The 115,627-nt window shown below is 40.4% G+C and overlaps 1 protein-coding gene across 1 annotated transcript; it reads left to right on the forward strand.

Moving 5' to 3' along the window:
* The first annotated feature begins 4,761 nt into the window (after positions 1-4,761).
* lrrc4ba (leucine rich repeat containing 4Ba) lies at positions 4,762-69,340 on the forward strand. The gene is made up of 3 exons (XM_041777936.1): positions 4,762-4,894; positions 51,770-52,309; positions 65,240-69,340. The coding sequence occupies exons 2-3, from the start codon at positions 52,064-52,066 to the stop codon at positions 67,187-67,189; spliced, it is 2,196 nt and encodes a 731-aa protein (XP_041633870.1). The 5' UTR covers positions 4,762-4,894; positions 51,770-52,063; the 3' UTR covers positions 67,190-69,340.
* Positions 69,341-115,627: the final 46,287 nt, after the last annotated feature.

Raw genomic sequence — 115,627 nt, forward strand, 5'->3', positions numbered from 1 at the left:
TACTATAAAGCAGGTCTATGCATAATCTAATCCCCAATTAGACCTTTGACCTTATCTTTGTTTTGTTTATGAAAAGTTTTTTAGTCTGTCATGATTGCACTGTCCTTATTTTATGAATGAAACCCCCTGATTTTATTTATGAATAAAGTTACTAAATAATAAATTAGTTGATTCTCAAGTTTTAAAACATCATTAATATGCTGGCGAATGTGTGAAAACGTCTATCTACAGGCAAGTCCACTGTGTTTACAGAGAGGTTGCTAGCTAAAAAGTCATTAGAAACACAGTAATTGTCTGACATTTGACCACTATAATCCTCTCTAGTTTTGGCCCAAAAACACAGAGTTCTCTTTTTATTCTCCTTCCTCATCAAGGATAAAAATCATGTGGTATATTGTGGCTTTTTAAGTATTTGATGCTCAAAATGCAGAGCAATAGGGTTTAAATTCTTTGCTACTGATGTTTCTGGTCTACTGCCATTCAAACACAGAGCTTGTTTTCACTCAAGTGGGAGCATGGTCACTCTGGAGAGCAGGAAGTTACATTGCACTGGTTCTGTCAATATAGTGTATGGCAATACTCACTAAGAACTTTTCTTGGAGCTCATGGAGCTCTATCTCTGTCTTTTATTAAATTTCTGTTTATAATGGGTGTCAAAGGTGGGCCCAGAGCGCAAATCTTTGCATTCTAGCTGGAAAAGTGTTTCCGATTGAACTTTAAAGCCATAAAATGGTTTGAATTCACATTTTTATAGCAAAATACACATTTAGGACCTGTGCCCACAGCTGCTAATTTTTGCACTGGGAGCGTTCTATTTCAGAATAAAGCCAGTAGCCCAGCTTTTTGAGTGCTAAGCATCCAAAACACAAAACACCCTCTGTGTCAGCTGTTTTTTATTCATGACACTCATAGCATTCTCAGTTACAGCTTAATCACACATCGCATTCATCAATGTCAGTTCTCCAATCAGAATCAAGAAGAGGCAGGACTTAGGTTAATGGTGGAAGAAAAATACTGATCCAACTGGGCTTTGACTCAGCTACTTAGAACATTCACTCTGTTGTCTTTAAACCATTTCTATGTAGCTTTGGCTGTATGTTTCAAGTTATTGTCTTGCTGGAAAATAAATCTTCTTCTGAGCCATAGTTCATTTGTAAAGGAAATACTATTTTCCTTCAAGATTTTCTTAGATTTTGCTGTATTCATTTTACAAGCCTTCCAGGGCCAGCTGTTGAGAAGCATCCCCACAGCATGATGCTGCCCTCACCAGACTTTACAGTGGGGATTGTGTGTTTGTGGTGATGTTCAGTGTTTGGTGTTTGCCACACATAGCATCTTGTCTAATGGCAGAAAACTATTTTGGTCTCATCACACCAAAGAACTTTCCCTCTTGACCATGGAGTCTCTCACATGCCTTTTGGTGAACTCTAGTTGAGATTTAACAAGTTTTCTGCAGCAGTGGCTTTCTCTTTGCCACTCTCCCATAAAGCTTTGACTGTTGAAGAACTCGGCCAACAGTTGTTGTATACAGAGTCTCTCCCATCTCTGCTGCTGAAGCTTCTAAGTCCTCCAGAATAGTCATAGGTGTCTTAGTGGCCTCTGTCACTAGTCTGCTTCTTCCAGGCTCTCCCAGTTTATTAGGACAGCCTGATCGAGGCAGATTAATAGAGTTTGAAGTTTTATTTTATCACTGTGTCATACATGCAATCATATGTGCAGTCCATATGGGCTTAAATGACACCAAGAATTCAAACAAAACCAGGATCAGGGTGCATAGTTCTCTCATCATTATAGAACCTAAAAGGAAGATGGTGACAAACTAAAGATTGACTAACTAGTTAAATAAACTATCTTGTCTTCTTTTCCAAGATATATGTGGCATATTCCTTCCATTTCTTGATGATGGATTTAATTGATCTCTGGGAGATCAGTGCCTTTGAAATGTTTTTGTATCCACCCACTGACTCATACTTTTCAAAAACCTTTTCTCGGAGTTGCTTGGAGTGTTCTTTTGTCCTCATTGTGTAATGGTAGCCAAGAATACTGATTAAGCAGGAACTGGACGTTCCAGACACAGCTGTCTTTATACAACAATCACTTAAGACACAGTCACTGTACTAAGGCGATCCCCATTTCATTGTTTGTGATACAAGCACCAGTTGGCTGGACCTCTGTTGAATTAGGTCAGTCACTTTGAATGGGGTGAGTATTTATGCAGTAACTTATTTTACATTACGTGTTTTTATTCAGTTTACATTACTTTAGCTGAAATCTGTTTTCACTTTGACATTAGAGGGTTTTTTTGCTCAAAAAAGCCAAATCATAGCTAGAGCCAAGCTAACTTGTTTAGCCATTCAAATGCTTGTTTGTCTGTTTTTATCTAAAAATCCCTTCCTGACTTTTCACTTAAATGTTTATACATCTAATAGTACCAAACCAATCTTGCAGCCCTTCATTTCGACTGATCCTGATAAATTTCATATTAAAGGGGTTAATATGACTGCACATTAAGCCTATAATCATGCTGATAAATATGACTTTTGTAGCTTTTTAGCTAGCTGGCAGCTTGGTCAGCTAGCACACTTTTATATGGTCTTGCTGAAATCTACAGTTCAATTTTTTTACATTCTTGCGACACATTCTGGATGAAAATATAAGGAAGGGGAGGAGTTTCAATGTGGACATGAGATTCTCATATAATGAATGGACTTCCTGTTGTCCTACCTCAGTAAAATGAGGCGTTAGGGTGTGAAGTTTGTCACTGTTGTAGTGTGGTAGTTGCAGTGGTTTACAGAATGTATTTACTTGACTTTAGACTATCCACCTTATTCCTGGGGCCACTACTGTAAATGTAAATATGGGCAAAACTTCCAGTGCTAAGGCAGGAGTACATAGTATTTTAATACAGCAGCTAACGATAGATGCTAACTACAAACGAAAGTTGTTTGAGAGGAATTCATCTCAAATTGTAAATATTGATATATTTTTGTAATCACGTTCACATTGTTTGTATTGTAAGCTGTAAGTAAATAAGGTGGACACCACATTATTCCTTGGGGGTCTACTGTAGCTATGAATGTGGGTGGAAATTCCTGTACAGTAACAATAATAGCAAAATTGGATTCTTCCAAGGGCTTACTAAAGTGATTTAGCATCAACAGTGCTTGTTCTGAAATAAATTAATATTTGCTGCAATAAATACAGCTTCACTTTTGTTAACTCAACAAAGTTAAATAAGCTGAATGTTTAAATGATATTTTCTGTCATGCTCAGTCTCTGTTGCCTCGTTCATGGTACTAATTACGTGACAAAGTTATGTCTTTAACAGCAGTGTTTTAAACATGCTGTTCACTGTTTAAATGCATTAAGGATGTAATTCTTTTAATATTAATTCATTATTGATTCAAAACTTGACATTTACCGAACTGAAGAGTTGACCACTTGAGTCATGGATAGTTTTATCAACATAATTCCTACATTTTAAGAGGGATTAGTTGGTGGAATAGGGATTTCACAAACTAGAAATGTTATCTGAAGGTGGTGTCCAAACTCATTTAACAAAACTGATACGAAGCTAATAAAGTTAGCTAAATATGCTTGTCTAGGTTATCTGAGGTAATGTTGTAGAAATAATAATAATATTGTCCTGTTTGAGGTGAAACTACAGAGGCCGGGAAGTGACATGAATGTGTTTTTTTTTTTTAATACGCACATGTGATTTAGTATCTTGCAAGTGGGATTTATGTTTTTATGTTGATTTTCCGTTTCATTCATACTTCGTACGTGCGATTTCTCAGTATCTAACGCGAATAAAATGCACGCGAGAGATACTGAGAAATCGCATGTACGAGATAATAAAATGCACATGCGTATCAAAAAAACAAAGTTCATGTCACCTCCCAGGCACGTGCGTTTTATTATCTCGTACGTGCAATTTCTCAGTATCTCTCAAGCGTGTTCTATTCACGTTCGAGATACTGAGAAATCGCACGTATGAGATATGAATAAAATACACGCGAGAGATAATAAAATGCATGCGAGACACTAAATCGCACTTGCGAGACACTAAATCGTATGTGCGTTATAAAAAAACAAAAAAAAACACGTTCATGTCACCTCCCGGGCTCCGTATGAAACAGTCGAGAGTTACATATTTTAATATCCAAATTGCTCTAATAATCACGTGTTAGAGGGGACCGGAATTTGCGCCCATATTTCACGCAAAGAATCATGGGGACTAGGAATAAGGTGGATATTTAGCTAAATATTTGCGTTTAATCGGATGGGAATTATTTGCCTAGGAACATCCCTAGAGTGCATTATTACTGTGAGTAGCTGATTAAGCAGTTTTAAAAACTCTAGTAGTCTGTACATCCGGGAACTTTAACATACAAAAAAGCATCGGTATTCTATGAATTCTGAACGTACTTAATATTGACGTCATACTCGTATGAAAGTAGGCTATGCGGTTTTGTACACAGTCCAGGAGATTAATTCATGAGCTTTTAAATAAAGTTGTTTTTTAAATGTTCCGGCGGCAGCAGTGACACATCTCGACGCCATCGTCCTCTGTCTCCATCCACCTGAAGATTCCTGAGACAATTGTTAATACCAGCGGTGGCAGCGCAGCACTTGAAAAGGGTGAATCAATCCGAGAGAGCGAGGGAGAGAGAGAGAGGGGGGGGAGAGAAACAGTGAGGGAGACAGAGGAGGGAGAGAGAGAGAGAGGGAGAGGAGGAGAGGAGGAAGACAGCGTCGGCGGCGGCTCTGCAGTGGAATACGCTCCTTATTTGAGAGGAAGGTGAGAGCACTCGGAGTAACCGACCAGCGCGTGCGGAGCTGGACAGGACTTGACAGGATAGGACTTAAACGCGGCATCACGAGAGGAAAAAAGGTGAGTTCATCGATGATATTCACTCCAGTCATGATGTTGTTTGTGTGCGCGTGCGTGTCTGGACAGTTTGTGCATTCCACGCGCAACAAAACTACTAATGCGTTAGGGCAGAAATCCGCATTCATGACCTGATGTCATGTATGAACAGTCCACGCGTCTGTAAACTGCCTCCCTCCTTCACTGACTGCATGACTTTGAAATCCAGTAATAACATGTATGTATGAGGAGTATGCGTGTGAGTGCGTGTCTGCGCGTGCGTTGTGATGGTGGGGGATTTGAAATTTGCATGATTTGATTCGATGCAGATGCAGAATTCAAAGTTTTACCCCAGTCTTGCTGTCCTCTCTGTACATAACTTGTTTGTTTGTCAATAAGAAATGACCATAACCTTGGTGATAAGAGAAGCAGCTACTGAGGCACAAGCTGTTGACAGGGCTTATTGCTTGATCCAGATTTCATTCAAATACACCCAATTAAACCCCTTTAATCTGGTCAGTTTACAGAGTTAATGTGGATGTGTGCTGGGGTTCACTTCCCCTCTCATTTGGCCCCCCAGTTGATGACCCCAGATTTGGGAGGAAAAAAAAATACGCAGCCACCTTGCGGCTTATGCGCGGTGGGTTAAGCTCTGAGTCAGAGCCCGGGGGCCCCTCCGGCTGAGAACAAGGAGCAGATAGATTAGGACTGATGAATGAAGATCTACTGCCGCTATCTGCAACACAATGATACGGTTATGAGAGGATTTAAATGCTAATGTGCAGTGTTTCAGAGAAATCCGAATGACTGGCGAGAGGAGATTGCTGGCAAGTGTATGTGTGACTGTGAGCTTTTGGACCAGCTGGATGATCTCCGGAGTTTTTATGATAGAATAAGTTATTAATGGGGTGTTGGAAGGTGAAGTGGGGCACTGGGGCAGGATTAGACAAGAGAGGGGTGGAGGGGAGGGACTGTTGAGCTGTGTGTAGCCGATGGGCTCAAACAAGGGGAGGGGGGGTGCAACCTCCAACACAGCAAGTTTTTACAGATTTGCATGTGAGGAAGGAAGACGCTGCAAGAGAGTTTAAAGCACCATGTAGGGTGTTTTAAGATGGTGATGGTGCTCACACATGAACAAGACCTTCAGCACAAGCTTTTACAATTTCCTTTGTATTGTGAATAATCACTGCTTTTTAGGGGAGAGAAAGAAAGTCTGTGAAAGACGTTCAAACGTCAAACCACTGTGTGGCCCCAGTGCACCACTGACTTGCATTGCAGGAGCTGGTTCAGCAGTAATAGCATGCTTCAGTCTATTTGTTTAGCTGAGTAATAAGAAGAATCCAAATCCAGCTCACACACATTGAGATGTATCACGAACATCCTGAGCAACAGCAGACCACCTCCTGTACTTTACGGAGATAATCAAATTATGACCCATTGCGCCCATTCAGAGCATTTCATGAGGTCAGGCACTGATGTTGGATGAGAAGGCCTGGGTTGCAATCTCTGTTCCAGTTCATCCCAAAGGTGCTTGATGGGCTTGAGGTCAGGGCCAGTCCAGTTTTTCCACACTGGACCCATCAAATTATAGTTCTTGCTTTGTGCACTGGGGCACAGTCATGTTGGAAGAGAAAAGGGCCTTCCTCAAACTGTTGCCACAGAGTTGGAAGCGTGTCCAAAATGTCTTTGTATGCTGAAACACTAAGATCGTACCATTATCCCTTATAATGTTTTCCCACGACTTTCAAGTCCAGACTTACCCATTTGTCTTCCAAATAGAGAAGTGTGATTCATCACTTCACAGCTCCACAGTCCAGTGCTGGTGTGCTTTACACCACTCCATCCAACGCTTTGAGGCTTGGTGTTGTGAGGCTTGCATGCAGCTGCTCTTCCATGGAAACCCCTTCCATGGAGATCCTGCCTCACAGTTTTTGTGCTTAAATTAATGCCAGTGGAAGTTCAGAGCTCCTCAGCTGCAGGATCAGCAGAGTGTTGGTGACTTTTACGAACTGTGCGCCTTTTATGGCTTTTGCGATTTTATGGGGTCTTACACTTTGTCGCCGAGTTGCTGTTGTTCCTAAACACTTCCACTTTCTAATATCACTTTACAGTTGATAGTGGAAAATCAAGCAGGTATTAAATTTCACAAACCATCCTCCTGCAAAGGTGGCATCCATCACAGGTCCACGATACTGCACAGCTAAGTGCTTGATGCTATACAAAACTGTGAAAACATGTGAATTTGATAATTAACAGTTGTGACCAGATACTTTTGTCCACACTTAAACACAGTTTCTTTATTCTTACTGTTAATATCTGATAGCACATCACTGTTTCAGTTCAAATCAGGTTTTTTGAATATGGGGAATTCTTTAGCCTCTTAGTTCAGTTCAAGACTCCTTAAGGCCCCAGTCTCCCTTCATCTAGATGCTAGGAGGTCTGCTAGGAGGTCTGCAGGACAGAGTAAATTGTGATATTGAACACCTCCACATCAAGTAAATCATTTAAAATGTGGTAAAAATCACTGTTTGCAGAAATTTTCTGATTCTAATTGCAGTGTAGAGGTCCATTTAGAGCTGTTAAGTACAAACTTTCCTCCATTCCTATTCATTTCATCCTTGAGTGGGTCGGGGGCTGTTCTCTTTCCCCACGTGATGGCAAAATTGCTTAGGATTCATGCGGGGGAAAAAAAACATCAATGACACATTTGTCAGCATTTAAGTGAAACACCAACAAGCTGAAGGAAGGATGCTGTTTGGCTCTGTTGGTAGAGCAGGCGTCCATATGCAGAGGCTGCAGTCCTCGGCTCTCTGATCGCAGGATTTGGTCCTGATCCTGGTGCATGTTTGTCTTTCCCTAATCTCTGTATTTCCTGTCTCTCTATCCTGATGAATTAATCTATTTGCAATCCCAATAGTGATGTCAGACTGTGCAATTACATACATAATTGCATGAAGGGTTGGTTTTAAGTCATATTTGAAAGGTTTGTAAAAATGCCTGCAGAAAGGTCTTTATGTTTACTGTAGTGTGACAATTTGTGGAATTGTGACAATTCCACTTTTGCAGATGCAGGAAAACTTCTTTTTTTTGGAAAATGTTGTATTTTTAAAAAACAGTTCTGTAAAAACTTAAGCTTTTGTGCTCTTAATAGTTGTATGTTTTGAGTTGAGAAATACACTCTTCAAAATTACCATTTTTTTCCTGCATTTTCCTAGACCACCAAGCAAGTGTACTCATAATGCCATTTATGTATTATATCCTAATTGCTATTTGCAGCACTGTCCAGTATAATCATGATTACACATTATTGTCAAATTATACAGCATTGCTATCAAGTAAAGGCAAAAAGCCAAAAAGTAAATCTGAAAAAAAGGGTAAAATAAATTCTGTGTGAACACAGAGCTTAGAGAGCAACAAATCTGTAGTCTGAGTTTGACTTCAGTTATTGTAGAAAGTCATTACTAAATGCTATTTTTAGTTAGGATATTTTCAATATCTGCTGTGTTCATTTTTTAAAATGTGTCATAATAAACCTTAAAGACAGCTGGTGTATTGATTACCTGTTGCTTTATGGGCCTGTTTTCATTTAAATGGTGTGATTTTTATTCGCTTTCTTGTATTTGATTTAATAGCACCTGTACATTTTTACACTGTAGCTCAGAAATGACCATGACACATACCATAATATGATTAGCAATGATAATCACATATGTCTTTAAACCTCTTCTTCCTGTTAGATCCCTAGGAGTGATGAAGAAAGGAGAAGGTGAACCATGGATGGCCAGTGTCATTTAGTTTTTGTTACCCCAGGCTGATTAAACACTTCTGTTTTGCTGCCTGAATTTTACACCCTGGTCTTTTTTTTATTCTTGCACCTGTATCCTATTTAGTGCTTGTTACAGCACCTGTAAACTTCTGGGCTATCAACAGCCAAGCACTGACCATGACACACACCCTTTATGAGCCGCCTTTCATAGCATTTTCTTTCCATTACATCCAAAATAGGCCTGCAGGCGTTAAACTTTAAGAGCATTGTAAGGTTTTATGCTGCCTGTAAAAGAATGTGTTTTATCCAATCATATTGTGAGTGTTGTGTTCAAAAATGCAGGAGGTGAGGCTTCTCCACCAGCTGATCATGACAGCACCACCAGTCACTGCAAGGCCGGCTATATGAGAGGCTTGTCACTTGATATCATAGTTGAAGGCAGTGTCCTCAGCTCAGGGCAGAGCTTTAAAATATCAAGATGTCTCACTGCTGGGAAAGCGAGACCAAAATGTTAGTGGAACCTGTTCATGTTGAACTTTGCTGCTGCCCTCGTCTCTTCCTCCAAACCAAAGTGTTACCTGAACAGGTTCAAAGTAGTCCAGGTTGCTTAGAAGGCAGCCATTTTTTCAGAAAGTGGCCTCTCAAGAAAGTGCTTGGGTTTTATGGCTTGTGAGATGTGGAGTCTTGGGTAGAAGAAAAGAAATGGACTAGATGAGTAAGTAAAGTGAGACAGAATGGCATGCACCACACAACTTAGGTCAAATCTGCTTATAGCTTAAACAAGACTAGGTAATAACCCAGTATATGGCTGACTGCAACTATCTAGGATGCCTGTTGAAATGCCTGATGGAGATGTGTGTTCTGGTAGAGTGAATTTGTCGTGATTGTTAGTAGTTACTAAACTGGTAAAATGGTAAGTGGTTACTGAAATGTAAAAAGCTCCATGTTGCCCTCTCTCTTTGTCTGTATGTTATTCCTCCAATGTGGATGGGCACACTGAACTAAATGATTGGAAAGTAATGTCAGACTTCAGAGCTTAGCCGTGATGTGCACACACTTCGGGATACCAGAAAATAAAGTGGAAGAAACTGAGACAACTACAGTTGAAGATATTTCAATAATTGTTAAAAGTGGCAAAAAGTAGCACAAATGGGCATTAAAATGTCAAAAATGGGTTTAAAGTGGCAAAATGGATTAGAAGTAACAAAAAGCTTGACACGGGAGTGCTTATGTGAATGTGTTTGTGGGGATGCCACCTGGTTGGGGTGGGGGGTAGGTGTCGGGTTCAAAACTTTTATAAGGAATGCTTAACTAATGATGTCAGTGTTTTTGAAAATGATAAAGAACGAGAAAAAAAAGAAGTAACAAAAAGCAGCAGTAATAGTTTGAACTGGCAATAAAGTGGCAAAAATGGACAAAAAGGCACCAAATAAGTATAAAGTGGAGAAAAAAGCAGAATAAAGAAGTTGCAAAAATTGCAAAAAGCTGCAATAGATAAATAAATAAATGAAAGTGGTTATAAAAGGGTTAAAAGTGGCACAAATGGGATAAAAATGGTAATAGGCGGCAAAAAAGGGCTTTAAGTGGCAAAGTGGCAAAAATGAGAAATGAAGGGGCATATGTGTTAGAAGGGGCAATAAGTTACTAACCATGGGCAAATAAGTGGCAGAAATGGATTTACAGTCGCAAAAAGCAGCACAATTAGGTTAGAAGTGGCAAAAGCAGCATAATTGGGTTAAAAGGGGCAAAAATATGGCAAAGTGGGTGGGAAGTGGCAAAAATGGCCACCAAATTAGTCAGAAAGTGGAAAAAGTAAAAAAAGAAGTAGCAAAAATAGGCAAAAAGCTGCAAAAATTGGTTGAAGGTAGAAAACTGAAGTCGCAAAAAAGGGTTGAAAGAAGCAACAAGAAGAGGTAACACTGGGTAGAAAGTTGTGAAATTGGTTAAACAGTTGTGCAAATACACAATTTTATCCGAACCAAATAAAAGTTTGACACCCTGTAAGCTCCAAAATGAAGTAACTGTTAGCCAGGGTGCTAGCACCAATGCTACTGATCCAACACACATGCACTGATATCATCAATAACTCATAATTCGGTAAAGGCCCATCCTCGGGGTTTGTCTGGGTCAGACCATTCTGTGGGCCGGTCTGGACATCAGTATTAACTAATCCCATTAATATGCACCCAAGCACATGTATATGGCACTGATGCATCAGTGGGAGAAATTTGTCTTTCCTTAAGACACATTAAAATGTTACTACAGGAGCTGCGGATCAAACCCCTGACCTTCTGGACATATGACTCACTCTACTAACTGAGCCACAGTCATCCTAAAAATGCAGTGAGTTTCTATAGACTTGAACGTAGGTATGATTGAGATAAGGGATAAACATGAACATGGGTAAGACCAAAGTTTAGACCATTGCTGAATATTTCACTACTTTTGGGACTCAAAAGTAGCTTAAGAATGGAGAAGGTTTTTATTTTCGAAATTTGAGCTATTGACATAGTTGTAAACAGCTCAAACACATGGCCTTTTTGGTACTTTGGTCTATGCAGAAATCACTTCTTGCCCTCCAAAGGATATTCTCCACTTCTGTGCTACATCATCTGCATAGATCCTATAGTGAGTTGAGTGTATCGGTACATCCCTACTTAATATGCTGCTGAAAAATCTCAGGATTCCCCTGAAGAGCTTTACACATAACAGGATGCAGCTGGGATGTTTTATTCAGTTGATTCCACCTGTAACCGGCTCCACATCCAGACTGTTCCACTGGTGGTCTCGCTCTCTACCTCACTGGGTGACCGTAGGGGAATATTCCTCAAAAGGAAGCTGAAATCATCTAGCATCCTTTTCATAATTTATAGAGCTGATCTGATTTCATCTCCCAGCAGAAGCTCCACTATAAGTAATAAAGAAAGTTTTATTCCAGCAGTCTTAGCTTGTGGTCATCTTACTGATCTTAATTGTCAACCGTTTACTTGAACAGGCTGGCACATGTCCCACAAAACGGAGCGCATCCTCCTTCCTGTGTCGCAAATTAAGCACCGGCTGAGCAATTTCAGTCATTTGAGGAATCAGGCCAGGCTGCTCTTTAATTTCTGAGGCATACCACTTATGCATGGCTGATGAGCTTGATGAAAACAAGCAAGCAGGTTAACAGGGACATGGTAAATTACACCTGCACACCTGGCTTAGAGGGAAGGTGTGACTTTGAGACGATGCTTGGCCCCTCCCCCACGTTGAGCTATTGCAGATTATTTCCCATGTGAAGTCATGCCAAATCCCCCCAAAACAAAAACAAGAAATAAATAGCCTCCCCTAAACCTGCTGACCAACCCTGATCACTTAAATGTTGCCCAGTGTCAGTGATTGGGGCATCTTGATGCTTTCTCTCTGGTTTGTCTTCAGTACTGTACCTAAAAGGACAGAGGACTGCATTCATTTGGAGGGATGGCTCTGCTGCTAAATTAGAATGCATAGAGAGTAACTGTTGCCCTAAATTTGGTGTCACTCTGTGTGTGTGTATGCATGCATATGTGTTGATGCACTCATTTCTGTGCATGGCAGAGAGAGGGAGGGAGAGGGAGAGAGAGAGGGAGCAGGAGAGGGATGGAAATTATAGATGACAGTAAAGCGGCTCTAATCAGGGCAAGCTGGTCGCTGATCTCTTCATAGGGCAAGGCTGTCATTGATTGATTGCTGCACAAGTTGCTGATGTGCACAGGTTGAAGGGTGAAGGGAGAGTCGCTGATCAGTTGTGAGAGGCCGAGGATTGTGGGAACAACCTCTGGCTGCCTCCATACAGCAAGAGGAGCCCCCCCCCCCCCCACCTGAGATGCTGGAATTGAGTGTTACTTGCAGTGTTCCATAACTAGTCTCTACAAGATGGCTTGATATTTTCGTTATTGTTAACTGCAGTTTTAAAAAGTGCTGCAAGAGTTGCAGCTTTGCAGTTTTTTGCAGCGAAATTGCAAAGGAAAAAATTGCAACTACTTGTAGTGTTTTAAGTAACTTTAAAAAACAGTTACAGTTATACAAGTCTGCCCATAGTGGGGATTAAGGGGAGAGCTTTCTGGGGCTCAGCCAAATAGGGGCCCATGGAGGTCAGGAACATCATGGTCCATTGTAAAGTTATGTGTGATAACCGTATTTTTTATTTAACCTGAATTATAACTACTCTTGTCAAAGCAACAAACAATGAATATTATTTATTTATGCTGTAGTACAAAATAGTCTTTATCAAAATGTAAACCTATTTTCTTAAAACAATTACCTTTTTATTGTTAGTATGAACAATGTGAATGGGCACACTGAACTACACTATTTGAAAAGTAATGTCAGACTTAAAAGCTAGGCCATGATGTGCATAAATGTCAGGATACCAGAGAATGAAGTATAAGGAATTGAAAAAACTTTAAGGGAACGATAATTTAATAATTGCTAAATAAAGGTGAAAATTGGCAGAAATGAGTTAAAAATAGAAAAAATAGGCTTCGGTGGTAAAAAGTAGCGAAAGAGTGGCAAAAATGGGTTAAAAAGTGGCAAAATTTGGCCTAGAGTTGCAAAAAATGACAAAACAAGCACTGAAAATGGTGAAATCAGTTAAGAAGTAGGAAAAATAAGTTCTAAGTGGCAAAAATGGGCAAGAAGTAAGTGCTGAGTAGTGGTTAAAGAGTGTCAAAATTTGTTAAAAGTGTCAAAATTCTGTTAAGGAGGAAAAATGACAAAGCAGCAAATATTGGTTAAGAAAGGAAAAAGTGACAACGATTGGCAGTAAAATGGTGAAAAGCAGTTAAAAAGTGGCAAAAAGTCTCTAATAATGGCAAATGTGAAGTACCTGGTACAAAATGATACAATTTGAAATGGAATCAGTTTTTAATACATCTTCTGAAATATTCCTTAAAAAAGAAAAAGCAAATACATTTATAATATGGCTTCACAGAAATTTTGTTCGCTGTACAAGCCAAGTATTACAAATCTTCTTTTATTGTTATAGTCTTACTCCTTATCATATGAAATGTGAATCAAAATCTTTTTCTCACAGATGTGAGATGTGCACATAAATGTTCGTACACAGCGCTGAGGGAGCTCACCCTCAAATTCCACATACTCCGTCTGCAGAAAGATCCACATATGAAGCAAATCAGTCCTTTTCTAGTTAATCTTTTGCACCTCCACAGTGCTCGCTCTGGGCCATCTCCAGTGCATGCCAGAAGCACCTCTCTGCTCCACTCAAGAAATGCCAAAAGTTTATTTTCAGCCAAAATGGGCCAGTCCACGTAGAGCAGATAGACTCAAAAAGGGGAGAATGCACAAAGCATAAGGTCAAGTCACATAAACCTTTTAATTCCCCATATCCTCACTCATGAATCAAGCAAACAAATCATGGAGTAATGTCAAAACAGCTAATCAACCTCAGAATGGAAAAGTAATCTGTTTTTTACATGTAACTCTCACATTGGACTCATCTTTATCATGTGGTCTTGCAGTTCCTCGTAGTTTTCATGTGATCTTGTGATCTCTCTTATCCAGCTGCTCAGGACTGTGGTATGCTTTAGAAACAGATCTAGTTGGCCAGGGTGCATGTCATCAGTTGCAGCAAACTTGCTGTGTACTCTGACCACTGCAGACACAGTTTACCAATGCCGGATAGACTACACACATATCCATGGGATGTACAGTCATGTGCATATGTTTTAGGCATGTTTGGCGCTAAGAATTCATCAAGGGCCTGATGTGCCACAACCAGGGGCTGGAGAGAGGGTGTCCAGAGTCAAGCTTGACACAAAGGACACGTGTGCTGCTTAGCAGACAAAGCCAAGCTCAACAGCATGTATTATTTGTCCTGGCCTTTTCACTCCTGGTTATACACCCAGTGACCAGTAGGGGTTTTCGGACCCTTGAGACATCCATAGCACAGCCAGAGGCTCATGGCAACCCTACTACCCGCCTGGATGGTTCCTTAGGCCGTGCTTACTTGCTACATCCATCCCTTTACCGCCCAAAGGTGTGGACTAGGGGTGGGCGATATGGAAAAAAAATCATATCATGATTTTTTTAATGGCCAGAATGATCTCGATTTTATCATGATTTTTTTTCATTAAATTTGTAAGACAAATTTGCAAGTTAGTGACCAGAAAAAACAACATTTTCTCTGATTTTTCTGTATTTCTTCTGCACCATCCTGTTGGCCAATGCATTATATGTATGTGTGTGTGTGTGTGTGTGTGTGTGTGTAGATGTATATTTATATATATATGTGTGTGTTTGTAGAGATCTTATCCCACAATATATTAAAGGTCCAAACATTTATTTTCCTGCATTCTGATCTATTCTGTCTTCTGGAACCAATTTCTAAATTTTTCTGCACCACTTTAGAATTATTATGTGTGTCTTCATCTGTGTTTTAAAATCTACTTTACTCTTTATTAAGCACCCCTAGTGTGGACTTTATCTTTTAACTAGATTATTTCCCCATGCCCCTGGTAATATGCAAGGACATCCAGAGCACAACCCGTGTTGTGTGAATCCTCCATTCTGCCCAGTTGATAATAAAGAAATGTTGTCCAGTTCTGATTAAACTGATGCTATAGCTGCATCTAAGATTATGTCTTCAGTGGCTGCCATTGTTTACAGGCTTGCAGTCACTTCAACAAAACCACACTTGTAGCTACTGTCTTTTTCTTCTCAAATTCAAAGCGTCATCTTGAAACTTTGCAGAATGGGTCTGCTGGCTGGAAGACACCAATATCTGGCCAATTAATCTGCTTTGCAAAGTTAGACTGGAGCTGGGTTCTGCATAAAGCCCTCTGCCACGCCCCTAACCACTTATATCCATTATAAAATCAGAACAGATAAGTTAAACTAGAATTACCTCTCTGTAAAATGTGCAGTGATAAACATGAGCTCTTGCAACCACATTTGTATGTGGAACAATGTTGTAAATATGTTTATTTTTCCTGTAAAAACTGCCTTTTTTCAGTAAGTGTGTATTTGACTTCCAGAGTTTTGCTGCCAGCCTCAAGTGGACTCCAGAGGAACTGCAGGTTTTTACGATTCTGCATTCTGGCTCTGCTTGTTAGTAACCAGAGAGGGTATGAGCATGAGCACTGACCCATCCACAGCAGAAATGCTAAGCCGCCTGTGATGGCAAAGTGGATATAATTAGCCCTGATTGGTTTGATTGAGTCTCCCATCCAGGCCTGGGTGTTGGCCCTTTGGGGATCATGACGACTGTCTGGGGCATTAATTATTGAATAATAATCGGAGGAATGGCAATGGTTAATGATTCAAAATGAATGCCATAATTCACTGATTTGACATAATTAGATATTAGGAGATTCCCCCCTGTGGAATACATTCTCATCGTGACCTGAAGTGGCGAAGGAATGCCTGAAAAATGGACCGAGGCGATTCCTTTCCCTCCTTGTGGCTCTTTGAATGCGCCATAGGAGAGCTGCCTGGCGAGGCTTGTCCAAAAATCCGATCAAGTGTTAGTAAAGACAGCGGGTCAATGCTGTAAGTCAGGCCATGGCTCAGTTTGTGCTGTTTGAAATGAGCTGGCCGGAGAGAGCGGTCAGCCCTGCGTGTCTCATATTGAGTTTGGCAAAGAGGGGCGATATTATCTTCTCCTGGTTAGATTAAGTATTAGTAAATGTGATCGGGTAATGAAGGCGGTCAGGCCCCAGTGACCACAGCGCTTTGCAGCGACTGCTGGCTTGGCTGCATCCAGGCACTGAGTCTTGGGGGAGTTTGTTTCGGGTCAGTGACGGCATAAGAGCTCAATACAGCATTGCAGAGTCAGGCTGGGGCCTTTCCTCTGTCTGCCTGGCTGACTGGCTGCCGAGCTGGAGGCACAACTGTAGTGGCATACTGATGCTGCTGCCGAGGATAACAGTGTAAATATTGATGGTGCAGATGCAAAGAAACAGAAGCAGTAAACATATTATAACCCTGACAACCAGGGTGTGATGCTTGTTTTTCACTCCTCATGATTCAGGCCTGACACAGACATGTTTGTCTTCAGAGGTGTGGGCGCGCTGTCGCAATAACACGTAATCCAGCGTCTTTTTTTGGATCTGGTTGTGGAGGTTGTTGGATTTTTTTAAAGGGAGGGGGTCGATGTCACGGTGGCTCCAGAAGAGGGCGATGAGACTTGGTAGCATTATTCCCCGGAGGCCGCTGCAGCCACAGAGGAGGTAGTTAGTGAAGCTATGCGCCACGGCTATGATGAATCACTTATTGTGGTTTTTATGGTAAGGACGATTACTCTAGGTGACATCACGTGAACCTGTGCACACCTTCACTGTTTGCTTTTCACTCCCCAGACTCGTTGCGATATCTATAGACTGTTGACTCAGTTGTACTCATTTATTTATACATTCTGCCCCTCATGCACTTTTATCCTGTGGTATCTTTAGATCAGATTGTGCGGCAGTGAAGTTCAGGCTCAGGTTTCCTCGCATGGGCACAGTGGTGGACTCAGGATGTTTGAGGGCAGGGGCGGAAATAAGAAAAGGGCACCTACTGTATGCTGTGATGCACTAACACACAAAACGTTGTCATCGATTTATTGTGAAACAGTAAACATTTTTATCATGATTACAACTATTTCACCTCTCTAATACAGCAAACTGAATTATTAAAATGTATTTTAAAAAGATACACAATCAGGAATGTCAGTGAAAATGAACTTCATGGCACTTAATTGCATTATCTCACCTACTAAACTTGAGCCCTTTGGAGGGCACTTTATCAGATTTTGTCCACTTAGAGGGCACCAAAGAGTAAACTTTGCCAAACATTTTAAATAATTTGCCCTCTTAGAGGGCATTTTTTCATTTTATTTCACTTGGGAGAAACCCTTACAGGATCCTTAGAGGACATTTTGTCAGACTGCACACTTAAGGGGCACCGTGCAGTTACTTGGTCAATTTTGCTGACTAAGAGGGCTTTTTTTTTGTTGTTGTTGTTGCCTATTTGGAAGGCACTCTAGGAGGCACCTTTTCAAATTTGTCCACTTGGACAGCAGCCTTAAAGGGCTGATTTTCTAATCTTGCCCTTTAGATGACACCAGAGAAGCAGCTTTTCACCTTTCACTCACTCACAGGGCACCTTAGAGGGCACCTTCACAGATCTTTCCTATAGAGAGGGCACTTTTGAAACAATTAGCCCTCTTGGAGGACAGTTTTTAAATTTTGTCCACTTAAAGGTGAACCTAGCTGGCACTTGGTCAAGTTAAGTCTACTTCAGGGGGGGCTTTGAGGGCATTTTGTCAGATTTTACACACTATAAATCCACCATTGAGGCACTTGGTCAATTTTACCTACTAAGAGGGCACTTTTAAAAAACTCTTTTTGCCTTCTAAGATGGCACCAGAGAGGCAGTTTCAAATTGTGTTGGCCTACAGAGCACCTTAGAGGGCACCTTCTCAGATTTTGTCCATTGAGAGAGCACCTAAGAACACACTTTGTCAAAATTTTCCCACTTTCAGGGCACTTTTTAAACAATTTTCCCTCTTGGAGGACACTCCAGAAGGCACTGAGCCATTTTCTTTCACTAAGAGGACAAGTTAGAGGGCATTTTGTCAGATTTTGCACACTTACAGGGTTTATTTTCCCTACTAAGAAGGAAGGTTTTCAATGCACCTTTTCAAATTTGTCCAGTTGGAAGGCCTGCCTAGAAGGCTCAGTGACAAATTTTGCCCACTAAGATAGCACCTTAAAGGGCACCTTCTCAAACTTTGTCTCCTCAGGGGCATCCCAAAGGGCAAAATGTAAAATTTTACCAATAAGATGGTAGCCAAGAGGGCACTTTGTCAAATTCCGTCCACCTAAAGGGGACCATAGATAGCACTTGGTCAAATCTTGCCCACAAACTTTTTTAAAAATGTGCCCACTTGAAAGGCCTTCCACTTAATCATGTTGATCTTCCATAGGGGCGTCCAACAGCACACTTTTGTAGTGTTTTTTCAAAACAGTTGGGAACTAGGAGGGTTAATCGCCCCCCTGCCTTCCATCTGAGTCCACCAGTGCATAAGCAGTTGAAAAGGGATAGAGTAAAACAAACACCACAGCAAAGTGAGCCCTAATTTTGTTAGAAGAGAAAGTTTTGAAGCCTATTTGGAGCATTCAGCCTCACTTGTGCACCTGTGGTGACCTGAGTCTAATAATAAATCAATCCGACCTGCTGTTATCAACTGTTTTGTCAGCTATCAATCACTGCCGTCGTCAGAAACGTCCTCATTTGGGAGTTTTTTTTTTTTAAAGATTAAATTCAGGTACTTCTCCATCACGCTGCAGGGTTTACTGATCTGACACCTAGACTTCCAGAGCAGGGCCTCGGACACCCCGAGCCCCCTGCCGCCGTGACGGAGACGCGCAGGATGGTGAGTGGTTACTATGGCAGGTTACTATGGCAACCTCAGGTCTCTGTGAGAGCTTCCATTTCGCACAGCGTGGGAGAAAGAGAGGGAGAGAGAGGGAGATGGGTGGAGAGAAGAACCCGCAGAGAGGAGGAGCAAGTGGGGAAATTGGCAGAGGAGGTGAGACGTGGAAGCGGGGGCGCTGTAGGTGTAGTGGAGGAGAAAAAGGAGGGTAAGGAGAGGGAGGGGGGCCGGTTAGAGGATAGGGGTGTTAAGGAGACAAAGTGATGGAGAGGTGTGAGTGATGAGGTGAGACGGAGGTGTGAGAGGGGTAGATCTGAGGGCAGGGGAGGGGATCACGTGGCCCGTTAGACCAGATCTGCGCTTCACTGGAACATCTTAGCGCTGCTTTGTGTTGTTGCACAGTGTTATCTCTCCTTCTCTATTCTTTCCCTCTCTCTCCCTCACTTCTCTGGGTTTAGTTGGCACGGCGCTCGGCTGTGAGAGACACTGTGTCAGTCTTGGTGACTGGTCTCCATGGAGACGTCCATCAGTCAGTCCGTGTCAGTTGTTTCTTGGGTAAAGCCTTATCGTGTTTGTCAGTGTGAGTGTTTATCTGTCTGTGTATTAGTCAGCGTGTCACTCATAGAGGAGGCAGGGCCAGGACCTGAATGGATGGAGGCCAAGTGAGCGTTGCTTATCAGACATACATCCACATGCTGCGCGTTTGAGTCTTTTCATTTGTGTGGAAAAGAAGCATTTAGCTCGCATAACTGTAAGGTTTCGTGTTCATACATTCATAAAAATGAAGATGCATGGACAGATTCACCTTTGCTTCCTGTTTCACCTGTTGCATCACTTTATTTCACTGTTTATTCATCTTTTTCTCCTTGAAAATCCTCATTAAACAGAGAAATCTTAGACTGTAAATCGGTGATTTGCTGCTGATGTTGCACTACTCCACTTTGCTCTGTACACCTTAATGTTATCTTCTGCAATAGTGCATTTTACTCAGACTGTAGTGTAACACTTCTGATCGTTGTAAAAAGACTTAGTGGTGTTTGTGCACAGAGGATAGGCTTGTTGGGAGCCTGAGGTGTAAACACCACAAACAAGTCAATACAGATAAGAAATTTCAGCAAAACAACAGGAAAAACACATTTAACCCACATTAGATGCTTTTCTTTGAGAGGGATAAAATGTTTACTTCACTGTGGAATCTGGTATTTAGAATTCATGGTAACTTAAACTTAGCAAGCATTCATTCCTGAGGTTTTTGGTCAGTTTAAACAAACTCTTGTGTGTGTTGTTGGGTAGTTTATTTGGTTTAGGGGGGGTCTGAATGCTCCAAGGAACTCTGGTGTGAACCAAAGAACTGAACTCTGCTCTGCTTGAAAACAGGTGTCTTGGTTTGCTTCCAAGTGCACCAGAGTTCGATTTGCTGTAGGTGAGAATGCAACCCGAACCAAACAAGGGAAATGAACCAAAAAGCAGTGCATTGGGGGTTGATTTTGGCTGGATATCTCAGAACAGCACATCTAAACGCTGGATCATAGCATCTGTAAACGGTGTCAGATTGATTTGCAGAGGGTGGCTAAAGTTAGCATTGCTAGCACCAGCAGCCACCAGCAGGGACTGGTACAATATACATTATCTAGACAAAAGTATTTGGCCACACCTGTTACTTATTTAATTCAGGTGTTTCAATCAGAAGTGCTTACACAGTTGTATAAACTCAAGCACCTAGCCATGCAGTCTCCATTTGCAAACATTTGTGATAGGAAATGTGTTGTTCTGAAGAGCTCAGTGATTTGTGAAATTTCTCGGTTTGGTGTATGCAGGCATTACCTGCCTGACTGTATTGCTTTTCACCATAAATCCCAGACATCCCCCATTGCAGACCACAATGGTGAGACACCGTCTGAACGGAAATACACGCTAAAACGTTCAAAATAAAGAAGGATTAAACTTCCGGTTGGGGTTAGGGTAGGGGCTGAAGTACCGGTTAGGCTGCCAAAAGTTAAAAGTCAAAAACCTGTCCTGCAAAACCTGATAACAAAACATAAACACAGGAATTTAAGTTTGTTCTCCATGAAAATATATAAAACACTAATGTAGCTAGAGCTAAAGAAGCTATGTTGGCTGCATCGGTAACATAGCTAACAGAGCTAGATCTAAACCTAATGAAGTTGTGTTGGCTACATGGGTAACAAAGCTAACATAGCTAGATCTAAAGCTGAAGAAGCTATGTCGGCTACATAGGTAAAATAGCTAATGTAGCTAGATCTAAAGCTAATGGAGCTATGTTGGCTACCTTAGCTACATCAGTGATGTAGCTATGAAGCTAAATCTTCAGTGAATAAAACAACATTAGCTATGGTACCACTGAGGTACTTTAGCTACACAACTAACATAGGTAAAGCTAAAGCAAACTAAGATTCATTAGCTATGCTAGATTATGCTATGTTTGAGACAGCTAGACCTGTTTTAGAAGTAGTTATGCAAACGGTGGCTCACTTTAGCTTTGTTAGTTTTAGCTAAAGCAGCCTTTGCTACATTGGCTTACATCTTAAGTTTCCCTAGTAGTACCTTCAAATACTTAGCTAGCGAATCTATGTTAGCTTTAGCCAAATTTAACAAAGCTGAAGCAAGCCACCATTCACATTACTACATCTAAAAAGAGTCTTCTTGTGGGCTCTTCTCTCCACCCCTTTTTTCTGTTTTACCTTTGTAATGTTGCTTAGTCCGGGATGTTTGCAATGTGCTTGTTTCAAGGATGTAACTAATAGACTTTGTTGGTGAATAAAGTTTAATTTATTGTTTTTTTTGAAGAACAGTTGCAGTTTTTCTTTTTTATTTACTATAAATTTTCAGATTAAACCCATATTTTCACTCAGGCAACTCATGCAATTCACCAGATGAAGACAGCAAATCAAGCCCAAAGTTTCCAAAGAGCACCTGTAAATGAAACCACAGAGACCAGCAGCGCTTCTTCTCTTTGTCTTCAAGTATGCCATATCTTCTTATTTCCGTGCAAAATAGCCTCTTTAATTCTTGGTGTAGTATCTTCAGTCCCATTCTTAGTAATGATGCACTGTACAAACTCCCAAGGCACACCTAGACTTGCCTCAAGGCCACTGGTGTTCATAGACAAGCTGGGAATAGTGATCCGATGTGAGTATCACAGCGGATGTTACTTTTTAACACCTGCCCCTAGAAAGGCTTTTATGAGAATGAAAACCAGGAGTAGAAAAGGGAAAATAGTGAACTGGATACAACATGAAACAGTCAATACACATCTAGCAGCGACACTGTGCGGGTCTGTTTTCTACTAGCCTGATCAGAGACGACTGACAGGAGGCTACCCAACAGAATCCAGATGTTATTAATTTTTACATGTCTTGTCTGGTCTATGGTGTGTAACATGCAGAGGTGAAGGTCGTAGCAGAGGTGTAAAAGGGGTGAGGTGGTGGCGGTGTATAAGGTTTGAGTCATCAGGTGGTACAGTACTGCTTGTGTGTCTGTGTCTGTGTGTGCTGTTTGTTCACACTGTGTCTCTTGTGCTCTTGTAACAAAAGTAAAATCACACAACTGGACAGTAATATTACATAATGTAATGTATGAGTACAAAGGAATAATGACAGCTGGGCTTGGTTATGGAGTTACTGCATAATTGCAATGTGTGCAGCACTTTAGTGCATCCTCTTGTTCTTTTACTGAGGCCATATAGTTCTGTAGTGTACGTTAGGGCTGAACTATACTGGGAAGAAACTTACATTGCACTACATTTGAATAACAAATGAAATAAGACCTGATGAATGTAGTGCCTTTTTATGTATCTTAATTACATTTTAAATCAAACAACTTTACTTTTTCTTATTTGGGTCTAAAAAGTCGTTTTTGGATTTTAAATATCACACAATGGATGAGCCGTGTGACAGCAGCTTTAACATACAGAGCAAAAGGAAAAGAGGAGCAGCATCCCTGGTGTATAGCACTCTCTAAGTTGACAACTGCACGTCAGGATTATGACTATTTAAGACAATGCACAACACAAGTCATTCTCATACATGCTTCTGTAATCATCCTGATTTGGATGGTCACACAAACTGCACAGTGGGAGTCTCCTCTCCTCCACAACCTTGAAATTGCATTGTTCTTTTTGGAGCGTGTCTTGCCTTCAGTATGGAAGCCCATAACTGCCACTTTCAAAAGAAAAATGTGAAAGTTAGGCAATTCTCCAAAAAAAAAAAAAAAAAAAAAGTAGGATCCCAAGTCATAATTATGATATGAAAAGTTATAATTATGAGATTTAAAGTCAAAATTATGAGATCAAAAGTCAAAATTAAAAGATGAAAAGTCATAATTATGAGATAGAAGTCCAAATTACGAGTTAGAAAGTCATCTAATAATTTTGACTTTAAATCTCATAATTATGACTTTTTATCTCAAAATAGTGACTTTTCATCTCAAAATTATTGTTTCATCTCATAATTTTGACTTTTTCCATCCATCCATTTCTATACTGCTTATCCCATTTGGGGTCCCGGAGGGGCTGGAGCCTATCCCAGCTGTCATTGAGGTGAAAGGCAGGGTACACCCTAGACTGGTTATCTCGTAATTTTGACTTTTTTTATGTTGAAGTAATAACTTTATTTCATGATTATGACTTTTTATCTCATAATTTTGACTTTTTATCTCATAATTTCAACTTTTTATCTTGAAAAAATGACTTTATCTCATGATTATGACTTTTTATCTCATAATTTTGACTTTTTATGTCATAATTTCAACTTTTTATCTTGAAATAATGACTTTATCTCATGATTATGACTTTTTATCTCATAATTATGACTTAGGATTCTTTTTTTCCTGAATTGCCTAACTTTTACATCTTTCTTTTAAAAGTGGCGGAAAATCCACTTCCATAGTGCAGGCAAGACACAGCTTAAAAAGAACAATGCAGAAGTGGCGTACAAAGCAACATACTGCACAGTATGGCTTTATAATTACAGTATTTGTCCTTGAATGAGTGCTGTATTTGGTTTGACTTAATCATTTTATCCACAAAGAGTGGAAAACTATACACTATTGGACAGAAAACAAGGCAGCATTTTAATTTATGGAGTTTTGTGCAAGTGTGAAAGATGCTTTAGTGTTTTACTGTACTTATTAGATGACTTTTACCATCATTTTATTTTTTTTGCCAATTTGGAATACTTTATTTTTCACTTGCAGTCCTCAAAATTTCTTGTCAAATAAAGTTCACAACTTTGACTTTAACTTAACTTTGACCTTGAGCTATGATGTCACATATTTAATGACATCACTTGTGATAACTAGTGGAAATAGAGTTACCATTAACTTTGCTGGTGCATGGTAGTGATACTACGGTGTCTGATTCCATGAGCCGTAGACAGTCATGTGAATCTGCAGCACACTAGCCTCTTTGATTCTGTTGTGTCGATATTTACTTATAAAGGTGCGCGATCTTGGCAGTGCGAAAACTGCTCTACACTTCGCTGTAAATCAACATGAAACCAGAGAAGAGGTAAAAGTAAAAAGAAGGCTCTGTGGATTCTCCTTTAGAGTCTCACGTGTCGCTGCAGTCCAAAATGAACTGAATATTAAATCCAGGCCAGAACAAACAATGTGTTTTAATTCAATATTTGTATTTTTCAATGTCTGCGTAGGAGGATGTGTAATTGCTGCAATTGCTCTGTATTCTTCGCTCTGTAGTCATTCCTCATGCATTTCATCAGACTGAAATCAGCCACATTCATTTCAGGATGCTGTGAAACTCATCCTGTTCATTATTCTCCAAAGGTATGCATTACCCTTGGTATTTATAGCTTTTCGTTTTTTCACTTATTAATATGTTTGTCAATTCAGTTCAAGCAGAACCTGAGGATGCCTTCAGATGCTGCAGATGAGACATTCAGACACTGAGATCTTTTAATTAGCTGCCAAACAGTTCTGCAGTCAAAAGGATGATTTTCCCAAAGAAGCTCCAATCAAACAGAAGAAAATATACTGTATGTTTTGTTTTTATCTGGTTATGAAACAGACTGAAACTTACACTGATGTCTCTTTAAGAGCCTCAGAAGCAAGTGGGACTATTAAGACGAGGATGGATTATTTTGATTAGGTTATTTTAATGTCTTCAAAGCTGCGGTGGGGTAGGTGTCATACCTGGAGATTAACGGCACACTGATGTAACACATGTTACAGTCAGGTTTAAAGTGAGTGGGGTTTTGACTGTTAAAATAAAGCCAAATGAGACTTTTTTGAGAGAAAACTTTAACATGTGCAGGGAAAGTACGGCAACGTGACTTTGCCCACAGGGGGCGCCAGATTTGACCAAACAATAAATCCTTACAGGAGCTTTAAGTTTGAAGTGATTGAACAACATTTTTGGATACACCTATACTCAGTGAATCCAAAGCCACTCATCTTTAATTTTATCCAAACAGAAAACATTTTTCTTAAATCCATTTTGTTATTTCACCTAAAGAGCAATTTAACTTACCCTAACAAAAATGTCTATTGATGCCTTTTTTTCCTGGGTAAAATGATATCAAAGTTTGAGAAATAAATCAGTAAATATATTTAGTTTTCATTAATGAGATAAGACAAGACTTAAATATCTGTGATGGTGTTGAAGATCTGTAACACTTCCACCAGGCAGAGCTGGAGCTGACAACAAACATTAAGGAGCTAACATTCATCTGGCAGAGCAGTATGGGAGTGACAGTTTGTCTTATGGTCATCATATTTGACTAACAATTTTAAAATACATCAGCTATGCCCTGCAGTGGTTTTGATCTGACTGAAGGCGAGGGATCTACAGCAGCACGGCCCTGAGCAGTGTGAGACGAGAGGGCACAAGATCAGAGAACTGTGAGCTCACATGGGACTAATGAAGCTTAGTGTAGTTCATGCAGGACGTGGAATTCATATGCCCAGCCGTGATCAGCTGATGGCCAGCTGATCCCAATTATCGCCTCCCTACTCCCACAGCCAATCACAGCTTTTTCTTTCAACACAGCTGTGCATCTAAGTATGTCACCCTTCTCACTAATCCTTTTTTGCATCAATGCTTATGTACCACACTGCTGCTGCTGGCAAAGCTGAACCTCCTCCACCCCAGCCTCCTCCTTCAGAGCATAAATCTTGTTGTACCCTCATTCGTGCTACTATGGTTTAATGGCTTTTGAACTAATTTTATTTTATTCAATATGCATTATCATAAATGATTCCATCCATATGGGGTTTCTAGCTATGTGCTCCCTGGAAAGTCAAAGCATGCTGCTTGACTAACACAGGGAGCATCTTTCAAGCAGAGCCTTCTCTGCCAAGTACAACTGTGTACCCATTTTGCAGTGAAATGGTTAAATGCATGACGAGAGTGTTCCTGACTGAAGTATGTCAACAGCAGAATATTTTGGCCTTTTGGGGTTGATTTGTCATTCTTTTAAACATGAGTCTATGATTTTTTCTATCTCAAAAGTTAACTTTTCTTTATTAGCGGTGCCATAGTAGCTCTGTGACCCACTGACCTCCCGATGACCTTTTGCTTGTGTCACAGGATGAGTGATATAGTGATGATATACTGTCAGACTGGGTTGGATTGAGCTGCTCTGTGTGGACTGACTTGGTTTGGTAACCAACACTGAAAATAGACCTGGTGTGTTCTTCCAATGGAGTGGAATGCTGCTTGAAGGTACAAGCCAGGTGCTCCCTTGGACATATTCAGTGGGACTGTCAGGGACATGCCGAAAAAGGACTAGAGCATGGGCAAGTGAACTGCTCTGACTGGCTAGAGAGGGAGGGATTTGCTCCACAGTGCACTTTGCGCTTAGCCGGCGGATCATGGTGCAGCGCATAAAAGTGTATAAAAAGTGTTTAAAATATTAAATCTGTGACTTTTAAACTGAAGAAATGTGAACAGAACATATTTTAGATGACAGTTTAAAGTACTGAGAAGGATTTACTAATTGTGTTTGGCTGACCGCTGAGGTCAGCCCTACACATGGCAATGTTTGTGTCTGAGTAAGTAAGTAAGTAAGTTACTGACTGAGTGATGCTAATTTATAAGCCTTACAATACAGAGTTGCATTTGCTAGTACTCAATGCTGGCAGTAATGGCTGCTGCCACTGTGTTAACTAGAGCCATACATACAGAGTTGCGCTATAGGCGGGGTTTACTTGTGCTGAAAGCCCTCTAATGGCTGCCTCAACTGCTGTAAATACTCAGATATAGCTTTAGCATGGCCTCTGTTTAACCAGGACTAGGCCACATTTCTGTATGACAAAGAATAAAAACAGCCCTATAAGAATTTCATGTTGGGAGACATGTTTTCACTCCTCTGCTGACCTGCTTTGGCATGACTGTGATAGTTGAGGGGGAAAGGGTAACTTGTGCTTGTATACATCCGCTGCTAGCCGAATGTTAGCTCGGCCTTAGCCAGACCAACACATTTCTTCATTCACAGTTAGTGCTGAGAGCAACAGGGAAAGCTTTCTGCGTCAGAAAATGATGTTGTCGCTCTTCTGCCAACCCGCTTTGGCATGATTATGTGATAGTTAAGGGGAAAGGGTTAGTTGTTGTAGACAGCTAATGAGTTGTTGTGTCCCAGCTAATGACTCTAGCAGGCCTGTCATTAGCTGGGATGTCATTAGCTGCAGTGGAGCTTTTGTCTGAACCAGACAACGTGTCCCATCCTAACAAGTGCAGAGAGCAACACTGAAAGCTTTCTGCATGTCTTCCACTTTTAAGCTAACCTTGCAAAGCAGATGGATATGCTCATTTCCTTGTTTTTCACTGGTGAATCCATCTTGTTAAGCTCCCATCTGAACCGTTTGGGCCCGGTTAGAAAGTGACAGGACCAATCAGCGACGAGGGGCAGTACTTCCAGGCACGGCAGAGTCATGACATAAACAAGCAGCAGCAAGAGGCCGGTGCAATTATGCTTGTTTTTGCCTCCTCTAAACCAATTCTTGTCACTTTATTATCTCTGTTGACCTATATTTGCCACTTTTAACCCCTTTTCACCACTTCTTATGCCCATTTTGCCCATTTTAAACAAATTTCACCACATATTTGCCAATATAACCCATTTTTTCTTTAAGACAACTATATACTACAGCACAAATTAATAAAATAGACAGCTGTGGCTTTGAAAAGAGTAGTTACTATTCAGGTGAAAAATTAAATGTGGTTATCTTTAAAGTTGACATGGTATTGCTGACATCCATAGGCCCAGAAAGCTCTCCCCTTTATCCCCCCTTGTGCCGTGTTCAGTCACCTTCAGGTTCAGTGGGGTCCCCAGTCTTTGGCACTTTTATTTTGTTAAGTTTGAGACCCCCCGCAACAGAGAATTTGTTGTTGGACTTGAAAAGGGCTGTTCTTGCCTGATCCCAGTACAATCTGACAGAGCTTGAGCAGTTTTTCAAAGAAGAATGGAGTAAAACTGCGGACTCCAGATGTGCAGGACTTATCCATACAGAATCAGTGCTATGATTGTAGCCAAAGGTGCATCTACTAAAAACTGACTTGATCGGGTAAATATTTATGCAGTCACTTATTTTGTATAGGATATTTTGAATATATTGATATATACTTTTTACCTGAATCTTTGAGCCTGAATGTGGAGCTAAAGTGGCGAAACTCAGTCCTTTGAACAAACACGTGACACTTAAACACAAAGTCCTGCAGCGTGCGCTCTCATGTTACAGTAACTTTTTTATCATAAGCGACACACAGTGAACGCAGCACGGACTGACCCCATCAGGGAAATGTCAGTGAACACACACAAACAATCTCATGGAGTCAGAGTTGGCACGCCACAGCTTGACCTCCCAAATGAAATCACACACACATACGCTTACATTTTTTTTGCTTCTGAGCAAATAAATAAATAAAAATCAAGGCGAGGGCAGCGTTAGGAACACAGAAACGCTGAACCAAGTCGTCCTCTCCTCCATAACAGCTGGGAGCAAGAAACGCTCGGCCGAGAAACACTGAGGAAAAGGTTCCAGAGCAACCCAGGAAAATTGTGCAGCTCTGTAAATGGCTGAGAGACATTTTGATCAGCCGCTGGCTTTGCCCCCCCCCATCCCCCCCTCCCTCCCTGACAGTGTGCAGGAATTGAGAGTATCAGCCCTCTTAACAACCTTAAATACGGATTAATTGTTCGCCAAATCAGGGTCTGACCGCAGAAGGGACAGTAATAACAGGATTTTATTTGAAGTGGAGCTCTGGTTGTGAATGTGACAATGTTAAAAAACCTTTTCATCCCGGCATGTAGCGACGAGTCTGTGAAGCCCCCACTGTGTGGTTTGAACATGTGAGGTAGGTAATGTAATGTGTGTTAATAGCAGGGTGATGAACACAGTGACTTTTAATCTGCAGCCTGGAGAGAAGACAGGGGAGGGGGGGGCTGGGGTCCTGTTGGAGACACTGTGAATAGATCAGGCCCTCTTCTCTGCATCCTGCATCCTAATGAGCAGCAGCAACGCCGCATCTTTGGACATTTAGAGTGGGAGGACGAGGTGGGAGACGGATGCAGAGCAGAGGGGGGGTGCAGAATATCCTATTTGTTGAGGATGAGTGGTGATAAAATGTGGAACGCCGAATGCTCCGCTTTTAAGAAACCTCATCAGGCTGTTTGCTAAAAATAAGCTCTTATTGTGATATTGCTCCAATAACCAAACTGAACAGTTTGGTGTGGCAGAAATAGACACGGCTGCGTTAAAAGGCTTCACGTCCTGTCATTGTATCACATTAAGAAGCTTAATAAGTAAACAGGGAGGAAACGAGGAGGAGTTTCTCTGTAATTAATACTTTATCACACAATCATAAGCTCAATTGACCTTCTGTACATTGAGGAGTACAAAATGACAGATTAGCTGGAGTGCTAACAAGTCATTAAAGGACATCAAACGTGCATTTACTAAATTATGGATATGTTGTTTTTATAGCATTTAAATATAATGAAAGCAGGGAGCTTTAGCCCTTTGAAGTCCATGACGATGTGATGATAAGGAAATATTGATGAGCGTGTAATCCTCTTCTAATCCATTATAATGCAGGTAAATTGAGTAATAACAACGCAAAGAAGACAACAGTTAAATGATGATGCAATTTGGCACATTTTTCATCAAAAACAAAGTAAATGAGGGATTTAGAGCAGGATCAGATGGTAAAGATAAGCTAGAAATCCCTAAATACAAACACTGATATGCAATCAGTTTACAAAAACGATCTGTCCACTCACTTGTATTCAGTTTTTGTGGACTTGTTCCAAATTCAAACAGCGATAAGCAGCTTTGCAGCATGTGCAGTACTTGCGTGTATTATTTCTGTCCAGTCATGAGGAACCAACTGAACTGTCAAAAATGGAAAAAAAAAAAAACATTCTGAATTTGCATTAAGATCTGGTTACTCCTTCCTTTGCCATTTGTGCTTTCTACCAAATCTAATTTCAGAAGTTTCAAACTTATCCCTCTAAAAACACACACTGATGAACAGGGCGAACAGATGCAGAGCTGCTATTTAGGTTCTGGATGTAGAATAAAACCATCTCTAAACCCTTTAGGAATCACCATCTGTCACCAGGGATGCTGATTTCTGATAAGCCAATACTCCTTCTGATACATTCATAGTAAAGAGCAGCAGCCTCTAGACCCCTCGCTTTTAGCACCTGGCTCTACCACTGTGTTTTGTGTATTCATGTCTAGTGACGGGGCGCCCCGATTATTGTTGGAATACAGAGGTTGTAATATGTGACAAGGAGTGACACAGTTTAAACCATAGATAGTTGCCTCGAAGCTAGCCATATTTGGTTTCAATTACACTATCCATGCCTTTAAAACCCTCACAAAAGCTTTTCTAAGTCCAGAACTTGTGTGACTTTTCAGGGACTTTAATCCTGTTTCTATCATTCTTGTTGCTGCTATGCTGTCCTCTGTGTCACTACAGACAGGAACTAGGGCTGGGTGATATGGTTTAGAAATTTAATCTCCATTTTTTTCACACCAAACTTGATTTACGATTTTAACCGTCTGAGGACAGCATTGTCGTTTTCAACAAGAAGAGGCCCATGTTCTTCAAAGATACATAACTTGTAAACTTTACATCTTAACCACTTACTTGATTTTTCCTCTAAAAGCCCATTGTTGTGCCATTCTAATGACGCTATCCATGCCTTCGCAGCTCTTACAAAACATTTTCTGGCGAACCTGGAATTTGGATGACTTTCAGGGGTCTTTAAAGATTAAATCCACACCAGTAACTCTGATATTGAACGTCTTTTTATCCATTTATAATCAGTTTTTTGATTGTTCCTGCAGCTAAGCCTGCCTCCATATTGTCTGTTTGTATCCCAGAATGCATTGTGACTTTGCTGTGGCAACCAATGGCAGCTGTTCTGTCGTCACGTCATGAATTGCCACACAGGGCATGTGCACAGACTAGAGAAGAGAGCCTGAATGATTCATAATAGAGAGACAGAGACACAAAAAACGCTTCTTCATTATTGATCACCATGTGTTTAATACATACAAATCTTTGTATTTTCATTTCATTTCATTTTTTTTTTCTTTATAGTCCTGTTACTCTTTTTTTTTTTTTTAATCCCAGTGACATTTCTGTAGCACAAATGTTCTTATAGCTGAGGCTGTCCCTAAAAAAAAACAACAAAAAGAAAAATGTAAAGCTTGACTGTGACCACTGGGTTAATGTTTTATAAGCTTTTCAAGACAATAAGTGCAGGCCAGACCAAAAAGTTTAAAAAGTAGCTTAGGGCTTGAAAGGTTAAGCTTTTTACTTGAATTAGGCGCTGTTTAAGAGCTATCTTTAGGTAGCTTATTTTCAACAAGAAAATATTTCCTTATAGTATTCTATTAGTATTTTTTAATCGTTAGTATTGTTTTATGAACTTGACTAAATCATGTAAAGGGTTATGTGATACAATATTTAGGACCTTTGAGGAAATGTGGGGAACCAGACCTCGGAGAATTTTAATTGATGAGCCCTGTCCTGGAAAATGGAGGATAGATTAATAGCCAGGACAGCCATAAACACACCTTATTTATTGTTTCTCTGCTAATTTTCTTGCTTTCTGCACCTTCCTCTTCACAGCAAAAAACTGGAGTGTTGCATTTCAGAGTTGATTTTAAGTCTCATGGTGTAATTGTAACTCCATTCAGAGTCCAATGAGTCCTTCAGTGTTGGAGGTATTTGATAGTGTCGATCTATTCAGGATTAATCTAGTTGTAAAGACTCAGTTGATTTAAGCTCAGCCCACTGTCAGTTTAAATCTGGTGGGTGTAAATTTTCCATCAAGTGTTTGTATATGTTTTTAGATGTTTTTAGAGTCATTTTTTGTGTTTAGATGTGTTAAGATGTTGCATATTGTGCAGTGATAGCTGGCTGGATTCCTTTGCTCATGTTTATGGTGGATTATTGTTGTTTTTGATGTTAAACACTTCTAACCTGACACGCCAGATGATTTGTTCAACACATCCATTTGGAAAAGCTTCAACAGGAAACGTCTGAGAAGAGGCAGAGGCTTTGAAAAAAAACTCGGATTGTGATTGGATGAACGTTCTGTCTGTCACATCTCTACGGGCCAATAAGAGCAACAAAACATGTGACGTAGCCGCTATTGAGCTGAGCGTGCGCAGCAACTGAGGAATAATGCGAAACAGCACTCAACTTTTGTCGTTTTTGAAAAGAAAACAACTCACTGCTGTTCTTTGTTCTTCTTTTAATGAAGAAATGTGGTCAAGTTCTGATAAAACTGGTGCTTTAGCAGCATCCACTCTAATCCCTCACGACACGTCCCGACTCTGCTGCGCCTGAAAGTACTGCCCCTCGTTGCTGATTGGTCCTGTCACTTTCTAACCGGGCCCAAATGGTTCAGATGGGAGCTTTGCAAGATGGACTCGCCAGTGAAAAACAAGGAAATGGGCGTATCTATCTGCTTTGCAAGGTTAAAACACTTCTGCACCATGTGTGAAGTTATCCACTAAGTCGGTCACTTCCTGCCTGTGGCAGTGGATGGTCATTCACTGCATCTGTACAAGTGCTAGACAGATGCTTTTATGGGCTTTCAAATTAACTAAAATGAAAACAGTTTGATCTAATTAACATTTTATTGAGTTTGAACTTTTACTTTCAAACGTTAAGTAATTTTTACACATTAATAGTGAAATTGCCCTTTACTTCAATACAGCTGCCACCTACAAGTGGGCGATTACAATATTTTAGCCACATATTTCTCAGGTTTCCATGTTGAACATCACTGAGTGTGAAGCTCATATGATGAATCCTTATTGGTGAAAAACACAGGCAGGAAACAGGTTTTTGGTTTTGATTTCAGGCAGGAAAATTGTACTCTTAAAGATCCTGAATTGGAACATTTAATTAGGACTGGACTGACAACTATGCATATTTACTTATAATGGCTGACAGATGAATTAACGTAAAAAAAACAGATCAAATGTTCAGTCATTCCTGATAAAAATGTTGCATTCTTGATCGTTCTGTGGTTGATTTGATAGCTGTGGGGATTTAAAGACAAAAGACATCCTCAATCCCACAACATCTATTTTTCCTCCACACAATCATTTTTTGAAGGCCGGATGGGGAGTTTTGTGGGGCCTGATATGGCCCATGGACTGCCAGCCCACTGCAAAATGAATAAATGAATCGGCTCTATAAGATTAATTGATTGACTGGCAAGATGGTATTCAGGATTTTTGTGTAGTGTAGCTTTATTTCATCAACAAATTAACCTGCAGCCGTCCCTGTGTGTTCTTTGTGCTTCACAAGGATTCCTCAGATTAGATTTCTCTGTACAGACCTGTTTGTGTAAAGTAAAACAAATCTCAAGGTAGAGATAAACACAGCTCCATGTTTTCTGTGTAACATCACATCCCTGCAGACGTATATCTCTCCTTCTGGTCTCGTACCGTCGGCTTGTTTCATCTGTAATAACTGGAAAACCACATCCAACACCTCCTCTCATTCCCCAGCTGGTACCCACCACTTAATGATATCAGGTATAAAACACAGATTGAGTCAATAGGGGGGGGGGAGACTCTGAATGTGTTTCTACTTAACAGTAAAATGTGGGGAAATCACTGTGTGTGGCAGGGGGAAGGAAAGGTCGATATTAAGTAACAATAATGGTGTTTTTACCTGAATCTAGAGCCTGTCCTGAAATCTCTGTCGCGGTTTGGGTGGTGCGTGGGCTTATCGACGGGGATCATTGATTCACCTGCGCCAACATCTAACGTCGCTGAATATTTCAATATCCTGGGGGGCTTCGTTCCTCCCTTGGAGCCAGACATGAATCAGGTTTTACCGAGGCAACACAAAGGACGTTAGTACGCTATTAGTCACACTGCTTACAGTGCTTAAGTGTTGTGTACGAGTGTGTATTTAGATGTGTGTGGGCAGGTGACGTCAGGGCTCCATTCACCAGCAAGGCCAGCGCTTGTCCGGCTTTTTTCTTTCACTCCCAAGGGGGGCGGAGGAGGCAGAGAGGAGGAAGTGGGTGAATACGGGGCTTCCTCTCTCTCTGAAAAAAACGACACACTGGCATCCCTCTCCCCCAAATTGTCGTTTCATTTAACAAGCACCTTCTGTCACAGCCCGGCGTTCCCACCCCCCTCCTGTTGGAGCGTTAAAAAAAAAAAAAAACCCTTCTGCGTGACTCTGCAGAAAAGAAAAACTTGCCTTTTTTCTGTTGTTTTCCATTAAATCAGAGCGTCTGCATCCTGCTGCAAAACGGCCCTCTTTTTTTTTCATTTTTTTAAAAGCCGCCTTCGGTCTTCCATCCTAAAGTCAATTTCCCTCGCCGGTTAGTCCCATGCTTTAAATGTTTATAAGTGCCTGTGAAGAGGGGGAAGCCTAAGTGTGATGGACTACCCTGGGACTGAGACAGAGGCTGAGTGTGAAGGGGAAAAAAAACAGCAGAATAGGAAAACGAAGGCAGCCTGGATGGGATTATAATAGGCTGAATATGTAGAAACTGTCTCTATGGCAGGATTACGACACTATCTGACATGACTACAGAAGGAACAAATGAAATGTTTTCCATTATTTAAAAGTGAGAACGCACTGCTTTGAGCTTAGGTGGCACAGATTATATTCAGTCTGGCCTCTGCACGCTGTACGTTATTCTGCATGAGTGGTTTTTTTCCCCTGGTCCGGACAAAAAAACAAGAGATCGCACGCTGAGTGAGGAGGGCCTGCCAAGTGCAAATTTAGAGGATGTTTTATGTTAACTAGCAGACAGTGAGGGTATCATATTACTGTTGATTTAGTGTTCTTAGGAGCTGTGTGTCAGGGCGAGATCCTAGAGAAACTTGGAGGCCTCTTTCTTGATTGTACTGTGGTCCATCATATTCCCTCCTAATAATAAGAAGCAGTGACATGTGACTGATGTGGTTTGGCGCTCTGTGTTTAAATGCAGCTCACTGGAGAAGGGCCAGCCCTCTTTGGAAATCTGATTCACTTTAAGAAATAATGATCAGGCCGCTCCAGTATTTAGAGGACATTTGTCTGCTGGACTTTTAAATGAAAACATCCTCGTCTGACTGCTAGGACTACTGAATTTTGCATGCTAACATTTAGCATTCTCTCGTGTGAGAGGGTTGAGCTCTGAGTACTTACACTGGTTATTCATAAGCCTTAAAACTGAAAGGGAGTTTATATTTTATTTGTACAGAGTTCCATTTAAATGTGTAGTGGAAGGGGTTGCTATATACTGAGTTACAGATAGCCTATTTAAAGCAAAACAGCTAGCTAGCTAGCTGTAAGTCCTCCAGTGAGAACGAGGTGCGTCTTCTCTTGACATTTCCATTAGAATTAATTTTTTCATAAACCAAGCAAAGCAAAAATATGCTGCATAACTAGGGCCCTAGAAGACCTGCTCAACAAGTCCCACTTAAACGTACAACTCTTACTGAAATCATTGGAGGCTAATGCCACCACTATTGTCAAGTACTTGATACAACCAAACTTTAAAATGCTGAAAATATCTCTTTAAAATTAATCATTTCCAGGATGCAGGGAAAGAAACTGCAGGTACTTGTATATTTGTTCCCTTGTGGCTTTCGCTAATGTAAACACGCTAATGATAACCTGTTTCCCATTAAAACAGGGCTGCTTTCAGTGCATCAGAGCTGTAGTCTGTTTTAAATGGTACAACTTTTCTTGTCTTTACAGTAGCACTAGTCACACATAACGCTACTCAACTGTTTTATCTCTATTGAGACTAGGCTGGCGCGTGAATATGGAAATGCTCAGGAGTCGATAGAGTACAGTCTGCTAATAGGAACACAGAGAAACGAAGCGACTTGGGGAGAATTAGAAAAAAAGACTGGAAAGACATTTTGACCTAGGATAGACAGACTTTTACAGACTATATCGACAGAAGTATTTGGCCACCTGACCATTACCGCCAACAGGGACTGTGATGATATGGTATTGAATACATTATAAGATTCTTTAATTAGGAATTGGCCTCCATTTTTCACTTAAAACAGGCTCCACTCTTCCTGGAAAGCTTTTCACAAAATTTTGGAGAGTTTCTGTTGGAATTTGTGCCCATTTGTTCTGTGGATTATTTATGATGTTTGACAGGAAGGCCTGGCTTGTTAGCTCTGTTCCAGTTCATCCCAAAGGTGCTCGATGGGGTTGAGGTCAGATCTCTGTGTGGGCCAGTCAAGTTCTTCAAATAATATCACTTACAGTTGACCGTGGAATAACCAGGATGCCATTTCTTCAGAACAACCTATTTTGTATCACAAATGTTTGCACTGATAATTGATATTGGGTTTATATTTGTCTAACAGCTTGAGGTGGTCTCAAGCTTTTAGCCTTGACAGTCTTTATTGATAAAGTGCCAAAATATAATTTAACACCACACAATAAATAGCAGATTATTATCTTGATTATTATTGTTTGTTAATATTATAAACCCAGCATTTATTCACTATGTGAGCAGTAGCACACATAGAAGATAAATGCAAAAATGTCCTTTTAACAGACAGCAGACTTGAGCAGAAACAGACCAATGGATGATCAGCAGTCTGCAGCCAGATGGGCTGTTTAACAATGTTTGAAGACTGGGCCACCAGTATTTCAGTGCAAATTCATTCCAAATGATCTGATATAACTGATATAACCTCTGAGTTCTGCTACTGCCATCAGTTTTAAACTGAGAAAATAGATCCTGATTAGGAAAACAGATTTGATTGATGGCCAATTGCATGCAAAATGTGCTTCTCTTTACAGAAACTCAGTATCTGGATTGGCTAAAGACACAGTGAGTGACTCAATAAGCTAATTGTTGAGTAAGTCTGAAAGAATGTCTTGTTAAAGTGGATGGCCTTCAAGTGGATACATTGAAGTCACTTTTCCACAAGACTTTGCCCCCTAGCGATGCCTTAAGGTGCCAAGACTTCAGACTGTAACACGGTCACAGACATCCTCTCATCTCTGTTATGTTCATACTGAAGTGGGAAACATAAGGGTTGGAGCGACCAGAATGGGAGATGTATATTGTCACCTTCTTTGCCCTGTTTTACCTATTATTAGAGAGTGGAAGCATTTAGGAACAACAGCAACTCAGGCACGAAGCAGATGGCCATGTAAAATTTCAGAGTGGGGTCAGCGACTGCTAAAGCAAACAGTGTGTAGAAATCCCCATAAACTCTGCTGATTCCGTAGCTAAAGAGTTCTGAACTTCCACTGGCATTAATGTAAGCACAAAGACTTCTCTGTGGGAGCTTCATAGAATGAGTTTCCATGGCAATGCAGCCGCATGCAAGCTTCACATCACCACATCCAATGCCAAGCGTCATATGGAGTGGTGTAAATCAGTGGTTCACAAACTTTTCATTGGCCCCATATCTAAGGAAAGTTTAAGCCACCCCATGACCCACTTGGAAAAATTAAACATCAATTGTAATTGTTTTCATTGAAAAAAATACCAACTTAATACTTTTCTTCTAGAAAAAAGAATACTATCCATTATAACGACGATCAAAGTTCACAAAAAGGATCCGTTGATTTTCATGAATAAACTCAAAAGCTTCAAGTTTAAAGTCTTTAATTAGGGGAAAAAAGTTTACTTTAAAATTGTAAATGTACTCGAACCAAAACGTTGAATTTTTGGGGTATAAAGACGGAAATCCAACCACTGTTCTCAGTTTGGTTTCTTGTGAATTTTTTACTTTTCACTGTTGTAAATTTAGGATTTTAAAATCTTGACATTTTTGAGTTTCTACTTGTTAAAATTAAAGTGTTTTAAATTCTGATTTTGATTTCTTGCAAATATGAGAACTTTATAATCTCAAAAAAAAAAAAGGTTTTCCTCAACATTTTGAACTTTTGGAACAACATTAATGGATTCTCTTTTTTTTTTTTTTTTTTTTTTTGTCATTTTTAAGTTTGGCCCCCTATTACATTATGTTTCTTATCATGGTTTGAAAAATATGAGAGTACATCTAATTTTGACGTCAGAGCAGACAGGGTCCTGTGCCCTCCCAAAGATCTTTGGCACCCCCTCATACAATATCAGTTCCTCCAAAATCTTGTGGGAAGCCTTCCAAGAAGAATGTATTCTATCATAGCTGCAAACGTTGGGTCAATTCATATTAAAGTACATGTATTTGAATACACTACACTGCACTACAGTCCCAGTGGTCATCTTCTGCTGCAAATTCTGTACCACTTGTTCTAATTAGAAGCTATTATGATATTAATACTGTAACAATTTTTTTTCAAATCTCAACTCTCAAGTTGTTTTTGTTTGTTTCTGTGGAGAATTAGGCACAAATAATCTGGACTATAACCTCAAAAACAACAATAATCCAACTGTGAAGGCTTCCCAGATGAAGAGCCTCAGGCTTGTTGTGGTTGATCAATACTGATATTGATCAAGAGAAACTTATCATATCACTCCAATCAGACATGCTTGACCACTAACTGAATTTTAATGAAGCGGTAATGGATTAAATTGATGCTCTAAATTGACTGAATCAGCAGCTGCCATGACGCATAATAACCCTGATACAACGCGGGTATCTGGAGCTTGGATTATCTGCTGTTTGGGATCTAATCTGTCTTATTCCGAATTACTCCTTGTCTCAGAAATTGATGTGTGTGTGTGTGGGAGCAGATGTTCCTCTGACTTAAAGCCTCACAGGCACAACCCTGATTGCCACGATGTCACACTGATCAGGAAAGGTCATGGCTCTATTCCCAACGCACACAACCGACATGATGAGCTTCTCCCTCTCTTTTCTTTTCCTTTTTTTTTCTTCTCATGGCTGCATGAGCTGCCATGTTGGTGTGTGCCGAGTCATTATTGATGGGCTTCCACGCTGATGTGCAGACAGGACGCTGGAGAGAGGGAGTGCGTCCTGTCTGTTCCACTGTCAGCGCATCGTTCCCTCTCTTTCTTCATCAGTTTGAAAAGTTTCCATCCAACCATCTGCTGCCTGGTAGAGAAGGAACAAAATCTCACTCACCTTACATTCTTCTCCTGTTCCCACCCCTCCTCGCTCCCATTACGGCTCTGTGGTCGCAGTTTGAGATGTAGCAGAGGGTAAAATTATCCAAACTCAATTACCCGAACCTTTAGAGGCCGACATAAATCTTTATGAAATAAAACTCACAGGAAACCTTATTGCACCGGGGATCAAAAACACTAAGATAGGGGTCTTTTAACCTTCAACTCCACCGAGCCTTTGGCAAGTTTAATATTTCATAGAAGACAGAATATACTGTATATGTAATGTTGTCTAACAGTGTGGGAAAATGTTTTATTTAACTTTGAAGCTACTCTTTGAAGCTCAGGGGAGAAGCTAAGAGGAACACTGGGAACACTCTGGGTTGGCGATTAAAGAGGGATAAAAGCTTGAATTACATTTTTTTTTTTAACCGTCATTACATTTAAAGCAGAATACCAGAAGCTTTGAATGTTTTAGCTCATCCAGGAGTGGCATTTCATACTTTAACGTCCTTTTACTTTACATCTTATTCCCACAGCTTCCCTCCAGCAGTTTGCCATTCCCTCTTTTCTCTCGACTACCCGGCCAAATATTCACCTGCTAAGACTTCCATCATCAGCATAACATTCGCTAACATACAATGCTTTTAACAAATATTCAACCCTTGGATGTTTGACTTTTTTTAAAAAACCAGTCATGGTCAATATAATTTTGCTTTTTTGACAAAATAATGCAAAAGATCTCTTCAGTGTTAAAGACAGACTTCTACAAATTAAGTTCAATTCAATGAAAATATGTAATGCAACTAGCTACCATTACACCATGAACCTAAAAGAACACTCCAAACAACTCATAGTACAGGTTACTGAAACGTATAAGTCAGGGGATGGATACATAAACATTACATGGCACTGGAGTCCAGTTTAATCCATCATTGAGACATGAAAGGAATATTGCACGTGTGTGAATCAGCTGATGGCCAGCTGATTGTAATTATTATCACAGCTCTTTCTCTCAACATTCAAACATGATATCCTTCTCACTAATTCCTGCTTACATCATTCCAGTACTACTTTGCTGCTCGCAAAGATTCATCTCCTCCACCCCAGCCTCCTCTGTTATAGCATAAAGCTATGTTGCGCCCTCATATTCAATTTCATGCTACTAAAGAGCAAACTGCTGCTAGCTAATTTTCATTGTATTCAGTTTGCTTTGTCATAAATGCATCTTTCCATCTAGCAATGCACTCCCCAGAAAGAAAAGCATGCTATCGGACTTACCCAGGGAGCATCTTTTGAGTGGAGCCTTCTTTGCCAAATAAAATAGTATATCCATTTTGCAATAAAATGGTAAAATGTATGACAAGAATGTTCCAGATTGGTTCTGATAATACATTTTTTAATATCTACTGAAAAGAAAAATAGCCCCCAAAATGTATGTTGTTAGCATTAACACAATCAAAATAATCACACCAAGAAAAAAAAAAGAAAGAAAAATGACCAAAGAGCTGCAAGATGGCCTCAACATCAAAGATAATTGTTCATTATTTTAATTACTTGAGTATTTAGTATTTTCACTTGTTTAAAATGATTAGAAAGAAATGTTATTCAGGCCTTGTAGGAACTAAAACAAACTGGCTATGTCCTTTGGATTTGATATAAAAACGATTAATTTTCCTTGAATGTCACTTCAGATTTTATTTCGCCATAAAATCAGCACCCATCATCTCTCAGGAAACATATCCGTGACCTTTTCACCTGTGATTTGTGGTGTCAAGGCAGACAAATTAAAGTGTATCCTCCTTCACTGTAAATCACAGAATCATCGACGTACGACTCTAAAAAATGCTTCATTTTCGAGTGTTGATGTCATTCTCCCTTATGTTCAGTTTGTGTCGTTTGTATAGGGGTGTGTATAGGGTGCTAATGAGGGAGGAGGAGGAGGAGGAATGGGTGGGATACAGCTGGACAGAGCGGGAGACTGTGGTGAATAGGTAACCATGGTAACCCTGTTGGCTAAGATTTGAATGCAGAGAGAGTGAGTTAGAGAAAAAAGGGGGAAAGGAAGCTGCAGAGTGTTTGTGTGTTCAGTGCTAAGAGAATGAAGGGGGGGGGTTAAGGGTTAAAATGCATCGCTATAGAAGGTTAACCTTTCATCAAACTGAGAGGTCAATACAGCATTTAGCCCTCAAACTGGACGCTACACTGGGGTGGGGGGGAGAGGTGGGGGTCCAGGAAATACTAAGGGGTGTAATAAGGCAGCTGGTCGGAGGGGAGGAGTTCTTACTTTTTCATAAGGAGACAAGAGGAGATGGAGGATCATGGGAGATGGAGCAAAGGAGGAGAGGAAAGGTACCGGTAGAGACGGTCCTAACATGTGGAGAGTGACAGCAGCGCGGCTGAATACAGTCAACCAGGCTCTAACCAGCTGTCTGCATCGACTACTTTCAGTCTCCTCTATGGACTCCTACTCTCCTCCTCCTCCTCCTCCCTCAAAAACATCCAAGCTACCATCTTAACCCCAGCCCCCACCTGCTCTCTCTCCGCCTTTATTTTTCTTTGCACCTTTCTTGACTCTCCCTGAAATAGCTCTGGCACTTAGTTCTCACTGGTAAGAAGGAAAAAAGGTGGCTGAAAATTAAAATACATGAAAAAGGTGAGAGTCAATCCAAAAATAACAGCAGAGTGATATTTAATTCACAAAACACAGGAGGAACAGCTGCAATCATGCCTAGTACTGCATTGGCTGTGATGCAGCTATTAAAGTTGCTGCAACAATTGCTGCAAAACCAGTTGTTGCTCCGGCAGTTGTTGCAATACTAGTGGTTACAGTGAGAACAGTTCCAGTCCTAGTTGTTGTTGTTCCTGCAGCTGCTGCTGCATTAATGTTGATGCAGTTTTTTAAATTCTAGTTGCAGTTGTTGCTGATGCAGATTTTTCCATGGTTGCAGTTGCAATATTTCATTTGGAGATGTTGTGTCGAGGGTTCCCATTCAGTTCTTGCTTATATAGCATTTGAAGTTGCAATTGTTGTACTAGTAAATCTAAGTAGTAAATCTATCCGTACAGTTTTGGTTATGCTGGTAGTAGATGTTGCACAAAAGGTGTTCCAGTTCAAGTTGCAAGTCAGCTGCTGCTACTGTATTATTCAGTCCCTGTTGCAGTCGTTGCTGATGCAGGTGTTGCAGATACTACATTGATAAAGTTAATATCTTAGCAGCTGTGGCAACTAAAGTTGTTTTATTAGTGGTTATATTAGCAAACATTGTTGCAGTAAAGATATTCTTCTGCAGTAAATTATGAGTTTTTGCTTTTGTTGTTGTTTCCATGGCCTGCAAATGAAGTTGCCTTTTGTTTTTCTTGCATTTCCTGTTGTAGTTACAGCAATCGGAGTTGTTTCAGTAACATTGTTTTTGTTGAGACAGTATTGTTGAAGTTTGAGCTCTTCCAATAGAAGATGGTGCACATAAAGTTGTTTTTATCCCATTTCAAGTTACAGTTGCAACTGCTGCTTATGCAGTTGTTGCAATAAATACATTTTGTTGCAGTTAAATAACTGCTTACAGTTGTTTCCGCAGTTGCAGATCCAGTTGTTGAAGTTTCAGTTGTTGCATTGGGGTCTTTGCAATTTCAGCTGCCATTGTTGCTATTGCAGTTGTTGCAGTAATAGCAGTTGCAGTAGATAAAGTAGCAGTTGTATTCTGTTATTTTTTTATCATTGCAGTTTTGAGTTGTTCTGGTAAAAATGTTGCACATCAAGTGCGTTCCAGGTCAAATTTGGTTTGCAGCTATAGCTGTAGTAAATTTTGTCGGTTCAAGTTGAAGTTGTCTTTGATGCAGCAGTTGAAAATATTGCATTTACTGTTGAGCCAAAGACAGTCGTATGATTTAAAATTGATATGATAGCAGTTGTTGCAGTTTGAAATGTTACGGTAGTTGTTTTTGCAGCAAAAATAATTAAATAAGAATAATTTAAGTTTTTACTTTGCAGTTGATCCCATAGTTGCAGTCGCAGTGTCTGTAGTTGCAGTTGTTTTTTGCAGTGATAGCAGTTTCCCTTGTTTCAGTGGCCATTGTTGTATTTTACGTTGATTCAGTATTGTTGCAGTTTAAGTTGTTCCTGTAGTAGATGTTTCTGAAAAAAAGTTGTTTCTGTTAAAGTTCAAGTTACAGGGGCAATTGTTGCTGTTGCAAATATTGACTTTCCAGCTGTTTCAGGAACAGTCATTGCATTTTGAGTCCATATAGTAGCAGCAGCTGAAGTTTGAGTTGCTGTTGTAGCAGTTATTGCTGTTAAGGTTGCTGCACCAAAAGTTATTTCAGTTCTAGTTTTTGATTTTTTTCTGTAGTACCCATGGTTGTAGTTGCAGAAGTTGAAGTTGCAATGGTTGAATGTAGTCATTAACATTGAAATGGATGAAACTGCAGTTGATGCATTTGGGGGTTTTGCAATTCCAGTTGCAGCTGATGCTGTAGTTGTTTCAGGTATAGTGGTTGCATTTATTTCCGCTAAAGTGTGGTTCCAAAAGTTATTTCTGTTCCAGTTAAGATTTTGGTTGTTGCTTTTACTTTACTAATGCTGTGTTGTATGTTTTTTGATGATGTCGTTGTTGTAACCGTAATGGTTGTAAGTGGTGGCTGTTGTAGCTGATACAGTTGCAACAGTAGTTGTTGCGATCACATCAGTAGTTGTTTCAGTCCCAGCAGCAGTAATGCAGTTGCAACAGTAGTTGTTGCGATCACATCAGTAGTTGTTTCAGTCACAGCAAGCAGTAATGCAGCTGCTGTAGCAGTTGCAGCAGCAGTTGTTGTAGTTGCAGCAGCAGTTGTTGTAGTCGCAGCAGTAGTTGCTGCAGTTTCAGCAGCAGCTGTTGTTGCTGTTAGTGGCGTGCTCTGTCGGAGCAGAGATGCTGCTCTGATATGATTTATCATAGTGTCCTTGTGTGTGTTTTAATGTCATTGAACCTCTGCGTAGGCATTATTGATCAGTCTCGCCCCCACCTCTCCTCTCCTCCCTCTACATCTCCACCTGTTTCATATTCATCCCTCTGTATTGTCTTTTTGCCTCCACCTCCCCGACGCTCTCTGTTTTATATGCGTCTCTGTGTTGTCATTCCCCTTCCTCCATCTCTGTCTGTTTTATATTCATCTCTCTATTGAGCCCTCCTTCCTCCCATCTTTCTCTCTCACTGAGCGAGAGATTATTAATATTAATGTGTCTCTTCTTCTTCTTCTCTCCCCCCTTATTTTCCCTCTTCACTCTTTTTTTGTCTTTCTTTTACTACAGATCTCTTCTTTCTACTATTTATACCTCTCTGCGGGTCTTTACCCCTCATCATCCCTTTCACTCAACCTTCCCTCCATCTGTCTCCATCTCCATCTCTTTCTTTCTCTTTCTACGGCCGGCTCTCTGCAGCTGTTCAGTATTCATCTATTACTGTAGTGTTGATAATTCCCTTCTCTGCCTGCAGCCATACAGTCATCTATCAGATTAATAATCCTCCTCTCCTTCTCATTCTCTTGCCCCCCTTCTTGTCTCCTTTCTCACTGTGCCAAGTGAGGATGCTCGGCGTGTCAAATGAGTGTGTGTGTCAGAGTCCCATCATTACAACCATCATCATTAATAACCACATCTAGATTACTAGATGCCCTTATTAAGGCTGCTCAGGTCTAAATAACCTGCAGAGGGAACAGAGCCTGCTGGAGCCTGACTTCAGCCGGCCATCTATTAGTGTTAATGTAGACTGCACCATTCATTCGCCACCGTTCTGCAGCCCCTAGAGCGTGCAGCAGCACGCCTGTGCAGGACCAGATTAACATTTTCAGTCCCACCGCTGAGTTTATACAGCTGCAAAAAGTGGAAAAGCTTCCTGGACTAACTTTGTGTTACTGTTCTCAAGTTTGTAGGCCCAAATAGTTAACTCCTGACCAGACAGGCCAAAAAATATTACCTTTCTGTTATATTTCACAGCTGCTTTATTCTGATGTCATTTTTTTTAACTCTAGTTTACACAATGTGCATTTTTAGTCAATAATCCTTTTATTGATTAATGAATTCATTCATTCATTCATTATCTAATCATTCATTCATTTATTTTAAATTATTCATTTTGATTATTAAATTCAGAAATTAACGACCAAATTAATAAAAATAATTAAATTATAACAGAATTATTTTTAATTTGTCATTTTATTCATTTTGATATATTTTTACTTTTGTTATGTGATTTTCTTTTTTTTATTCATTCATATCTGTATCTTTTTAATTTCATAGACTATAACTAATCCGTTCCACTTATACTTTCCCTTAAATATATATATATATAATTATTATTATTTACTATCACTATTATTTGCTTTTTTTCTTATTTTTGAGATAAAATGCATTTTCCTTTTTTAATTATTTTCTGTTTTATCTATGTTAATTTCTTAGATCTTTTTGGTTTTATAATTACTGCATTTTTTCTGTTCTATGTATTTTATTTATTTTTCTGACATGTTTTGTTTCGGTGTTAGGCTTTCTTTTTTAGTTTTATTTTAGACCCCCCCCCCCCTTTGTTTTACAATTTGCATATTTCAGGGCTGTCAAACAATTACACTAAGTAATAGTAATAATCATAATAATAATAATTACCATTGTTGTTATTTATCTCACTTCATTGAATTTTCAAAAACCTCAATTTTGCATTTAAAACTTTTTCTGTTTTATTTGGATATTTTTTTTACTCTTTGAAACTAAATAGAAGTTATTTCCTGTGTGGATACAGACCTGCTTTTATTTTGAGAAGAGCTTTTAGTAGATTCAGTGCTGGACTCAGGAGAAAAATTGTTACAGATATTCATGTAGTAGCATGCAGCATCAGACCAACTATTGCATGGACTGAGGAGTCTTACAGGTCTTGATTGACAGTTTTTTTATTATTATTATTTTTTGAAATGTATTTACAAATGCAATCTATCATCTTCACAATTAACTTTGGTTTTCTCCAGAAACTTTTGTTTCACTTTCTAATTTGGAGCAGAGTGGGGAGGGGAGGGGGTAAATGCAGAGCTGGCCTGAGGCATAAGCCAGATTAACAGCTGCTTAGGGCCCCATCACAACCAAGGGCCCCTCAAGAGTGAGGAAGTGAATGTTCACAAGCAGTACTGTAGCAAACTATAGTGAGATCAGCCACGTTGTAAACAAAGGGAACAAGGTACCAGGAGTAAAAGTCCCCTGAGATGTCATAGATTTAGTTGTTTTATATCTGGAGATTCATGTAGTGCTGTTTTGGGTTGTTTCTTCAGTGTGTAAAACGAATATAAACTGATGTGCTTGAATGCATCACAAACAGTCAACAGCATCTCTGCACTGTAATAGTGCTACAGGTAGGCTCAAAACTAACTAGTTAGTTCTGTTACCTCAGGTTTTTCCCCTGCTGGTGTTTAGTTAGCAGTAGTTGTGCAGATAATCTACCACTGATTGTATCAGTAAGAGTGATTGCCGGTCGGAGTGCCCCCAAACAGACTTTGCTTCAGGCCCCGTGTTGGCTTGGGCCGGCCCTTGGTTAACAAAGACGCAATTAAACCAGCCCATTTTCATTATAAAACAAAAACCCAAGATAAGTTGTACCAGCCCCAAAGTACAGCAGCCCACCAGGAAAACGCCCAGTATGCCAGTTTGCCAGTTTGCCAGTCCAGCCCTGGATGGATTAAAGACTGCAACCTGATCTTTAAAAAAATGGATTTCCTCACCAACGTGTGTCCTTGTATTTTATTGAAATAAATTAGTGAAAAGTGATCAGGATGTTTGTGTAGTCATTGGTGTGTGAGGCAGCCATACAGCCAAATGTTTGGGACTGGACCCCTTTTAATTCAGCACCAGTTAAACTATGACACCAGTTATTTCATAAATTCTGAGAAACAGCTGGTTTTTAAAATACTTTACGTAAAAACATGCCTCGTACTTCAAAAACAAGTGTCTCTTTAATTAAGAAACACTGTTTATTTAACTTGTATTCAGAGTTTTCCCTTTTATTTTTGTACAAAAAAACCTACAATATGCATGCTTGGAATCAGAGATACTGATTACAGATGGATCACATAGTTGTCCATGATGAGAGTCATTACAAGTCTTTTATTTTTAGAGATCTTTTGAGAGCGCTTAACATCATCTTTTACTACAATGACTCTGTCTCCCTGTTGTATGCTTCATATGTTAGTAGAATGGATTTAAAGGTGCTAAAGTTAGCATGTCTGAACACTAATATATCACTGTCTTATTAATAGTTCTATCTGGGTGTAATTAGTGTTAACAAATGAGAGCGTTGCTGGATGACTGGAAGCCTCTCTCTCACACCACTGCTGTTATTAATGGTCTTCAAACTGGAGACCACCTGTCCCATAAACCCTGTTGCTTCAGATCACAGAGTCCATTTTTAAAGGGAAGATGATATCTTACTTTCACTCCTCAAAGCAATTATCCTTGACGCTGGCTTAATCTGCTTTTTTCCCACTCTAAACGAATAGTTGTCATAACTGGTAAACACAAAACCAAAAAATGTTGAAGCCGGTGTTATATGTTTAACAAAACATGTATAATTATGTTTAAATTACACCGCTGGGTAGCAGGTGGAGTAGTGCAAAGCAACGCAGACACAAACATAAGTCTGTGGCGTTCCCAGTGGTGTGGGTCACTACAGCGTAGATTCAACAGACAAACCAGACTTGTGTCTCTGTGCTCCTGCCTGATTGCACACCTAGATTTCTTTTCTAGTCGTATCTGTTTATGTGATGACTGAAATAATACTGATACACAGAAGTCAGCCTTTATGCCAGAATATTAAGGCCAAATAGAGAAAGAAAAAAATAGATAAGGGAATCACGCATAATTTGGTATTCAGTGTAAGAATAGTAGAAACAGTACTAAAGATACTAAAGTGGGTTAGAACTTCACAAGATGCTCCACGTTCCTTTTGCATAGGGAACTGGCTGATTCTCTGATTTTACCTTTTAAAGTATCACATCTAACCAGAGAATATTTAAACCCCTATTCTCCCCCCAAAAAGCTGGGACATTGTGTAAAATGGGAAAAAAATCAGGATACAATGATTTGCAAATCTTTTATTAAGAAACTGATCAACTTTATTATACAAACATGTAATTCTGATCCCTGCAACATGTTCCAAAAAACTGGGAACTTGAAGTATTAAAAGTTGATTTGCCCATCTTCATTCACTCATCCATGCAGGGTTTCAGCTGTTGTATTTTTGCACTTCATAATGCATCACACATTTTCAGAGAGACAGGACTGGGCTGCATGCAGGCTCTGTTACTCTGAGGCTATGCTGTTGTAACTCGTGCAGAATGTGGCTTGCCATTGTCTACCTGAAATAAGCAGGGACATCCCAGAAGAAGATCTAGTAGGAAGCATATGTTGCTCCAAAACCTGCTTGTGCCTTTCAGTATTAACCCGCTGTTGTTGTACAGGACAAGAAAAGCCACTTACTTGTTTTTCCTCGGCAAGCCTTCCATTGTGCCATCCTAATGACGCTATCCAGGCCTTTATAGCTCTGACAGAACATTTTTTAGTGAGCCTGGAACTTGGCTGACTCTCCAGGGTCTTTAAAGATAAAGTCCACACCAGTAACTCTGATATTGAATGTCTTTTTATCCATTTATAATCCATTTTTAATAGTTCCTTCAGCTAGTGGCAAATGCTGTTGCACTGTGACTGGGCTGTGATAACCAATGGCAGGCAGCTCTGTCACCATGTCATGGTTTGCCGAACTGGGAATGTGCAAAGACTTAGAAACTAGAGAGAAAGAGACACAGAGAGGCTGTGATGTGATCCCTCAGAGTCAGATTCCTTCCCACAGTGCAAAGATTTGAATACTTTTTTTCACTGCGATTTTTTTTTTTTTTTTTTTTTTTTTTACCTTTTTGCTCCCAAAGAGGTGGGAGAACACATGTGTAGAATACATTAAAATCTTTTAGCTTAAATTTCCATTTAGTTTTATTTCTTTTTGTCTTTATAGTCCATAACTTTTTTTCTAAATTCAAGCGACATTGCTGCAGTACACATATTTTCAAAGCCTCGGTTGTCCTATTGGAAAATTATTTTAAGAGCTTGACTGTGCACCACAGGGTTGTTTTTCAAGCTTTTTAAGATAAAAGTCCAGGTGAGATACAATGGTTTTAAAAAACAGCAGAGGGCTCAGAGGGTTGATAGGGCCTTTACAGATGTGCAAGTTACCCACCAATACACTCCTACAACTTCACCGCTGCTGGGTTTTTAATTTTGTATAAATAAGAATCTGGATGGGCCATTATTTCCAAAAACAATCTGAAATGTTTTTTTCATAGATCATTCCATCTCAGAGAAGGCAGCCATGCTTCTGGATTTATGGTTTTGCTTTGCATGGTGGTCTTAACTTGCAATAATAGATGCAGGAACTTACTGTGTTACTGATGACGGTTTTCTGAAGTGTTGCTTTGTCCACTGTAATATCTATGAAAGAATGTTGCTTGTTTTTCATGCTACTATCTGAGGGTTCAAAGGATTTTTGGAATCTTTTGATGACATTATGAACTGTAGATGGTAATTTCTCTGAAATCCTTGCGACTGCACATTAGGAATGGTTAAACTGTTTGCCTACGTGAAGTCTTTCACCAAGTGGAGAAACTTGTTCCATTATTGACTCTGAATGATTTTGCAGCCTGCAGGCCATTTTTGATTAGCTTGCAGTTAATTTTACATATAAAATGATTTGTCAAACCAACTTCTCTCACTGTTTGCCACCATTGTTTTTATATTCCTGCTACTTCAATCACGTCGCCTGACACTAGTTCCTGTGTCCCACCCTCTCAACACGTGATTCAAGACGAGCTTCGCATCTTCAGCCCTCACACAGTAACAGATTCTTGTGCCATCCAGCCATGCCTGTCCCCAACTAGTGCAGACTGTTTCAGACTTTTCCCAAGTGGGAATTGTGGGTAAAATCTGGCAAAAAATCTCGTACTGTGACTGTGTCCTCAGTTTTAGTTTCAGCACAAGGCGCTGCTGCCATGCTACTTCTGTAAACAAACATTTTGACATGAGGAATTTATTGATGCATTCTTTTTTGACTAAACTGAAACAACATAGTAAATGGTCAACCAAAAAAATAATGATATGTTGATATGGATTACAGCAACAAATAGCAGTACCAATAGCATTCCAGGGGCAGAGCCAGTGGTGGCCAGGGTTGACGAGGGCCCCCTGAATTCCAGCTGGCCTCCTCAGAATCCTTGTAATGGTTGGCTCTTTGCCTCATTAGCCTTAAACTTTAATATCCTCAAGGTGAGGTTTATAAAAGGGGCCCCTTCATCCTTTTATATTTGTCTAGGTGGCTCTAAGTGGAAAAAGTTTGGACACACCATACTTTAGGAGCGTACCTTTTTAAACCCAATTATAGCACCATCACCTGTTACCATTTAACACACTCACCTGTGGAATGCTTCAGGTGTTTTATTTTTTTAGCATACCACAACTTTTAAAGTCTTTTCTGTCCCCTGTCCCAACTTTTTGGGAAATAAAATAGAAACAAAACTTTTTTGATATTTGGGTTTGTACAGCTCAAATAATGTTCATGTAAAATCACTTTGTTTTAATTTTTAATGTGGCTCTACATCTCAACTATAAACCTTGGGCCAAGGGCATTGAAATAGTGACTTCAGCCTTGATTGAGACCAGCAGGCGGCCATGTTTTCTCCTTCCTGCATTGCTCTCAAAATAACATCATTTCTGTACTTCTTAAGTGTGATTGAGTGTTTGCCGTTCATTTGTTACTCGTGCCTGTTCTTTAAAAGTGTTTTTTTGATTTCTTTGTGTTTACATGCTTAACTCAGAGCTTTGATGACACAAATTTTGCTCTACTTTTGATCCTGACTTTCTATATTTCTACAGCACCTTCCTGAACTGTTAATTACAGAAATCGGCTTCCACCTGCCCGGGGTGAAAGGATTTGATTTGTGACAAAATGTCTGCTCAGGGATTATGTGGGGATTGGATATGAGCAGTGACACAGAAGTTCTAATGCTCCGCAAAGATTTTTTTTTTTTTTTTTTTTTTAACAATCCCCCCCATGATAAGCTATACTGTAGATGTCTGCCTCTTATTTGTTCTGTTCATTCTCTGTTGGTGAAAACACGGATGGCAGTCTGTGTTCTGTCTCTAATAGCTCTCTCTCTCTTTTGTTCTCCCACAGTCACTCCTGGGTTCCTCTCACTTCAAAAAAAACATCGCTCAAATCCCCAGACAGCTCCAGCGAAAAAGGGAATAACATCTGTTTATCTGCATATTTCTATGTTCAAAACACAAGAGGAGAAAAAACAGAGATCGACGGAGGACACAAAACATCTCAGAGGATGCAGAATTAGAAAGAACAAACTGTCGCTGGAGGACCAAAGGGAGGACAAACCTTTTTTCTCGCACATCCACCAGTGTGGAGTCAGATCACCTGTACCTCCGGATTAAAGAGCAGGGTCATGTCCCAGTTGCCATGCGCATCGCCACGCTGACCTGCCTCCCTGGCCCCTCCCCCTTCCTCTTTCTATTGGCCCAGCTGCTACTGCGGCTCCTCCTCCCTGGGCCGGAGTTGGTGGGAGCCGCCTCCTCCTGCCCCTCCCACTGCACCTGCTCCAACCAGGCGAGCCGAGTCATCTGCACGCGGCAGAGCCTGGAAGAGGTGCCCGAGAGCATCTCAGTGAACACGCGATACCTCAACCTGCAGGAGAACTCCATACAGGTGAATACAGGCTCAAGAGCTCACATGGTTTTATGTCTCAGTACCCCCTTCACTTTTTCCATTTTGTCATGTTGCAGCCTGATGCAACATTCATTTAAATTCCTTTCTCTCATGATTCTACTCTCTGTACCCCGTTATGACAAAGTGAAAACCAAATTTTAAACATGTTTGCTAATTTGTGACAAAGGAAAAACTGAAATATATCATTGACATAATTATTCAGACCCTTTACTCAGCACCTTTGGCAGAAATTGCAGTCTTTTTGAATATAATGCAACAAGCTTTACACAACTGGATCAAGGAATTTTCCACCTTTCTTCTTTGAAAAGCCTTTCAAGCTCAGGGTTTGGATGGTACCATCATTGGACAGCCATTTTAAGGTTTCAGGTATTTTGCATGCTCCAAGTGAGCTTTTATGTGTTTTGCACTGAGACGAGACTTCTGCCTAGCAACTCTGCCATAAACCCAGATTAGTGAAGGGCAGCTGTGATGGTTGTCCTTCTGGAACTGTCCATCTCCTCACTAGGGCTGAACAATTTGCAAGAATAATCCAATTGCATTTTTTTTTCCAGTGTTGCAATTGCGATTCAATATGCAATTATTATTAGGCTGCTCATTTTATGTTTTTTTATATATATAATAAAGAGTCGTTTCATGAAACAGGTTCGTTCGTGAACAGCACATCATTACTCGCTCACTACACAGATTCATTCAGTCAATTTCAATGTTTCAATTTAATGCATGTTTGTGTCAAAATGAGGAATTTTTATGTTTACAGCTAGCCTCTTAGTTTAGAAAAAGACTCCACAACACTCCCTTCATCCGTCTAGACGACGTTAGACACAAGGAGTTCTGCAGGACATAGTAATTTATGATACTGATCACCTCCCCATCAGGTAAACCTGTTAAATTGTGGAAGTAAATCCCTTTCATCCAAAGTGTAGGGATTGTACTCATGTATGTAGAAATTTCCTGTTCAGTCCAATCGGCTGTCCCCATACTTCCTGCCCCCCATCAGGAATTGGCGATCATGTGATTGCAAACAAACTATCATATAGGTCCACAGGAGCTGGCAAATGAAAAGCTGTTTGGGAGCCAAGAGGCTTTTCTTAGTGAGCTGAGCCAAATGATTCTGATCTCGGAAAGGCAACAGTTTTCCCATTGCAGTGGGAGTGGGACTTTAGCTTCTCCAGACTTTAGACAAAATAATCCCTGTCTGCTGTCATTCCTCTGTGAACTTTTCTAATTTTTTTTGGCTGAATGTGTCACTACTTTAAGGACACAAAAATGCATCTGATTTTTTTTCATAGCAATTTGAATGCCATTAAACTGGTAATTTGACAGCCTTTCTCTATGCAGAAATCACTTGCTGTCACCCATCTGGAGTTGTTCGCTGTATGATGTCAACACTGATAGCCTTCATCAGGCTATGTCACACCTCTCAATTCATTGGATTCCCTCATAAACTTAGGCAGTTTCCACATGAAATGTGTTTCGTGTTGCACATCTGGCACTGCCAGCTCACCTGTGTTGTCTCCACCTGGCGTGTTAGCATTGAGCTTATGAAAGGAAAATTTAAGTTTGGTGCAATTTCCCATGTAAGCTTCTAGAGCTTTCCATTTTTAAACTTTTTTTGACAGACAAGATTTTTTAAAGGTTTTCCAGCACCACTTTTGCTTTTTTATCATCTTTACTTTCTTGGGGCAGACAAATGAATAGTTTCAAGGCGCCGATGTTAAGCCAGTCAGACAAGCATGGGAGGACCTCCCTGACCAAGGGTACTAGTTGGTCTGGGAGCATCACTGTAGGGGGATGTAGGAAAGAGAGAAGGGAGTTGTGAGGGGAAACACCACTCCAACAATGATTGCCTGCACTCCTCTCTCATGAGTGCTGCCTGTACTATCTATTTACTGTCAATGTACACTGGCCCTTGTGGCCCTAAAAGCATCCTCCACCACTAGGAATTTGTTAATCGGTTTGGGGAATAAACTCAATGTCAACATTGCCTTATTATTATGTTCACCTCTAATTTAGTGGGAGCAGTGAGTCTGCATCTATGCAGGAAAAGGAATAACTGCAGATGATCGTGCACCCTCAGCCTGGCTTGTGACTTGCTTTTAATCGTCGCCAATGGCAAAAACTAGGGGTGTAACGGTTCACAGAGGTCATGGTTTGGTTCATACCTCAGTTTTTGTGTCATAGTTCAGTACAGGTTTGGCTCATCAATAAAAAAGGAACATGAAGTCCCAGATTTATAATTCTAAGGGGAGAGCTTTCTGGGGCCCTGCCAGGGGGGCCATGGAGTTGAGAAAAGTCAAATTCCATTGTAAAGTTAATTACTGTTATTCATATTTCATTTTAACCTTAATGATAACCACTTCTATCAAAGCAATAAAATGAATTTTATGTTTTTATGGTGAAGTACAATAGCCTTTTAGAAATGTAAATCCATTTTCTTAAAAAGAAAAACTTTTTGGGTAATTTGAACAACGTGGATGGGCATAGTGAACAGGGCAAGTCATAATGTGCACACATGTCGAGATACCAGACAATAAAGAAGGAATTTAAATAAATTTAAGAGAAAAATAATTACGTAATTATAAGATAAGGATGAAAATTGGCTAAATGGCTTAAAAGGGGCAAAAAATGAGCAGATAACTGGTGAAAAGTGGTTGAAGAGTAGCAAAAATAGAATAAAAGAGGCAAAATATTAAAGCGGCAGACATCATGAAGGGCAAAAATTGGAAGACAACTGTGAAAAGGGGTCCAAAAGTAGCAAAAATTGGTCAACAGTGGCATAAATGGGTGGCTTCAGGAGTGAAGAGAGTTAAAAGTAGCAGAAATTGGTTGAAAGAGGCAAAAGTGGGTTTGGTGTGGAAATAAATGTGGCAAAAATGGGTGGAAACAGTGAAGAAAATGGGTTAAAAGATGGCACTTACACATAATTCTTAATTCTGAATCCAATAATAGCTTGACAAACTTTTCATCTCCAAAATGAAGTAACTGTTAGCCAGGATACTAGCACCAAAGCTATAGATCCTACACTGAAAAAAATGTTTTGTTGATCCTACTTAATTTTATTAAGTTTAGCAGTTGCACACAATATGTTTATCTAGATCTAGATGTAATTTTTTTGTTGACTGAACATAATGTTTTTAAGTAATTGCAGATAATTAATACAGGTAAGTTTAACTTAATAATTTTGTGTAGCACATGCTAAAATTTTTTAAGAAAAGTCAACTAAACCTAGGTTAGACAGACTTGAATGAGAGGAGTTGAATTAACTCAATTTTATCAATTTTAGCAGTTGCACAAAAGAAATTTTCCTAGATTCCACATATGTTTTTTAAGTTGACTCAAGGCTGGAGTCTATCCCAGCTGTCATTGGGCGAGAGCCGGGGTACACCCTGGACTGCTCAGCAGTCAACAGCAGGGCTGACACATAGAGACAGACAACCATTCTGGTGGTGGGAGGAAGTTGGAGTACGTGGCGAGAACCCATGCGTGCACGGGGAAAACATGCAAACTTCGCACAGAAAGGCCCTGACCGGGAAGTGAACCAGGAACCTTCTTGCTGTGAGGCAGCAGCGCTAACCCCTGCACCGCCGTGCAGCCCCTCGTCAGAACCGGTTCAGGAAAATCCAAACTTTAAATAGTCATTGTCATACTTCCTTTTCTTCTGCTCACCCTCCTCTTTGTTTAGTGACTAAAAATGTGTCAATTCTTCCATGCATTGCAGAAATAAGCTTAGCAGATCAATTCTTTCTGGTTTATGCCCTCCAGCGCCCCTCAGGGAAGGCCCACCTCACGCCCTGAAAACCGACTAGACTAGTGAAATATAAAGACTTGTACGACAGCATGCCACCAGTGGTTAGCAAGGTCACAGAGGCTTATAACCACCTGGTGGTATTAGTAATTTGTTTTTTTTTTTCATATCTAACTGACCATTTCTTTTATTATACATAATTTTGGTTTTGATTACAAGAATGATAATAAAAGATTGATAAATAAGTAACAGGGACTTTGGAAATAAACCTAAAAGAAGCAACTTGGCTCTACAGCTGAATTGGAATAAAAAATTTTTTGTTGAGCCCTCTGACAACACCTGAAACAAAGACACAGATTAGCAGGAGGAAAGGGAGTGAGAGCAGGTGGAGCTTTATAAACCTGACCACAAATCATGTAATCATTATCTTTACATCATCACCCATTTGTAGCTATGTCCAAAGTTACATTTAGTCTACTTGAGCCCCCTCGCTGTAACTTCTAATTAAACGAAAGCTCACTGTGCTGAGCTGGCCATGACTCACACACTGCAGTGCACACCTACAGCTGTAAAGTAAACAATCAGCAGCACGTCTGTACCATTAACAGACTTTATATGGGGCCATGGCATTAATGAGCACCGGGATGAAGGGCTGCTGACAGTGGGGATAAACTCCTTTAAGATCTTGCCTTTAGTAATTGAGCTGGGGGAGAGGGGTTGTGGACCGATCCTGCAACAGGACAAACTATCGTGTTTCACTTCATGGAGGAAAGCTGGGAGAGAACAAGAGGGGTTCATACTGGGAGCAAGGCAAGCCCAAATTAGCAACTACACTTTAGAAACAAGGCCAAAAAATGCAACTACTAAATATTTGTGAGCAAAAACAAGGTGAAAGGTGCTTTAAATAATGCAACACAGCAGTCCATTTTGTAGCAGCACCCAGACAAAAAACAAAATAAATTACAGGTCGACAATGTTTGCTAAGGCTGGGCTCTCACAATGCATCTTCATGACCCATTATAACACCATCATTTGGACCTCTTCTGTCTGAATATTCCCCCAGCAACACTACAAAGCTGAGCAGTAAGTGCCATACACCAGTATACTTATGTGTACTCACTCGCTCTTTACTAACTCCCATGTGATCAGAGGTGGAGATATCCAAACTCAAGTAGAGGTATGGAGAAGTAAGAGTCAAAGAAGCATTGCAAGCAGTTATCATTTTACCATGTTATACATTTTAGTGTAAAAGTCAGATTCTAAATTCAGTACAGCATAAAGTATTTACATTTTAATGTCCTTTCAACTTCCACTTCATTACATTACAGAAATTAATAATGTGTTTTTACCTCATCAGCTAACTACAGCAGTAAAAACAGGCACATAATACAGCTGGGATATCAACCTTGAAAAACAATCCATCATAATACACCGTACCGTACCATTACATGCCATGCTATGCCATACCAAACTATGCAATACCATGCCATGCTGTAACATACTATACCGTAAAATACCAAATAATAGCCGGGGCGTTTATTTGTCTCAGTCCCTGAGCAGACCAGGCGTTTATCTGGGACCAGACGGCTATTGGGAACAGGCATTTAATTCCTTTCTCACAAAAATCTTGCTTAGCAAAAATTGGAAAAATATGGTAAATTTAATCAAAGAATGTATTTACACCAGTATGAATATCACCTGTACATTTTTAAGACAAGATTACAGTACCATAGTTATACTTTTGTTTTCTTCTGTCAACTCAACACTGTCTAAACACTTTAAGTACTGGTAAGGAACTAAACAAAGACAAAATTGACGACAGACGGTTTAAAGTTTATGTCGTACTTTTTACTTTTTTCGCTGCACCGGGGTATGGCACTGCTATCTCACTTGAGAAAACCAGCAAGGGACGGGGGTGCCCCAGCCAATAAAGAGGCTAGTACTCACAGCCAGTTAGGCTCAGGTCAGAGGGAGCATTCCTATTGGCCACTGTAGCTTCCGTATCTCTGCTCAGTGAGACGTTGATTCAATGGCGGAATTATGGCGGTGTTCGGTCCTGTGTAGAATTTGTCCATGATGAAATGGAGTGTTTTCTTGCCTGTGATTCAGCCATTGATTTCAGTGGAAAAGCAGAGCAAAATCACTCCACGAGCGCTTTGCCACCATCAGTATTCAATTCAGCGGACGTTCTCATCCGGGAGGAGGTACGTAAAGAGAGGGGCGGAGCTACGGAGCTCAAACAGGGAGAAGAACAGGAAGGGAGGGGGAGTCGGGAGTTGATTCTATATGGTTCTCATCTCACCTTAGTCACATATCAGAGCTTTAAATAAATTACACCCGGCATTTATTTCGAACAGGCGTTTATTTGTCAAAATGTACTGCCACACCTGTGGTTAATTGGGACCTGGTCATACCATACCATACCATACCATACCATTCTTGACATAACATATGACACCATACCAGGCCATAATGTAGCATAATATGATGTAACATTCAAACAAAACAGAATATGTATAATACTATTTGATATACTGTTCATGATATGATCAAGTCAGCAGGATATAATACAGTACCACATGAAACAGATGACACAATACATATGATGTAACACAATAGCATGCGGTAGTGTAAGCTAAGATGTTGTGACATAATACAAAACCATCTAATAGGATGCAATGAAATATAATACAGTATGATATGATCAAATACAATACGAATGGGATGCAGTAGTATAGGATAGGATCAGATGGGACACCTCATAATGGGATACAATGCATATGAAAAAGTTATCTCTGTACCATTATCCCACTTCTACTAACTTTTGCAGTTGGCACAGTGCAGTCAGACAGCTAACAATCTCCAAACAGACTGTCAAACAAAGAAGTATGATTCGTCCCTCCACAGAACACAATTCCACTGCTTTACAGTCCAGTGTCGGTAAACTTTACACCACTCCATCCAACACTTGGCGTTGGACTTGGTGATGTGAGGCTTGCATGCAGTTGTTCAGTTACCACTGAACAGTAGTAGCTTCATAAGGTGACAGTAACAGTAAGGTACACCATGTGCCTTAGCAGTCGTAGACCCCACTCTGTGATTTTACCTGATCTTCCACTTCATGGCTGAGTTGCTGTTGTTTTTAACCACTTCCACTTTCTAATGATATCAATGACAGTTGACTGCGGCATATCCAGCAGAGATGAAATTTCATGTGCTGTCTTATTGTAAAGGTTGCATCGATTACAGCACCACACTTGAATATTATACTGTATTATACAAGGATAAGATAGAATAAGATAGAATAGGATGCGATATGATAAAATAAGGATGGGTCATGATATGAGAGGACAGATAGTACACAATAGGACAAGAGTGGATAGGATGTGATTTGGTAGAATGGGATGAAATAGTATAGAAAAGGACATTAAGGCAGTACAGTGTAATATGATATGATAAATTAAACCTACAGTATGACCAACAAAATTTCTTTATCTAAAAACATAAAATCTAATGGTCTCTGTGCTCAAAGTGACATCACATAGGGTGTTTTAATAATAATGCCAGCCCATAACTTGGTATTTCGACCAACGTTGTTGCAGGCACTGCTGTACTTGTGTCGACACACCCAACAGAAGGGGTGTGATATGTCACCTTTAAGAAGGCTCTGAATCCAGGACTTAAGATCCTGCCAGTCACTGCTTAGCCACTGCCAACACCAGCTTACAAGTACACTGACACTCACAGAAAATGACATTTTGAACATGTCAGTTTCTTTGCAGTAAGAGCTGCATCTTGTTGATCCAAAATGTTTAGAATTTTATGTTTTTACGTGAAAAAGCAACTTAAGTCAAAATAAAAGCACATTTTAACATATATGAAATGATGCACCCAGTTTGCATAATCAGTGGGAACAATTGCTTTTGCAGCCTGTTAGGGCTGTGAGGATTAACTTGTTGTTGCAGGATTTCTCCTGTAAACTTTGGTCCTGTAAAAGACAGTAACGTAAGCAGCAATAATGGTAGAAAAAAATAGGCACTTAAGCCCCTCCTGCACTAAGGGAATATTTTATGAATTGAAAGCAAGGCATATTTCCATGACACCATGCTGCCTTTTGTATGCATTACCAATTTATCTAGAGTCCCCAGACAGCATTTTGTGGCTTTACAGCTGCAAGGGAAGATCATTTAACCACAGACCATCGATACAAAGCACATGAATCTCCACATTTCTAAACAGAGTGGGTTGATTTTACTCTTTGCAGCAGCATTTGAGGTAATTGGATCCTTCCTCGTGTTGCTGACAGTGCTTTGTTCTTTTGTGATTTTAAATTCATTTCCACTACATCTTATCTCCTCTAATGGAAACAAACATCCCTTAACATTGTTAAAATTGTCCAGTGCATCTGTCAAACTCTTCTGAATGTCCTCCTGTCCTTGGGGAAAACATCTTATTAAACACTATGTGACAAACATGGAGCATAAATGGGACATCTTGCGTCATGAGTCAAATTGGGAGACTTAAAGAGCTGCAGCTCGCATAAATAAATTTAAAGAAATAATAATAATATTCATCCCATTTCCTTTTAAACCTATAAATTGTGATTCGGTTTGTTGTATCCTGCAGCCTCACTTGAAATGATTAAAAATCTAAAAATGTTTTAACACCTGAAGGCATCCTAGATTCTGTGGCTTATTTTTTCCTTCACTGAGTACCCTGAGAGTAAAGCCTTGACAGCTCCCACCCCCTCTTAACAACCCCCCCCCACCCCTCCCGCTCCTGCTCTACATACAGAAGAGGCGATGGCCTGACTCCAGGAGTCTCTGCGAGTCTTGCAGGGGGCTTTGGCCACACATTTCTCAAACAATCTGAGACTTGAGGGGCTTTTAGTCACGCTCACTTGCTGCGCGTTTTTGACTTCTGCCCAAATGATGCCCACTTGGATGCTTGTGGGTGCTGTCCAGGTCCATGTACTGTGACACTCATGTTTTTCAGACCCACAGAAATAAAACCTTCAAATTAAGGGTATTTGATTCCAAAATTCATGAGGGAAAAATGTGTCATGGAAGTTTTATGTTTTGGTTTAACAGTCCACTGATTTTCAGTTAATTATCAATGAAATATAAAGTTTCTGGACAAAGTCTCCTGAGACCCATCAAAGTTTCAATAGCCCCTCAAAGCAGCGGTTCTCAACTGGTCTAGTCTCAGGACCCAGCTCTACATATCCAGAGAATAATCATGACCCAGATTTCTGAAGAATTTCCACCAACTCACATTAATTTAATGAAAAATGTTGCAGTTTGGACCTCGGATGGAACAAAACGTTTGACTCAAGGAAAAATAGGCAAGACAAAACAAACATCTTTTAAGAGAATATTATTTACTAAAATGACAGGTGAACTTTGGTTGTTTTATAAAGATCTAGAAAAGTTAACATGTTACAGTTGGATAAACAGCTTTGTTGTTCAACGACTACAAGCTGAATATGCTGGAATCTCAAGAAAACAAACAAAATGTACTTATTGCAGTCAAATGAAATCTATAGATATATTTCTGTACATCATAGACTTGGCACATGTACAGCCTACTGAAAACAATGCAGAAACCCTCTAATGGGTTCAGACCTACCAGCTGAAATGCTTTAGAGTCTGGTGAGGGTACTTTAACATGGTCAGATGAGATGTGATACCCTATGTTACCTTACAATACGATACGATACCTAATGACGAACAATTCTAAGGAATATGACAGTACGATACGGTGATATGATGCAATAAGATGCAATGCAATATAATGCGATGTGATAGGATACGATAGGACACAATATGATGCAACACCATATGATACGTTATGATACACTAAGAGACAGTATGATGCAACACAATAGGATACAATAGGGAACAATACAATACAATAAGATCAGACACGATGTGATTTTGATAAAAACACGTTTTAGGAATAGTAGAAGTTAATGATTCATGTAAATTGATCGATGATGCTTCTTAAAAGTAGCATAAATCTTTGTTTAATGCTTTGATTTGCTAAAGGCAGATTCTTGATGATAAGCAATAAACTACAGATTAAGTTGAAGGATATCTTACAGTTTATCCCCTTTGTTATCCCATAATGCCTGCCATTTAATTCAGCCTTTCTCATACAGTGGGATGGATTGAGTTTTCAGAGCACTTCTGAAATGACAGTTCATTCATAAAGCTTTATTTTCTCTGTGAAACTGAAACAAACAAAGGGAGTCTTCATCAAATGAGTCTGTAGTTAATAGGAGGTTATGCTTAGGGATTTAGGCATACAGCTTTTATCATACAAATAGTGTTATTTTTTCTTTATTTAAAAGAAGTGCATTCTGGGAACCCATGGGTTATTGTCTGACCATGATTTAGTCACTGGAGGCAGTGATCAATATTTCCTGGCTTCGACTGTGGCCAGCAGACTCACCATATATTATAAGTGATTAAGGATTTCACAGCCAAGAATTCCTTCTTTTATTTGCTGGTCAGTCTGACTTCAGATGCATGAATAGAGTTCAAGTGAAGAGTTGATGTCCAACTGGACTGGTTCTTGTCTACATATGCAGATGTTTATGGAAATTCATGTAAAGGTTATTCATGTGATGGGAAGTAGGTTGTAGGATTTCATAAAGCTAGCGTACTCTTCTTCATGATTACACACAGGGGTTGGGATTTTCACTTTGTTAATTGCCATGGTTTCTGTTTGTAGTAAATTTGTAGTTTTAGCCGTATTGACCAATCATGTATAGCAGGATTTGGTGTATACAGATAAAACGTTCCTTGTCAACAACAAATAAACAGGCAGAACTTTGCCCAGACTGTTGACAAGCCAGCTACCATTGACAGTATTCTACTGATTTATTTGTCTCCTTGAACAAATATCTGTATAAACATACAGATAACAGTTTATTATAAATCATACAATTGAAAGAGAAGTATTGCACCCTTTTTCCACCTTGTAACACCCCCTGCTGTCTTAAGTAAAACATCTGCACTGTGCTTTGGTAAAAATATATAATGGATCAAGCACCAGAGGAGGTTTTTGACCCTGTATAAACCAGCTCTTACCAACCTTTCCCAACTGTTTTGATGTTTGTCTTTTTAAATGCAAATGCGCTGACACAATTGTAGCTGTGTGCTTCCATTGCTCTGAGAGGAGCAAACTGTCACCTTGAGACACCGTCTCTGTCAGAACGGAAGCGGCATAATTTGACGCTACGACGTATTTACAGTTTTAGAATATTTTGATAAAATTCGGCTTTATTCATATACAAAGTCTGGAAGTTACATTCATTAAAATAACAGCATTGCAAACATAACAGACTTTGCAGCATTTCATAAATAAAGCAGAGGAGAAGGTCAGATGTCTAACCTGGGGGTTAATTATGTGTTGACCTGTTATAGAAGTAGAGACATGAACAGTGGCCTGCTTTAGCTTCATTAGCTTTGGCGAAAGCTAGCATGCTACACTAGCTATGTAGGCCAGTGTAGCCAAGATAGCTTTAGCAACATGTGCTTAAGCAAACAGCTAATGCTAACTTAGCTACATAAGCTACATAGCTTATGTAGCTAGCCTAAGCTTTGTTAGTATAGATATCTATAAGCTTTTTGGGCTTTAGCTTAAGCTACATTATCTACATAGTTCTGTTAATGTAACCTTACCTAACCTAACCTAACCCAAGGGTCAATCTGATTTTGTTCTAAAAGTTTTTGCATATGCTTTTCTGTCTGACATGTGGCATCTCAGTAAAAGGGGCATCTGAGAGCTTTTTTCTGCAACTAGACTACATTCAAAACGGAGGCATGTGTTTTTGAAATTACTTAGTGGGTTGTCACAATAGGCACAACAAACCATCAGATTTTATGTTTTCAGACTCAGGAACATGAACTAAAGACTGTGTCTACTGTGTCAGTAGAACTCCAGATACCCAAATATGTGAGCAAATCTGCTCAAAACTGTGATGATGGGATTTTACAACCTGAAAAGCATTGGAAATAATTGAATCAAACTACATCAAAAAAAAAAACATGCCATTTAAAAGTTGTATTCTTTTGCTCTTCAGGAATGACAAAAACTGACATTTTACTTGGTGTTGCCACTTTGACAAACTAAATTTAAAACTGAAGTGGGTGTGAGGCTAGCTGTTGTAACTTGCATACATTCCACTGTGGACTTGTCAGATGATTGATATTATTCCAAGAATAATATAGAAAAGGTTTGCATTGAAGATGTAACGCCATATGGAAAAAGAAATCTTGCCTGGAAGATTTAAAACTAACCACTGGCTTTGCCGGAAGTAAATCACAGCCATCCCAAGAGGCCTAAAAGAGTCTATAATATGCAAATATATGATGACTGCCCAGGGGTTCAGTGTTTTGTACTAGCTAGGTTAGCATAAAAAAGAAACATTTTCTTCTGCCTGAGTGTTCTACATATATTTGCATATATCTGTTGTGCTAAAGGGAAGTATAACTCTTAGTTTGTATATAACATAAGAACTATTGCAGAGGTCAGGGTGGCCTTTGAAGACTAAATGAGGTTGGGAGTCTTATGTTAACTGGCTTGTTGTCAGTAGTCAGTGGGAGTCTCTCTGAAAAGCCAACCTTCCCCTGCAGACAGCAGTGCCAGTCGGTGAAGTGGAAGGGTCAGCTGTTTCCATTATTAGCAGAGAAATGAATTATTTATATTTGTGTGGTTTGTTCATTTAATTATACATTCAGCCATATCCATGCCTTCCTTTTAATCATTCATTGACATTGTTTTTTTCCTTTTAAATGTCTGTGAAATGTTTTGCACATCCAAACTATCTCTAAAACAAAAAAAAAAAAATGATGTAACACTAGTGCTACATGTCTGTTAGGGATTAATTGTCTTACTTTGTCATTAGGTTATGCCAGAATAATAAGATTTCAGCTATGATTTGTTGCCATTGCCATCAAACAGGAATGATAGAGCAATCTTGAATGTACATACTTGGTTCAACATAGAGAAGACTGATGCCTGGTTTCCTCTTTTTTTTTTTTTTTTACCTTATCTGAACCCTTCATTGTCCAATGTAATCCCATGAATGTCTTCTTGTGATTGGTGTCAGTTATTCTGCATGTTGTAACTTACTTCTGTCTTCTTTGTCTCTCCAGGTAATCAAGTCAGACACTTTCAAGCACTTGAGGCACCTTGAGATCCTCCAGCTCTCCAAGAATCAGATCCGTCAGATTGAAGTCGGAGCATTCAATGGCCTCCCCAACCTCAACACACTGGAGCTTTTTGACAACCGCCTCACACTGGTGCCATCACATGCCTTTGAGTACCTCAGCAAGCTGCGGGAGCTGTGGCTGCGAAACAACCCCATCGAGACTCTGCCGGGCTATGCCTTCCACCGAGTGCCCTCGCTACGACGCCTGGACCTGGGTGAGCTCAAGAAGTTGGATTTCATCTCTGACGCAGCCTTTGTTGGCCTCATCAATCTACGATACCTGAACCTTGGCATGTGTGGGCTGAAAGACATTCCCAAATTGACAGCCCTTGTGCGTTTGGAGGAGCTGGAGTTGTCGGGGAACAGGCTGGAGATCATCCGACCTGGTTCCTTCCAGGGTTTGGTGTCTCTCCGCAAACTGTGGCTTATGCACTCACAGGTGTCTGTCATTGAACGCAATGCCTTTGATGACCTGAAAAACCTGGAGGAACTCAACCTGTCCCATAACTCTCTACACTCGTTGCCCCATGACCTCTTCACGCCTTTGCACCAGCTGGAGAGGGTTCACCTCAATCACAACCCATGGGTCTGCAACTGTGACGTACTTTGGCTTAGTTGGTGGTTGAAAGAAACAGTGCCCAGCAACACCACCTGCTGTGCCCGCTGCCATGCACCGCCATTCTTAAAAGGTAAATACATTGGAGAGCTTGATCAGAGCCACTTCACTTGCTATGCGCCTGTCATTGTAGAGCCACCTACAGACCTCAATGTCACTGAGGGTATGGCTGCGGAGCTCAAGTGTCGTACAAGTACCTCCACAACATCAGTCAACTGGATCACCCCTAATGGAACTCTAATGACCCATGGATCTTACCGGGTTCGGATATCTGTTCTGCATGATGGCACACTCAACTTCACAAATGTCACTTTGAGAGACACAGGGCAGTACACGTGTATGGTGACCAACGCTGCTGGTAACACAACGGCAACAGCTGTCCTCAATGTCACCGCTGCTGATGCCAGTGTCAATTACACCTACTTCACGACAGTCACTGTGGAAACAGTGGAGACCCCAGGAGAAGAGGAGTCTGCACTGCAAGCCATCAACGAGACCTTCATTCGCGTTCCCCCTGGTCCCACTCCCTCAGGCCACCTGTGGCCGGATCATGTTTCAACCACAGTGTCCTCCCTGCCAGTGTCCTCATCTTCTCCTCGGGCCACCAGACCCACCTTCACTGTGCCCATCACGGAACCAGGCTTCTCTGGCCTGGATGACGTGATGAAGACCACCAAGATCATCATCGGCTGCTTCGTAGCTATTACCTTCATGGCAGCGGTGATGCTGGTGGTGTTCTACAAGCTAAGGAAGCAGCACCAGCTGCATAAGCACCACGGCCCTGCTCGAGCCATTGAGATCATAAACGTGGAGGATGAGCTGGGGGCTGGGGCAAGCGGTCGGGGAAGTGGCATCTCAGGAGGCTCTACCATGACCCAGAGTGGAAACAGTGGATTAGGAGGGGGCCAGACCCTCCGACTGCACCATCCGGAGATTGTCAACCTGCCGAACCTGGCACGATCGGAGCACCTCAACCACTACTACAAAACCCATCACTTCAACAACAACACAATGGGCCTGGGCATTGGCACAGGTTCTGGAGTAGGCCTCAACAACAACAACAACCCCTCGCCTTGCTCTCAGTCTCAGAATACGTGTTCCCAGATTCAAACCTCCACCAGTGGAGGAACGCCCACAGGTGGAACCTTGCCCTCCCCTATGCCCCTGCCCCAGTTGGGTCTCCACAGTTCTCTCAAAGGCCTTATGGGGAAAAGCCAGAATGAGCCTCTGCTTTTTAAGAGTGGCTCCAAGGAAAATGTGCAAGAGACTCAAATTTGAGTAGAAGTGAGAGCGGAATAAGAGGTAGAGATGCTTGATAGAGACAGTGAGACAGAAAAGAGCCTGTGAGACCGAGTAAACAAGACTGATTGTAGCCTACTGTCCTCCTGGGCAGGTTCCAGAAAAGATTATATTTCACATAGTCACTGCTTTACATTGTCAGAGTGTTGACAGAGAGAAGCAGATAGGTAGACAGAAGGAGACAGTGTACAACATCGCATCAGCACCAGTCCCAACAGTAGCATTTTCACATGCTTTTAAATTCAGTTAGAAACAAACATTTAAGATGTACAAGCCAAACATTAGAATCATTTAGCTGTCTGTTAACCCTGTGATAGTCTCTGCCAAAGTTGAAGCCAACTCTTTTTATTTGCTTCCACAATCACAGTGGAAATATATAAATAATGCACGAGTGATGAACCTCTTTAGGTTTGATGCAAATGAATGCATATATTTCCAGACACAGTTCATATATTTGGAGAGAGACATAACACTGGCCATCAAACATGTTGTCGTATTAGTGTTTGGCAGAGACTCCAGATAACAAACAATGGTTTGGGTGAGCGGTATGGTCCCAGGTTTCCTGGAAGCACTAACACAGAAGAGAGAAAGCAAAATTAGAGCAATGCGATGATTCTGTCCAGGACACACGTATCAGGCTGATTCTTTGCAGGGAGACAGAAAACAACATATTATTCAGAGATGTTTTACTCTCAGTTTCTCACTAAGTCCCTTTTACATCCTACTGGCTACTGTCTTCTTGGAAAGAGGAGAGAAAGAAGGTTTCATCATGGGGCAAGGAAAATCCCCATAAAGGACTTAGAGAGATATTAAAAAAAAAAAGACTGAAAGTACATATTATATATACCGTAAATATATTTTCATTCAAAGAAATAAATTATAAAGAATCTTTATCAAGCTTTGGACTTAAACTACAAAGTCTGAAGAATAGTTTAAAAAAAAAAGAGGCACAGCTGTTGTAGTGGCCCTCCCTTTCGACTTTTCCGAACTTGGAACAAGATGGCCGACTGTGCCGCGTACGAACACATGTGGCGTCTGTCGAGAGGGAGCCAAAACAAAAACCTGGCAATGTATTTGAGTGAATTTATTTTGGTCTTGACTTTTTTGTAGCCACACAGAACGTGTTTTCCCTCTCCTGTCGCATTCACACAAACAGGGTCATTGCAGAAGGGAAATCTTTACGAACCACGACTACAGCTCTTCATCATTTGTTATACAGCATAGCTAGAGTATTAATAATAATAATCATAATGGTAATAATGATAACAGGCTTTAGCTTTATTTGTCATAATGGCCATGTAATGATGAACAATGTGGTAGAATATTTTACTGTATTACTAAAATGTTGCACATGCTAGCTTGCTAGTCACATTCTAGATTTCGTAAAAATATTTCAAAATGAAGATATGACATGTTATCATTGTTATCATTAATATGACTATTATTATTACTACTTGTGCCTATAAATAGCTGAGAATACATATTTTTTCATTTGTATATGACACTGAAGTTGTTTAGTGACTGACCCTGTTGGACTGGAATAGCACTGGGACGAAGTCAGCGAACTCAACACGCATCAGCAGGAAATAACCCGGCCCTCAAGTATGGCTTCCTCACTGACTGGCCTGCTCTGATGTCTGGAGCAGGTGGGACCCCTCATGTTATCACACAGCTAAGACAGGACACGAACCTTTGATGAAGACTGCCTCTTTGCGGGGGATTATTTCACAACTGTATCTCAGTGTTATCGTGTATGAGTGGATTTCATGGCAGCAGGGAGCTAAGTGGACGGCAGGCACTGGCGAGCATTTTTAAAGGTAAGCGAAGCTCGTTCAGTGAAGCAGAAGGTGGCATACAGTGCAGTATACAATGGTGGGTGAATTTTTTCTAAAGATAAAGGACAATTAAATAAAAAAATATAGAAGCTTATAGATCTCTTTTAAAAAAAAAGACAAAATTATTATGATAAGTGTTTTTCATTTTGGGTTTTTATCAAGTTTGATTATTTTCTGTTTTTTTAAACAAGTGTTATCTTTATTGTAATATTGTTATTGTTATTATAATTAGCTAATTACACTGGTTATCATTCTGAGAGATGTTCTGTTAGCAGAGGTCACTTTGAAAATTAAAAAAACCTGGCACATACAATGGCAGTTGAAGTCTGTGAACTTTGGTGGCTGATTTTCTGTTTTCTTTTCGTTCTAATTTGAATTGTAGTATCACTGTTTGTTGCTCTGCTTGAGATGAGACGATGTGAAATGGTCAGCACTGGCTCCTTTTTTTTTCTGCACAGAGGGACAGGAAAGGCCCCGCTCTGGTTTACAAGCTCGCTCGCTCTCTTTGTGCTTTTCCTGAATGTCATCGCCATCTCAGTGCTCAGAGTGCGGTTGCGCAATATCAACACCTCGTTGCCATGGTGACGCTCTCAGACAAAAAAAAAAAAAAATGCTCCAAACCGCGTCAACGTCGGCACCCCTTCGCCACTTGTCAGTCTTGTTCCTTTTAGGCGGCCGCTGTTCCTTCAATGGTAGCAAATCAACCTGAGCATTGTACCCATGTCCTCGTATAAACGCCCCCCTCCTCTCCTCGCCATCCTCCTTCCTTCAGCCTTCAGCATCCTGCCATCAGGTTACCCTGGCAACTGTTGCCGCTGCGACAGGCCCTATCACAGCGTCTTGATTTTGAATGCTAAACAGACAAGAGCAGACGGTATAGAAAGTCATTCATGTGCACCCATTGTTCAGACTTTTCTTGTTCATGCTTTATTTGTGTACACCAGCATCTGTACTTCTGAATCACACCGTTTACATGCCCCTTTCCCCTATGTGTTTGATTTGCATAGGCTTCACGCCACTGCTAAACGTATTTATGCACCCTACACTTGTGATTAACACTCATTCCCTGCATCAGTCATTAACATATCCCTTTCCCATATTCTCCTCATGAGCTATTTACATATTCATCTGCCTCTGTGTGTGCAAATAGAGAAATTATCATGTGGGCATGCTCCTGGGTACCACTGTGTGTTTATATGTCAGGTTTGCATGGCTGAAAGCAAAGACTGTTACGAAAGCCCTAATTCATCAAAAAAGCCGCGTGCCCTGCCTGTAGTAGATCATCACTTTGGTGAAAAGCGTTGTGTTTTGCCCATATAGCCGGTGTGAAGTGGCATCAAACCAGAGGCAATGTTATTGAGGCTCGCTGTTAGAGAGAGCAGCGGTTTAGCCTGAGACACAAAGTCACACAGTGCTGCAGTGTGTGAGTCACAGAGCGCCCAACACACTCCCAACACTCTAATGGAAATGCTGTGTTTATTGTGCAGGAAGGGACCCTCTCGCTCACCCATTCAGGGAATAGGTGAAAAACACCACGATATGGGTGTGAGCGTGTGCAGCGGCGGATAATAAAAACGCCTCATGTTGTGTAAGGCAGAGGAATCAGGACATGTGAAGTGGTACACTGTTTATGGCAAAAGATGTTACACCATCGTTGATGCAATGCTGCTCTGTATGTGTGGATGTGTTGATGTTCAGGTGGGCTCTCGCTCACTAGGTTGTGTAAGAAGCGGAAGAGGGAGGAGGGGTTGGTCAGCCCTCCATTTTAAATCCCCCAGTTCAAACCAGATCTGTCTGTCTCTCTCTCTGCTTCAGGCTACTTTATGATCCTCTCACTGACACTTCAAGAAAACGCAGATTTTTTTTGGCTTAAGCAGCTCCTCCCTCTCCTCTTTTTCTTTCTCTGTCTCTCTACATATTAGGGGATCCCAAAAATGTCTTTTTAGTCAGGCCAAACTCTACCCGAAACAGAACATCCCCTTATCCCGATGTGTCCTCATCTCACTCTGTCACACCCAGCAGTAGAAGGAGAGTTTTGCCACTGCTAAGTGTCTTGGGATGTGTTCACTGTAGCAATGAATGAGAGGTAAAAAGCAACGTATTTGAAAGATGAAAAGAGTTTGAAGCTGCTTTGCTCTGTGCATGAATAGTTGCATCATAAAAATGTCATCATCCTTGCCCACTTGGTGAATTTTCCCATCTATCAGTGGTTCTCAGCTGGTCTCGCCTCAGGATCAACCACCAGGTCCTTAATGAGAAATCACAACTCTTATTCCCAAAACTTTTAGTTCAGACCAAAATATGATTGAACAAAGACATGAGACGCAACAAACATGTCAGGAGAATATGCACGCCTACTTGTTTTTAAAGGCCTGGCTGGGCCTCACACCACAGGGGGGCATGATAGGGCTCAGCCCCCTCAGATACATTTTGTGCTCCTTCAGTTTAAGGCAAAGATGCAAATATTGTTGACTGTAATGAAACCCATTCTCTTCAGTTTCCTTCATAAAATGTAATAAACTTGTGATCAAAGTCTCTTTCCCTCACAAACACCACTCAACCATGGTCAAATGTCATGTGTCCCGAAATTCAAGACAGTCTGGCTGCAGACCACAGCTCTCAGGCACCCCGTCTTGCAGACCACTACTGCCTAATGCTTGCAATTAGGCAGCCCATTACTGTGAGGCACTGCACCTGACAAGACGGAAATGAGTGTTAAACTGCTAAACAAAATAAACTCAGATTAAACTTGTGGTTAGGTCAGAATAAGGGTTAAGATAAAGGTTAGAATACAGAAAAGTTAAACGCCAAAACCTCATCACAAAATGTTTAAAAAAGCTGAGTAAACAATCTGTTTACAGGGAAAAATAGCCTGTCTTCCATGAAAACACTCATATGTAGCTTACATAGCTCCATTAGCTGTGCAAGCTAGGTAGATAACTGAGCTAGGTAGACAACGTAGCTTAAGCTCACAAATCTCATGGATATCTAGGCTATACTAACAAAGCTATGAAGCTAACAATAGCAATGTAAGCTATGTTGTATATGAAGGTTATGTCACTAGATTAGCTTTAGCTACATTTGTTTTTTCTACATTGCTACATTATCTACATAGCTTATGAAGCTATATTAGCTTTATCTATGTTTGTTATGTTTTAAGCTACATTGCTACATTATCTACATAGCATATGAAGCTACATTAGCTTTTTCTATGTTTGTTATGTTTTAAGCTATATTGCTACATTATCTACATAGCTTATGAAGCTACACTAGCTTTATCTATGTTTGTTGTGTTTTTAACTACATTGCTACATTATCTGCATAGCTTGTATAGCTACATTAGCTTTATCTATGTTTGTTATGTTTTAAGCTACTTTTCTACATTATCTACATAGCTTGTATAGATACATTAGCTTCGGCTAAAACTCATGTTGCTAATGCTAACTTAGCTATATTAGCTTAGTAATGTTAATGCCATAGGTGTGTTAGCTTTAGCTTAAGCTAATGAAGCCAAAGTGAGCCACTGATATTTATCTACAACTATGACAGGTCCATACATAATGTCCCCCTGGATTAGACCTCTGCCCTCTTTCTTGTTTTATTTATGAAATGTTTTTAGTCTGTAATGTTTGCAGTGCCGTTACTTCATAAATGTAACTGTCTGACTTTGTTTATGAACAAAGTTGAATTTAAAAAAAAAATCTTAAACTGGAAATACATTGTACTGGTAAATTATGAGAGGCCTACGACCTAACTACAGGCATTCTGAGATAAACTGTGATTAAAAACAAGAATTGTTTGACAGCTCTAAATAAAGGTTAATCGTTGCTTAAATTTAGAATGGACCATGTCTTTGCTAACCCCCGATGGCCCTTCAATGACCCTGGGACCCAGAAAGCTTTACCCCTCTTCCCCACATATGGACAGTCTTGAATAAAACATAAGACAATGTGTTGATGTTTGACAGCATGGAAAATAGAACAACTGATAACACCATTTCTCATATTTGTAACAATGTATAGGACAGAATTCTCCCACGGAGTGGGCTGTTTGTGTTGTAACAGAGAGCATCACTGTGTTGGTTGGTGTAAAAAGCTGTGGCCGAACTTGTGCCTGTCCCTGAGGGCGGTGTTGTACGGGTGTTAACCTCGGCTCTACAAGCCAAGTGTGTGTTACACACTGCTTAATTTCTTGTCTGCCCCCTTCCATTTAAAAATAGCAGTGAAACGACAGCCGAGCTCGATGCATTATTGATACACGTGGTGTCAATGATGCATGTGCTAAGGCTCCGGTGCTAATTTTCTCCCCAGTGCAGAGGCCAGGAGCATCAAACCGTCGTCATTTATTTGCATGGTTATTGCTGTTATTCCTCACAGCCGTCGAGACAGAGGAGGCAAGCGTTGCAGCTCCTCTTCTCACATGACGGGTTAAGTGTGGCAGTGTTTTGTGTGCCACTGTGTCACCGAGGACCACCCCACAGCATCAGTAGCATGAGCAGCATCAGCAGCTCTGTCTGGCCGCTGCTGTGTGATGTTTGGCAGTGAGAGCGCTGGATTCATCACCGTCACGCTGGTCCAAAGGCCGATCTGATGGCACCAGCACCCCAGCCACTCTGTTCAGTCACATTATGAAAAAATGACGAGGGGTTATTTTTTGGTCATTTGTTGCCACAGCCATGTTGCTTCTGCTTTTTTTTTGGACGTGATGAGTGTGGACGTTTTTCTGTGTCATCACTGTGAAATCCCTGCCCTGAAGCTGATCATCAAACTCTCTCACACATGTAGCATCACACAGATTTTCACACTGAGTGACGGGTGATTAACTGTTTGAGGAGGGGCCTCAATTTAAGAGGTTAACGCAAACCCTTTAACAGCTTCCTGCGCGTTAATATCCTGGAAAGGTGTCCTTAATTTGCGAACAGCTTGGGCATAAGCACATGTCTTACTTCCTCGTTGCCTTGGTTACCATGTTAGCGGTCACAAGATGTCCGTTTGGGTTTGGCTTCGCCGGCGTTGAGCTGTGTGGAGCTGGTCAAGGGTGGATGGAGGGTGGGGGCTCGTCAGCAGCGTGTGTGGGCCGTGACATGAGAGTGATGAGTGGTGGCTGAGCACAGATGACTATCTACTGTGTCACTCAGCTGTGGGTCTGCTGCCCTGTGTGCTGAGAAAAATCCACACACTGAGTGAAAATAGTAAAATGGGACACGCTCACAGCCCGTGTAATTGTAAAGTAGCCTTTAATGGGAATAGTAAAGTCGGAGCGCTGCTTAACGGCGAGCTTCTCATGAATGCTTTATAAAGCAGGATATCAGTATCGTCATGTGAAAACCTTGCAGCTGCATTTTCAAGCATCAGTAGAGTGATTACATTTCTCTATTTTCCTGTAAAAACTCTCTTCTGTGCTGGTGAAACCTGCTCACAGCTCCGTGGGGTGAAGTTCAAAAGAGATTCTTAGAAAAAAAAAGCTTGGAAGCGACCAGATTGCGCCTTCAAATAGAGATTTGGGGGATTTTGGGACACACTTTCTGCCTTGGAGCGTTGTGGAACCCCCTGTCCTGTGATGTGTGTGGACTTTGGGGATTTGTCCTGGAATGTCCTGAACCGCACCACATCATTAAAGAAAGTGCTGACCCAGCAGTGGCGTGTCTCACAGGGACACACTGACTGTTAAGTTTCTAAATGCATAGAGCCGCCGTGAGCCTAGATTTACTGTTTATGGACACCTTGGCTCAGCATCATAATCGCACTGTGCTGTGTGTGATGTTTGTTTGAAGCTGGGTGGGGGGCCACACAGTACAGTTCTCTGCTTTGAAGTGTAAATTTAGGTCTGCCAGGATAACCGTATGGAGGGCAGCGAGGAGATAGCGGCAGCCATATGGATATAAGCTGTTAGCTCGATAATAGAGCTGTCTAACCCGTGCTGATGAAGCAAGACGGTCGTAGAACGTGAGGTCAAACCCAGAACCTTGGTAGGGCTGGGCAATGAAGCAAGATATATCATGATACTGGTTTCTATATTGATCAGTATTGATGTTTTAATAGTTTATATCCTCATGACTAGTGCTGGAACTGGTCCAGCATCAGGATCCATCACCTCCTTAACAAACCGCAACCTCAAGGTTCATTCCATAACCAAATGTTTTTAATGGAAAATGAGGCAGTTTGGACCAGATACAGTATGAAACAGCAGATGTGATGAAAAAGAGATGGAATCCAGGGGTGGACTCAGGATTTTTCAGGGTCAGGGGCAACAAAATAAAACGAACACCTGCTATATGTGGTGGAACAACAGCACACTAAATTATGCATTCGTAGTAATACTAAGAAACACTGGTGTTTTATTATGTGATCAAACCCGCTAAACACTACTGTGAAATAGATGAGGAATTGTAAGTTTTTAACCATTTATTACACAAAGACACACTGGAACTTATGTCGTTTTAATTTGATTATAATTTCTCCAATACTGGAACTGTACAATAAAGGGGACCTTGTAAACTTGAAGGGCATGAAGGAGGGCCTTTTGCTTAATTTGGCCGCTTAAAAGTCACCAAAGAAGGTGCTTTGTCAATTTTGTCCATTTAAGGGCACAATGCAGGGCGCTTTGTCAGATTTTGATCTATTAAAGGGTAGAAAATAGTGCACTTTGTCAAATTTTGTCCAACTTAGGGGCACAAAATAGGGTGCTTTGTCAAAATCAGCCACTTTAAGGGTACAAAATAGTGCACTTTGTAAGATTTTGTTCAATTTAAGGGGCACAAAATTGTGTGCTTTGTCAAAATCAGCCACTTAAGGAGATAAATAGGGCAATTTGTCAAATTTGGTCACTTAAAGGGCAAAATATACCACGCTTTGCCAAATTTTGCCCAATTTAGGGGCACAAAATAGGGCGCTTTTTCAAAATCAGCCACTTAAAGGGGAACAAAATAATGTGCTCTGTCGTATTTAGCCACTTGAAGGTAACAAAGTAGTTGTCAAAATTGCCCACTGTAAGGACTAAAAGTTGGCCACTTTGTCAAATTTTGTCCAACTTAGGGGAACAAAATAGTGTGTTTTGTCAAAATCAGCCACTTAGAATGCACAAAATAGGGCACTTTGTCAAATTTGGTCACTTTAAGGGCACAAAAGAGGGAGCTTTCTAATTTTATTTCAAATTTTAGGGCACAAAACAGTAGCTTTGTCAATTGTCCGATTTGAGGGCATAAAAGATGGTGCCTTGTCGAATTTCTTTCCACCTATAGGGCACAAATGAAGGTGCTGTCATATGTTCTCCAACGGCACCTTGTTGATTTTGTCCACTTAAAGTAAATAAAGTTATTTATATACTTTTTTTTGGTGACTAAATTGAGTTCGAAATTTAATGGTAAGCACATTTACAACTAAAATATCAACGTTATCTGGATTCATAATGCCCTGATAAAAACAAACAAATGGAATACAGAGGTATGTTGCAGAAAGTCTCATTTGCTCTTGTTTTCTTTGATAGGAAGCATGTCATCATAAACTTAACTTCAAGCTGAAACTTTCCTATAAAGTGTGGCGGCTTTGTGCAGTTTGCTCTTGTTTTGTTTCTGAATGTGGAGATGAGCTGTCTCCTCTGTTCTCTTCCAGACCAGGAGCAGATCCAATTCCCCAGAATCTGATCGGCCTCTCCAAAATCCTTAATTTGCCTAGTTGAGCCATATTTTAATGCTCTAATGTAGGCTAGTGTTTTTCCTTTAACCTAAATTGTGTTGTTTTGACTACATTTAATACACTAAAGGTGAGGTGAATCAAAGTGGCTTATATATATCCAATTCTTTCTGTATTTGGCCCCAGTTAAAAAGTTTGGGCCCCCCAGATCTAAACTGTTAAAGGTATCAAAGCAGTTGAAAGTAAGTAAGTGTTTCTGGGATGTCAGGGGAGGCATGGGGAACGTTCCCTTAGCTTGTTTTTAGGAGCTTGGCCTGTTTTAATGGCAGCATTCCCTCTATGTTCATCATTCATGAGGAGCTGAATTTTTCCACAGAGGTCTCATCGTTTCCAAAATAAACAAACATGGTAATTAAAACCTGAATACAGCCGTCTTAGTCTTTCTCTGATGCTCTTCAGTGGACAGTGAGGAGGCTGCTGTTTGTTTGTCCTATAATTACAGTCAAACTACAATCTTTTCAAGGAAGAAGGATAAATGTTGATTTTAAGTTAACATTCACTTTTGTGCAAGCTTAAAAGTTGAATTCATCATTTCTTGTGTTGATATGTCTAAAAAGGTTGAAAACATCAAGAGTTCATCATTGTTATCGACTTAAATTTAGTTGCAGCCCTCCATGGAGAATTTTTATTGCCCTGCTTTCACCCGAGGGTCAGAAGTTTTGATCAGAGGGTTGAAGTCTGAGCAGACATCCAGCCTGACCCAGATAATCCTCCCGAGCTGAGCTTTGAATCCGACCTGCAGCAAAACTAGTTTTAAAAAAGGGAGACAGTTGTAAACACTCATCAATATGGAATCAACTTTTTACTGCTGATATTGATTTTTTCCTCACCCTTTTTAGTCTCCACCCCCTCATGTCAGCTACAGAAGCATGCTGTCTCTTTTTTTCCTGATTTTGTGCTGATTTATTTATCCAGTCTGAGGCTTAATACCCTCATTTCATGTCTGCTCTCAATCTGTGTGAAGCCAGCTTCACATGTTTCATATTTTCGCTCTAAACGTGACTTTCAGCGGGCGCTACAGCAGCCTCGGATGTGTTTCGGTCATGGCTTTGTCGCATTCAACCAGGTTCGCCCGACAGTAGAGCCTCTGCGTTGCCTCAGGGCCTCCCCCCACCTCATTGCGCCCGGAGGAAAGAGAGTGACAAGGGAGGACGAGGGGAGACAGAAATAGAGAGAGAGACAGGGGAGATGGATTGAAAAGAGATGTGACGATGGCAGGAGGAATGAAAGATGACAATGAGAGGCATCCTGTCACTCCGTATCTTTGTAGGCTTTTAGTCCACATGTGAGAGTGCGTTCACATGCGTGCGCCACATATCATCCACACACAGGGGCCCCGCTTCACTGCCTGTGTTTGTGTCGTATCTGCATGAGCGGCGTAACTATGCATATTTATGCATACGTCCAAGTGGCTTGCGTGCATACTTGTGTGCACTTGAGTGCGCACGGTATCCGTGTTTGTGTATCTGTGTGCGGCAGAGATAAAGACATGACGGAGGAAGGAGGCCGCCGTGGTGCTTATATGTCAGCCAGCGCCGGAGGGGGAATGACTCCTCTCTGTCCCCAACCCAGGAGAGGCAGAGGAGGAGCACGGCTGACTTCTCCTGCTCCTCTGCCTTTTTCTCACCCTCTCCTTCAGAAATGTAGCTTAAGCCTCTGTCACGGCCTCTCCCTCCCTCTCCACTAACACTCGTACGATCGCTCACTCACGGGTCTCATGTTATCCCCCTTCTTTCACCTACCTCTCATGCTCTTCATCCCCTTAACCCTCCCGTTCCCCTTCCTCCTCAGCTCTTCTATCTACCTCACGCTTCCCGCCTCACCACTCCCACCTTCTCCCACTGCCATTTTTCATCACCCTGCAGCTAGATGTCAACTTGTGATTCCATTTAACACTGGACAAGCCAGAAGTCCAAAAGGACTAGAAAGACTAGAGAGGTCATTTTGACTGCTGGATTACAAATTCTGTTATCTCTACTCACCTACAAACGGAAAAAAAAACATTTATTGTGTTGGGCAGCTTTCAAGATACATGACATGAAAGATTTTATACAGTATGTACCGGCAGAAACTCATCCCTGCCCCCCATGTTGCTTACATTGTGCATGCAAAATCAAAAAGATGCCCTTGCAGAAAAATAAGTATCAAGTCCTTACAAATTATCATTCAATTTGAATTAAATGGAAACCAATACAAATTTCTGTTATTAACTGTGATGAATTCCATCCTTTTAAAGTCCCCGTAAAATGAAAAATAAAATGTGTACCTAGTTGTGATAGGCCACTATGTTTAAAAACACAAGGCCAAATTTCAGTCATGAAAAACATTTATAAGTTCATCAAATTAAGCTTGAAAATCATGAAAGGTGAGACAGTTCTATCTGCACCAGGATGGTGTGGGTGTGTCCATTGAATTAGCTGAAGCCACACCCACTTATGAAAAATACGGTCCCCTCAAAGTAAAAAAAAAAAAAAGCTTCTACCAGCTGCCTGGCTCTGTGCCAGAGCAGAGACAGAAGTTGGGGATTGAATTTACTGTTTTCTGGCACAAATCTCTCTGTTATGATGCTTTTACTGACATATAGGCCACTGTGGCTCAAAGTTTACACTGGCTAACTACAGACTGTATTGATATACACTGCTTTGTGACTTTATATCATTGTAGTGTTAGGGGGGTGGGGTAATTCCCCATCAAGACCAGTGATGTCATGGGCTCATATATTTGCCCTGCTGAAATTAAATCAAGACAGGAAAGAGGTGAACAATTTTCTAACGGTCTTATTAAACAAAATCAGTCACAAATAGATCTCAGTGTTTTCGCATGTTTATAGCAACCTTACCCCAACATATCTACTGTGTTAAAAACACACAGTTTAGATTTCACTTTACAGGGACTTTAATCATTTTTGAATATTCCACTCTCTTTTTTGGGTCATTTTGGATTTCTCTTTTCTACTTTATAGGTAGATCAAAGATTGTAACTTGAACTAAACCACAGAAAAAGGAACTTGTTATGGATTGAAAATGAGGTAATGGAACAGTTAAAAAGGTCATTGTTGGAGATCACAAAGTGCAAATAACTTTTGACTTTGCCACTCAGCTGTCTGTGAGTTTTTAAAGTGAAATGAGATACTAACCTTCTAAGACCCAGCATGCAGATATGAGGGTTTTACATTTTGACTGATGTTTTAGTAATTTGCTTCGAATGTTTAAGGGATTTTGCTTGGAAATTTTCAATGAAATTTTGGGGATTCATGGCTCGTGGCAGTTACGTAAGCTAACTAAGCTGCTTTACCTGCAGGGCCAAGTTAGCTTTAGCTATGTATGTTAGGCTCACATTGATAAAGCTGATTTAGCTATAAAGTGGAGCTACATAGCTAATGTGGTGACTTAGCTAACATAGCTTAAGCGACACTTATAAAGCAGCTACGTAGGTATGTTTTCTATGTAGCTTTGGCAGCTTACACTATTTGTGCTAAACTTTATGTTGCTAAAGCTAACTCTGCTACATTGGCTTAGGTATCAACATTAATTACATAGCTAGCGCAGCTATGTTAGCTTTAGCTACATTTGCTAAAGCAAACTTAGCTACAGATAATAGAGCTATGTAGCTAATGAAGTTACATAGCTAAAGCTAAGCCTACAAAGCAGCCTTGTGGGTTTTTTGTCTACGTAGCTATGGTAGCTTAAGCTGCATCTGCTAAAGCTAAATAAGCTACACTGGCTTATGTAGTAACATTAATTACATAGCTAGGATAGCTACATTAGCTTTAGCTAAAGCCAACAAAGTTAAAATATGCCACCTTTCGTGTAACTACTTCTAAAATGGTCTATGCATAATTCGATCCAGGATTAGACCTTTGACCCTTTTTCTCTGTTTTATTTATTAAATGTTTTTAGTTTATAATCTTTGCAATGAGGTTATTTCATGAGTGTAACCTTCAGACTTTTTTTTATGAATAAAGTTGAATTTTTTTAAAAAGTATATAAATCTGGAAATACATTGTACTGGCAACTTATAGCACTTCTGTTATTCTGAAGATATACGGCGATCAAATTTGAAGTCTGTGAAGAAAAAAATGATTCCCTTTAGTCTTTCTAGATAAAACTCAGCATATTTTCTTTGCTTTTAGTGTAGTTTGCTGAAATAAAACTTTCAAATTAAAGTACAGACACTTTTAGAAAAAGTCAGGGATCAGCATTATTGTAACCTTTGATTCAGCAAATGTGAAAACAGCCAAAATGACTGCCATGGCCTTTCTAGTGTTAACCCCCTTGATCCTCACATAAACACACAGACAATCTCCCACGCTCCCGTTAGCCCCCTGCATCACTCCGATTCCCTCTCAGGAAAATGGAAAACAAACCCAACGACAAAAAAACAAGGCTTCTGATATTTCCTTCCCTCTGTTCAATTAAACATGGCCTCCATCTGCTTCTTTTGTTTTGCTTCGGCTTCTCTTCTGCAATATTGACTATGGTTGTTCTTGTGATTGTTTCTAAAGACTGTGTTTTAACCTGTTATAACCACAGATGTATGTATTAACACTGGAGGAACATTTCACTGGGGTAGCGTGTGTGTGTGAGCGTGTGCGTGAATGGAGGAGGGTGGATTTGTTCTGCTTCAAGGTTCTGTGCCAAATCTTTTTCAGAACATTCAATCTCTGTTCATGTGCCATACTGAGAAATTTATGAAATAAAAATAACGTTTTTTCACAAAATTCAAAGTCAGATTGGGGGTGTTTTTTTGGACTGTGGCAGTATTAAATAGGAAAACATAAGGAAGTCCAATGTTTGTTTATCCTGATGTGCATGCTCGTCTTCGTCGCTGCTCTTTTCCCTGGGAGCCTCCTCCTCCTCTCTCTGTCAGATTTTTCTCCACCAGTGTGCCGCAGCAGTGTTGCAATGTGTGAGTGGTTTTGAAGGCATTGTGTCAGTGTGTTAAAGCTGATTTGACACCGAGGCTGTGGACCGGCTGGCTGCAGGGTGTGTATCCTGACCCAAGTGGCTGACCTCCGCCTGCGCCCCACGTCTGCTTGTGTGTATATTTGTGTGTGCGTTGTTCGTGGGATGCTATTTAGCCTGCGGTGAACACTTAGCTCGTGCTGGTTGGGGGTTTGCCAATAGGTCAGCTTCTGAATGCTACTGACTCCGGGTTACAATAATTATCTCACTGCGGGTGTGTTTACATGTGTGCGTGTGCAGATGAGGTTGTTGGGGTGGGTTATCATTGATTCTCCTTTGTTTAATTCATCTGTTTAATGTCGAAGCAGGCAGTTAACTATCTGTCGATCAGCTCAAAGGCACCGCATGCTGAAAAACCTCTGAGATGTGAGTTCAGTCAAGTGACTTACAAACATGTCAGCTGACAAACAGCTGAGCACAATCAATGATACTAAACAGATAGACTTTATGTGTTATGGCTTTCTGTTCTTTTTGGCACAAACAAATATTAAAAATGTCTAAATCTAAACTGTTTAAAGACTAACTAAACCCCCTAGTTTCAGCTGAGATGCATTTACCTTTAGAATGTTATGAAAACATACCCTTCTTCCTGCTGTCCCTAATCAGCCACATCGTTCAGAGTCAATGCTGCTTTTTAGATATGATTATTAACCATAAGCTTAACCATGAGTGTGAAAAGATGATATATGGTCATGCAGAACAGTTGTTCCCAACCTTTTTCCTATGAGCCCGCCTTACTTGTATAGTAGAGGAGCTGAGGACCCCCAGGACCAACACAAACAAAAGGTGATATATGGATGTCAAGAATTAACATCAAATTTAAAAGTTTTCATTGTTCAAATCTTCATAAAATAGCCCCACACAGAGGTATTGTTATCAATAGACCTTTGCATGAACTATTCATAAGTATTTAATAATTGTTAGTCTAAAATTGGCAGCCTCAAAGCAGACAGAGCCTCATGCCCCCAAGGGGGTCCTGGACTCCAGATTGGAGACCAATGATGTAGAACACAAGTTTCCACCGTATTTTGGGATAAACACTTTCTTTCACTTGACCATGGAGTCTCCTACATGCCTTTTGACGAGTCTTTAATGAGTTTTCTCCAGCAGTGGCTTTCTCTTTGTCACTCTCCTATAAAGCTTTGACTGGTGAAGAAGCCGGTTAACAGTTGTATGTAGAGTTTCTCTCATCTCAGGTGCTGAAGCTTGAAACTCCTTCAGAGTAGTCATTGGAGGCCTCTGACACTAGTCTCCTTCTTGCACAGTTTATGAGGAGACCCATATCTAGGTAGATTTACACATGTGCCATATTCACTCCATTTCTTGATGGTGGATCTATCTGAAATTATTTTGGTATCCATCCCCTGACTCATAATTTCATTAATCTTTTCTTTGAGTTGTATGGAGTGTTCTTTTGTCTTCATGGTGTAATGGTAGCCAGGAATACTGATTAACCAGTGACTGGATCTTCCAGACACAGCTGTCTTTATACTACAATCACTACAGACACATTCACTGCATTAAGGTGATCCCCATTTCCCTAACTGTGAGACTACTAGCACCAGTTGGCTGGACATCTGTTGTATTATGTCAGTCATTTTAAAGAGGGGTGAATATTTCAGCAATCACTTGTTTTACAGTCCACATTTTGTTTGACATTACTTTGTAGAAATTTGTTTTCACTTTGACATTAAAGAGTTTTATGCAAAAAAATAAAAAATAAATCAAAAACGCCAAATTCTATTGACCATTAGTAGTTTACATCAAAGGTTCCCAAACTTTTCAGTCCATGAGCCCCAAAATTACAGTGTCAGAGACTGGTGACACCCACCTTCCCTGGAGGGCCCTGAGTGAATACTTTTTGTGTATTGTATTGCCGACTTTGTCTTAAGGAAAAACAAGGTTTATACACCATCTTTGGCAACAGCATTTAACAGCAATCCTTGTCCTGGTTTGATCCTTGGGTAACCTTAACTAGTCAATTTTGGCTAATTAGCCTAACCTTTGACTTCCAAGGTCTAAACAGTCAGAATTCAGAGTCAGAATTCCTTTGAATTGTTCTTTAGACATAAGCAAGTATGCACATGAGCCCCATGACCTTGACCTTTGACCTCTAAAACCAAACCAGTTCACCCTTGAGCTATGCTGGAGATTTGTGCAAAATTTGAGGAAAAGTGTTCTTCAGATATCTCATTCCCAAGAAAGGAGTGAACATGAGGCCTAACCTTTATATAGTGACCTTGAAAATTGAACCTCCTCACCATTAGTCCAGAAAAACATTTGTGCAAAGTTTGAAGAAAATCAGTTAAGGTGTTCCTGAGACGTCATGGTCACAAGATTTGGATGTATATATATATGTATGTATTAACCTGAAAACACAATGCCTCTGGGCTCAACTATCACTGTCACTGGACCAAAAAAAAAAAAAAAAAAAAAATCATCAATTTTGATGACCCCTATGGACACAGAAGTACCTCTTATCGCTTCTCTGATCCATCATGTATTTGCTGTTTTTTCACCTGTTAGTTTAGTAGCTTAGCATGCCCACATCCCCTCACTAGCAGTTCACACATGCAGCACAGCCTCTCTTTAGTTTTGATCACAACTGACATGCTGGATGAATTGAAATTGTGTCTGAGGATTGAAATGTATAATAAGAGTCAAGAAAGTTATTATATTTTTTCATTAAAGCTCCTTTGAGGACCTTTTGACTGGCCTCGATATTTCCAGTCCCCTGTACTCTGAGCAGTACATCTCATCTGTTTTTTCTGATCCGTCCTGTATGCATGTTCATCCTGTTTCCTGATTAAAAAAATCTCTTTTTGCTGTCTTTACAACCAATGGTATCACTCACCGTGAATCTTAGGATTGATGTGTGTTTCATCACTGAGCTTTTAATCATGCTTTCTGACACCTACCCTGCGGCAGTGGTTACAAGCATCAAAAATAGATACACAGAAATGATCAGCCTTGTCACTTATGATCTTGTTTGCTTGTGTAGCTCAGATAAAGGCATCAAGGGAAATTAAAGTTTGTGTCATAACAAGATAAAGACTCCTCGCAGGAGCTTTAAGTAGATATAGTAATAAAGAACTAACCAGTCATCTATATGAGAGAAAACATTTCACTTAAAACCAGTTATGTGAGTCTTACTTTGCTGCCATAAAGACTAAAGCTACAGTCTGGTGGCTCTATTCCTCCATAAAAGTAGAAAACTAGTACAGTGGTGGGTAGTGAAGAAAGGTTGGATAATCTACTGTATGTGGTCGTGTTGTTTGTAGAAACTGTAAGAGCAGGAAGTGGCTCACTGACCTTTACCTCTGACCTCCTAAATCTGAACACTTCACTCTAAGTCAGAGTTGGAAAATCAGGAAAATCCTTCAAAGCATTTTTGGGATATTACATTCACAAGTAAGGGAGTAAAATAAATCTGGAGCCCTGACAAATGGGGGGCCCAAGGAGGTCATAAATCATGATCCATCATAAGGTTATTTTATTTTTAAAACTATTTATGCTGTAGTATAATAAAGTCTTTTTCAAAATGTAAACACCTTTTTTAAACCACTTTTAACCCATTTTTTGTAAATGTTAAAAATGTGGATGGACACATTGAACTAATATGGAAAGTAATGTTAAAGCTACACCATGATGTGCAAAAACTTCAGGATGCCAGAAAATAGAACAGAAAAAAGTGACAAAAAATGGGTTAAAAGTGGCAGAAATGCGCAGAAAAAGTGTTGAAAAATGGTTAAATGGGGGAAAATGTGTCAAAAGAGGCAAAAATGTGCGAAAAACAGTCAAAAATAGGTGAAATGTGGCAAAAATGGCCAGAAAAGTGGTGAAGGGATATTAAAATTAGCATGGATAAGTTTAACAACAGAACCCAATAAAAGCTTGCCACACTTTTAGTAACTGTTAGAAAGGATGCCAGAAGAACTGCTACTGATCCAACACTTTTATTGATATTATCAAGAACTCTAAACTGAGTTTTCCAGCAAATTCTGCTGGCAGGTCTTCTTGTTACACAGTCCCACTCCAATGTGAATGTACTATTGCTCCGAAGTAATTTATGAATCCTGTCTTTCATATTATTACCCTAAGGTTTGTTTTTTTGTTTTTTTTTTTTGTCATTTTTCAAAGACGTGTGTAATTTCCTCTGCATCCTGACATGGTACATAAAGTAAATTTGATCGTCTTACCTGTTATAAAGCAATGGTTAATTTATCAGCCCACTGTCAAAAAAGTTAAGCAGCTCTGTGTTCTCCCTATCAATAAAACCGGATGCTACATTATAATAAACTAACGTAAGTACGCTAAGGAGTCAGAGCACTACACCAGCTAAGAACTACTATATATAGATGGTGTTTAATGTTAAATTTATAATACAGATGGTAGATAGAGTCAGAAAACAGGGATGAGAGAGTAGAGGAGAGACATGCAGAAATGTAGGCTCAGGCTGGACTTGAACCCGGGCTGCCTATGTATAAAAGGTACAACCAAACCACTAAGTTATCTACACCCCATGTTAAGTTTTCTTCAAATCTGATGCTTTAATGACAACTTCTGCAACTCGCTGTTCCTCGTAGTTTCTGTGTCTGTTCACCTGCCATTCAAAGCCTTGCTTTACGATTAAACCAACTTAAGGCCAAGGGGAGGGTGGGTCACTTTTACTGGTAAGACGATCATTACTACACTTTATTCTAAATAAAAGCTGGGAAATTATATCTTTACAAAAAACTTGTCACATTTTAAAAATCTGGTTGGGCAATGCCCTTGTTACTCTTTAGGGGTAAGTCATTTGCCTATGTGTTGACCAAGGCATAGACCTTAATAAGCAGTTTGCTTCTGCCTATGCCTTTCAGTCAGTATTCAACAGATGACTTTGTTAAAAATATCTATGCTGTGAAAAATGTTTTAAGTTTGTGGTATGATCGAATAAAAAAACTGATGGAAAACCCTTGCAGTGTAGCTGAGATATCACGTAAACAAGCAAGAGATCATCCCTGAGTCGTGTCCACAAGCAGGGGATGAAAATAAGGCCCTATGACATTGACGTTTGATTTAAGACTTCCAAAATCTGTAGGACTCTTTCGCTAAACTAGAGTGGAACCCTTAGTGTTTTTAAGATACTGTGTATAAAAGCAAGGGATGCACATGAGGCCCAGTGACCTTGACCTCCAAAATCTGATCATTCCTCCTCGAAGCAAAGTGGACATTTGTACAAAGTCTGAAGATACCTTGGAGTGTCACTGAGATATCTTTGCAAGAAAAAAAATCACTCAACACGTTCTTTTGAAATTCTGTCTATACCCTGCATGGTGACTTAAAAAAGTCACGATAATACAATAAGATCTATCCTTAAAAGGGACTAAAGGTGAGGAGCCAGGTTTGCCTGCAGTGATTAGAGCAAGCGTCCTGGTTTAAAACTGACCGTTGACATTTGCAGCTTTTCATTTTCCACTTTGTTCTCCTTACATTTCCTGTCTCACTTTATTTTCAGAAAAAAATAGCCAATAAAATCACATAAAGTCCAAGGCCTGAAAAATATAGCTCAGACATAACATTTCCTAGAGATGCTCAACATCTAAAAATAAAACGCTGTAAATTTTTAATCCGTCTGATTCAGACACTTCAGACACAAATCACTCACTTTGAGAAGCGATGACTTATTTTCCCATAAGGATTTGACTCAAAGACTGTGATTTATAGTTGTCCTAAATGACTTATTTAATAGTTTAGTTAACTTTTTATGCTTGTACATAGAGAGCACACATCTGTGGCCAATCTTTCATATGTTTGAGCCAGCACCACTCTGCGGTTATAGACATTTTTCCCTATTAGCCAACATTAATTTGCCAGGGATCCCTCTGCCCTGCCACGAGTCTTATGGAAAGCATCAAGCAGGAAGAGCACACATTCCTGCTCTACCTGTGCATACAAGGAAAGCCTAATGCAGGGAGAGAATCCACATTGAACCCAGAGCAGAGCAGATAGATACAGAACAACACTGATCGAGTCCAGAGCAGAATGAAGGAGGAGCTGGGGTGGAGGAAGGTTGCAAAAAGTAGCTTGCAGACGAGGCAGCAAAAGAGTAGGCAGTTTGAATAAGGAAGCCAATCAGCTGATGAGAGCTTGTGTGAGATCACACATGGCAGTGCTTGACTCCATGCCTGCCTGCCTGAGCGCTCAATTTGGCACTTGTTTGTAAGACCTAAACACTCTTAAATTTGCCAAATCACTGTTCTTTCACTAATTCAAAGTTTGATGTCAGCTTATGTGTACAGTATACTGAACCATATTCTGTCATGCATGTTATTTATCCCTCTCTCCTTTCAGAATTCACATGTAAACCAGGAAGCATATATTCTTTATTTAAGCTGGTAATCTAGCAATTTAGCCGTCCTTTTTTTCTAGCTCCAAAAATTCAGTAAATTCTGTAATCAGATTATTGTAATCCAGTTACACGTTATATATTACTCCTCCAGCTTTTGTGTGGGTGTGTGCATGAAAAAAAGCAGTGTCCTGCTTTGCATGAAGTCTGTACAAACAGGTTTGAATTGCATGAGCGGTGCAAGTCGCATTACCATATTTAAGACAAAAAAAAGTGACACGTCCCCTGCATGCGTGAGCTGGAAGGTTATCAGTAAGAGAGAAAATGTGAGGACTTTTTTTTTTTTAAGCAGGACTCATGGAAGTTTAAAATGCTGATGCGACACCACCTCCGTCTCTCATACATGCTACCAAGGGGGCAGCCAACGGTCGCGCTGAATAGATTATGCAAAACCACCTAACAATTCTCATTTTCACCTCACCGACTCCGGTTTCTACATGACTCAAGGGTAGAGAAGAAAGTACGTACTTAAGATTGAAACAGACTGCAGGGATGCTAAAGCATGCAACTCAATCACACGGCTCTATCTCTGGCTCAGCTCGAGTCAGGTTAAAATAGTTGAAAAGGAAGAGGGAGGAAAGGGATGGAGATTTGAGGAGGAAAGGAGAAGGAGGAGGAGGAGTGGGAGTCCTAAAGTAGCAAACAAGTTTCCGTTTTCTGCCTCCCCCTTCTCGTGAAAAGGCCAATTCTTTCAGTTGGCTGGAATCTAAGTGATTCCTCCCCCCTGCGTCTCCCCTTCTGGGGCCTGTCGCATGTCACTCTCATACTCGTCGCTGCCGTTTGTCTGTGCTTTTCTGCTCTGGTGCTCCTGCTGCGTCGGCATGGTCGTCGTCTTCGGCGTTGCTGCTCCGTCTGGAGGTCAAGGCCAGCCTGGATGTGAAGGTCAGAGCAGAGGGAGGGGAAAAAAAGGTGGCTCTGTCTTCTTTAATTCAGTCCTGTGTGATGAACGGTTCATGTCATCCTTCAAGAGCCCCTCTCTTTCTCCTCCCCCCTCTCCCGCTCTGCAGTGATACAGTTGTAAAGCGTAACCTTGGAGACGGGGGGCTAATCATCCATCCCGTAGCTACCCTTTCAATCGCTCTCCCTCCACCTCACTGTCTCTTTACACCTCCTCACCTTCGCCTCCCACCTCCTCATCCTTTCACCGCAACAGGCTATTTAGCGATTACATCAGGTTTACAGTACTTTCTCAATTATCTGCCTACCTCTGTACCTCCCTCCTCCTCCTCTCCGTCCTCCCCTCTCTTTGTTTGTCCTGTGGAAGGACGTTTGTTTTCCTGTGGGGGTAGAGGGGAATCGACATGGAGAGATGAGTTATTGATTAGAAAGCAGGTTGCAGGGGAGAGGTAATGCGACTCAGAGAGAGAGAGAGAGAACGACAGGATGACACGGACAACCTATGACACATTCTGCATACTGTATGAAAGCAGCGATACCCACGCATGGCCCCGTAACATATGTGCACTGCGCCGTGTGTGCCCCGCTGTTACATGCACACGTGATCAGAGGTGGCACAAATTGCCGCCACGGTGTGAAAATCTCTGCTGTTCAGATGTTTAACAGATTAAGGGACGCGTGGTTGACAGCAGGTGGAGGAATCAACAACCTGCCAGACTTTAAAAAATGGCGACATTTGCAGTCTTTAACATCCTTAAATCTGATCAGCTGATTACAAGGTGGGAGGAAAATGACCTCACTCTGATGGTGTTTGAATCACACTGAACAAAACAAAAGATGACTGGCTCTGACAGCTATTCAGGAAGTGTTAGCCTGGTGTTCTCCCAGATTATACAGCTCTGTCGTTCCAGAAGTAAAAATCCCATTCATTTTCTCCATAGCTGATTTGAACACAAGCTACCCGAGTGAAGGAATGATATATGCTCCTGATTGGTGGGGTCTCCAGTTACCATGGAAATGTCCAATGTACCCGCGAACGAAGGCTGTCAACTCTTGATGACGATAACGCGTGCCGCCAAAGTATGAAGTGATAACAATCAAACTACGTCATATAAAACATTATCATTTCAAATATAATCACTACAATAAAAATAAGGGCATAAAAGAGTCAGTTATAGGGTTTGAAAGCTCACAAAACAATCATTAAAATGCAATGGATTGTGGGATACGTAGTTCCTTTCTCCTTGTAAAGAAGTACGTACACATTTGCCCTTCTCTCCATTTTCGAACATTGTTTTTACACTCAATCAAATGTTTTATAGTAATGAGTGGGCCGGTAGCTTGGCTCATACATTAAAAACATCATAATAAGGATTTTATGAAATGTCTATGGGGGATTCACATGGAGAATTTTGCTTCCAGAACCAGCGCTGCTCAAATTGTTGGCAGGCGCCATTCAGCTCTACTATTTTATACATATTTAAGGTGACGATCAGGATGTACAGCTGCAACTTCCTCTCTGATTTTAATCTGCAAAGACTAGATTAAAAACCATCAATTTAGCAAACCATGTGGAGTAGGGTAATTCATCTCTTTGCTCAACTGTTCTTTAAAAGTTTGGGGCATGGGGCAAAACTGGGTCTGAAGATGGCATACGCCACTTCCATCGTAAAGTATGAGATCTAGAGGAAATTGGCTACTTTTTGCCTACTAAAAAATTTGGACCTACTTGAAGTAGAAATGAATATTAAATCTTAATATGATGAATGAACAACTTTGTTCATGCAGGAATCCAACTAAACCAATGAGCCGACAAGTTCGTTGCAAGGCACAGATCTGGGAAAGCAACAGAAAACGTCCTTCTTTCTCTCCAGATATGAGGCTGCCCATAACAAGAGATCGCCCTCTGAAAATAAAACTTTATCCGAACCTCTCCATTTATCAAAATCAAGACTGCTGTAAATCAAAAACAATGTAAATTCATCTCCATAACATCACATGCCACATATCTAAGCTAACTGAATTTTAGAATTTATTACAGAACTACCAATAAACTAATGGGCTATACTGCACATTAAAAGGCGCCTATGTTAAGTATGAAGGGCTATAATGGAGCAGAAGTAACTATGTAAGTCCACACGTATGTAGATGTCTTCAAGAAAAAATCTACGACAAGAAAAAGAGGTCAAAAGACTTGATCATAGTTGTCAAAGTGTAAAAAAAATGTACGGATTATTTTTGAGTTATCAGATAATATGAAAATAAAGTTTGGTACTTCAAATATTTGCTATTTTAAAATCAGCATGTTTAACAAAAATGTCCAAAGTTATGTTCCTAGTTTTAAGGTAATCAGGAGCCCTCAATGTTAAGTTAATGAAAGCAACATTAAAAATGGTAATGCAACAAACCACAGGTCTTTATTGTATTTGTTAAATAGATTTTTTTATTAAATACTCAAACTTTTCAGAAACTAAACTGCCAAAAAAAGTTCTCTACCTGCGAGAAATCAGCTGATATCAATCATAAGCTCTTATATAGAATTGAGATTGCATGGTGATGGATTTTGGGATCTTGTAAATTATTGTAATGACCAAAATATCGATATTGTATCATAATGAAACGGGTGATTTACACCCCTACTGGACGAATGTGTGATGGAAACTTCTTTTCTAATATTGGTATTTAGTCTCTTTCATAAATAAACTCAGACACTTCGACTGGTGTGACACTATCTTGTTATCCCCCTTTTTCTCATTTTTGTTAAAGAAAAAAAGTTATTTGTCTTCCATAATCAGTTTGTAACGAATGAAATCGAACCGAATTGTTCGTGAATCGTCAGCACATCAAATGGTAGTCTGTGAATTGAGATTCGAATTGAATCGTCTAGAGAAGGAGAGATTCCCACCCCTACCGGCAGGTGTCTGACATGAGCACTTTGAATAATGAATGTAGCTTGTATGTAGAAAAAAAAAGAATGAAATAGTCATTTCATCATTCATAATGTTGTTTTACTACCAACAGCACCAACTTTAAGAGCAGTACATAAAGCTAGTCTGACTTCACCCTATGAGCTTCCTTATGAGGCAACTTTATCCTCAAAGACAGGCAAGGAGCAGCCAGTATCCAGTCCTGTGAGCCATGCCAATTCTGACTTGGGAATAAGGTGAGTTGTGTGATTTGTTGCATGAGAGTATTGCGCGTCCTCATATTCTGCTTCTGCAGCTTCTTAAACTTTAGGTGGCACTGTTCTCCTGTCCTCTTGTATCTTTTATTTTGGTTTGGTTTTGCTGTTGTACTTCTTTTTTCCAGGTCTTAAGCCATAATTTCCTCTCACTGACACAGAGGTCTGAACCTTTCAAAATAACACCTTCTTTCTGGGTTTGAACCAGACCATAGGGACCACATCTTTTGGTCGGGAGGTTTTATACCTACCAGAGTGTGAAAGCCCCCATAAACAGCATTGCGACTTAAAGAAAACCTTGATAGACGTTAGTTTGAAAGAGACTAAACTCATTACACTTAAATGCTGATAAAGGAATTAAGCTTTGTGCTGGATAATTAGTAATCAATTAAGCATAGTATTAAACAACAAATTTGATTCTCCTGACAAGTAAGTTGGCACTAGCCCTTGAGATGAATTACTGTGGGTTGGCTGCCATAAATTGGTAGTCAGACGATGCCCTCCATGCTTAAATCCATGATGGAGCTCATAAGAGCAATGGCAGCTTTGCATGTTGGTCAAACTCAACACAAGGTCGTTTGTTTTAACTCCTGTAAGACAAGACACAGGGGAAAGCATTTTCCATGTGACAGTGACACATTTCAACTGCCCTGTTAAGCACACCATACCATAATGAAAAACCCTACACGCTCGGGGCCACGTGTGGCTCACACACAAGGGCAGGTACGACACTGGCAGTTTCGCAGTTAGACAGAGCAGAGAATATGTCATCCCAGGAGAAGGTCGAAAAAATCCAGCAAACAACACAAGATGTAATTTATAACAAGGATTTACCCAGGGACACTATTTCATGCACAGCTATCCATGAAGAGATGTCTTTTTTTTTCTCTGAGAGAAAGCATATGTTCTGTCAGACAGCAGCGGAGGAATCAACGTAGCACCAGTCCGCCAGCCAAGGTACGTGTGCTGTAAAAACAGCACTTTAAGGTGGTGCCAGCGTTTGCACCGTGTCGACTTGTGATACGACACTATCACACGCTCCAGTATGCACCTCGGCATTGGGCTCACGTCCATCTGTTTCCATAGAGCTTCTCAAATCCTGACATGCGGAGGAGCGTTGGAGTCGCTCCGATTGCGGCCTGCTATCTGGGATAGTTACCTCTGATATTCAGCATTCCAGACCACGGCATGAAGAGTGTGAGACAATCTGTACAAACAAACACAACGCCATTATGAACGCATTATCATCCAGCAGACTGCCAATCAGCAAGCGACGACTTGTCGCGCAATCCTTCCAAATTAAGAGTCCTCTCAGGTTTCTTACACATTGGAGATGATTGACATGCAAACAGCGCCGCCTCGCCCCTCCCACCCTCTCCCTAAGCGCACTCTTCCTCTCCGCTTTGTGTCTCCTGGTTACATAAAGTTGCTGTGTGTTTTCCCAAGGTGAGAAAGGCTTTTGTGCACTTTCAAATTCATGCAACCTTTGCTTGTGCACGCTGCCACTCCTATCAATCAGCAACGATTGAGGTGAATCTCTCTCTCTCTCTCTCTCTCTCATCAGCATCTTCAATCCATCGATTAGCTCCATAGGAGGACTGACAGGCAGCAGCAGCCACTGCGGTCCTGCAGGATTGCCTGCCTGTGTGTGCGCGTGAACAACAGATAGAGCTACAGACAGCAGACACGGGGGCAGAGCCTGCAGTTGTGCACACCTTATGCGAGGGAGTTCGGGAGCCTTATTTACTCCACTACCTGCTTTTATTGAGTCAGCCCCCTCAGTCAGGCTCTGACGCTGCTGCCTCCGCTACCACAGCATGCAAACTCGCCAGGCTTTAGTAGTAGCATCTCCCTGCAGCTCTGTGCAGCCACCAAAGCCCCTACTTGGTGGAGGCCGTGCCACCCTTGCACCTGCAACTGCAACGAGCATGCATGACCTGTTTATGCAGGAAGCACTGGAGCCTAATGAGACAACATTATTTATAGTCCGGTGTGACAGCAACTGCCTTACCATTAGACTGATAATGAGTCACTGGGATATTGATGGATGCTTGTCTATATTGGTATTCACAGAGGAGCTGGTGCCACTTCTCCCGGGTTGCCGTGGATACCAACATTGCCTGCTAAATGACCCAATAATAATAATGATAACAATGACAGCACTGTGTGGAGATTGAGTTTAAAACCACAGGGAGAAGAGGGATGGGGATGGTTTTTTTTAGGGAGGGGGGGTTCATAGTTTGTTTATGATGGGAAAGCAGAGATATAAATCAAAAACACCGTTGATGATCAGTTTAGTTCACTTATCCCCACCTTCACTCCCAACCCCAAAACCACCACAACCTCCCCCACACCACCAGCCCCCTCACTCTTGCGGCCTCTCTTTTCTTTTTCTTGCTGCAGCAGCGTTGCCTTGGCAACGGAGAAATGTGGGAATACCTCTGTCCTTCAGAGAGAGAGGGAGAGAGAGAGAGAGAGAGAGAGAAGGAAGAGAGAGCGAGACAAAGGTTGCAAGGAGAAAAGGAGGGAAGGAAAGGAAAAGAGGGGGTGGGACAGTGGGGCAGTAAAGGCTGTGTTAAGCCCTTGAAGTCAGAAACATTGAGGTCTTTAAGACTTGTCTGCACAGATAAACAAAAGTGCGTCAGAGTCGGCACCCTGCTAATGCATCCAGCTCCCCTCGCTGCTCTGCTTCCATGCATGAGAGTCAGAGGAAAGTGTTTTTTTGGGAGTTTTAGTGTGCAAAAACACACACATGCTCACTTTTTCACGCATATGCTCTCTGACACACCGGCTCTGTCTCCACGCACTCATAGAAGTGAGCCACTACTACCATCCATGTTAGACTAGTGTCTTCTGCTTCATGGCATGTCTCCCTCACCTTGTTTACCCCAAATCTCCCCCCGCCCTGTTCATTCCTCCATGCATGCAACTTACAGCTGCATTACAGATCACATAAAGTGGCGCCCCCATCTCCAACGTTGTTGTCCCCTTCTCTCGTCTCGCTCTCACCTTTCTGCCAACCTGCTGCAAAGATCCTCCTCAAATTCATTTTATTGGCAGCTAGCATTTCCATGGAAACATCTCGAAACCATGGCAACTATTTGAACAGAGCCAAACGCTTTCAAAACTGCTGCACTCGTCCCCCCTGCTCTACCTCTTTCTCCCTCTCCCTCATGACATCTTCTCTCCTCCTCTTCAGTACAGAAAACACTTCTGCAGTCGTGTTTGTTTATGTTTATATGTTCTGGTTGTCTCATGGTCCACATGCATGGATACAAGCTCTGGTTTTGCATGAGCTAATTGTCTCCGTCACACTTTGTGTATGTGAGAGTGCATGTTGCATCCTCTCTGCAGGAACCAAACATGATTATGGGTGAGTGCATAATGCCTAAGCCGCCTCTCCTCCTCCTCTACTACTTACCTTGAGCCTGTCCTCTCGAGTGTTTCAGCTGCAAGCCTGTCTGTCAAACTTGTGACTCCTCCCCTGGGATGCAGCCTGATGATGTGAACCGGAGTAAGACTGAGCTTGACTGGCGGCATGGGAGTCCAGTCACAGCAGCCAGCAACCCCCCCCCCCCACACACACACACATCCTGAAGGGGCCTGGCACTGATGTTGCTGCTGTGTTGACTCCAGAAAAGACTTCGGTTGAGTTTTAAAGCCGCAGTGGGTAAGGCTAAAGCTGCTTTATTTATCAAAAGGAAGTGTCCTTTAGAGGTAATAAACATTTGATATAAAATAGTTACACCGATAACACATGGCTTTGTTAGTGGTATAACTAGCTTTAACTAACTCACCTTAACCAAAACAACTCACTTTGTCGTACGACAAAATTCAGAAGCAGGCTACAATAAAGAACACTTTACAAAATAACACAAATGTGTCAACTTTATGATAATTTTAACAGAAACAAAACATTAAATCATCCTATGGAAAGAATTATTGGCAGGACTGCAGTTTTAGCTGGTTTAAATGTGGTTAGCTAGGTGAAGCTCATAAACTGGCAGCTATTGTTGTGAATGAGACTCCACAGATCTATTCTTTGTCAAACTGAAGTGGTTAACATAGGAAATAAAATGCTGAAACCAATAACACTCAACCGCTAGTTTTAGGAACAGCTAGCTTAAAATAACTCACCTTTACAACCATTCTACCATTCCATTATACTTTTAATTCCATTCTACCATTCCATTCCATTCTACCATTCCATTCCATTATACTTTTCATTCCATTCTACCATTCCATTCTACTCTACCATTCCATTCCATTCTACCATTCCATTATACTTTTCATTCCATTCTACCATTCCATTCCATTCTACCATAGTGCACTACCCCCCCCCCCCAAAAAAAAAACATTTTTCTAAAGGCCATAATGACTATAATGTTATATTAAAATGTTAATGTTGAATAATTTGGGCTGCACTTGTTCCAGTCGTATTTATGCCCATTGAAAATGAAGGCATTTTAGTACAATGCGAACACATTCAAGAACCATATATGTGTACTACCAACCTCCTCGCTGGTGCTTGGTTGGGACATTTCACTCCAGTTCTCTTGAGTCTCTGCCACGGACATCTTCATACTAGGCTACATACGTCTGCTATGTACTTACTTATTTTTTATCATTCAAGTTCTGTTAAATCATAGTTAAGAAGGTGATGCTTCTGAGGAAGACTGCAGATGGCAGTCAATACATGTCAACTTTAAAAAACATCTCCTACATTTCTTTGTTGGGAAAAAAAAAAAGAAAAGAAATAATCGAAATAAGAAAAAATGAATTTACTTGATCTACAAAATTCAAAGAGAGCCACACAGTACAGAACAAGCCAGGCAGGTAGTGAGAGAATCCAAAGACTCTGGAAAGAAAACTAGTGAGAGACGTGTCTCAAGTGTCTGCGAAGACACGAGTAAAGGACTTAGCCACGTCAGGAGTTGTAGTCTCAAAGAAGACAATCACTAGAGCCCTGCACAGGAATGGACTGAAGGGTTGCAGACCAAGAAAAATTCCACTTCTGCAGAAGAGATACCTTCAAACCAGACTGAAGTATGCTAAGGACAACCTGGAGTAGCATATCCTTTGGACTGATGAGACCAAACTAGAGCTCTTTGGCTTATCATCTCTACAGTCAAACATGGCGGAGGGAGTATTTTGCTGTGCTTCAGTGCGTCTGGGACTAGGAATCTGGTGGAGATGGAAGATATCATCATTAAATGGGTGCTATCTTTAATATTATTGTTCCTTTTACTGATATACCTGCTTTTCAACCTCCTTCTTTCCAATATTTGAAGGTTTTTGCATCATTTCTAGTCTGTTTTTTAATGCATACAATGAAAATGCACATAAAACCAGTGGATGAAAACTCCACTATGGTTTACAGTAGACTTTTATTTGGTGCAGTTTCTCAAAATTTAAAAACGAGCAATTCACCATTTAAAAAATAAAACACTTTAAGGTTTAACCTATAGAATGAATCAAAAGTGAATTCCTGCTTTATTGAGCAAATATATATTTTGTTAAAGAGAGAAGTCTCTGTTGTAAAGCGAGCCGGTTTTCCTGCAGGTGGTCCCAAAAGACGCTTTGATGTCGAGTAAATACAGATTTGGCCCCCAGAAAGTGGAGAGATCAGAAAAACATGTCGCTCCTATGTGCACTTAAAGACATCTTGTGGCTGATTAGCTGATAAGTCGTGTATTTTTCAGTCTAATGTGTGCATTTGTGCATCGCTGAATGTATTGTGGATGTTTATGATTCTGACAGAGGAAGACTATGGCTTCAATTTCTTCCTCATTTTCCCTCTCATAGATCCTTTTTCAGATCAGGAGTGAGTCTGACTTTCTGCAGCACATACTGTTGTTTTAAAGCTTTTTAAGAACTTCTCCAAAAGATGTCACAGCTTCTCACATGACTACATGATCAGGATCTGACTTATCATCTATTAAAAGTTGTTTATTTATTTCTTTTGGATGAGTATCAGTATTTTTTTAACACGGGGCTTTGAATGTGATAGGGCTGACTGAGACAAAAGATGTCAAGACCACGCTCACACAGATTTGAACTGACAAGGCTTTGATTGACTTTCCCTTGTGCGCCAAAAAAGAGGAAGAAAAAAGGGGCATAACTGTGAAATATTATCTGTCCTATTTTAGATCCGTCTGTAATAATTGATATCTCACAACAGCTCTGATGCGACAGCAGGCTTTGATATTATCTGAGAGATCTAATTGTAAGGCTGTGGTCATACAAGCGCGGGGAAACTAATAGCATCACTCTCAACATGAAACAGCAGATAAAATAATTCCCATCCTTAATGATAAAGGAGGACGCAGAGATAGCGGGGAGAAATCTCTGCCTCCTTTTAATGGTGCTCTGCCCTTATTGTCTTCATCAAAGAAACAAAAATAAAGCTTTAATCACTATTCTGCGTGAATCATTGCAATCTTATTCTTGTCCTCTTTCTCACCTACTCTTTCATTATCTACTTTTTGTGCTTGCATTTTCTCCGACCCTGCATTCCTAAAAATAAAGCATTTCCACTCCGTCCCGAGCAAGTAAAGTGAAATTACCGTAATTGTTTTAATGAAAAGCCCCCAAGGTGATTTTTTTCACCACCATGTGATAGCAGATGAGTCCTTCTCACATAAGGCGCAAGGCTTTCTCCAAAATCAGAAGGTGCAGAAGACATACACACAAAAGAAAGACGGCAACAGCAGAAAAATATAACAAATAAGGGAAAAAAAGGCAGCCCTTATATAAAGCTAAAACCAAGGCAGATGAAAGCCGTATGTACACAAGACTATTCCCAAGAGTGCAGGATTTTCTCATTGTGGCAAAAGACTACAGTAGCATGAAATGAATCAAAGGTATTATCTGAATCCTTTGAAGATAGTTAAGGAAAAGTAAGCAAATCTAATTCATTGGTGAAGGTTTTTCTGACGATCAGAAAGAAGAGAATCCCAAAAATGCAGAGATTAGTCCAGACTGGCAGTTTTGTCTTCATTCTGGGTTTGTCTACGGGAGCCCCTTTCTGCCGCCCAACAAAGACAAGCTATGTCAAAGTTGAAAGAATGAGACAGGAAGTAAAATTATGACATAAAAAGTTATAACAATCGGGCACAAATGGCGTAGTGGTTAGGATACGCCCCATGTAAGTGGGCGGCCCAGGCTCAAGTAAGGCCTCTGGCTCCTTCCCTGCAACTCTATCCGCTGTCCCTCTCTATCAAAAAAGGTATAAAATCCCCCAAAGGTAAATATTAAACTTGATAATAATGAGTTAAAAAGTAGGAATCATGGGGTGCTGATGGCATAATGCTTTAAGGCTTTAAGGTCCTTTTCCTTTTGTCTCATCCCTGTTTTCAGCCTCCTCTTCTATGAGTAAAGGCATAAAAAGCTAAAAAATAGATCTTTTTAAAAAGTGGGAATGAGCTAAAAAGTCATAAATCTTGCATTTTAATGTGAACGCCCAGAGTAGTTCACCCAACCCATCTCTGTTGTAATGATTGGCCTCCATTAAAGAGGTTTTATATCCTTTAAAAGGAAGTTCAACTTTTTAGCTTATACTCATGACAATTTTCAAATTGTGGCTTTTTTTTAATCTTGTAATTATAATTTAAATCTCAATTTCACCTTTACGTCTCAGCAGAATGAGTTACTATCTCATATGTCACTTTTTATCTCATAATTATGACTCCAATTTTTGAAGTACTATCTTATAACTTCTCTTTTTATCTGACAGTTATGACCTTTAATCTCATAATTATGACCACTTATCTCATTTTTTTAGTATAAATATATTCTGGAGGTTATTTCTATGTCTTTATTTATAGAGGAGGACTGTGGATAGAGCTGGAAACGGGGATGAGAGCGCGGGAGAGAGACACAGGAGAGGAGCTGCAGGCCGTACTTGAACCCATGCCGCCTGTTTAACTACTAGACCATCTGCACCCACTCATCCTAGATTTTTTTTTAAAAATTTATCTTAAAAACAACTTTGTGTTTATAACTTAAACTTTTATCTCATAATAATGTTTTTGATCATATAATAATGATTCTTTCTCTCATGTTTTTGACTTACTATGTCATAATTTCAACTTTTATATCATAATTATGACCGTTTATCTCATGATTGTGACCTTTATCTCAAATTTCAAACTTACGTTCTCATTTTCAGTTTTTTATTTCAGACTTACTTATTTTTGTTCCCCTCAAGACATGTTTTTTTTTCTCATACTATGATGCTTTCTCATGCTTTTTCTAATTTTCTTGTAATTTCTGCTTTTTGTCTCATAGTTATGAAACTTTATCTAGATTTTCTGACTATCTCATAATTACCTCCGCCTGTTTGTTTGTTAGCAACATAACTCAAAAACTTGAGGACGGATTTTGATGAAATTTTCAGGAAATGTCAGAAATGGCATAAGGAAGAACTGATTAGATTTTGAGAGTGATCGGAGGTCTGCGCTCTCTGAGTGCTTTTCTAGTTGTGACTGTTTTATCTTTTAATTATGACCCTTTATCTCAATTTTATCTAAACAATATTTTAAAATGTCACCTTTTTATCTCATAACTGACTTTTTATCTTTAAATCATGACTCATCACTCTAGCTCATAATTTTGACTTCCTGTGTGATCCTTTCAACTTTAAATTTCATAATAGACTTTTATATCATATTTCTGACTAATTGTATCAAAATTATGGCCTATTAATTTTTTTAATGCAACTCTTTCGTGTGATTATTTTGAATCATTTAACATCATTATGATGTACTTTTAAAATTTTGACATTCTTTCTGAAAGAATTACTTCTTTTTTATCATTCAAGCTCCGTTAAATCATAGTTATGAATCTTTATCACACGTTTTTGACTTATGTCACAATTTCAAACTTAACCTAATTGACTTTAATATTATATTTCTAACTTCCTCTACCAAATATTTGACTTTTTTTTTTTGATGATTAAAACCTTTAATCTTCACATATTCATGACTTTCACCTCATTATTTGGACATTAAATGATCATTTTGTCAATTTATTTCATAATTTTGACTCTTTATCTAATAATTTAGTCTTACTATCTCATAATTCAAACATTTTATTTCCTATTTGACTTTTATATAATCATTATGTCTTTCTCTATCCTAATTATAACTTTTTATCTCTTAAATGTGACTCTTTATCTTAGTTTTTACTTTTTCTCATTATTTGATTCATTTCACATCATTATGATTTAATTCCTTATATTCTATCTTAAATAATAACCTACCCTATTATCATTTTGACTTTTTCTTTATATTTTTGACTCTTTAAAATTTAAAAAGTTATTACTTTTAAATATATTTTATTCTGAAGTGGCAGAAACAGGCTTCTCTGTGTGTACGTGATCACATACCAGACTGATCCGGACTGTGACAGACTGTAGAGGCAGACTCTTGCAGTATCCCGGCAGTTAACGATGAAGATCCAGCAGAGGTGAGGACACTATGATCAAACACATGCAGGGAACACAAAATGAACACATTTGGGGGGTTAACAAAATAACAGAGGCACCCTGGCAGAATGTGAATATCAAGCAGCTAATAAGGAGGAGGGCAAATCTTCAGAACAGCTCCAGTCCTCCCTGAGAAGCTTTCATGTGGTGTCTTGAACCGCGTGTGCTGAGATCTCTGAGCTTCTTTCGAGAGAGGAAAACCTCTCCGTCACCTCTCCGTAACTCATTATACAGCAGGAGAGAAGGGACAATCCTCAGATACAAGTTCAGTAATGTTTTGATCTGCCGGTTGAGACAACGCTGCTGCTCACAAATCAAAACATTTTGTTACCCGCAACAAAAAATGTCCAAAGCTCCCTGAGTAATTCATTTTTCAAGGCAACAACATGTGTAGAAGTGTCCTGCAGTGTTTGCTGCCTGTGCCTCGACAGGGAATCAGCGCTCTGCATTATACGGTGAAACAAAGTGCCATGAACTATTTATCTCCTATTGTTTTTATTGCAGTCTGTTTACAGCGCTGCTCTGTCTTTAGCAGTACAAAAACAACTATCATGCATTAAATGTCTTCATTTTAATTGACAATTCCAAAAATAAAAGCCCAGCGTAAACACTTTTTCTGGTTTTGTTGCAGTAGTTGAAGCAACTTATTGGTATTTTTTCATTTTCATGACCTCAGAGTCATGAAAACTAGCAGCTCCTCAGTCCTGTCTGATGAATGCCCCACTAACTTACAGTGCATTCAGAAAGTATTCAGACCCCCTTTACTTTTTCAGTTTTTTAATGTTGCGCTTCATGCTACAGTAAATAAAAATACTCTCATTAATCTACACTTAGTACCCTACAATGACATAGCCAGGTCAGGGTCAGGTATGGGAGCATATGCCGGTTCGACACTTCACCACGTCAATCTTGGTTCAGTTCTGCTCCGGCCTCCTAAAGGCCATCCTCCAGGTCTATGCCAGGTCTATGTCCCATCTCCCCACTTGTCCTCCCAGCTGACACCTCCATGACATACTGTGTCGCTACCAACTAAAAGATACATCGAAAAGAAGTTGTCACAAAGGAGTCCAGTTGGCGCCTCGTCCAGGCCTCACAAGAGTATAGTAAGACCAGGAGGACCAAAAGACTTGACTTTTGTGCACATGCTCAGATGCCAAGAACACCACACTGTCTCAGCAAACCCATCGCAACACGAGACCAAGTCTGCAGTTAATCTCAGCCTCGCAGTCAGTGGATCAGTGGATGATGCTGCCAAGGTAGCTGAACTGCTCTACAACCCCCGAATGCCTGGATCTTTGTTTTGGCCCAGAATTGCATTCCTAACGCTTCCGCCTCCTCGCTCAGCAAGGACACTACAGTCTCTGCAAGCACCACAGCATCATGAGCAAAGTCCAGATCTGGACATCGCCAAATGACACTCCACAGTTCACTGCCCCTGTTACCTGCCCCATTATCCAGTCCATACTGGTACTGAGGAGAATAGGGGCTGAGACGCACCTCTGCCTCATTCCAGAATCAACTGGGAAGAAGAGCTTGAGAATCCATCGGAGGGCATCTCTACTCACTGAGTCTAACGCTACTCAGCGCGTCCAGTACCCTGGCTGCTGCCACTGAATGCATCCCGGAGTTACCAAGAGGGGGCACCTCATCTCTTAGGAAACCATTGATATCATCAGGGTGAGTTTCAGGAAGAAGACTTGATGGCAAAATGACAAAGTGAAAACAGAATTTTAGAGTTTTTCACAAATTTAATAAAAAAAGTTAAAAAACTGAAATATCACATTGACATAAGTATTCAGACTTCGCAAAAACACTTAAAATCTAGCTCAGGTGCCTCCCATTTCTCTTGATCTTTGCTGAGAAGTTTCTGCACCTTGAAGGGAGACCACTTATGGTTAATTCACTTGAACAAGCCAGATGGAAGCCGCTTCTCAGTGCAAAATGCATGAATCCGCTTGGCTTTCACATGGAGTTTTTTGCAAACTCAAAGTGGGCCTTTGTGTGTTTTTCACTGAGCTGAGATTTCCATGTAGCCACTCTGCCATGGCTGCAGTGATGTTTGTCATCTCTGGAGCTCATTCAGAGTGACCATCAGGTTCTTGGTCACCTCTCTGACTCAGTTTGGCCAGGCAACCAGCCCCTGGAATAGTCCTGATTGTGCCAAACTTCTTCCATTTGAGAATGACAGAGGCCACTGTGCTGTAGAGAACCTCCAGTGCAGCAGAGGTTTTTGAAAGATCCAGAGAAATGGGAGGCACCTGAGATAAATTTCAAGTGTTTTTGCAAAGTGTTCTTGTTAAACTTGCAAAAAAGTATAATATCCTGATTTCACCTTGTTATTTTGGGGTACTGAGGGTAGGTTAAAGAAATGTTTTTTCATCATGTGGTATTACTCTGAAAAAGGTTGTATTTTCATTGACAGGGTGAGAAAATAACCCTCCTTTTTTTACCATATATACTTGTCCCACTTACCCTGAATTCCCCCTATCTCCTGGCAACTGCAGAGCTTGGTTGGGACCCAATAGTGTACGATGCCCATCTTCTACATCATAATCTAAACCTTTGCCAACAGCAATCCAATCTGTATTTGAATCAACAATGACTCAGCTATGATATATGATTGGGTCACAGTGTATTTACAAAGTCTGGCCATGCATTAGCCTTGTTAAATGGTGTGTGTGGATGCAGTGGTGTCTAATGGATCATAGAGACATCTTGACTGAGCAGCGTTAGCACCTGAGTCTTCATCTGCCATTTTAAATGGCCTCATAGTCCTTGTCTGTTACATTAGCATGCAGATAAATCACTGGGCAATATAGTGACTGTTGATACGCTTTAAGATACAGCATCACAGACTACCGCTGATACTACTGACTACTGATTCTTCACTTTTACTGGAATTTAGGAGAATGGGAAACAGAACAACAAAAATCTTCTTCTCTAGAATTTTCGCATCAACTTAGCCATGTTTCATTACATGGTGATAACTTTGTTAAATGTATAGTCTTGTATGTATCGGCCAACCTTTCAATGCCTTGACTATTCTCTACGTTTATTATCAATGTTTGTCACATTTTGCATATGTTTCCTTGGTTTTCTTTTCACACTACCCAGATGGATGTACATGCACAATATGCAGCTCATTCACGTGTGCCAGCACATTAAACACCTACACACATATGCATGCGTGTTTGCGCCCACACATGGCACAAACAGGAACCTTCTGTTTGCTCTCTTTATTCCCTAAACCCGTATTCATGGCATCGCACCCGAAAAGTACAGAGGGTTAAACCTACTCTAATTCCTAAATCCACTAATAACCATAACAGGCTTCTACACCTATTTCTAAGATATTAATACATTCTATATACATTTCTAATTCTGTAGATGTGTTTATTGCAGTGAGAGAAATCAATGTAGTGGTGAGATGGCTTTGAGAGCAGGTCGTTGTAGGGAGGAGGGAAAAATAAGAAGCTCCATTTAAATCAGCCTTGTTAAAATGGGCACATCTGTTAGAGTTGTTTATAAGATTAACCTTTCGATCTGTAGACAGGCAGTCCTTGGTCATATGTGTGAAATTTGAATAAAATCAGATGTTCCATATGAACAATACTCCAACTTCCTGTGACACTGGTGAGATATTGAAATGCTCGCCATCACCAGTGAAGAGTCTGTTTATGGTGTGCAGCCCTGATCAGAGGGCAAAGATCACGGGGGATCTGAGTGTTCAAGCAGGAATAGTATGTCAACAGCGGACTATTTTACTTTTAGGGGTTAATTTATCATCCATTCCGGTGTAAGTCCATGATACTACTGCTTACGCCAGCGGGTGAGTACATTAGGAAGTTAAAAGATTAATTTTTTCTTAAAGGATCAGTTGTTTTATGTAAAATTCTTTGGTTAAATGTCCTCAAAACTTAACTTTTCCTTGTCAATGGCACTGTTGTAGCTCTGTGACCCACTGACCTCCTGGTGAACCTTTGCTCTCGCTGCAGGATGAGACGTACTACTGACATAGTGATGATTAACGATCGGGAGTCCATGCATAGTGTTGTATTTTAAAAGAACCGGATGTTCTATGCTTTTAACTTTCAGTTTGGAGCTTTCTGATTGGTGGGAAATTCAGGGTTTTGAACTGCTCTGATTGACTAAAGAGTGAGCAATTTGCTCTGTAGTATGATTGACAAGCAGATCACGACGCAGCCACTGTATGTGGAAATTGCGAGTAGTCCTGATAGTTTCAGCACGGTAAGAGGAATAAACAAATGTCCCATTCGTGAAACTTCCTGTTACCAGCAGGGGGCGCTCTGATGAGATGTTTGCACATGGATATGTTCAGTGTGATACTGTTGTTTTGCCAGAAATCGTAGAAGTATACAGTTTAATGTATACAGATTTTTGACCTTTACCCTGCATTAGCTCACTTCTTGTACATATTTTTAGAGGACAGTAAATTTGTTTTTTCTTCATCTGGTCATGATGCATATGTGTACCCATTTTCATGTGTGTAGCCCAAATGTTGTGGAGTGGCTCCCCATAAAAGGACGTTTTTTGCCCCTGTGGGGCCATTTTTTGATGCACATACATGACACCACCAATATATTAATTTTTCACCAGGAATGATATGTCTGCAAAGTTTGGTGAGTTCTTGAGCATGTGAAGGCCCCCAAATAAGCAAGTGTTTTGAGAGAAAAGTAATAAGAATGCCTGTAGACACAATGCAGCCCTTGATCCAAGGTCTTTGCTCGAGCTCTTATAAAATACACTGAGCACCATGATAATGATTAAGTGGGAATTTTCTAAACCAAATGTTTTTTTTTTTTCATTTCTAAGGCCACTGTTACCCTGTTGAGCTAAAGCCGCCAAGAACAATTTGGAACCCCAAAACACTGATGACAATTTCGTACTTAAGCTCTTATCAGAGGTCAAAACTCAAACATGAACGCTTGTGTCTTTAAAATGATCCTGCTCTGTTCCTGTAAGCCATACTTTGGAGGTTTTCTGCACAAGTTAAAATGGGTGTTGCTGAAGAGAACACACAGAAACACCGAAAAAGGATTATGCCTCCCATCCGGCTTGAGAATGCCTCGGGATACACTAGAAACACCAGGAGTTGGAGGACATAGTTGTGGAGAGGGGCTCAATTACTCAGCCTGCTTCCCCTGTGACCTGGACCATGTTAATCAGCAGAAAATGGATGATATACTAAACGTGTAAGGGATAAAAATGTCCAACTTTGGAAAAGACTGGAATTATACTACTTACAACTGAAGAACTTGTTTTCACAAGTGGCGAAACACGTGATTTTTTTCCCCCCTATTTTAAATATTTACAGGCACAGCTTGTTTTTTGTTGCAAAAAAGTCTACGTTATAAATGTCTGTGAAATCTCAAAAGGAGAAAACACAAAAGAACACTCCTTTATCCTTAAATTAGTTATGACTGTAGATACACTTGATTTCAAAGGACTTTAAAAGATTAACTGTAAATAAATCTGTAATTTTGTGATCTTAAAAGTACAATAGGAAGAATTTTTGCACTTAAATGTCCTCTGAAGTTACAAAAAGACAGCTGCTATTTTTTTTTCCAAGTTTTAATATTAGAGAGTAAAATATAGTTATTCAAACTCTTTCAGATCCATTAACATACCACCTCACTGTCGCCTCCAAAATGTTCGTACGCATGGGTCAGTTTACTTACAGGTCTGTTTTTAAGATCACATACTTTGCGTGTGAGGTGGTGTACTGCAACTTTAGGCCCATTTTGGCATACGCAATGTTTAGAAATGAGACAGTAGGTATTTCTGGCACAACCTCACCATGTCAAGGTGCATGGAAGATGAATAAAGTCCTGATGAAAACAGACAGCTCATGTGGAGTGTGTTTTTTATTGGACAGAGCCCTCTATTCAAAACATAAAGTAAGCTACAGGTGGAGCTGAGAAACATTTCTGCTCTTTGTCTTTAGTTGTTGTGATTGAGACCCCTTGCAGTGGAATTTGACATACTTAAGAGTCAAATAAAATGAGAAACATAAAAGTGCGGAAAAAACACGTAAGTCCAGCCTCCTCTGGTGACAAAGATGTCTGTTTCTATTTGCCACATGCTGTTACTAGTTCATGTAGGACACAGAAATCATACACCCAGCATATCCCAACTATAGTGTTTGAATATGACGTGCTTCTCACTAATCCCTACTTGCATTAATGCTGATGCACCACGCTGCTGTCGTTGCTTAAACTCCGCCACCCTAGCCTCCTCCTTTATAGCATAAAGCTTGTTGCACCCTCATATTGATATCCATGCTACTATGGAATAATTTCTTTTGATCAAATTGTATTGTATTCACTAATGTATCTATCCAAATGGGGGCACTCCCTGGAAAATCAAAGCATGCTGCTTGACTAACCCAGGGAGTATCTTTCAAGCAGAGCCTTCTCCGCCGAGTAAAACTGTGTATCTATTTTGCAATAAAATGGTCAAATCTATGATGAGAGTGTTCCTGACTGAACTGTGGAAAGTTCAGGCAGTCCTTCCCTTTTAACACCTCCAAACTACCTCTTCAGAAAGAGTATGTTCATTATGTGAGTCGAGTGCTCTGGGCTCTTTAATCAATGAAAATGATGACATGGGTATAAGTCACATCAGGCGTTCAATAGAGCTTTCCATGCTAATAAAAAAAGACAGATTAAGAGCAAAAATGTGAAAGGTAGTCAGAATGTAGACTAAAAGTAGGTGGATGTTCCTCTGATACGTAAGCGTTCTCCATCTCTTTCATTTAAATCTTATCCTGTAATTACATGGATGAGACTCACTGCAAGACTCTTTCCCTCCAGTGCTCTTTCTCTCTCCCTCCAAGTCTGTGATTTCATGTATAATTACTCGCATAATTATAGTTCCCTCCATCCTACTGTTTCAGGAGGTCTGTTTCTGTCTCCCTTGTCTTTCACAACCACACACAGACGTATCAGAGCGAACAACCGACTGATTCTGCCTCCCTTTCTGCCCGGTGCCGCTACTCGTCTTGTCAGTCTCTTTTGTCTCGTCCTCTTCGTCTGAGGCGGGCCTGTTCTAATATTGGAGAGACAGCAGAAGAAGATACAGTGTGCAGGATGAAGAAGAAAAAGGATTGAAGGAAGCTGGTGGTTTACTCCTGCTCTGCCATGCTCCCTTATTAATTATTCATTCAGGCATCACAAACTTAAAGAGCCTTAAGGTGTGTCACATGGAATGAGGGAGAAACAAAACGCTCTGTTTTTTCCCTGCCTTACTACTTTGAGCTTTCTGAAACCATGCGAGGAAAGGAGAGGAGAGGCACACAAAGCCTGACAGTGTAGGGATATTTCATATATCTCATATATGTACTCACATATATGTTTCAGTCTGGTAAGAAGGTTGAGAAACTAGTGAGGAGCTGATTCTCATGACCAAAAAGGATGATTTGGAAAGATCTGATATCACGAGGTTAGGTAAGAGTTGGCTGGGACTAAGGGTACGTGCGAGAAGCAACGTCAAGAGAACAAAAACATGTTTTGGTGGTCCTTCTAGAAGTGTGTATGTGTGTGCTTGATTCATGTCTAGGTGCATGTCTAGATTAGATGCTATAAAAGGGTCTGTCACTAGCTTTCGGGGCTCTCTCGATCAACTGCTCTGTGACTCTGAATCTTGTACCGTGTAATAAATATCAGCTAGGCCTAAACTTATCTCACCGTCTCTAGACTCTTGTTTTCGTGATATGTTTGATGCGTTGTAGAGTTATACACCTCAACAACAGCTGCATTGTACACCTTCCTTCCCATGTTCTGAAAGTTTCATAAGGCTCGCGGATGATGCCAGTAGATACAATTAGTTTGATTGCTTAGCAACTGAACATCACTGACAGTGGGAAACGGAGGGTAAAGCTCAGGTGCAGCGGAGAGGTTACACGCTGTTTTTTCTGACGGCTGTGCCCCCAACAGAAACTTTCATGCAAAAAGGAGCATGCGGCGTATTGTGAGCGCTGCTTTCATGTGTCAATCAGCGGAGAAAACATGCCACGCTATGTCTCAGGTTAACTGACAGTAAGATTATACCAACACCTCACATAATCCACACATGCATGCACTCGCTGTGTAATTTAGAGCTCGACAGGGCTCAAAAATTTAAGCTTTGTGCTGCACTGCAGGTCTACTGTGCAGCCGATTGTGGCCTACTTTCAGGTATCTGGAGGATTTTCCCTGCTTTATCTTGGCTTTTATGCCCTCACCCTATTTCAGCTCATCTTCAGCAACATGCAGCAATGTAAAGGAGGAAATGCAATCTTTTGTGCTCAGAAGTGCTGGATGTTTCACGGGGAGTGCCATGAGTTGGGATTATCCCGGCATATTTTGGAGAGATGTGCTGGAAAATGTAATAAGCTGCCACTCATGATTACACCACAGGGCTGTAATGATGGTCAGCGCTGCTCTTTGTCCCTGTGCTCTAACCCCCTCTGCTGGACAGACAGGAGACCAGGATGTGATGTGGTCAGCTGTGGGGATCAGCCTGTTGAATGGAAATCCCCCTCACAGTTGCAGAGGACACTAACAGGGTGTTGATGAGATTTCTGGGCTCTGCAGAGAGATATCACACTGGGCACCTCCAACACTGCCTCAGCCAACACTTAATATGAAATATAGCCACAGCTCCATCGCACAAATGAGCCAATAACAGCTTTAAATAAAGGTCTTAAAACAACTTTTCATTGAACGATAGCGCTGAAATGTAACGCTTTAAAGAGACTGCCTGTTTCCAGTAGCAACCTGTGGTTATTACACAAATTCCCTTGGTGTGCCCACCACCCCAGCAGCCAGAGCAGCACCCATGCTCTCCTGTAGTACTGTAAGAATGCAACAATAGCTCTGGGAAAGGTACTACCAAGCCACAAAGCTATAGCTCATACAAATCAGCTTCCTCTCGTACAAACAGCTTTAGTACTTAATCAGAGTGTGCTAAAAACAGACCGTCAAGCCTGTCAGAGGAAGGGTCCCATTGACGAAGATTTGGATGACCATGACCTGGATGAATGAGAACCTACACGGACATCTAACACTATGATCACATTACTTTACTTTCTGCTCCAAATTGGGCACACATGTACGTTTCCATTTGCAGATTAACTCCAACTTTTAATCTGGAAAGCAGTGCTGATATAATTTCAGTTATGTCCTCATCTGTAACAGTAACATAGTCAGTGGATTCAAACAGGGGAGAATGGCCATCTCTGTGCAATGTAGACAGCACACCAGAGTTTAATGGTGACATTTTGAAGATTAAAATTCTGCTATTGTTATTATTACATAACTACTAGTATATCTTTGTGTTTAACACTGAAAGCCCAATATCAGTTCAAGTTTAGGAATACAAATAATTTCATCTTTGTAATATATATTATACATACACTGTATATGGGTCAAAGACATGACATGCATATGTTTGTGCCAAACTCTATTATTTCCTTTTGAAAAAAAATGTTTGTTGCATATTCAATTTGTCAAACAAAACCTACTTTGTTTGAATAAATTTTCAGTATTTTAGAATATTTTGAGTAATTTCATGTAAGTGGGCGCAACCATCTGGGTACATGAACGGATCATTGATACTGTTAAAAATGGGATTTGATTGTGAGAAACTCACATCTGGAGGACTTTGGAATGATTTTATGAAATCTTAAAAAAAAAAAAGTTAATGGAATTAATAATTTTAAATCTAGTAAGATCATCAAATACACTTTTGTCCCAGAATTTGCACATTCGAAAATGTTACGGTGGCACACCTGCGATCATGGGTATTTTATTTTGAAATTAAGTGATAAAACACATTGTAGCTCTTTAATACTTTCAAGTTAAGATGAAAGATTTTTTTACTTGTACTGGCAGGTGGAACAACCAGTGTAATTCCATATACAATTTAATTCTTGATTTAATTTTAACAATATATGTGCTCACTTTCTAACTATGATAAAGGTAAAAACATGTGTCAAAATATGGACCTGTTTGAGTGTTAATTTTGACAACTATTTTGAATTTTAGTTTTTTGACTACATGTCTTTTAGTTTTTGTCACTTTCTAGTCATTTCTACCCTTTTAAGTTTTAGTCTAGTTTTAGTGAATGAAAATTCAAACACATTTTAGCCTTTACTTTAGTCCAAGCATTCATTCTTTTGCCTAAAACTGGTACCAAACCATCATAGTGTGTTCTATGTACCCTACTAAACCGGGGTCCCCGCTTTCTACAGCTGAGAGACAAAAGAGATAGAGATGCATCGTGGTTTGACAGATTTACCCACAGTGGAGAAATATCATGGATTTTTATTGTCTGACAAACGCTAACTTACATTTTAGTCTAGTTTTAGACATCACAGATCTATTTTTAGCTAGTCTTAGTCAAGCTTTCGTCATGGGTTAAAAGGCTGTCGATGAACATTTTTAGTCATATTTTTAGACGAAATAACACTGACCTGTTTGATCTGAAATTAGCCGCAAATGCCCTGGAAAATGTGACTGACAGGTGTGTTTTGTTGCTTAGGTGTGTCCTATTACATTGATTATTTACACAGCAAATAGCACTAAATGTCTACGCTCAGTTTCAGGTTTGGGTTTTGCCTGTGCAGACTGTATTTATACTTAAAGATGTAATCAACATGGAAACCAGAAAGCTGTCTGAAGAAAAAAAAGCAGTTGTGAAGACGAGGGGATGGAAAACCAATCAAAGCCATTGCACAAACATTGTCCATCGCCAGAAAGAAACCACTGTTTTTTTTTCAGATGTCAAACGGGTAGACCAAGAAAAACAGCTATAGTTGACGACAGAAACACTATGAGAGCTGTAGAGAAAGACCCTTAAACAACTGTTAGTGACATCAGCAACAACCTCCAGAGGGCAGGAGTGAAGGTATCACCATCTACTGTTAGCAGAAGACTTCAGGAACTAAAGTACAGAGGCTACATCAGAAGATGCAAACCACTCATTGGCAAAAAGAACAGGAAAGCCAGGGGGGAGTTTGCCAAGAAGTACAGTGACGAGCCTCAAAAATCCAGTGACAAATTTTATGGACTGATGAGACAAAGATTAATTTTTATCAAAGTGATGGAAAGGCTAAAGTTTGGAGAATGAAAGGATCTGCTTATGATCCCAAACATACAAGCACATCTGTGAAACAACAGAAAGGTAATGCAATGGCTTGGGCTTGCATGGCTTCTTCTGGGACAGGCTCATTCATCTTCATTTTGCCTGCCAATATAAAGAAAGATGCAACCAAACTGATTGGGAGATCCTTCATCACGCAGCAAGTTAATGACCCAAAACACACTGCCAAAACAACAAAGGAGTTCATCTGGGGCAAGAAATGGAAATGGATTCTAAGTTTTGTATCAGATCCAGATGTAAATACCTGGTCTGGTTCAGTTTGGTTGGGAATGGTATACAGTTATTTACATTTACCAAAAATAGGTATGAAAGTAATGTATTGTCCATTTTTTACAAGAGTACCTTGATGCTGACAAGATGGCCGACATACATCCAATCCATACTAGAAGTCTCAACCGGAAGTCCGTACGTCTAAGGTTAGGCTTAGGCATTAATACCTGAGTGGTTAGGTTCAGGGTAAGGCAGTGGGGAAGGTTAGGCTTAGGCGGAAAAAGACTGACAAACACTGGCAGCTGAGTCCAACACGAGAAGAAACTTCTGCTTGGGACTTCCGGCATGGATTGGATGTACAGCAACGCTCATGTCAGCCATCTTGACTGCAGTTGGGTCCCTCTCTTTTTTTGTGCCGTTCTTTTAGGGAACAAAGCGTACCTAACTGACCCTAAATAACGGAGGTCGTTGAGTGGTAGGAAGACCCTTCACTTCCTGTATGACAGTGATAAGAAAGGATAAACACAATTTGTGCCATGTTTAGAACTAAGCTGGAGAGCTTTCCTCCTTGACTTTGTTATTCACATTCTCACGGATAAATTGTGATTTACTACTCAGAAAATACTGGGAAATTTAAGACAAGTTAAGAGCTTTACTGATGTGTTCTTTGCCAGTTCCGAGAGCCAGCTCCATTTTTGTTGCTTTTTAATAGGCAAAAATAAGCCAAAATGGCCCCAAATGAAGAGAAGTTTCAGAGCTGAAAGGCTCTTATTACTAAGCTAAACCAAAGGTCTTTCTAACAAGAGCAACAAGTCCCATCACTATGAGTGAGGCTGAACAGACAATGTCTGTGGAAACACAAACAAGATCAGGGTTTATGATACCTATCTATGCCAAATTGACTGCCTGGTGTTAACACACCATTAGCAAACATGCTAAGGACCCCTTTCCTCCACTGGGACCCTACTATCAGCCCTACTATCACTCCACTATTACACCCACGGACACTGGCGTATTCATCCTGCAGTAGACAGACTAACTGACGCATTCAGTCTGATCTGCTTTTGTCTTTAAGTTGATCTTTGGTTAAAAAAATCTAATCTTCCTCTTGTCTCATGGACGAGTTAAGTTAGGTGTGTTTGTGTGTGTTTTTGGGGAGGGGGGCTCACTAGGGACTCCGGTCTGGTTCAGCAGCACATCGGCGAGGCTTTAATTTGGTGTGTGAGGCGAGCGGCAATGGACTCTCCCAGCAGAGACGGAGCTGTGTTTGTTTTGCGGGTGTGTAAATTAGCGGTAATTCGTTTGCTCAGTAATGACGTGGGAGAGCTAATTAGGGCAGTGTTGATGGGTGCATTAATTAGTCTCTAGTGTGTGATGCTAATGAGACCCTGATTCGGAGTGTGTGTTTGTGTTTGCATGTGCATGAGTGTAAGCCATGTATCTGTAAAGGCCTACCACCACAGGTCACGCCATTGGGAATGTAGTGTTAGGGCATGTGGGGATGGGAGGAGAAGAGTGAGAGGAAACAATGAAACAGCGTTCTAACACCATATTATGTTAGTGTACAGTTTTAATATACCAACCCCTAAATGGATCTTTATTATTATTAATATATTAGAAACTGTAACACTAGGACTACAAGTCAAGAATATGAAGGCTTCTATTTTGAAACAAAATCATTTCAGACCCTCAAATAGCTGAAGAAGGCACATTAGCTTTTTTTTTTTTTAACACGTTTCATAGTTCTTTGTATTTACCTTCAACCTGTGCAGTTAATACCCATGGGTACGTCCTTATCATCAACATAAACATTACATATCATATGCAACGGGTTCATTGTAGGAGCAACGTGCTACAGCATATGAAGCTTCATTAATGCTTATATGTTTAAAATGTACGAACCATATCATGACCAAAATTGTGAAATTTGTAACCCTGTGCATTTATGTGCTTCTTTGATTATTTTTGAGTAATAGTAATGTTGGACAATATGCTGGCTTTGCAGACAAGCTTCTGACAAGGGTACAGGCTATCTGAGTCATATATTCATTAGTTTGATATCTAAACTTAGCACAAACAGTTAATAATAAGTTGGTACATTTTTTTTTTGTTGTAACAATGCTTCTTGGCAATAAATCTTATACCATTGGAAAGCCTGTTTATTACCCTTTTAAATGATGCCACATTTGTAAGGATCATGCATTTGTGGGATGAGCAGCAGAGCTGAGTATGTGGGTTGCGCCCATGAAAAATGTGCCAAATCTTCTCTGCCAATGTCAAACAGCTGATTCTGCATTGACTCTTGTTGGGTGTTTGGTGGATTAAATGATTGAAGTTTGAAGAAACAAGATGTATTGACAATTTAACAATTTATTCATTTAACAAACAGGAGCCTCAGTAGGGTGTGGAAGAACCATACACAGCCACAACAGCCTGGCACCTCCTCCTCATGCTTGTCACCAGCCTGGTCACACACTGCTGTGGATGACATCCCATTCTTCAACCAGTATTTGTCGCAGGTCAATGTGGTTGTGTTGGTCACTCTGGCACGAAAAGCATGGCCAAGCTGATCCCACAAGTGTTCAATGGGGTTAAGGT

Source organism: Cheilinus undulatus, linkage group 21 (genome assembly GCF_018320785.1).
Source record: "Cheilinus undulatus linkage group 21, ASM1832078v1, whole genome shotgun sequence".
In the NCBI taxonomy this organism is placed as follows: Eukaryota; Metazoa; Chordata; class Actinopteri; order Labriformes; family Labridae; genus Cheilinus; species Cheilinus undulatus.

What these genes read in the sequence shown, in the direction of transcription:
- lrrc4ba (XM_041777936.1), top strand. Translation starts at nt 52,064, where the DNA reads ATGCGCATCGCCACGCTGACCTGCCTCCCTGGCCCCTCCCCCTTCCTC. An exon ending in TGCAGGAGAACTCCATACAG is followed by an intron (nt 52,310 to 65,239) that starts GTGAATACAGGC and finishes TTGTCTCTCCAG; the next exon opens with GTAATCAAGTCAGACACTTT.